Source organism: Adiantum capillus-veneris, chromosome 15, assembly GCF_014529385.1.
Source record: "Adiantum capillus-veneris isolate H3 chromosome 15, ASM1452938v2, whole genome shotgun sequence".
NCBI lineage: Eukaryota > Viridiplantae > Streptophyta > Polypodiopsida > Polypodiales > Pteridaceae > Adiantum > Adiantum capillus-veneris.
The window spans coordinates 98,810,283-98,934,948 of NC_140945.1; the positions used below are offsets into that span (position 1 = coordinate 98,810,283).

General features: G+C 43.9%; 1 protein-coding gene across 2 annotated transcripts; it reads left to right on the forward strand.

Moving 5' to 3' along the window:
- Window positions 1-55,401: 55,401 nt before the first annotated feature.
- Window positions 55,402-115,321, forward strand: LOC147441144 (uncharacterized). Of its 2 annotated transcripts, XM_086482850.1 has the most exons (4): window positions 55,447-55,557; window positions 71,856-72,176; window positions 73,162-73,441; window positions 114,880-115,321. In XM_086482850.1, the coding sequence occupies exons 3-4, from the start codon at window positions 73,286-73,288 to the stop codon at window positions 115,048-115,050; spliced, it is 327 nt and encodes a 108-aa protein (XP_086338976.1). In that variant the 5' UTR covers window positions 55,447-55,557; window positions 71,856-72,176; window positions 73,162-73,285; the 3' UTR covers window positions 115,051-115,321. The 2 variants fall into 2 exon arrangements, with proteins under 2 accessions (XP_086338975.1, XP_086338976.1); XM_086482849.1 differs by lacking the exon at window positions 71,856-72,176 and having other exon boundaries at window positions 55,402-55,557.
- The last annotated feature ends 9,345 nt before the right edge of the window (window positions 115,322-124,666 follow it).

Here is a 124,666-nt window from a genome sequence, read left to right on the forward strand (position 1 = left end):
CCACTTTTTAAAGGGTCCATTTGCAATCACGATTTGTCTTGGACCATGTACCAATTTTATATTTCCATGATAATTGTGACAACTTTTATACCAATGCTGGACATCCACATGCAGGCTTGGCCAGACATACCCCGCAAGCAAAATCTTCTTCACAGTTAACATTAGGGCAAAATGACCACCACATGCTTCTTAACACAAACCTTCTAGAATGGTTGGAATTTCCTTGATAGTTGGTACTCTTTTGCACACTTGATTCTTCCCTCTTTGATAGAGAGGAACTTGCCTTCTTCATGAGCTTCCTCTTCTGAGCTTTTGTGCCTTGTGGAAACTCGTCCTAAAAAATGTAGCCAATAATGGGAGCCAATGACTCTAGTCCCTGATATCTTGCTTGCTTAACATTGCTGCCACCATGATGACCTTGACTTCTTTCTCAACACATGTAATTGCTTGTTGTGCAAGTAGATCTACATCTTCATTTTGTTTCCTGTAAATATGATATAGTTGCACTTCTTCAAATTGATTAAACAACTTATGAATGGCATGAAACCTTGGCCAATGCACATCTTCAAACCATGAGCTAAAATGTTGTACACTGCTTCGTTGTTGCTTGTTGAACTTGGTAAAATCACCTTTTCTTTCATAACCACCTCTCCACTTGGGTTGAGAAACATAGCCCTCCCCCTTCTTTTCCTGTGGCTCGTCAAAAAGCTCCATCAAAGAACAAGGTAAAATCATTAGGATTACTTTTAGGTGGTGGAAATGGTAGGGTATTTACTTCAGGCACCTCAATCTCCTTCTCATGTACCCTACAAGTGAGAATCCCGACCAATTGTGCATGCACACTATCTTCTACATTGAAAGAGTATTGAAACTCTTGCAACTCCATAATGCACTTTGAGATCCTAGCACTAAGATTCATTTGACATGACACCCATGGGAACAAATTTTCTACAATGAGAATTACAAAAGGTTTTGCTAGCAAGTAGGATCTAAACTTCCTCACTGCAAACATGAGAGAAAGCATCATGAGTTCTGCCTCCATGTAGCCTCTCTTCAAAACATTCATGACCCTACTAGCAAAGTAGATGGGTCGCATCCTAGTACTGTGGGGATCTTCTTGTAATAAAACTGCCAATTGTTTCCTTCTGAACACTAGAGATAACAAACAATGTGTACTCCCAACAAGGAGGCATGAGTGTTGGTAGCTCTGACAAAATGACTTTAATGTTACAAAAGTACTCTTCAAGCTCATCAGACCATGCAAATTCTACTTGTTGTGTCAACTTTTGCAAAAGGTGAAGTAACTCTGAGGCTAAGTGAATGAAGCGTGACATTTACTTCACCTTTTGAATGAATGAGATGATCTCCTTAAGACTCTTGGGTGATGGTTGTGGAGCTTGCAGCAGGAAGCGAATTGCTTCTCGCACAGACATGGCAATGGAGACTCGAGAGTGTGCGCAGAGAAGAGAAGAGAGAGACAGAGGGGATAACACACGAGTGGAGAAAAATAAAAAAGAGAGATAGTTCATCACTTTCTAGAACCTTATAAAAGGCTTGCACAATGTGTTCATACATAGAGTTTGCCCAAGTTGAGCTAAACCCCAACAATTGCCCCCTTCAACCAAACTTGGCATAATATTTGTCGTGACGCCCCACAATGGTAACTCAATAAGAGCCTTTTTCTTTGAAGGATCCACCTCTATGCCTTTGTAAGAAACTTTGTGACCAATCAAGATCACTTCATCCTCACTAATGTGACATTTGTCGGGATTGAGCTGACCTCCTATGTCGTAAAGTTTTTTCAAACCTTCTTCTACTCTCTGTACATACAACAATTTTGAGTTATATATAAAAAAATCATTTAAAAAAAACCCTAATGAGCTTTCCAAAGAATGCATGAAACACCATGTTCATGAAGCGTTGAAAAGTTGCAAGAGAATTTGTCAAGACAAATGGCATGACTTTGAAAGCATAACAGCCCCAGCGAGTGATGAAGGTTGTTTTCAGTTGATCCTCCAATGCAATACCTTTTTGAAAGTAACTTGAGTAGCCATCACACACAGTGTGCTTCTCATGACTAGCTACCTCATTTAATATCTCATCCTGAAATGGGAGGGGAAAGTGTAATCCACACACACCCTCTACTTTCCGTTCTTCTTGGGAGTGACAATAAAGGGAGAGACCCACTCTGAACTCTCCACTAGTAAATGAAACTTGTTGCTAGAAGCTTTCTTACCTCCTTGAGTAAAGCCTGCTCCTTGATGACTCCTAGCCTTCGTAGATTTTGAGCCTTAGGTGTAGCCTTTAGCTTTAGCTTGATCTTCTGTTAAACATCATCTACTCAACACACATCGGTGTAGTATTTAGCAAAAATCTTGGGAAACTTCCTTAGTACACATTTGAAATCCCCTCTTTCTTCTTTTGTAAGTGTGGTTGATAGCTTACCTTCTAGCATCCCTTCATCTTCCACACCTTGGTTCTCTTGAAGACCTATGTCCTCCAAGCTTGGGCAAGAGGTCTCTTGGATGCTTGGCTTAAACCTTACCCCCATGACTTCAATGGAAGACTCCTCTTTAGTAATGCTACCGCTACTTTCTTCCTCTGGGGTGCTATTAGTTTAGTCTTCCTCCATATCACTTTGCAATGATTCTTCATAGATCTCCTCTTGACGTTGCTCCTTCATGTCAAAGACAACCTTCTTATGATTGTCATTCCTACAAATTAACTTCCCACTTTCCCAATCTTGCAAAGCTCGCATTTTCATTAGACATGGTCTACCTAGGATAAATGGATAGCCACTTCTCTTGGTCGACATAACATAAAAATCCACTGCCTTCTTAATGACAAAGGCGTCCACAAAAACATTTTTACAATTGCCTACTCACCTAGCCTTGCTTTTTTTTTTGCCCGTTTTTACTTTGATTTCAAGTGTCTCATGGATGTGCATGCCTAGTCTCTGCATGAGTCCCTCTGTCATGATGCAAATTTGTGCACCCCCATCCACTAGACCTTTTCGAACCAGCCTTCCTTTGGTGTAACAATTTAGCACAGGTGTAATATGCTCATTCGTTTCAGCTTGTGCAATTTTTACAACAGGAACACTCTCTTTTACCTTTCTCCTAGTGCTAACTGCCTTTGTTAAATCCCGCCTAACTTGTGGACATAGGGGATTTAACATTTGAGAGTTTTTCATTTCAAGTTTCTTGACAATTTCAACAATCTTTTGAGTTTTTTTAACCAAACATGTGTCATAGCATAAAGTATCTATTTAATGTAACTTTCAATCATCATAAGACTCCATATATGTGTGGTTGACGGGGAGAGAAAGTATAAATTCTAGAGAGATAGTATTTATGTGCGTTACCATTGGAAGAAGAGACCATAAATCCTTGAGAGAGAGAGAGAGAGTGACTTCTCTTCTAAAATCTTTAGAGAGACAAAGTAAAGTTCTAGAGTTGTATATCACTATGTAGAGAGAGAGAGAGAGAGAGAGAGAGAGAGGGCATAACGACGTGAAAATGTAAACAAAAAAAAACACCATTCCACAACTCATGCCACTAGAGTCAAATATGTTCGCAGCACATGTCATCAGAGTCAAATAAGTCCACAACGCTTATGCATATGATAAAGTCAAAAATCATGCCAAATAGAGACAATACTATTTCCCCCAAGCTTGAGCTTTTTGAAACAACATAAGTTTGAAGATGTAAGTACATTCACTTAACTACCACAGGACAGGACCAAAATTAGACTACAAAAAATTCATAAATTCCATAAAAGTAATGGTCACTCTAAAAGGCAAGTAATTTTCTCCCAAATAGCTTGCAAGTTGCTTCTGTCTTTTGCTTGAAATTTGAAATCCTATGTTGCATAAACAATATTTTTCTAAGATAAATAATCACAAGTGAAATAGACTAAAATAAATACAAAAAAAACTCTTTAATATCAGAGGACAATTATCTAGTTTAGTGAAAGATGCATACCAAACCAGCATTAATTAAATGGGGGGAGAAATCCTCCTTGGTTGTCCAAGAATAAGGTGATGTCCATTAGTGAGAGGGTTGGTTGATGAATAATCATGTGCTCTTTAGGTTCAAGTCCGAGCACTTTCGTGTACACATAGTACATATGTTTGCATGCCAAAAAGAATTTCTTTGTCTTCTCTCGCTTTTGAAAATCCGAACAGGTGCATGCTGGACTCCCTTTTATATGAATCTCATAACTAGTTTCGATGAGAACTCAAAATACTACATGATCTTGAGACCTTTTCACTTCATCCAAAAATATAACTGTCATACTATTACATGCTTCCAATTTGTTCATGGCCTCTTTAGAAATTCCATGCCTCCACTTTTTCTTTCGCGAGCTGCCACCACCTTATTTGCAGTCGCCAGCCGAAGGTTGCACATTTACCATTGCATTCTCTGTCCTAAATCCACTCTGATGAAATCCTACAAGTTCTTGTGTGGAGATATGTGTCCCTCTTGCTCTACTGGCCAAAGATTCGGAGCAAGAGGTAAATATTTGACTTTGTCTTTTGAATGATCGAGTATGCAAAATATCATGATTACAAAATCATTCTTTCGGACCATATACATGGAGCAACAAGATCAATAGAGCCACTATGCAAGACATTGTCACAATTTTTTCTCCTACTATTCCAAAACACTTTCTTTGACTTTGAATGGGTATTCTCCTCAAGGCCCACTGAGTGCATGGCACATCACTCTCAAACACAGTGTTTCTTTGAGATGAAAAAGGTATGGTTGTTTCTTTTTGAGATCCAATATCATCATCACTGTCACTAATTTGCAGTGGAATGTTAAAAATACATGGTCCTTGGGTATCAAACCTGATTTTTTTGGGCCAACCACGATGGTTTTGTTGCCTAGATTCCATGACATATTTTGGGTGATGGGAGCTACTTGTTACCGTTCTACCCCTCTTTTGGCGTTGGATTGTTTCTTTGTCTCCATGAAAAATATGCGCATACATTGAGGTCCTTGCAGTAGCCTCATGTAATAGATGGGCCATGCTGGTCGGAGTTGGAGTTTATTGAGATTCAACTCGAGAAATCAAGGTCTCCATTGTGGGACCCGTTCCTATATAACACCCAGTAGTATATCCCAAACGCTTTGCACATTGAGTTTATAACATCTGTTACATAGGCATTGATAGCCGATTTTCAGAAATCAAGAAAAAAAGAAAAAAGATTATCTTTCCTCTGCCCAAAGCCTCTGCGATACCGTCGGGGGCTCGACAATGCCCTGGTCGACCTCATGGCCCTAGATTTTACTGGCATGGCCTCGTCACATGGCCCCCTCACCTGGCCTGCCTTATCATCCTAATGGCTTGGCTCGTCAACCCCATTCTACAAAATCTTCACACACATACACCCGGCCAACTCACTCTCTCCCTATCTCCCATCACCCGCTCTCTCAGCATCCCGCTCCCACTCAGTCGCACTCCCTTCCTCTCTCGCTCTCTTTTTGGTCGAGCCCATAGGGCGCAATGGAGTATATATATTGATATCCGTTTTTCGGCTCTCCGTAATTGTCATAGTGAGTTACTCCACCCTACCAAAATCACCTAAACACTGTAGCTATTTTTACCTTTTCATTGTACATAGGCGTGCGTGAGTTAGGGGGCTTTTCCCATATCTTCTTAAAACCCTCAATTAGCTAGTCATTGGGCTAGTTGAGCCAAAAAAATAAAAAAATAAGATATATTATGGCCCATTTGTGTGTAAATATTTCATTGTATATAGGGCCTAAATATAAGGAATTTTCATAATTATTTTGGTATTTATTTAAATATTTCTACCTAGGTGTGTGTTATTTGCCTATGTATGCTATGTATACTAAATTCCTATTTCTTACAGGTATTATTTCTTACCTCTTGTAAATAAATATACATCAAAAAAACAAATGAGGGCCCTCCTCATTTGATTCTCTATATGGTCATATATTTATTTTTTATATATTTATAGCCCACACTATTCTAGATTCCATAAATTGTTTATATATACTAGCCTGTCTTTTTTCATCATATCCATGTATTATATTTGTGCATAATCCACAACCATGCACATTTTCAAACCCCTAGGAATCAATTATGTCTTGCTCTCATGCAAGGAGAGCCATATGCAAATTCAACAAAAGGGGGGCCACTGAAGACTTTTTGTGAAGAAAAAACAGGTCTTTTGGTGGGATTTTTAATATCCATCTCCACTCCGAATTTGAAGCGCTGGTCAAAAGAGAAAATGTGGACCAAGAGCTGAATAATCACCTCAAAACTTTTGGTGATTTTTGGAGCAACCACCGGTGAGCTATGATTTTTTGAGTGGACCCCAGTCTGCCCACTTTTCTCACAAGTAGCCCATAGTCTTCTCTCACCTCTTTCCACACTTCTACACACACACACACACACATTCCTCTCAATCCCTCACTCAAACCTACACCTTTAGTGGTTTCCCTCACCTTCTTCACCATTAACCTCTCCTCTTACTCCCATAGCTCTCATATGAGCTCCACATGTACATACACCATCTCTATGCCTCTCTCTATTATCTCCAAAGTACAATTCCATCTTACCCCTTCTCTATATACATGAAATTCAGCATGTAAACCATGATTAAACTCTGAAAATCAAGAGATCTCATCAATAAAATTATCATTTTCATCGCGATAATCAACCTTGGCGGCGGTGGCGTAAAGAAGAGAAGACAAAGAAGAAGATCGATAGTCATTTTGAGAGCCTACACAAGTAAGTCCTTCTTCAAGCTTCACTATCACAAGGATTTTCTCACTTCATTCAATCATATTACTTCAACCATCCACCCCATTCTACCCATTGTAAATATAACTTTCTAGTGATTACTAACACTAACCACTAACATACTAACACAAAATAGCCATTGACCTAACCATAAAAGACATCTCACCTCAAGACATGTGTATAGTATCTCTCTCTCTCTCTCTCTCTCTCTCTCTCTCTCTCTCTCTCTCTCTTTACTTACTTTCACCTTATCTACCATCAATAATGCTCTCTTTTGAGCCCACACCCATGACTCAAGCAGACAAAGAAGCCCCGCAATGTTTTGATATTCAAAAAAATCATAATCCTGATTTGTTAGCTTGTAAATTAGAAATTTCAATAATCTTTATGAGGGGTCTCCAACCTATAAATAGGCCCCTCTCCTTCTTGTAAAACAACCTCCAACATCTCACATAGCACCCCAACACTCTATGCGTGAGGCTCACTTAGGTGTAGCAACCACTTGTGAGCTTCACTCTTGGTGTGAGAGAAGCCTTCAAGCTACACATTGCAAGTGCGAGAGCGTGAGTTCCACAAATCTCAAAACCACTATTGTATATGCTCCTTCATCATCAATAAATTGAGGTTTGGTGCATCAAAGGCGTGATTCGACGTTCAAATCTTCGTCCTTCCATTTGTGCAATACGGTTTGGTGAATTCAAGGTGACTTGTGTATTTTGAATTTTTATCGGTTGATCGTGATTTTAGAAAGTGTTTTAGTGTGTTTTTCATTGCCAGTTTTGTGTCCATTGTAAGAGGGTATTGTGGTGAGAGGTCTCCCACACCCTAAGACTGTGTGTGTGTGTTGGCAATGTTTAGCAATCACTAAGCATTGAGTGAGTTTTTGTACAAGCTCTACGATAGCAACCTAACGAACCATCTCCATTTGCAAATCACAAATAAGGTATTATGCAAGATCCATTCCTCTCTCTCTTCCCTTTGCTCTAGCTCTCTCTGGTCCATTTTATGTGTGTCTTGGTGTGAGGTTGCTTGTGTGTGTTGTGTGGTGCATCTTCTTGGTTGTACCAAAATCTCTCTTGCGTCCTGGTTCGCATACCATAACTAGGTGGTGCCCCTATCTTGTTTGGGTTTGGCTGTGGGTTTGCTGTTTTGTTGTGCTTATAGTTGCCCCAGCCCCAATTGAGCAGCACGAGAGCCTTGAGGGGTGTTTAGAGGTCGCCTCTCTTGTTGCCCGCCCCGGACCGCCTCAATTTTGGTGCCCCCACGGAGGACGGCTTGTGTATGTTTTGTGTAGGCTCAACCTTTATCATAATCAAGTAGCTTGCATGAATCACGAGAATTTGTATGATCCTTTTATTCCCATTGCAAGGCAAAAGGTGCACATAATTTTTAGTACTAAGTTACAATTTCAACGAGTAATTCGTAGAATTTTGGGCCCTCGTAGGTTGGCTGAGATAAACGCTTCAGTAAATCCTTTTATTTTGCCTCTTATTAGGTATGACCTTAGTTTGGACGTCTATATTTTTGTTTTGTTTTAAGAATTAGGTCATGCATAGACCATGAATAATGGCCCAGGAATAGAGGTTTTCCCCTTCCATTTCACTCCACACATTAGAGTAAACATTGCAATTAGTAGAAAAATCCATTTTCAACAACGTATGGTGTTCATGTTTGGTGCCCAAAGAGTAGGAGAAATTCTCGCATCACCAAACCCTGTCATCCTACCTCTAATTGATTATCATAGGTCATTTGATGTGAATATTTTCATTTTGTTGTAGAATAGATTGCAATTTAGAGAATATTATTGAAAAAAACAAAAACGTGCGTCACTTTGGAATCAATTCAATGGAGAGCCAACGCCAAATGTCTGGATATCCTCTTTTCTTTGGAGAGCCTGGAGAGGATGCAGAATTATTTTTGGCGAATTTCAAGATGTCTTGCCGTATCAAGAGGATAGTAACTGATCAAGAACGTGTAGAGATGTTTGAGGTGGTCCTTAGGAAAGATGCTAGCACTTGGTTTGACTCTTTGCCTGAGGAAGTTAAAGGGAATTACACGGAAGTTGTGAATCATTTTAAGAGGTACTTCTTTGATCCCCAAAACACTCAAAAGCTATGGCAAGATATTGTCTCTCACAAACAAAAAGACTTAGATGACTACTATATGTATAAACAAGAGTTTCTACGTCTTTGGGTTGTATGGGTGAGAAATGTTGCTAACCCTGGTGATGGTGCAGAATTTCTAAAGAAGGAGAGGTTCATAGCTGGACTCTTTCCTGACCTTAAGGTAAAAGTTGAGGCGGGTGCACCTGCTACCTTTGATGCAGCTGAAACTAGGGCTGCTGAGAAATATAGGAAACTCAAGTGCTTAAGGGGGGAGGTTCCAATAGAAGGTCTTAGACCCAAAGGTAAGTCACAAGCATCAACATCTAGGGAGCTTCCTGAGGTAACGGTGGAAGTGATTGAGAAGTTAAATGAATCCTTAAGTAACTTGTCAATTCACCTTGCACAAGCTGTAGGTCCTAAGGGACAAGCAAAGAAGTTAGAAGAGCGAGAGCCACCACGACCTAGGAGAGTCTTGTAATGTTGGAATTGTGGAGAGTCTGGACATGGGATGCATAATTGTCCTTCGCCCCGTGGGGAGCCAGGGAGACCTAACTTGAATTACCCATTGATGAATGCAGGTGAAGGAACTGGTCAACAACCAAGGCTTCTACAAAGACCAAATGGACCAAGACCACCTCCACAAGGGGTAGAAGGAGTTCCACCTTTGCCAGATCCAAATGTGCATGTGGTAGAGGTGACGAATTCAAATGAGGTTGACATGGAAGCAAATGGCATTAAGCATGGCCGAGGGAAGGGTAAAGAGAAAGAAGGTGTCACATCACAGAGTGACCATGGACGAGGCAAGAAGTCAAAGGAGACCAAGGAAGCTAAGAGAACTCGACGTCCTATCAATCTCCAAGACTTCCCTCTTGGACATGGTATGGCTCCATACAACTTGTTGGAAGACATGAGAGGTAAGGGTCCTGATATCTCATGGCCTCAATTTTTTGCATTATGTCCACAAGTTAGGAGGGATTTAACAAAGGCAGTTAGCACTAGGAGAAAGGTAAAAGAGAGTGTGCCTGTTGTAAAAATTGCACATGCTGAAATGAATGACGATATTACACCTGTGCTAGATTGTTACATCAAAGGAAGATTGGTTAGGAAAGGTCTTGTGGATGGGGGTGCACAAATTTGCATCGTGACAGAGGGACTCATGCAAAAACTAGGCATGCACATCCATGAGACACCTGAAATTAAAGTCAAGATGGCAAACAATAGCAAGGCTAGGTGCGTAGGCATTTGTAAAAATGTTTTTGTGGAGGCCTTTGGCATTAAGAAGGAAGTGGATTTCTATGTCATGTCTACCAAAGGAAATGGTTACCCTTTTATCCTAGGGAGACCATGGCTAATGAAAATGCGAGCTTTGCAGGATTGGGAGAGTGGAAAGCTAATTTGTAGGAATGACAATCATAAGAAGGTTGTCTTTGACATGAAGGAGCAACGCCAAGAGGAGCTCCATGAAGAATCATCTCAAAGTGAGACGGAGAAAGGCTGGACCGATAGCACTTCGGAAGGAGAAACTAGCGGCAGCATTACTGAAGAGGAGTCTTCCATCGAAGTCATGGGGGTAAGGTTTAAGCCAAACAACCAGGAGACCTCTTGCCCAGGTTTGGAAGAGGTAGGTTCCCAAGAGAGCCAAAAAGTGGAAGATGAAAGAATGCTAGAAGGTATGTTATCTACAACACTTACAAAGGAGGAACGAGAGGAGCTCAAATGTGTGTTAAGAAAATTTCCTAGGCTTTTGGCTAAAGACTACACCGATGTGCGTGGAGTAGATGCTGTTCAACACAAAATTGAATTGAAGCCAGAGGCCACACCTAAGGCTCAGAAGCTACGAAGGCTAGGAGTCATCAAGGAGCAGGCTTTACTCAAGGAGGTAAGAAAGCTTCTAGCAGCAGGTTTCATTTATCCAATGGAGAATTCAGAGTGGGTCTCTCCCGTTGTTGTCACTCCTAAGAAAAACGGCAAGTGGAAGGTGTGTGTGGATTACCGTCCACTCAATGAGGCAACAAAAAGAGATCACTTTCCCCTCCCATTTCAAGATGAGATACTAAATGAGGTAGCTGGTCATGAGAAGTACACTGTGTGTGATGGCTACTCAGGTTACTTTCAAATAGGTATCGCATTGGAAGGTCAATTGAAAACAACCTTTATCACTCCTTGGGGTTGTTATGCTTTTAGAGTCATGCCATTTGGTATGACAAATGCTCCTGCAACATTCCAACGTTTCATGAACATGGTGTTTTAAGCATTCTTTGGAAAGTCAATTAGGGTGTTCATTGATGATTTCTGCATTTATAGCTCAAAATCATTGCATCTACAAAGGGTAGAAGAAGGTTTAAAGAGGCTCTACGACATGGGAGGTCAACTTAACCCCGACAAGTGCCACATAGTTGAGGATGAAGTGATCTTGCTTGGTCACAAGGTTTCCTATAAAGGTATTGAGGTGGATCTAGCAAAGGCAAAAGCTCTTATTGAGCTCCCATCACCCAAGAATCTCAAAGAGGTCATCTCATTCATTCAAAAGGTGAAGTATATGTCACGCTTTATTCACTTAGCTTCGGAGTTGCTTCATCCTTTGCAAAAGTTGACACAACAAGTAGAATTTGCATGGTCTGATGAGCTTGAAGAGTACTTTTGTAACATGAAAGTCATTTTGTCAGAGCTACCAATACTCATGCCTCCTTGTTGCGAGTACACATTCTTTGTTAGCTCTAGTGTTGGGAAGGAAACAATTGGTGCAGTTTTATTACAACAAGATCCCCACAGTACCAGGATGCGACCCATCTACTTTGCTAGTAGGGTCATGAATGCTTTGGAGAGAGGCTACACAGAAGCAAAACTTATGATGCTTTCTCTCATGTTTGTGGTGAGAAAGTTTAGATCCTACCTGCTACCAAAACCTTTTGTAATTCTCACTGCAGAAAATTTATTCTCTTGGGTGTCATCTCAAATGAATCTTAGTACTAGGATCTCAAAGTGGATTATGGAGTTGCAAGAGTTCCAATACTCTTTCAAGGTAGAAGATAGTGTGTGTGCACAATTGGCAGGGATCCTTACTTATAGGGTACATGAGAAGGAGATTAAGGTGCCTAAAGTAAAGACCCTACCATTGCCACCACCTAAAAGTATTCCTAATGCTTTTACCTTGTTCTTTGATGGAGCTTTTTGACGAGTCACAGGAAAAGCAGGGGGAGGGCTAGTATTGCTCAACCCAAGTGGAGAGGTGGTCATGAAAGAGAAGGTCAATCTACCAGGTTCAACTAGCAATAATGAAGCAGAATACGACACACTACTCCATGGTTTGAAGATGTGCATTGGCCAAGGGATACAACTTCTCATGGTAAAGGGAGATGCACTTCTCATTGTTAAACAGATTTTAGGCATTTGGGCATGCAAGAATAAAAGCTTAAGGACAAAAGTTCATGCCATTCGTAGGATGTTTAATCAATTTGAAAAAGTGCAACTGTATCATATTCTTAGGAAACAAAATGAAGATGCCGATTTACTTGCACAACAAGCAGTTACATGTGTCGAGAAAGAAGTGCAGGTCATCATGGTGGCAGCAGCTGTCAAGCAACCGAGATACCAGGGATTGGAGTCATTGGCTCCCATTATTGGCTACATTTTGGAGGGCCAGTTTCCACAAGACTTCACTAAAGCTCAGAAAAGGAGACTCATGAAGAAGGCAAGTTTCTATCTCTTCCTAGAAGGCTGCCTCTATCAAAGAGGGAAGGATCAAGTGTGCAGAAGAGTACCAACTATCGAGGAAATTCCAGTCATTCTAAAAGGTTTGCATGAAGAGGCATGTGGTGGTCATTTTGCCCAAGAATTAACTGTGAAGAAGATTTTGCTTGCAAGGTATGTTTGGCCAAGTTTGCATGTGGATGTTCAACATTGGTGTAAAAGCTGTCACAATTGTCAAATAAATGGAAATAGAAGGTTAGTGCATGGCTCGAGGCAAATAGTGCTTGCAAATGGAACCTTTGAAAAATGGGGCATTGATGCTATGGGTCCTCTGCCTAGAACAAAGAATGGTAAACTCTACATTCTAGTGGCTGTGGACTACATGACTAGGTGGGTAAAGGCTCAAAGTGTGGCAAGGGTAAATGGGAAAACAGTGAGCAGGTTTGTCTACACTAATATTTGTTGTAGATTTGGCACAACTCTAGAGATTGTTTCGGATAATGGTCCGGGGTTCAAGAAGGGTTTACTCACAGAAGTTTGTGAAGAGCTTCACATTCTACATCGTCATAGCACTCCATACTACCCACAGTCAAATGGTTTGGTGGAGAAGGCTAATGGTGTCATTGCAGGAATCATTAGAAAGATGGTGCAAAACAAGACAAAGTTGTGGGATGACTTCTTGGATGGTGCCTTGTGGGCATATCGAACCACATATAGGGAAGCCACGGAGTTCACACCATTTCACCTAGTCTATGGTCAAGAAGCTTTGCAACCCATCGCGCTCAACATTCCAACAATGCGACTTCATGGCAAAGCAGCACAAGATGATCAAGAAGCATGGATGGATCGACTTCTTACCTTAGCTGAGCTTGAGTGGAAAAGAGAAGCAGCATATGAGTGCTACAAGAGGAAAGCAACGCAAGCGAAAGAAAAGCTCGACAAGAAACTAAAGGACAAAGGCATCAAGGAAGGAGATCTGGTGCTAAGGTATGACAATCGACTTGATAATCGTTTTGATGCAAAATTTGAAACTAGATGGGAGGGGCCATACCTAGTTAAGAAGGCTTTCAATTCAAGTTACTATCAACTTATAGACTTGAATGGTAAAGAGCACTCCAGGAAGGTAAATGGGTATCGCTTGAAGCCCTATTTGAGTCGCCTTCTACCAAAGGATCTACTAAAGATCTGTCAAAGGGCAGCTATCTCATGTAAATATTGTTCCATGAAGCATGAGTGTAACTTGAGCCAAGATGCCAAGGGGCCAAACAATGAAGATGTCGTCAAGGACTCTGAAGCACTCTCTTTGGAAAAGATGCTCTATGATGGTACATGAATATACCATCATCCTGAGGGAGGGCTAATGATAGCCGTTTTTCGGCTCTCCGTAATTGCCATAGTGAGTTACTCCACCCTACCAAAATCACCTAAACACTGTAGCTATTTTTACCTTTTCATTGTACATAGGCGAGTGTGAGTTAGGGGGCTTTTCCCATATCTTCTTAAAACCCTCAATTAGCTAGTCATTGGGCTAGTTGAGCCAAAAAAAATAAAAAAATAAGATATATTATGGCCCATTTGTGTGTAAATATTTCATTGTATATAGGGCCTAAATATAAGGAATTTTCATAATTATTTTGGTATTTATTTAAATATTTCTACCTAGGTGTGTGTTATTTGCCTATGTATGCTATGTACATTGACTCACCATTACCACAATTTTCTTACCATTTTGCATGCTCTTTATTCCTTATAAAAATATCTTCACACAAGCTTCTCTTATTTTTTATGTGAATCCACTCCTAAGAAAAAACCTCAAAAATACTTTCCACCATCAGTCATTGCCTTTCACTAAATTCCTATTTCTTACAGGTATTATTTCTTACCTCTTGTAAATAAATATACATCAAAAAAACAAATGAGGGTCCTCCTCATTTGATTCTCTATATGTTCATATATTTATTTTTTATATATTTATAGCCCACACTATTCTAGATTCCATAAATTGTTTATATATACTAGCCTATCTTTTTTCATCATATCCATGTATTATATTTGTGCATAATCCACAACCATGCACATTTTCAAACCCCTAGGAATCAATTATGTCATGCTCTCATGCAAGGAGAGCCATATGCAAATTCAACAAAAGGGGGGCCACTGAAGACTTTTTGTGAAGAAAAAACAGGTCTTTTGGTGGGATTTTTAATATCCATCTCCACTCCGAATTTGAAGCGCTGGTCAAAAGAGAAAATGTGGACCAAGAGCTGAATAATCACCTCAAAACTTTTGGTGATTTTTGGAGCAACCACCGGTGAGCTATGATTTTTTGAGTGGACCCCAGTCTGCCCACTTTTCTCACAAGTAGCCCATAGTCTTCTCTCACCTCTTTCCACACTTCTACACACACACACACACATTCCTCTCAATCCCTCACTCAAACCTGCACCTTCAGTGGTTTCCCTCACCTTCTTCACCATTAACCTCTCCTCTTACTCCCATAGCTCTCATATGAGCTCCACATGTACATACACCATCTCTATGCCTCTCTCTATTATCTCCAAAGTACAATTCCATCTTACCCCTTCTCTATATACATGAAATTCAGCATGTAAACCATGATTAAACTCTGAAAATCAAGAGATCTCATCAATAAAATTATCATTTTCATCGCGATAATCAACCTTAGCGGCGGTGGCGTAAAGAAGAGAAGACAAAGAAGAAGATCGATAGTCATTTTGAGAGCCTACACAAGTAAGTCCTTCTTCAAGCTTCACTATCACAAGGATTTCCTCACTTCATTCAACCATATTACTTCAACCATCCACCCCATTCTACCCATTGTAAATATAACTTTCTAGTGATTACTAACACTAACCACTAACATACTAACACAAAATAGCCATTGACCTAACCATAAAAGACATCTCACCTCAAGACATGTGTATAGTATCTCTCTCTCTCTCTCTCTCTCTCTCTCTCTCTCTCTCTCCTTACTTACTTTCACCTTATCTACCATCAATAATGCTCTCTTTTGAGCCCACACCCATGACTCAAGCAGACAAAGAAGCCCCGCAATGTTTTGATATTCAAAAAAATCATAATCCTGATTTGTTAGCTTGTAAATTAGGATTTTCAATAATCTTTATGAGGGGTCTCCAACCTATAAATAGGTCCCTCTCCTTCTTGTAAAACAACCTCCAGCATCTCACATAGCACCCCAACACTCTATGCGTGAGGAGAGACTTAGGTGTAGCAACCACTTGTGAGCTTCACTCTTGGTGTGAGAGAAGCCTTCAAGCTACACATTGCAAGTGCGAGAGCGTGAGTTCCACAAATCTCAAAACCACTATTGTATATGCTCCTTCATCATCAATAAATTGAGGTTTGGTGCATCAAAGGCGTGATTCGACGTTCAAATCTTCGTCCTTCCATTTGTGCAATACGGTTTGGTGAATTCAAGGTGACTTGTGTATTTTGAGTTTTTATCGGTTGATCGTGATTTTAGAAAGTGTTTTAGTGTGTTTTTCATTGCCAGTTTTGTGTCCATTGTAAGAGGGTATTGTGGTGAGAGGTCTCCCACACCCTAAGACAGTGTGTGTGTGTTGGCAATGTTTAGCAATCACTAAGCATTGAGTGAGTTTTTGTACAAGCTCTACAATAGCAACTTAACGAACAATCTCCATTTGCAAGTCACAAATAAGGTATTACGCAAGATCCATTCCTCTCTCTCTTCCCTTTGCTCTAGCTCTCTCTGGTCCATTTTATGTGTGTCTTGGTGTGAGGTTGCTTGTGTGTGTTGTGTGGTGCATCTTCTTGGTTGTACCAAAATCTCTCTTGCGTCCTAGTTCGCATACCATAACTAGGTGGTGCCCTTATCTTGTTTGGGTTTGGCTGTGGGTTTGTTGTTTTGTTGTGCTTGTAGTTGCCCCAGTCCCAATTGAGCAGCACGGGAGCCTTGAGGGGTGTTTAGAGGTCGCCTCTCTTGTTGCCCGCCCCGGACCGCCTCAATATCTCTCTCTTATCACACACACACTGTCATCTCTCTCTCTCTCTCTCTCTCTCTCTCTCTCTCTCTCTCTCTCTCTCTCTCTCTAGCCCAAAACCTCTCTCTCTCCCTCGTTCAGCCCTAACCCCACCTTCTCCCTCTTTCATTCTCAACACACACTCTCTCTCTCCCTCATGCAATCCTTCTCTCTCTCATCTCTCATTGACAACTCGCTCTCTCTCTCTCTCTTTAGCTCTTTTCAGCGGCCCACATGGCGCAGGGCTCATCCGTTCTCTTTCTCTCTCTCCCTCGTTGCCTACATATACCCACCTACACTCACTCTATACACACACACACACGCACACGCACACTCAGCCTCACCTTCTCCCTCCCCTGGCCCGCTACTCCCTCTCCCTCTCCCCCACCCATTGACTCTCTCTCGTCCTCTCGTTTCTTGAGACGCCAAGCAAGCCCATAGGGCGTAGAGGATAATGTCTCTCGCACCCACACACCCCTCATCCCTTCCCTTAGCCTCACCTTCTCCCTCCCATGGCCCGCTACTCCCTCACCCTATTCCCCACCCTGTTGACTCTAATCTCCTTTTTCTTGTTCCCTATTGGATAGGCAGCCCGCTCGGGCGCAGTGCGTTACATCTCTCTCTCTCTCTCTCTCTCTCTCTCTCTCTCTCTCTCTCTCTCTCTCTCTCTCTCTCTCTCTCTCTCTCTCTCTCTCTCTCTCTCTCTCTCTCTCTCTCTCGTGCGCATGTCCGCGTGTGCGCTCTCTGTATGAGCAGGCTCGAAGGTGCAGTAGGGTAAAAACACACACACACACACACACACACACCTCAATCCCCTCAGCATCTCGCTATCCCCCCCGCGTACTCACGTTCTCTCACCCCCTCCCTCGTTCTATACAGTTGGCGAGCCAGCGAGCCAGCAAAACAACCCCATGGAGATATGAGCGTGGTCTTCAGCTGGTCTTTGAGCACAATCCCTATCTCAAAATATCCCAAAAAACCATCCATAGTCGAGTATCTCTCATGCCCAGCCACCTGGTTTAGGATCTCATCTTGAAACCATTGTGAATAGTGGTTTCTTCTAGTCGCCGCATTCAATGGCTTGTAGTCAGCACATACCCTCCATTTCCCATTCTTTTTAGGGGTCATAACCACTGGGGAGACCCACTCTGACTCCTTCATAGGGTATATGATGCCTACATCTAGCAACTTATTAACCTCCTGCCAAAGGGTCTCCTTTTGGATTTCCACTAGTCTCCTCAGCTTTTGTGCTTTAGGTCTATCTCCCTTCTTGAGAACAATCTTGTGCTCTACCCCTCTTGCACCACGCAAATGCTTGTATTCTATCGCAAACAGGTTTGGATAGGACTCACGCAGTTGGACATAACCCTCCTTCTCACCCTTGGTCAAATCTTCACTTAACATGCTTGAAACCTCCTCCATATTTAAACCGTGAGCTTGAGGCTGCATACCTTTTTCTTTAAGGGGGGAGTCATCTATGGTACTCTGAACAAATCCGCCTCTATCTTCAGCATGTCGTCCTTGCTCTCCTCTTCCTCTGTGCTACTGTATCCTTCATCATAGGCCGTCTCTGTCTCAAACTCGTAGCTTGTCGTGTCGTCTTCATCATTAGGTGCCATAGGACGAGAACTGCTCTCCTTGGTCTTCAAAACTAGCACAATCTGTCTCCCTTTCTCTTTGTCAGGCAAGGTGAACACTTTGCTCTCCCAATCCTGCTTGGCACCTATTGCCGAAAGCCACGGCCTACCCAAAATGATTGGATAAGCATTATCACCTGCCTTCATCACAAAAAAGTCTATCAGGCACCTTATGCCCATCACCTTGACCTTCACATCCTGTGCCTAGCCTTAGTATGGTTGGCCATCCTCATGCACACATTCAACTTGGCTATTGCCTTAACACCCATCTCTTTCATGGCCGCTTTCGTCATGACACAAAGTTGTGTTCCACCGTCTATATAGGCATGTACTTGCATCCCGGGCTACCTACCCTCAAAGCCATGTTTTGTACCACGTGCACATTCCCCTTAGCTCTCGATAGCCTGATGCTAAAACTCGTAGACCACTGCCTCCTCAATTTTGGATTTAAAGCCAAAAATTGACCAAAATTAATGTTTGCTTTCTGATTTTGAACATCACTTACCAGGTTGTACTTGGGATAGCCACGCCCCAATTGAAAATCCGCTTGCTTAATTTTGCAACGTCTCCTTCTTTTGCTAGTTTCAGGCTACTCTCTGCCCTCGTACACCTTCTCTTTGCCCTTGCTAGCTTTGGTTTCCCGTTCAACCTCTGTCTCCCTCTCGACATCCTGCTTATCCACGCCGATGATATTCACCCTGGGGACTTCACCTCCATTTGGCAAAGCTGGCTACACAGGGTTCTCCACTGCTTGCTCTCTTGGACCATTAAACTGCCCTTGACCTCAGCCTCTACCAAACAAATAGAGGGTAAATACCTCCTCTCTCTCTTGGCGATTGAGGACAGTCAGGCACATAATGCTCCTCTTCTCCATAATTGTAGCACCTACCTGGAAGCGGCCTTGCCCTACCCATTGCTCCTCTCTGCTGTCCTCTATCCATCTCGCTTAGCCGCAATTCTTGCATCTACTCGGACAAATACTGCACCATACGCACCCAATTTTGTGGCACAATGGCTACACCCCAATTTCCATGATTTTCTTCATGCATAGTCTCCCTCGGACTCTACGGTTGAAGGGGGACCACCGTCTCGTAGCCCGACACACCGTACTCTATCTTCTTCTTTATCTTTCTGCTCTTTGATCTTGTGATTTCTACATCACCATTGTAGTTTTTTGGGCTTTCAAAATCGACTTTTTCTCTCACCTTAGGGTGCAAACATGCCACGAATTTATCCAGCTTAAAGTAATCCCCATTAGCCAATTGCATGGCCACCGCTAATTTTGCCCAACACTCTTCAAAACAACCTAAAAACAAATTGAACTCTTCACTTACATCTTGTTTAAGCGCCTTCAGATTTGCATCCATCTCAAGTGGGGACGCCTCCTTGCAAAATCCATGAAGAAACCCTGCCCGTAGAGCCGGCCACGCTTGCCTCAGCTCACCTTCCAAAGCTTCATACCAAATTTTAGCTTTTCCATGCATCACAAAAGGAAATGTCTGCATTTTTCTATCCTCATTTGGCATACGCAACGATAGCATATAGAGCTCAAAATCCGACATCCACTCATCGGGGCCCTCCTCGCATGTGAAAATCGGTCCATAGCTTCTAGCCGCCATGACTTACAACACAAAAAATCAATTCGTTTTTATCAACTCGGAGCAATCACTGTGCTCCTCAGTGGGGGCACCAAAAGATGGAGAGGGGGAATGGGGGAACACACCCGGCACAATACCAAAGGCCTCTCTGTAGCTCAACTTTGGATACCCTGAGCTATAGTGGGGGGCTTGGGCCCTCTCTCTTGCTCATTTATCTGGCCTTGGGCCCTCTCTCTTTCATAGGGGACGTGCTCTGCCTGGCCTTGGAATGGTCTCGCCTACCCTTTGCACATGGCAACCCCCTTGGGCTTTCTTTGAGTTCTCTCTCTCTCTCTCTCTCTCTCTCTCTCTCTCTCTCTCTCTCTCTCTCTCTCTCTCTCTCTCTCTCTCTCTCTCTCTCTCTCTCTCTCTCTCTCTCTCTCTCTCTCTCTATGGAACTTCCCCTTACCCCCAACCACTAGCGATGTCTCTAGTTGGGGGGGGGGGGGGGGGGGGGGGGGGGGGGGGGGGGGGGGGTTTGCCTTCAAATGCTGCCCTTAAAAGGGTGCATGAACCATCGCTACCATTGGCCCGCCACCTCATCTACTGCCAACGGACCACACAAGCGCCGCCACTGGCCAATCCACCCCTTCTGCTTTGTCTGAAGTGTTTCTTGTGTGGTTCATGGTGCAAAATGGTGTTTCAGAGTTAGTCTTTTATGTGTTTGATGAACCCCAACAATGATGACTGATTGCAGGGAGCATGTGGAGCAGGAAGCCATCTATCAACTCATTTAGAAGGACAGCTAGAACCAATGCTCAAGGAACGAGTCAAACTTTGGTGATTCAGGCTCCACCGCAGACCATTCAAAAACCAACATAGAAGAAGGCTCCACATAAGAGGAAATGATGACACCCTAGAGATTGTGTATGAAACGCCCAAGGACCAGGGTCTTACACAACTGCAATTTCAGAGAAGCCTGAGAGCTGTTGTTGCAGAGGAGAAAACCAGAAGGAAAGTGGATGGAGTATACCTCGAAGCATATCGGATAGTCATTTTTAGAAGCATACTTGGAATTTTTTAGTATGCCAAAATTCAAAAAAAGCGGAGGAGGAATGTAGAAAAAGAGAACAAGCTTTCATTGGGTGCCAATGTATTCATAAAGAACTGGCAGTTATAAAATAGATTTATAGCAAAAATTGTACAATGTACATTTAGTTAGAACCCACTTTGGGTACCTATAAATAGGACCGATTAATTCATTTTTTGGGCTAGTATTTCTGAAGTCTAGAGTTACTCTTTTGTACCCATTGAGCATTTGCGAATTAGCTCCTTTGTAGCTCTATCTGGTGCCAGTTGTATATTATCTAGTATCTAAATACATATCATTTCTAGTCTCTTATCTTCATGTTTCCATTTCAATCTTTGTCTTGTTTGTCTTCTATCTAAAGTCCGAACCTAAAGTCTAAACACATGATCTAATCTTACTAACTCTAAGCTTCTAACATGGAATCGCTATCGGAAGTGACCACCTCATTCCGCCAAAGTATCACCAAGATTATTATTTTTTTTGCTCTTTTCTTTTGTTTTCCCCATGAGCACAATGATATGGGCATCCTGGTGGACATCATGGCAAAGGGTCATCTTCTCTATGTCAAATGTGACGGCCTTTTGATGGTATACCTGTTTTATAGCTGCAATTTAGGATTAGTGAAATGATTAGGGTGTAGACAAGATGGAAGTAGAAAGAATACTTCTTGGAACATGAGGTCTTTCCAAGTAGGCTTTTTGGTGGTGTGCTCCTTTAAGGGAGTCTTACCAAGTGGTGAGCGGATATTTTCGAGCAAGGAAAAAACCGAGTGACTTGCTCCCAAACCTAGAGCAAAAGAATTTAGGTTTTTGCACCCTCCAACACCACAAGTATCACAACGTGGGTACCCTATAGAGATGCAACAAAAAAATTTGTTTGTTTCAAAAATAATTGCATCTTTGATATTGAGTTATTTGTCTTATGTACTTTGATATACTCGACACTATGGATGTGCGCACATCCTACGCATAGGTGAACTAAAAGAAATTCCTCCTCCTTGGCAAGTAGGGGGGGGGGGGCAATCTGGTTTAATGTTTTATTAATGGGAATCAAGAAGATTTGCTTGCAAGCAGGTGGTGACCGTTGAGAGGCAATAGGGCACGAATAGGCGAGGAGGGGTGCAAGCTTCAGACGACACGTGAGGAGGGGCGCCATGTGGCCACGGGCAGGAAAGTTGGCCGCTACTGATGCAAGTTGAATTCTTTTCTAATGTGTGGCTCGAGGTTTGAAGCAGCAGTAACGGTCGGTTAGGTTGGTTACACTAGTCACCTCATGGGTGAGATTGGTGCTACTATACGTGTTCGAATCCGTTAGTCATTCTTTTGAAAGATGAGTTCCAACACTGGCAACGGGACAACAAGGGAACTATAGACATGGAAGGATGGTTGTCCGGAAGGACATTGCAAACAAGAAGAACTCTATGAAGTCTTCCAGACGAGCAGAGTAGCAGCGAGTCCGCAAGGTGTTTGGGAAGCTCAAAGAAGAGGTCTCTCTCTCTCTCTCTCTCTCTCTCTCTCTCTCTCTCTCTCTCTCTCTCTCTCTCTCTCTCTCTATCTCTATCTCTATCTCTCTCTCTCTCTCTCTCTCTCTCTCTCTCTCTCTCTCTCTCTCTCTCTCTCTCTCTATCTCTATCTCTCTCTCTCTCTCTCTCTCTCTCTCTCTCTCTCTCTCTCTCTCTCTCTCTCTCTCTCTCTTGACTTGACTCTTGAGGAGCTTTGGTGACTTGACTCTTGAGGATATGTATATGCATTGTAAGAACCTCTATGAGCAACCCAATGTTGATAAAATGGAGGGTTGTAGCTCCCTTCCATTTATGTCTCCCTTCTTTACCATTGAAGATGTATGCCGCGCGCTTGAGAAACTTGCTACTCGCAAGGCAGGTGACCTTCAAGGTGTCAAGGCTGAAATGATTAAATGGACAAGCAAGAAAACACGATATTGGATATGCGATATGTTTAACCTTGCACTTCAGTATGGCATGCCTCATGATTGGAGTGCAAATTGGATCAAACCTTTGCACAAAGGAGGAGATGTAAACAATGTGAACAACTATCGCACTATAATGGTTGGTTCTTTGATGGCAAAGTTATTTGGATGTATCATGGAGATGAAGATAAGTGAATGGGCTGAAAAGAATGGCAAACGTGCACTTGGCCAAGCAGGTTTTCGAAAGCATCATAGCACTATTGATCACCTTGTCACTCTTCGAGTTCTTATGGAAACGTCTCGATTGAAAGGAAAAAAGTTGTATTGTTGCTTTGTGGATTTCAAGAAAGCTTTTGACATGGTACCGCGAGGAAATCTTTGGAGACGTATGCAAAGCCTTCAAGTGCCGAGAGAATTTATGCATGCAGTCTTTCGCATCTACCAAAAAGTGATATGTCGATTACGTATGGGAGACGGAATTTCAGAATTTTTTGCAAGCACTATTGGTGTCAAACAAGGATGCCCACTTTCCCCAACCCTCTTTGGGCTACTCATTGATGAATTGGAATACATGGTTCTTGATTTTATGCAGCAAGAAGGCATAGAAGAGGTTAAGATTGGAAATGCGGTGATCATGCTTTTGCTTTATGCTGATGATGTAGTGCTCTTGGCACATACCTTAGAAGATGCACAAAAGCTTATGAGTGTCTTGGAACGCTTTTGCCTACATAGCGGGCTGATCGTGAATGGATCCAAAACCAAGGTTATGCTTGTAAAGACCCTCAATGACGAAAATCCATGCATTGTATACAACAATGAGAAACTTGAAGTGGTAGATCACTTCAAGTACCTTGGCCTTGAGGTTCCATCCAATCATAAATGGAAGGATTGTGCAATGCGTCGCTTGGAAGCCGGAAAGAGGGCTTATTATGCATTTGAGAACATGTGCAATGCAGGAGAGATCAAGTGTTGGGCTCTCAAAAAGTACCTCTTTGACACATTGGTGACACCGGTGCTTCTTTATGGAGTGGAGGTGTGGGGTGGAAGCATCGGGAAGTCTACTTGGAAAGAGTTTGAGAATGTCCAAAAGCGTTTTCTCACCAACTTTCTCCAAGTCAAGACACAAACACCCTACATGCTCTTACTTCTTGAGTCCGGATCGCTTCCCATTGAGGTCTTGGGCATGGAAAGGGTTGTGGAGTACATGCGTAAGACACAACGTAGCCCTTTGCATCGACTTCCTAGAATCGCATATGAAGCAAGTCAAAAGGTTCAAAAGACATGCAAGAGCAAAATACTAAGTTCGGGGTGGATGCTTGATATCAAGAAATGGTTTGGAAGATGGGATGCATGTCACTTGGTCAAGGATGCGTCGATCGGCTCCCAAGTTAATGAGGCCTTCTTACAACGCCAATGTATCATGGCTTGGGAGAAATCTGGAGGTTCTCGCTTCAGCCATTACACCACACACGTTGCCCCAAACTACAAATCTCTCTTCTTCTCGGAACGAGGTAACCGAACCCATTCCTACATCCTTGAGCCCATCCCGTTGAGTGCGATCCGCACCATTGCCTCCATTCGTCTTAGCTCCCATTCTCTACGCTGCGAGACAGGACGTTGGGGCACTGGCGAGGAGTGTCATCGACTTTGCACCTTATGCCCTCGTCAAGTGCGAGAGAGTGAGTACCACACACTACTTGAGTGCTCAGCTTTTGACCACATTAGGTCCTCTTTTCCCCATATATTCATCCATGAGCTCTCCCTACATACCTTCCTCTCCCAACCACGATGTGGACTCTCTATTGCGACGCTCATTTCAGCCATTTTTGAGCATCGAGAGTCACTTATGAACTCCACTCACACCACGTGACATGTTCATTTGGTCCCATAGGTCATATTTGACCTCCCAGGACGATAATAGAACTATCTATCTATCTATCTCTCTCTCTCTCCAGGCGTTGATGGCTAGAGAGAGGCAAAGAAGCTTGAGGGATTTGAATGAAATTTTCTTTTGTCTCTAGCTGTTCACGCCGGCGCGGATGGCTGGATAGAGGTTTTTTTTTCAAGGTATTCAGAAAAAATATGTCCAGATTTCTTTTCAAGGTGTTCAAAAAAAATGTCTCTAGCTATATGCGTCGACGTGGATGGCTAGAGACAGTTTTTTTTCCACTCCTGTCAGCACATCCGCGCGTGGCAGTTGGACGCCCGCCCACTCAACTCCAGGCGAACTCAGCACCTAACACTGCCTAAGGCAGCAAAGCATTCGCACACTGTTTTCCGCCTTGTTATGTGGACAGGGTTGACCGCCTGTACCCGGGAATTTCAACATGCTGAAATCAATGCGCCGTCGGGGTTAACCATGGCATGGAGTGCCAACTCTGCCGTTTTCGACAGAGTAAAGCAATGCCCAGCTGCATTCAACTCAGCCTTTTAACTACGCCACGTGCGGATCCGCCACACCCCCACTAGGCTGGGGTCAACCCCCGCCCATGCGAAACTACTCTTTTAAGCTTTTCAAATTTTCTAGAGACTCTTGACAGACCTTGTATGCAGAAAAATCTTGGCAGGAGTAGCAGAAACATCAGAGGATGTTACAGGAGCCTCCTTAAAGCTTCTGCCAGATGGAGGCGGGCTAAGAACGAACAGCAACCAGTTCTTGCCTCAAGAGCGGAGGCAAGGTTACAAACGAACAGCAACCAGTTCTTACCTCAATCTCTAGCTACCTGGGACCAAGCCCCAAGCTCAAAAGCTGTGCCAGAGCGTGAAGGCGATACGGAACATGAAATAAAAGCCTCCTGGTGAAAATTAAAGAGGCCCTCCACCACTGCCAATTCAGTGGATGTGCAATGCTTTAAGTGGGGAAAAACATGCTGGATTTCAAAGGCCTCCTCAGTTGCTGTTGTAACAGAAGAACGAGGTCAACAAAATGCCGGTCCTTCTGCATTGCCTGCTACTCACGCAATGCATATTTGTGCAGACTGCTAAAAGAGATTCATGCTACCTTGGTTTGGGGCCCCACCCTTTCCAAGAGACCATTTTAATTGGCATGTTTTTTTATAACAAACTTGTTTGACAATCCAGACTTATGTAAAAATCTAAAGTATTTTCACCTTCCAATGAGGTTCGGAGTCGGTTCAGACGAACCCGACAACAAAACTCAATGGTTCTTGACTGCATCCGTAGGCCCTCTACTCACACAAGCCGGAGGCACAAAATAAAAATGTAATAGCGAGAACAATACTCACCAAGTAGCCACACACCAGTGGCAAGATGTTGAGCACGCACAGATCATGCTTCAAGTTGTGGCACCCGCGTTTTGCACTAAAAAGTGCCTTGTAATCGGGTTCTTCCGAGGAGGGGGGGGGATTGCCCAAGCAACAGTGGGTCCGGAGAAAACCTGTGCTTCTTTTGCTCAATCTGTGCATACAATGCAAGATGGACACACTTGTGCCTCTCTCTGCTGCTGCTACCGGCTCGTTTAAACCCAACCTGAGATTATAGTTTGAAAGTTTTTAGATTCATCAAAGAAATTTGACATTGCAATAAACTAGGATATGTGAGAAATGGCATACTCTCTCTCTCTCTCTCTCTCTCTCTCTCTCTCTCTCTCTCTCTCTCTCTCTCTCTCTCTCTCTCTCTCTCTCTCTCGCACCAGTTTGCATTAGATGCATATTGAAACAATGATGACCAAGTTCAAATTCTAGACGTCGCAACCTTTTTATCTTATACGTTTAAATTTTGAACACTTAAATGTTGGCAATGTTACCCCTTGTCTTTGACAACAATGCTTAATGAAATTGGCATGATAATGTATTTATGTGGACCAAAATTTTATAAAACCAAATCAAATAAAACATTTCGTTTATATAGCTTGATGAAAAAAACTATAAAAACGCTCTTAAATACATATTTAAGTAAAACCTAATTTCAAGTCATGATATCTATCTCAGTGGTAGAGACCTTAACTGTTCAATACAAAGATACCACTTCACCCCCCATGGGTAATGCTCTTTAAATGTGGATGGGGAATTTGTAGTCGTGTTCATAACATGCCTTTGAGTGCCATATTTTTCACTTTGTAGTTAAAATAACCACCCTCATTTGGTCATAGGGAACGGAGGTAGTAATAGAAGAATGGTATCCATTGAATCATGGGGCCACTGTGTCCAAAAATTGTTAATGTTGATGTAGCAATAACCGAGGTCTATAGCATGCATGAATAGCAATAGCCAATGTCAATAAAAATAAATTATCTTTCATTTTTTGTACCATTATCTATCTGATGTGCCCATAAATGGTTCCAAACGTACTATTACACCCATGGGAGATGTTCCCTCAAGGACATAATCAAGGAGAGATGAGAAAAATTCTTGTTTTACACTTGTGGTGGTGTTTCAAATCAATAGGTAAGCCTTGATGGGTTTGCCTTTTCTGATGAAGTACCTTGTTTTCTCTTGCTCGGTTTAAGGCTTGCTCGAAAAATCTCACTCGCAATTTGGAATTCTTCCTTTAAGGTATATGTTGCTAATGAGGGCTATGAGTTAGATGATTAGGGTTTGGTTGCTTGGTTTTACCTTTAGAGAACCTTTAATCAGAGAAGGTTCTCTTCTTCAAGGTTGTATGCTCTTGTTGAACTTTGAAATGACACAACCATAAATCAATAAACAGGTTCTAAACATAGGACACAACTTATATTTCTAAATTGCATTTGGTCTAACTCAAAATTGACCACATTCTTATAGAAATGATAACATAAGAGAGACATTGGGTCATGTTAGCAACAAGCTAACCCATGTAACATTTTTTGGGAACTTTATTGTACAACTTGTATTCTTTTGATAACTTGGGAATATTGTAACTCCTATCTACCAAGTGGATATTATAATCTATGAGCCGGAGCTATAAGCTTCCAGATTGTATCAATATATCCTTAGCCAGAGCTCCCAAAAGATTAGATTTTGACCAAAGAAACCTTGGCTAATGTATAAAAGCCAATTTTGTAAAGTTAATTTTAACTTTTGGATAAAGAAATACACAGCGTGACCTAATAGCGCTCACTTCTCTCCTTCTCATGCTTCCTTCTCCCTTGTCGGTTGTCACATTACAGTGTCGTCTGTTGTGTTGCAACCACAGGTAAGATCTCTACTCATTGACATAAACATAGCATGGTAAATTGTATCTTTTGGCGTCGTCAACCCACGGCCTAATTTCATCATAAGTAGGAATTTAATCTAGGAAATCACAAAATAAGCATAGGTGGGGTATTGGGGCATCATTGCTAAGCATTTAGATGCATTCCAGGTTAGAAACGACTAGGTCAAAATCTCACTGCTCTTAATAATCACATTTTTTGCACTTAATCAAAAGTGAGATTTGAGACCATAAGCATGTGTGCTTAGGTCTTATATACTTCTCCTAGAAGTTTCGTAACATTCGGATGTCCTTTGATGCTGAAATAGTCATGTTTTGTTTGCCGATTAGTGACTAGCTTTTGATGACTTAGGTCATTTGAGTGTAACTTGTGTTGAATGCGAGTTTTTTGTTGTTTTCCAAGAGATTGACACCCTATTGTAGCCTCTATGCACTAGTCGAGTCACCTTCGTCCCACAGATTGACAATTATTTTCGTGGTTCTCGCTATGTTTGCAATAAGATAAGAGTGAGGTTAGGAAACCCATCCACACATCAAGAAAATAATAGTATCACAAAAAGCAATTTTAGACATGATCTTTACTTCAACTAATTTGCCTTTACTTCAATTCAATATAAAAACAAATAACATATATATGCAAGTTTTGGTGTTTTTTTGCTTTAATGAGTGCAAGATATGCCTTGGGCTGTATGGATGTTCTCTTGCTAAGAGCAAGATTAACAAGATTCCACTTCTTCTTTGTGAATCCAAAGAGAGCAAGGTCTCCAAATGGAAACACATGCACTAGAAATTTGAAGCAAGATGTAAATATGCAAGATGTTATACTATTTCAGTAATAACTAAATTCAAATACAACTAACGAAACACTTTACAAAGCATTTCTTACATTATAAAATTCATATTATAAGATTATGATGTGTTGTACTATTTCCTTCCTCTCTTACTTCTACCTTGAATGCTCTAAGCATGCAATGAAACCCAAGCATGATCTACCACCACTTGCCTCTTCATTTGCACCAGCAACACTATAGTGAATGCGGCCTTAACCTAACAACGGATTCCTTGTTGGCCCCTTCTTTTGCACCAACAGTGCCCATCTACTGGATTGTAGTTTTCATGTCATGGACAACTTATTTCCATCATGAAGGCACCATGGAAAGCAAATACGCACTTGCAATGCACCTACCCTTTGGTATGCAATTAGATGGAGGATGGGTGAAGGCATGGTGTCTAATAATGATGGATGTGACAAGAAGCTGTGATCCTTATGTAACACATCATTAAAAGAAAAATTCTTTTTTCAAAGGAGTCTCAATCCATATTAGAACTTGGGTTTTCACTTAGCAAAGATATTTTGCATGGCAACATCGAAAAGTGACCTTATACTATCAGATTTAGATGGGTAAAAGTGGCATCTATAATTATTGAAACATCCCTTGCAAATTGTGATAGCCATGAAAGGGAGCTTGATCATTGTGGACGTGAAGGAGGATCTAAAAGGACATAACAAAAAGTGAGGTGGAACCTTGTGGTGGAGAAGTTGGAGGGTGGCAATATTATGTCAAAAAATGGACAGGATTCATAAACTATGTATGTATATGAGGTTTATTTTTTATGACAACATTACTACATTCAATCAAGGCTAACCTTTAAGTTCAAAATTTCGAATCATGTTGACTCTCCTTAGACTATCATCACTGGCCACTCCAAACTTCCTATCAAGGGGAAGTTCAGTTAATCCACATAACACGATGATTGAAACTTCAACTGTACTCGGGAGCTTGAGTTGTTTGATGATCATGGATCATGGTTGTTTTGTACAGCTTGGGATCTTTGTGATTCAAAGCTAGGACTGTGCATGATCAGCATGAATGATGCACATCGCAATTGATATGAGAGAAAGTATGAAAAATGGAGAGACCGTGACACGGAGGATGGTGATTGAAGAACTCATAGAGAGTATGATGATAAACACAGAGATTAGAGGAGAAGGAATAAAGATGATAGAAACCCTATCTCTTCAAAAAATCACATGAACTTTAGTTGCTCAATGATCATGAATAATGGCTGCTAATTTGTGCAGCTTGCAAGCTGTGTGATTAAAAGCTAGGACAACATATGATAGACATAATGATGGATATTGCATTCAATATGAGAGAGGTATGAAAGGTTGAGAGACCATGATATATGAATAATCGTAGCTAGAGGGATGGTGATTGAAGAATTCACAAAGAGCATAATGATGATGATGAACGCAAAGATCGGAGCAAGAGGGATCGAGATGATGGAAGCCCTAGCTCTTCAAAAGGGCATCAACCACACACGAACTTGAGTTTCTTAATTTAACACTAAATTGGTAACAAGACACTTTTATGTCCTTTTAACCAAGCAATTCCCTATAAATATTACAAGAGATGCCAATGAGATCTTAGAGTGTTTGATATCCACAAAGATAGCTTATGAGATACAAAAAAAAAAAAGGGCTATGGATTCTAGGTTTAGAATTGTCTTTCATAAGCACTTCCCAACCTAAATTGTGCCAAAAAAATGTGTGTTGTTTTGCACATTCTTCATAAAATTGGCCATAGAACATCCTAAAATGCCTCTTAGTGAGATCTAGAGTGTTACATAAGTAGCTTTTGTCATTATATATATTTTCAAATTCTTCTATGGTATAGAATGGGGTTAATTGTGAAAATATGCTCTTTTTAGTCAAATGCAGCACTACGTTAGTTTTGGAAGCTTGTCACAACTTAGCAATCAAGAAATATGCATGATACTTATTTTTCCCATGTAGAATGGGTTCTTAGCATCAAGATCATGTAAGGACACTTGAAAAATCACACATATACAAGGAGTATTGAATGTTTCTCCAAAACCCTGAAAGGACACTTTTATGTGTTGTTATGTTACCAAACTAGTGTTAATCAAACTAGAGCGCTATAGCAAATGTCATGTATCAAGTCTAAAAAAATTTGAGGTAATGGATTATTTTGCATGTATTGAGAATGCCAAAATTGGAATGTGACCTTCCAACGCGGGAGGAGAACCATTATGTGACCCTCCAACACTAGAGGTGATTACAAATATACGAGGGAAAGGCATGTCTCCTAGGCTTATAAAAATTGGGCGAGGACAATACCGCCTCCCCACCGTACGCTTGTATAGTTATTTACTTTGTTTATGGACACAACAAATGAGCACATAATGCATTGATAATGATCTATTGAAAACTATGTTTGTGGATTTTTATTACTGTTGAAATTTGATAACTCTCATTTTCTCTAATATTGTGAGGTTTGGACATTGAATGACCTGTAACCAAATAGATGGGATACACGTACAATGCAAAATTCAAGTAGAACATATCATATTCAATGATAGTATTCATTGTGGAACGTGATTGTGGGATACACTTTAAAAACGCGAGGTCATGTGGCCCTATATTGTTTTGAGCAAACGCTTTGTGAAATATATATTTCTACAAGATGTATTGCAATGAATGTTTTTGCCAAAGGGTAAGAAAATTCCTGGTGAGATGCAGATACAAGGTCTCTTAGAGCTTGGTGTATGGCTTAGTACTTGCACTCCATGAATCTTCATTAGTTATATTGAGCAATTTCCTATTAATAAGTAATCATGGCACACTAGCTCATAGTAGTAGTCCAACATAGAGTGCAAGGAGATTGCTGGCAGCATATTCATCCATGCCTTCTCTATATCAACCATGTCTTATTTGTATCATCTCTTGGTGTAGGGGTGACTATTGTACTATATTGAGAGACTTGAAACTCCATGCCAGGTAAATTACCTAAACTATCTACATTTTGCATGAGTACATGATTTTACGACACATTTGCCAAGTGACTTGCAAGCCCGAGGGATTCACTCTATATACAAAACAGGACGCCACCTGCGAGCGGACAACTTTGATAAAACCCCTATATAAGACTCGTAATAGGGAATATGACTCCCCTTTTTACGCTTATACGACAATCCATGAAGAAAACTATCATACCCCTATCTTACATATAAAATCTAGGTCGCACATGATCAAATGAGTAAAACTAGTTAAAGAGTGTATTGGATAGTGGTTGACAACGTATTAAGGAACCACTTATGTTGATAAATAGATGTACCCTCAATGTATCTTAGTTTGACTTTCAAACAATGTGCCCGATCAGCCTGCACTTTGGCTACTCGTCCAATTTGACCCATCTAAAGTTGGTGTAAATCAACCCTTGACCTGCTCCAAATCAACCCTTATCTATGACCGGCTTGATGCAAAATTTGATGTGTGACCTGATAAAAAACTTCCACAAAATTCATCCAAGTTTTAGTGCACACCGATGACCAATCGTTACAAGTAATCAGCCCGGGTCAGATTTTATGCAACTTCTTCCCTTTTCTCACTTCTCTCTCTCTCTCTCTCTCTCTCTCTCTCTCTCTCTCTCTCCCAAAAAAAATGATACCCCCTCCCTTATTTTTAATCTTGGGAGATAAATTATTGGGGGCCTGCCCCTAACTTATACGCTTATGTAACTTGTAAAAAAAAACCCCTCCCTTGCACTTACGTGGTGCGATAAGTTTTCCAGGGTGAATCCCCTGGGCTTGCAAGGCAATGACGAATGAAGTTGTTGGACAGTATAGAAAATGACAATGTTGAAATTGCAAGGTGATGAGAATATTCCATATGTGCTTTGAAGTCTAGTTGCACGAAGACTCTCTTTCAATGGAGATGTGACAATTTTGTGTCTCGCTTGTCAAGCAAGCTAAAATTTTCTATATGGTGCTGCCCAAGTAGAAGTATTCCATTGCTTAAACCTTTCACTGCAAAAGAGAGAAGCACCTAATTATTTTAACTAATTAGGAAGTTTCTTCTGAGTGCTGAAGGCTATATAAAGATGTGAATAAACAACTAAAAATAATAATTTCTTTTTTAGCCAAACCTTAAACTTTTTCTCAAAATTTCATTTATGACTTAGGGATGAGTTTCCACTTTTTTCCAAAATCAATGCTTCTCGTGAGTTTCGTACTTGAAAAATGTAAAATTTTGTAAAGCCCTTCACTGATGACAATTCAGAGGGTGAGATAGGTTAGAAATCTACCTTGATATCTACTTACCCTACTCCTAGTAAAATAAACAAAAGGTAGTGGAAAGTGTCTACCAACACTCATTTTTTTTTCTTTTTGAAATGAGTGTCATTTCTCAAAATTTGACATAGCTTAAGCTGTCAACCACTCAATAATGACATAATCAAAGCCTAAAGGTCCTCAACAAAAGTATGATTACTCCCAAGATACCTCTACACAGTTGAAGTAGACATACCTCGACCGTGCAATTTTCAAAAGTGGTTTTTGACTCTAGGTGAACCTAGAGGAAGTTATGGACAGTATTACTTAGTACTCAGGTTTTCCCTAATTTAGGTCACCTCGTCCCTAGCAACGACGTCAAAATATAACCTCGCTGGTTGCCAAGCCTCTCTATCTTATTGTAGAGATCGTGAAAACCACGTACATAATTTTCATATCATGGGATGGAGTCAACTCGACTAGTGTATGGAGGCTACAAAAGGTTTTCAATAGCCTCTTGGAAAACACACTCAATCCTTATCTACCCAAAACTACACTCAATTGCATGTCAGGCAGTAAAAATTGATCGAGACTTTCGCAAGTAAATCTCATTAATTCACCAAGCAAACGAAGTCCAAACACAACCAAACTTGTAGGACGGATAGACAATGACTAAAGACGCATGTCTATGGCTTTAAATCCCCCTTTTGACCACTTGCCAAAATCACGTTTATTATCTGCATGGCAGGTTTGACCTAACTATTTTCAATTCCAAATGCACCCTAAAGCTTGGCAATGCTATTCTAATACCCCTCCTATGCATAAAATGTGATTCGAATATGTAAAACTTGAGTTATTAATAGATTTAGAAGAGAACTAGCTACAAGAAAATCATAAATTTATCACGAGAAACTTACAATCTCGTGTACCAATTTCACCTACAAACGCAATGGAGTAGACGATGCTCCAAACAAACCATTCGTATGAGAGTTACAAGCTTGAGAAAGAAGAAAGAAAGTATACAGTGCTCTATAATTCTGTCATACGTTTATTATGCAAAAACAACTTACAAAATTTTTTACAAAAATTGGCTTTTATAACTTGACCGTAAGGTTTTGGAATGCGAAACTGGCTTAATTTTGGGTAAGTTGGAACTAGACATGACCTGGGAATAAATATAATATTGAAGATCTTGGCCCCGACTAGTGACTTTACATTCTCGAAATCATAATCAAATTTATCTATTTGGACATGACTGAATTTTTATATAAAATTGATGGAAATTACAAAAGTGGGAAAAATTAAAAATATTGTGTTGCTGGGCAATAATGCCACCTCCCCCTGCACACTTGTCTACAATCTTTTATGTGTTGTGTTAAATCACTTGCAGTCTAGAATGTGCACAAATGTGCCTTGCATTAATGTCTTTTTAAGAAATGTTTTCTTGATGTAGCCTCTAACACTTTCCTCCTACTTGTGTGAGAGGTAAAAGGATCTCTATAGCTAGCACTATTTTGACCTCGTTCTGATCAATATTTCATTTGTAGGTACATCATCTCCTTCCTTGTACTCATCTTTGAATCTTCCATTACTAAAGTGTTCTATGTTACTACGTTTATATGAAACTCCTACTTTGAAACGACAACTTGATACAATTAGGAATAACTATACTATATTGCTTTCAATAAGTTCTCTCTCTCTCTCTCTCTCTCTCTCTCTCTCTCTCTCTCTCTCTCTCTCTCTCTCTCTCTCTCTATGCCCATTTTGGTGTGCTACTAGTTACTACTTGCATCAAAATCAAACTTCTCTACCACCTACTTGGCTCGTTCCATATTTTATTCTATCATTACCGAGATTCTTCCTCATCCTAGATTTAGCTTTTCGAGATTTCTCTCTTATTACCCTTTCAAAAATGGTTTCCAACACTCGAATCTAAACGCATTGGTCTCGCATCAACCCTCATAGTTCTCTTATAACCAACCAAACATCAATGTGAAGTTGCTCCTAAGGTGAATCTATGCAAATAGAAGAAATGCTAAATTGCCTCTACACACTCACAATGACCTGCTAGGCGCACAGCCGCTACCCTCTACACTCTCCCTCCTTGTCTTGCCCCCATCTCACTCGACAGTTGCTCACCTCTCCTTTGCCCATTGCCTCACCTTCTCGTTCTACTCTACCATGTAAACAAAAGGTGCTGGTATCTTGCTCGATTCCTTCTATTTTCTGAATTTTCATCAGCTCGTACCCTCTACTCTCGTTATGGAGCTTAAAATTTGCAAGGAAGGAGAGGTATCACACATTGGCTCTCTTAAAAAACGCACACACATAGTATTGGCTCTTCTCTAGAGGTATTCATTTATCTTTAAGATTCCCTACCCTTCCCCCTACTTTCAAAGATTTGTCTTTGCTTTATCTGCCACATATACAATTTCTTACAATGCTCGTAGAGGAGTCGATCACAAACCCTATACGATGTAGACAATGACTTTCTCCTAAACCACTCACGCTCTATTGCTTTAGTCGTCTGCTTGAGACAAATAGTCTTGTCTGTGCACGTGCACACACACACACACAAAGGGGAAGAGAGAGAGAGAGAGAGAGAGAGAGAGAGAGTGCAGTGGCTTTGTCGTCCAACGTCTTTTGAAGATTCACGTTCAACACGACCTTTTATGTGAAACACAATTTGTTTTGAATGGTGGGCACATACTTGCATCAATATCGTAGCTACCTAATATTGATAGTCTCTCCATTTTAGGATTACAAACTTCTCTCTAAGTTTCACTAGTGAATTTTTTATTTTCTTCTATTGTAGGCTGAGTCGTTAATTAAAGAAAGAAAAGGTTTTACGGATTTTCTTCTATTGTAGGCGAAGTCGCTAATTAAAGAAAGAAAACTAGCCGAAGCGAAGCTTTGAACGGCTATTATAAAAAGAAAAGGTTCATTCAAAAAGATCAACATCCTTCCAATTCCTAGGCTAGGTGCTTTACAGATTCAAGCATCTCCAGGTGCGTAGTCTCTCTCTCTCTCTCTCTCTCTCTCTCTCTCTCTCTCTCTCTCTCTCTCTCTCTCTCTCTCTCTCTCTCTCTCTCTCTCTCTCTCTCTCAGCCTCCGTTGTGTGTGTGTGTGTGTGTGTGTGTGAGAGAGAGAGAGAGACTCTCTCTCCACCTCTTTTGTGTGTGTGTGTGTGTGTGTGAGAGAGAGAGAGAGAGAGAGAGAGAAAGAGAGAGAGAGAGAGAGAGAGAGACAGAGAGAGAGAGATGCCATCTTTCGATCCCTAAGCATATAAATTTGGCCATGACTCTCACTTCAGTGTACTGCCTCTGTCCAGTTGTCTGTTGCAATTAGTATATGCTATATTGTAGTTCATGCACAAGAAGTATATCTATTCATCGACTGCAGTCCATTGAGGAGCTCAAGAACTCTCATGCAGTTGTAGGCCAATATGGTGGAGTGTGTGCAAGGAGTAGATGCCACTATAGAGAGATGATAGCTTGTATATGTCTGTGATGTCACTTCTAGTTTTTCCACTCCGTTCTGCTAAGAGGAAAAAAGAAATCAAAGTGGGTCCTTGTGATTTGCTCTTTATGATCTAGTGTACGATGTGGGAGGAGGAATAGTGTTTGTGGCAGTAGAAAGGAGTTGAGACGTCTCTATGAGGCCTTGCAAACTCTTTGTTGGATTTAGGGTTGCAGGAATGCACTTAAAGCTAGGAAAGGAAGGAGAAACTTAAGGGGCACACAACACAGGAAGTGGTTTCACTCGGTGTGCAAGACAAGCTGGAAAAAAAAACCTCTAGAGGCTCGACAATCCTAGCATATCATGGTAATCGATCTTCTGTAGAGTGATACGGTTAGAGCCTGACTTGACCCTCATGCATAAGAAAGTGCTAAATTTTATAAAATGTGATCAATCCATAGAGGACAGTAAGCCCAAAGCTTTGCAAAGAGTTTTGAAGTTCTCACAAGACTGACTCTTTGTGAGAAGACATGCAAGGTTTTCTTGCATATGCCATAGTAGCTAAAATACATTATCTTATTTAGAATACGGGATGTTCCATATTGAAGCGTACAATACGTCTCATAACATTTTCTATTCTAGCATTTTTTTGCTTGATACATATTCTATTTTAATGTATTTTGCTAGTTATCAAGTGTGTTTTAGAGCTTCATGGTGCTCGTTTATGTATGTTATAGTTAAACATTGAAGAGTTTATTGCCAATCTTCACTATAGTTGAATGATGTTACCCAAGTAAGTCCAAAAATTTATCCAAATCCATACTATCATCCATCAAAAATCAATCTTGGACATTAAGCTATGATGAGCTCATATTATGACCTAGATGTATGCAGCTATAAACAAGAGTCCACCTTCTATGATACATTTTAGGTCCTAAATCCACAGAAGCTCAGATCATAGGAGATCCACAAGATAGACACTATCACGGGGAAGATAATGAGATTTACAGCTTAACCTAGGGAAAGATATGCGATGTTTCATGGAGATACATAGGAACCTATGCAAAAGGTTTGCAAATGTCAATCATGAGCAAAGCAACACACATCATACCTTCACAGCCGCAAAAAATGAGTTCAAGCAAATGTGATAATAGTTGACATAACTGAGCAACAAGAACCAAAGGAGGTTAATTAAGTAAATCAGGAGCAGCTTGTCAAGGAGCACTGTGATGAGTGGGCATGTGATTGTAACCAATGTTTTGAAAGTTGGGATGTTGATGTAATGGTTGTTGCCAGGTCTAAAGCTAAAGGACCGATTAATTGGAAAGAGCAGAAAGGAATCAGAGACCAATTTCAAAAACAAGTTCAGAAGGAGCTTAAGAATCAGATTCGGGATGAGATAACTTCAGACATTCAAGTTAACCACCAGAAACAGCAGTATGAAAGACCTCAAGTAAGAAGAGATGATAAGGACTAGTTTGAGGTATTGATCAACTCTCCATCACAATTATCATTAGATTAGTTGTTATGTATGGTTCCAGCTTTCAAAGAGAGGTTGTTGAATATATTGTTAGGAAAAGAATATCCAGTTCAGGCAAACCACACAGTTGAACCAGCAGTGCACAACATTGATCTAATAAATGTGGATTTTGTAGTCCATGTTATAAAGGTGGTTTTTCAAGGTAGTTTGTTTGAGGAAGTATTGTTGGATGGAGGATCTAGAGTCAACATATTAGCTGAGTTAGTATATCACAAAATGAAATTGGGCTAGTTAGACACAGCAGGCTTTCAAGTGAAGATGGCAAATCAGAGAAGGGTTCAACCTTCATGGATTCTGAGGCAGTAGTCCATTCAGATTGTAGGTATGAACCTTTTTGTGAACTTTGTTGTTTTGAAAAGATATGGTGTTGATGTAGATCACAATCAATTCCTTTAACCTCAAAATAGTCCCATTCAAAAACATCTTCTTACTCCAGCAATAGCTGTAGCAAAACATGTAAAAATTGTCCATCCACATCATGAATACTAACTTTGACCATCTTTGGATCCTCCTCAATCCCCAAATTCATCTTGCTTAACCCTATTTGATCCTCCAAACCTCTTGTTATAGATCTTCTTAGCCAAATCTCTTGCTTCCCTTTCTTCCTGTTGTTGCAAAGGTTCCTTTGAGCAAGAGGCTACACTCTGATCCACCATTTGTAGTAACTCTGATCCCTTTATTTCCTACCGAGGAACTAGCTCTGAATCAAGTTCTTCTAATTCATCTTCCTTCTACAATATTCCTTCTATATTGACTTTAAATAAAGTACAATGGTTGGATTAGCCTTAAAAAATGCTTCTTCTTTATCATCCTCAACTTCCTCTGCCAAATATATGGTTTGATCATACAATGGTCTCTCCTTAAAAGGAATGTTCCACCCAATATAAGAATTGTAATTTCATGTTTACCCTTCTTCAAGACAACCTTATTCTCACCCCAATCCTGCTTGACTTTAGCTAGTCTAAACCAAGGTCTTTCGAATAACATCTCATATGAAGCATTCTTTGCTCCATTTTAACAAAAACAAAGTTCACCATAAAGTTCATATCTACAATCTAAATGGACTACTGTCTCAAAATCCTTGAAGGTTGAAACCTTCTCTGATCTGTCATCTTCACCTGAAAGTGTGTTGGGTCTAACTTGCCCTATTTCATTTTGTGGTATACTAACTCAACTAATATGTTGAAGAGGATATACTACTGTGAGGAGGCAAGAAAAAGCATTCCATTGAGCTCAATGAGAAATATTCAAATGACAACATTACATTGGTTATTGTGGCCACTTCTAGTTGTGAGGTTGAGTCTTGGCAGTCTGAGAGCTATGGCTGAGTGTGTATGGCTCACACGCCTTATGGCTGATTTGGGTGTTGGATAGGACACTGTCAACACTATCTACACTTACAGTTAGAGTGCATTGGTAGTTGCAAAGAACCCAATTTTTCATGCTCGCACAAAGCACATTGAGGTGCGTTACCACTATGTCAAGGAGAGGCGCTCAGCAGGAGAGATCAACTTGGCTTATGTGCCAACACAGGACAACCTTGCAGATCTTTTCACAAAGGCATTATCTCGTGAGACATATTCAAATGACAACATTACATTGGTTACTGTGGCCACTTCTAGTTGTGAGGCTGAGTACATGACAATCTTCACAGCTACAGTTGAGCGTGTATGGTTCACACACCTTATGGCTGATTTGGGTGTTGGTGGACAGGACAATGCCAACACTATCTACACTGACAGTTAGAGAATATTGGCAGTTGTGAGGAACCAAGTTTTTCATGCTCGCACAAAGCACATTGAGGTGCATTACCACTATGTCAGGAGAGGCTCTCAGTAAGAGAGATCAGCTTGGTTTATGTGACAATGCAGGACAACCTTGCAGATCTTTTCACAAAGGCATTGTCTTGTGAGAAGTTCAAAGCTTTCCGCAAAGCTTTGGGCTTACTCCCCTTTATGGATTGATCATGCCCTCAGGGCATGGCACTTCCCTTTACTCATGTGCCAGCTCTCGTTCACCGCATCACTCCAGGGGGGGATTTGTTACCATATACATGTGGTAGTGATGTGTGTGAGCATGATGTATGTGAACATACTTAGGACCGCCGGGGCATTTTTTCCCTCTTTAGGAGGTTGTTTTTCCCCATTGTCATGCCAAGGGCAATGCCCGGTGGTCAAGGACTAGGCCCAAGGGGCCGATTGTGAGTGTGGATAGGGAATGAGAGGCCCAGGGGGGCTATTTAAAGGGAGGTGGGAGGTTCATTCCAGGCAGTCCCACTAGGGGCCTTTCACTGGTATTAGAGCATGGTTCTATTTTTGGGGGGTAGAGGGCAACCACTGGCTTTGCATGTTGCATGAGGCGTGAAGACGCTCTACACAGGGGAAGCCGTTGCGGCTGCTGCATGGGCAACACTGCTTGCGAGGAGGGAGGTCCGAGCCTCGACTTGCTCGAAATCGGTCGAGGTCGGGCTTGACGGTTGCAGCTTAGCATTCCAAGGCTATCTCGACATAGGAAGGCCATCATCTGACCACGATAGTGAGCGGGACCTCGTCTTCTCTCGACCTGTGTGACTTTTGCGTGCTGTGTCGCCATATCCTCTTGGAGGATTTCATACTAAATGGCCGCCCAAGGGATTATTTTGGGTCTTGAAGGCAAGCAAGGGTGTGTGCCCACCCTGGCACACATCTCTTTTCCATAGCCTTGTTGAGGAACTCGGCTTGTGGCCTGCGTACGAGCATATATACTTGAGCATCTCCGAACCCGATCGCATGAGAGAACATGCCCTCACAGATTCTGCAAATTTTTTTGGCATCGCCACATTGACCTTAAAGCGACTATCACCATCTCTTAACAAGGCTCGGTTTTTGGCAGTTTTTGATGATGTAATCATATATCAACAAAGATTGCATGAGTGAAATACAACGAATGAGATCCGACCTCGACACGAGAATTTGATAAGGTTCGAGGTTTCTTGTTTTTGAATTTTCCATCGCTTTTTGTATACATTAATATTTGCAAGAGCTTTGCATTATGATAATCTTGGCTACGATGCCTTGAGAGAATATATACAAGTTTGCATATGACCATGGTCGTTCCGTTCATGTCCAACTAAAGCTGTGGTTATCACACTTTAGAATAAGGAGCAAGGCTTCATATGGAATTACTCACAAGCTTGTCTTGGTTATACGGACATGAACCACTGACAACATGTGCCGAGGCAAGGCCAAACAACATTGTTTTTCTCTCTCACGAGGATCGGCACGACCTCTTGTTAGCATTGCTACAGGAGACACATGTGTTCGACATGACCACTCTTTTGTTCCCAATCTAAGCAGCCGTATTGGGAATCTCATAGGCATTATGGGGCAAGGCTCCATATACAGACACTCAAGACATTGGCTACTATATTTTTGATATCTCCTCCTTCTGCTACCTAGAGGACGGAGAAAGCAACGCTTTCAGGAGCACAACTCCCTACATTGGATGCTATGACTTTCGATGCCAAGGGTAGTCGTAGTGTTGGGCAATACATGACACTTGATAGCTACATTGCTCTAAAGATTGGAAAATCTCATTATTCTCAATAAACAGTACTATTTGGCAAGGCCAATTCTTTATGAAATTTTGGCAAGGTCGAATCTTTTTTGCTTTGACATATGTATGTTAACAGCAACACCTTTTAGCTAGGAGCACTCAAGTTGCGTTCTACCTCATCTTTTGATGATTTTATGTGAAGCAAGGCTTCACTTCAAGACCTCTTGTATAGAGTTTCCACAGTTTGAAATATGCTAATAGCATACGCGCTTGGGGAAACTTGCCATGACGTTTGTAGGTTTTTAAAAATTACATGAGGGTGTGTATCTAATACATATGCTACCTCACTCAAGGCATACATATGGCTATAAGCCAACTTCGAGCGAACTACCAAAAACCTCGCCATAAGTGGGAGACAAGGTTAGTACATTTCAAGTTATGTTTGTTCTTGTCTATGTTTTACTTTGGAAAAGATCTCTCTGTTGTGCAAAGAAAAGTGCTTGGGCAGACTCCATACGAAGCAATTGTACAAGCAAAGTGATTTACCTGTCTTCATGTGAAGGACGACTTCTCTTATGTGCCATAGTCTTATCAATTGACTTTGAAAGAATGATAATGGCACACATCTTTGGCACTATGTGGATATAAGCTCATAGTTCATGCAACGGTGCACTGTGTGTCTCCATGCTGGTGTAATCGTGCAAGGCACGTATACCAAAACGCTTACATGGTTGAGACTGTCATTGCAACCAAGGGCTTATTCTTCTTCTTTTTTTTGCTTGGTATGTATGGCATACTAATACAATAATTGCACAACACCCATCATTGCATACGCTTCCACTATAGCACTAGCTACTACGTCACAGACAAGCTCAATTGTTGATGTTTTCAAACAATTTGTTTTTATGTTTCTTCCCAGGAAATGTGCCATACATCTGCACCTTGATACAGTCAGGATCACTTACACAGTAAGTCCGTCAAGATGTGATTTATGGTACCTCTCTCTACGAGGGCGTGGTACAAGTACCCTTTTGTACGCTTATAGGATACGCTCAGACACAACCATGGTATGCACTGACTCATATGCAGGGGACATACAACCCATTTGAAGAAGGCTTTTTTCTCAGCCCAGCATTCTCTCTTTCTCTCTCTTTCCAACTTCTTTGCGGGAAAGGTGAGACTCGACGGGCCCATTGACATTTTGCTATGTCAATATGGTAACATGAAGGGCTAAAAGACAACAAAAGGGGCTACGAGCCCTCTCTTGCCACTTACTTTGGAATGGCTAAGAGCCATCTTTTTGTAATCCATCTGTGATTGCTTTCAAGATCGACCGACTCTATTCCGTTGAGTACCGATTGATTTTCATGGACAAGCAAGAGTCTTGCCATTATCGATTTTTTGGGTATTATTTTCTCACTCTATACCTTCAGAGTGCAGATCACATTGAGTTTTTGAAAGACTTAAACTCCTAAAGGTTTCTCTTTACTAAGGTGTATAGATAGGGCAAGCATTTCAGACAACACGGCTGTTCAGCACGGCTATACACAAAAACCCACGATTATGGATTTCTGGGTCTAGAGCATATCCAGTGGTGAATACAATTCGAACTTGAGTGGATATTTTCTTTTATCTATAGCACTAAAAGTGTCTATATGCATACAATTTTAGGGTAAGACCAATCTCGTGATTACTCAATCACCTCTTAAAGTGTTGCTGGTCAATTCTTGGACACATCACACTTGCACTTTCAAGGAAAGAAGTCCATAGACTATCAAGCGGTAGTGGCCAAATTTCAACTTCCACAGGAATGTAATGCCACGGGAAAACCCAAGGGGGTCACAGACATAGGCCAAGGGCCGACTCCTAGTGGAGCAGTTTTACTGCAAATATTAACTAAGGGGTTTGCCAATGTTGATTTTCACCAAGGGGTCTGGATTGCACAAGCAACACCCACGGTTCCATGTGCAATACTACTTGAATTTCACTCATTTTCAATTAGTGTTCTTAGGCCTTTGCAAGCGGGAAATTTGGGTAGGTGCTCTTCACTCTAGATAAGTAACCACTATGTTTAACCTACAGGTACGCATCTGTTTTGGTTTTGTTTCTTTTGGTTTGTTTTTCTACGTAGAATGCATAAACTATGTTTGCTCTTTCGAGAAATGACAAGGTCATGTAAGAGCCAAGCATTTTGGGCTATGGTGTTCAAAATCAGTTTCTACATTATGCAATTATAGACCCACTTGTAGAGTTTTATTTGGCACATGTTGTCACATGGGATGCAACATGGTATAGGAACTCAAGGAGTTTGGTTTAACCAATGTGGAGCAAAGCTATTGAGGGTCCCTCTCACTCCCATCGTAGAGTGTTTGCAGTTACCTCCATGCACAAGTACATCTTGTACTTCAAGGATTATCTTTTTTTAGACATCCTTACATGAAACATATTCCACATGTGGAGAATATGAGTCTCTATGACTGACATTGGCGCTCACGATTTTCAAGTATGTGTCACGACAAAGTTCCTAGGTGCTGGTCAAATCTGTTTTCTAGACCATTTTCAGCACGACGTATCAGGAGCAATTTTGGTGGCCAAAAATTGTCGGATACTTAGGATGACTTGTTACGGTACAAGTGCAGCTAAACAACATTACAGATGGTTGTTTATGCATATAGCAAGGCTATGAAAAGGTTTCAATGGTTGTACCTCGAAGTGATTGTTGTTTCAACACTTCTATTATGGTTCCAATGTTTCAGCAAGGCTTGCAACTGATTGCAACTGAAAGTATTTAGTTTCTTTTTAGAACTACTTACATTCCTCTTTCATGTGTGCTAGGAGCATCACATTTGCCATAATTATTGGCCAGGATGATCATGGATATACAGGTTCAGACCTGTTTTTTGGTAAATGCATGCACACTAGGTGTTATGGGACCTAGTGTTTAGCAAAGGCTGATTTGGATCGGCATGCTTATTCATCACATTAGTTGCTTATGAAGCATTTTTGCACTCTATGTGTAGTATGAGATTACTTTTGGGTCTATCAATCACCAATAGAGGTCATGGCTCGGTTTGGGTGCTTGTGGATTTTTCACGTTAACCAAGATGGTTATTCAGGACATTGTTGTTTGCTCGACAGTGTTGTATGTTATTGTGATCCCCGTTTACCAGTCATCTGGGATGACTGTCTGTAAAACATGGGGAAAAACACATCTCAATACTGTCAAAATCCAAAGAGGATAGGCAGATTACAAGTTACAAGTGTACTCTTGTGCTGAAGGATATGCAAAGAGTGTACGTTAGCACTAAGCAATCCAATTAGCAACAATGTATCGCTCTAGTTGGTGTTGCTTAACAATAAGGTAAATCATGTTTGTGACTCAGTTTAGTCTCTTCATGTTTAAGTCCGGTTCTCAACCTTGAACACTAGGTATGGTGGGGTTGTTTACTGATGAAATATGCGAACAAGTCAAGGACTTAAACTTGGTTGATGAGTTATGTCAACAAGTTGCTTTCATGAAAAGTGAAAAGCGGTACTTTGTCGGGTACATCCTTGTTGTGATAACTCGTTTAGCATGCTCATGTGCGTTCTAAATGGAGTCTACACACTATGATTGGATAGGAACTGGTACCACAAGATGGTTACAAATGGACAACAATGTGGAAAAATCAAGATGTTACTCTTGGTTTCATTGAACCTCCTACTAAACCGTGTTCCAATCAAGCAAACAGATGGATCCATGAAGGATCCCACTGTGGAAAACATTAGTGTATCATCACTCTTGTTTTCGAGGACGAAAACGCTTCTCCAAGGGGGGAGTAATATCATGCCAAGGGCAATGCCCGGTGGTCAAGGACTAGGCCCAAGGGGCCGGCTGCGAGTGTGGATAGGGAATGAGGCCCAGGAGGCTATTTAAAGGGAGGTTGGGAGGTTCATTCTAGCCAGTCCCACTAGGGGCCTTTCACCCGTGCAATATATATACACCCATTCATTCTAGGGCTATCTATCTTTCCATTGCACACCAAGTAATACACTCTCTCTTGTATGCCTTGTGTTGGAATTAGGGTTGCAAGGAAACGCACACAGCTTGGAGTAGACGAAGGAAGCTCAAGGCACACAACAGAGAGTGTATTACTTAGTGTGCAATGGAAAGATAGATAGCCCTAGAATCAATGGGCGTATATACCATGCACGGGGGAAAAAACCTCCTAAAGAGGGAAAAAATACCCCAGCGGTCCTAAGTGTGTTCACACACATCACTACCACATGTATATGGTAACAAATCCCCCTTGGAGTGATGCGGTGAACGAGAGCTGGCACATGAGTAAAGGGAAGTGCCATGCCCTTAGGACATGATCAATCCACAAAGGGGAGCAAGCCCAAAGCTTTGCAAAAAGCTTCAAACTTCTCACGAGACAATGCCTCTGTGAAAAGATCTACAAGGTTGTCTTGTGTTGGTACATAAGCCAAGCTGATCTCTCCTGCTGAGAGCCTCTCCCTGACATAGTGGTAATGCACCTCACTGTGCTTTGTGCAAGCATGAAAAATTGGGTTCCTCGCAACTGCCAATGCGCTCTGACTATAACTGTAGGTAGTGTTGGCAGTGTCCTGTCCAACACCCAAATCAGCCATAAGGCGTATGAGCCATACACACTCCACCGTAGCTGTGAAGACTGCCTTTTACTCAGCCTCACAATTAGAAGTGGCCACATAGGTTTCTTCTTGCACAACCATGATATACATGAACTGCCAAGCATGAAACAAAACCACTTGTGGACACTCGCGTGTCAAAACAACCAGCCCAATCTGAGTCCGAAAAGGCATGTAAGTCTGGCAGCAAGGATCCCCCCTTGGGATAAAACAAGCCAAGATGTAAAGTGCCACTCAAGTAGCACAAAATCCTCTTAACAGCCTGCCAATGCTTAGACCCTAAGCTATGCATAAATCTGTTGACCTGTGAGACTACAAACTGAATATTCGGCCTTGTGTTGCATACATAAATGAGGCATCCAACAACAGTTTGGTAAAGAGTGACATCTGCAAGATCACCAACATCATGAAGAATCAATTTCAAACCTGTTTCCATGGGAGTGGCAATAGGTTTGCAATCCTCAATTCCAAACTTACATAGCAATGATTCTATGTAACTTTTCTGATACCATGCAATACCACCATCACAGTACTTAAATTGTATACCCAAGTAACGATGCAACATCCCCAAATCTTTCATCTTGAAAGTAGCATTCAAATTAGCCTTAAATTCAGCAATATGTCTCTCATTCGGTCCAGTGATCAACAAATCATTTACATGAAGAACCACAATGAGGAGTACATCACCCTCACGCTTTACATACAATGTGCTTTCTGTTGGACTATTATGAAAGCCTCGTTTGAACAAATGAGTGTTAGCCTTTCATACCAAGCACGAGGAGATTGCTTCAACCCATACAATGCTTTGTTACATTTGCACACCTTATCCTCTTGTCCTTTCTTGACAAAACCGCGAGGCTGCGTTACATAAAATTCCTCAAATATGTCACCATTCAAGAAAGCAGTAACAATGTTTGATTGATGTACATCCCAACCAAAATGAGTTGCCAATGCACATAGAAAATGCACAGTAGTCATGCGACAAGCGGGAGCCAAAGTCTCTTCATAATCTATGCCTTTTTGCTATGCATAACCCTTTGCAACAAGTCGAGCCTTATAGAGATCAATCTCACCATCCGGCTTGTGTTTCAACTTGTAAACCCACTTCGTACTAATGGCCTTTTTGCTAGGAGGCAAATCTCATAAATACCATGTGTCATTTTCTATAAGTGCATCATATTTTGATTGCATGGAAACCATCTAATTTTTTGAATTATGTGCTTCATCAAAAGACAGAGGTTCCTCAACATCATGTAAGCTGGACATAGCCAAAGCATAACAATATGATGCATAAGAGCATGTCAAGAGCCTGAACGAGTATGACTAGACAAAGGTGCATCCAATTTACTGTCACGCAATGTATGCACCAGCCATTTTGGCATACCTCTAGCCTGCTCATTTTCACACCTTTCCTCATCAAGTACATCTACATCAGTAAAATAGGCTAATCTGTAACATTTTCAAAAACCCCCATAGGCTGTACATTTGCCTCATTGGAATTTACTTTTGAACTTCCACCATTGAAAAGAGGTAACAAAGTGTCATAAATGTCCTCTGAGCTGACATTACTGTGTAACATTTAATGGCCCAGTAACTTGTGTGTAGTGGAAAATAGCATGAACATAGTGAGCATTTCATTAGAATAGATTCCTAATGAGATAAACAAGAGTGCTTGGGTGGAGAGAGCAACAAAAAGCATAACACCTAGTTAGATAGCATGAACAATACTTCAAAAGAGAGAGAAATTAAGCAATTGACAACAGTTGAGGACCGGTTTTTCATGGAGCCGGTCCCCCATCCAAAAGGCTTTGTATTATGGTTTCTCCCATCAAGAGAGACATTTCACAATACAATTTCTTGTGTTCCTTGAATACTAGCTAGTGCAATGAAGATGGAAACTTCATGCACTACGCAAAACACTTATCAAACACAACATCAATTCCCTCACGGTCTCAGAAAGACCTCACACACCTTCGAAGATGGTGAGAGCTAGCGGGGTATGAGAGTAGATTGAGAGGAAGAAGGAGTATTCTGACGAGAAAGATGTACATCTCCTCACATAATCGCTCATATTAGCATAGCTTAGCTTAGTAATTAGCATGGTAGAGGAGATGAGCATGCATTGAAGCTTGTCTCTTGGTTGGATTTGCATCACAAAGCCAAGAGTTGTTGGTGTAGGCCTTCCTTCTCACAAGCTTGGAGTAGGTGATAAGCTTTCCCTTAAAGCTTGAGAAGGAGAGAGAGTCTTCTTTACTTCACACATGAGATTGTGTGAGAGTGTGTGTGATAATGCCTTGCAAAAATCAGCCCCCTCTCTCTCTTGGTCGACCCCTCTTGCTATTTGCTCTTGCTAGCATCCTATTGGACCTCCCCAGGCTTAGCCAATGGTAATTAAGCAGCATAAGTGATAGCCTTCTGACATGTGTCCCCCTTTCCCCTTTTGTGGGAGCTTTAGGTAATTATTTAATTAAACTAAACTCTCATTGGACCCCTTTGCCTCCTGGCCAATAGGAATTAGGTAAGCCATTTGGGCTGCTGAATGCTCATTGGTCCCCTTGGGAGACTGCCCAATAGTCTTCTAGAGAGATTAATTCTTATTGGTTCTTTTATTAAGTGTTTTTAAATTAATTAAACTAGATTTACTCTAGCCTAATTCTCATTGGTCCACCTCCAAGGCCATCCAATAGGAATTGGGTACACCTTGTGGGCATCTGGGCTAGGGAGCTGACATGTGTCCCTCATTCCCTTTGTGTAAAGGGAGCTTGTCTGTGTGTGTGTGTGTGTGTGTGTGTGTGTGTGTGTGTGAGTTTCTCTCTCATCCCCTACTTGCAAGGCTCGCCCCCTCCTATGTAGGGATTGACAAAGACTTTTTGTGACACACACTAAGCATCCAATTTCCCTAGTGTTTGGCCTTTGGACACCACCTTTGAATTTTGAAACCTTAGCATTTTGGGAGTCTTAATGGGCCGTGCCTTAGGGTCTTTTAAGCCCATTGTTGCACATTGCTCTTTTGCAGATGCCCCCCCCCCTTTGGATCCCTATTTTCCCTCCTTTGGATCGCTACTGTGGCCTAGTCTGCTAGCTTAACCAATATTCTAGCTTTTTCTCCCCTAGCACTTCCCCATATTAAATGATCAGTTTAACATGAGAAAATCATTTAGGAGAATTAGATATTGATTATTATGACAACTGTCTCTAGTATATGACAGCAAGGGCTGAACAGAATCTTCCACAAAAACAACATCCCGTGAGACCAAGATACGCCCTTTGTTTGCGGATGATACAACCTGTAACCTTTACTTTCACCACTATAACCAACAAAAATACATTTTACAGTCTTATCATCCAATTTTTTGCGTTGTGTTTGTGGCACCAAAGCATATGCCAAAAGCCAAAAACACGCATGTGCTCAATAGAAGGCTTTCTATCACACCATGCTTCATATGGAGTAATAGACTATAAAGCTTTCGTAGGAAACCTGTTTAGTACATAAGTGGCACACATGATGGCCTCAAGCCAAAAAGAATGCGGCAAAGCTTGACTTTTGACCATACATCATGCCATTTCCGTAAGTGACCTGTTTTTCCTCTCATCAACATCATTTTGCTGAGGCGTATAAGACACTATACATTGGTGTTTTATCCCATGACTAGCCAGAAATGCATTAAATTCATGAGACATATACTCCCCCCCTCGATCGGAACGGAGGTGCCCATATTACATTTCGAGATATTTTCAGCCATAGCCAAAAATTGTTTGAAGCACATAAATACTTTGGACTGCGCTTTAAGCGAAGATACCCATGCATGCCTGGAGTAATCATCAATGAAAGTCAGAAAGTGAAGGTAATCTCCCAAGGATGGAGTTTGCATGGGCCCACAAACATCACTATGCACAAGCTATAACCTGCATGTGGCCCTAATTGAACCATCCTTTGGAAACTTAGAACACTGCATCTTACCCAAAATATAGCCTTCACAAACGTGTTTGATAGGTGCTTCAAGAGGCGGCAAAGAAGCAACCATATTAGATTTTTGCAAACACAGCAAACTGGCAAAATTCAGATGACCAAAACGTGCATGCCAAAGTTTTGCATCTGAAATAGCCTTTGAATCCAAAACTGCATTTGCAAATTTTTGCCCACACTTGTCATACAAAGTGAGCTTATACAACCCACGACATAATATGCCAGATGCAACAATTTCATCACTAAAACTGAGAACATGTATTGTACATCTGTCATCCACAATCTTGACTACAAGTCCAAGTCTAGCAACTGCAGATACAGACAAAAGATTTTTCTTGATCCCAGGTACATAAAGTGCATCAGCAAGTGTGAAAGAACTGCCATTTGCAGTAGTAAGCACAATCTTTCCAACTCGCTGAACCGGATAAGAGGCATTGTTGGCACAAGTAACTAAATTCCCATGAGAGACAGACTCAAGAGAGGTGAACAAATCACGATGTGAGGTAATGTGCTTTGTAGCACCACTGTCAAAATACCACACATGTGCAACTGACATGCATGCATCATGGACAACAGGATTATAGGTACACTCTATAATAAAAGCCCATTCTGCATCAGCATCAGCATCATAGTCTCCTTTCATAGAAGACTCAACAATATTTGCATTTGTAGTGGGACCAACATTTGCAGTGGAACCACCATCTTTCTTCTTAGTCTCTTTGGCCTTCAATTTAGGACACTTCTTGATCAAGTGATCATGCTTGCAGTAGCAATGTACACAATGCATCAAACTTGACAACTTCAAGATTTCTTTGGGTCAATACTAGCAAAAGTCTAGTAAGAGTCTGGCAAGGCATCAAGAACAGTCTGCACAAGGGAACTGTCTGAAATGACTTCAGCTGCAGAAATAAGTTGGTCATTGATATCCTTGACACCAGCAAGGAAAGTGTCCATATCATCTTCCTCATGCATAATCTTTGACTCCAGCTCTTTACACAACAATGCAATATTTTCCTCATTGGGGCTTGCGTAAAGACCAGCCAGAATACCCCAAGCCTGTTTTGCAGATTCATTGAACGAACGTGAGGAGTAATGATGCGCTTCATAGACAATGCAATCAACACATGAGCATGCACATCCTTTACATCCCAAGGAGCTTGTTTTGACGTAGACAAAACAACTCTAACAACATCAATCCTTGTAGCAAGACCTACAACATCCTCAACATCGCCTACATCCTCAGAACCGAGACGTACATCAATGCCCTGCACCATATTCCAGACGCCCTTTGACACGAGAAGATGTTACATCATGTAAGCCCACATAGGGTAATTGTTCCCATCCAATCTGTCCTCAGCAGCAACAAACATCTTGAACACATTTGTGTTGTTGTCAGCCATGGTAAATGCTACACCTGATGTGAAAGCTGCCTGAAAAGAGGACAAACGAAGCGAAAACAACATGCACTATATAGCACAAACCGTAGAAGACTGCAAGGGGCCTTTTATGCAAAAAAAGGCATTGATAGAAATTCTACACAAAATGACGAAATAGCCTATGCAGTACTGCCTGTAGTGGAAACGGAGGCCGAATAAAAATTTTGAGCAGACTATGCTTTACGAGCTCTCCCGAAAATTTTGTCGACTTCCTAACGCTCGCCAAAGCTCACTAAAATTGGAGAAAGTGAGCAGGCGTGTGCTAGAGCTGCTGGCGACTAAGCCTGGGAGGATGCAACCTGCTATGATACCAATTGCTGGAATTAGGCTTGCAGGGAAACACACACATCTTGGAGAAGACGAAGGAAGCTCAAGGCACACAACAAAGAGTGTATTACTTAGTACAAAATGGAAAGATAGATAACCCTAGAATGAATGGGCGTATATACCATGCACGGAGGGGAAAACCTCCTAAAGAGGAGAAAAAAAGCCCCGGTGGTCCTAAGTGTGTTCACACATATCACTACCACATGTATATGGTAACACCTTGAGCTTCCTTCGTCTTCTCCAAGTTGTGTGTGTTTTTTTGCAACCCTAATTCCACCAGTGATGTGTGTGAACACATTTAGGACTGCTAGGGCATTTTTCCCCTCTTTAGGAGGTTTTTTCCGCCGTGCATTGTATATACGCCCATTCATTCTAGGGTTATCTATCTTTCTATTGCACACCAAGTAATACACTCTCTCGTGTGTGCCTTGAGCTTCCTTCGTCTTCTCCAAGCTGTGTGTGTTTTCTTGCAACCCTAATTCTAGCATTTAGGGACACAACACATGAGCACATAATGCATTGATAATGATCTATTGAAAACTATGTTTGTGGATTTCATTACTGTTTAAATCTGTTAGCTCTCCTTTTCCTTGATATTTTGAAGTTTAGACACTGAATGAACTGTAACCAAATAGATGGGATACACGTACAATGCAAAATTCAAGTACAGTTACTTTCAATTAGAACATATCATATTCAATGATAGTATTCATTGTGGAACGTGATCGTGGGATATACTTTAAAGGAGCGAGGTCATGTGGCCCTATATTGTTTTGAACAAACGATTTGTGAAATATTTCTACAAGATGTATTGCAGTGAATGTTTTTTCCAAAGGGTAAGAAAATTCTTGGTGAGATGCGGATACTAGGTCTCTTAGAGCTTGATGTATTGCTTAGTACTTGCACTCCATGAATCTTCATGAGTTATATTGAGCAATTTTCCTATTGATAAGTAATCATGGCACACTAGCTCATAGTAGTAATCCAATATAGTGTGTGCTGGTAGCATATTCATCCATGCCTTCTCTATATCAACCATGTCTTCTTTGTATCATCTCTTCCCTTTCTTCTTATTCTCTATGTAGTCCTTTAGAATCTTTCTCCTCATAAAGGATGGTAGGATGTGTATTCTTCACCTCCAAGACAAATATTTGTTGCTACCTATGAACTTACTTAAATGCTCTTGGTGCAGGGGTGACTATCGTACTAGATTGAGAGACTTGAAACTCCATGTCTAGAAATTACCTAAACTAACTACATTTTGCTTGAATACAAGATTTTACGACACATTTGCCAAGTGACTTGCAAAGGAATGACGAATGAAGTTGTTGGAAAGTATAGACAATGACAATGTGGAAAGTGCAAGGTGATGAGAATATTCCATATGTGCTTTGGGGTTTGGTTGCACGAAGAATCTCTTTCAATGGAGATGTGACAGTTTTGTGTCTTGCTTGTCAGGGAAGCTAAAATTTTCTATATGGTGCTACCCAAGTAGCAATATCCCATTGCTTAAACATTTAATTGCAAAAGAGAGAACCACCCAATTATTTTAATGTGAATAAATAACTAATAATAATAATATCTTTTTTAGCCAAACCTTGAAATTTTTCTCAAAAGATGATTTTTGACTTAGTAATGAGTTTCCACAGCTTTTCCAAAATCAATGTTGACCACAAATGTTGTTTTTGATCTCTTGAGCTCACCTCACGAGTTTCGTACTTGAAAAATCTTAAATTTTATAAAGCACTTCACTAATGCACAATTTAGAGGGTGAGATAGGTTAGAAATCCACCTCGATATCTACTTACCCTACTCCTAGTAAAATCAACAAAAGGTAGTGGAAAGTGTCTACCAACACTCATTTTTTTTCGTTTTTCTTTTTGAAATGAGTGTTATTTCTCAGACTTTGACATAGCTTAAGCCATCAACCACTCAATAACGACATAATCAAAGCCTAAAGGTCCTCGGCAAGTATGATTACTCCCAAGATACCTCTACACAGTTGAAGTAGACATACCTCGACCGTGCAATTTCCAAAAGTTGGTTTTTGACTCGAGGTGAACCTAGAGGAAGTTATGGACAGTATTACTGAGTACTCAGATTTTCCCTAATTTAGGTCGCCTCGTCCCTAGCAATGACGGCAAAATATAACATCGCTGGTTGCCAAGCCTCTCTATCTAATTGGAGACCGTGAGAACCACGTCCATAATTGTCATACCGTGGGATGGAGTCAACTCGACTAGTGTATGAAGGCTACAAGAGGTTTTCAATAGGCTCTTGGAAAACACACTTGATCCTTATCTATTGCATGTCAGGCAACAAAAACTAATAGAGACTTCCGCAAGTAAATCCCATTAATTCACCAAGAAAACGAAGTCCAAACACAACCAAACTTCTAGGATGGATAGACAATGACGAAAGACACACGTCTATGGCTTTAAATCCCCCTTTTGACCACTTGTCAAAATCACGTTTATTATCTACAAGCCGGATTTGACCTAACTATTTTCGGTTCCAAATGCACCCTAAAGCTTGACAATGCTATTCTAATACCCCTCCTATGCATAAAATGTGATTCAGATATGTAAAACTTGACTTATTAATAGAGAACTAGCTACAAGAAAACCATAAATTTATTGAGAGAAACTTACAATGTCGTGTAGGGATTTCACTTGCAAACGCAATGGAGCAGATGACGCTCCAAACGGACCATTCGTATGAGAGTTAAAAGCTTGAGAAAGAAGAAGAGAGTACACAGTGCTCTGTAATAGTGTCATACGTTTGTTTATGCAAAAAGAACTTACAAATGTTTTACAAAAATTGGATTTTATACCTTCACCATAAGGTTTTGGAATGCAAAACTTGCTCAATTTTGGGTAAGTAGGAACTAGACATGACCTGGGAATGAATAGAATGTGGAACTAACGACTTTACATTCTTGAAATCATGATCAAATTTATATATTTGGACATGACGGGATTTTTATATAAAATTGATGGAAATTACAAATGTGGGCAAAAAAATGTTTAAAATTGTCTTGCTGGGTTAGCCTGTTGCTAATAGGGAATAACGCCACCTCCCGCTGCACACTTGTCTACAATCATTTGTGTGGTGTGTTTAATCAATGGCAGTCTAGAATGTGCACAAATGTGCCTTGCATTAATGTCTTTTGATAGAAATGTTTACTTAAAGTGGTTTCCAACACTTTCCTCCTACTTGTGTGAGAGGTAAAAGGAGCTCTGTAGCTAGCACTATTTTGACCTCGTTCTAATCGATAGTTCATTTGTAGGTACACACACACACACACATACACACACACACAGAGCAACGGCTCCTATGGCTGCGTCGTCCAAAATCAACACAACTATTTATGTTCAATTTGTTTTGAATCGTGGGCACATACTTGCATCAAAATCATAGCTACCTAATATTGATAATCTCTCCATTTTAGGGTTACAAACTTCTCACTAAGTTTGACCAGTGCATTTACGGTTTTCTTCTACTGTAGGCTAAGTCGTTAATTGTAGGTTAATCTAAAATGATCGCCATCCTTCCAATTCCTAGGCTAGGTGCATTACGGATTCAAGCAGCTCCAGGTGGGTACTCTCTCTCTCTCTCTCTCACACACACACACACACACACACACACACACACACACACACACACACACACACACATACACACAGCGGGTGAGAGAGAGAGAGAGAGAGAGAGAGAGAGAGAGAGAGAGGCCATCTTTCGATCCCTAAGCGTATAAATTTGGCCTTGACTCTCGCTTCGGTGTACTGCCTCTGGCCAGTTGTCTGTGGCAATTAGTATATGCTGTATTGTAGTCCAGGCACAAGAAGTATCTGTTCTACTGCAGTCCATTGAAGAGCTCAAGAACTCTAGGCCAATATGGTGGAGAGTGTACAAGAAGTAGGTGCCACTATAGAGAGATGATAGCTTGTATATGTCTGTGATGTCACTTCCTGTTTTGCCACCCGGTCTTCTAAGAGGAATTCTTTTTTAAGAGCGGGTCCTTGTGATTTTCTCTTTATGATCTGGTGTACGGTGTGGGAGGAGGACTAGTGTTTGTGGCGGCGGAAGAGAGGAGGTTGAGGCATCTCTACGATTTGAGGCCTTGCCAACTCTTTGTTGGATTCAGGGTTGTAGGAATGCACTTAAAGCTAGGAAAGGAAGGAGAAACTTAAGCATATCTTGGTAACTGATCTCGTGTGGAGTGATGCGCTTAGAGCTAGACTTGACACTCACGCATAGGAAAGTGCTTGGTTTTATAAAATGTGATCAATCCATAGAGGACAATAAGCCCAAAGCTTTGCAAAGAGTTTCGAAGTTCTCACAAGACTGACTCTTTGTGAAAAGACATGTAGGGTTGTCTTGCATATGCCATAGTAGCTAAAATACACGTATTTTATTTAGAATACGGGACGTTCTATATTGAAACGTACAATACGTCTTAAACGTTTTCTATTCTAGCGTTTTTTTGCTCGATACATATTCTATTCTAATGTCTTTTGCTAGTTATCAAGTGTGTTTTAGAGCTTCATGGTGCTCGTTTATGTATGTTATGGTTAAACATTGAAGAGTCATTAAGGAGGTGCATGATCCGCTTCATTTGTCCTTATTAAAGTGTTGATGTATTTTATTTTTGATTCTCAAAAATATGTCTAGCAGGCATATTGTACACCTCGAATTGAACGTCCCGTCCTTTATAGTGGTTGCTTTGGCATATGCACGCAAGCAAGCTTGATCTCTACTATAGAGAGTCTCTCCTTGTTGGTAATCCAATCAAATGTGCTTGGTGCGAGTATGAAACACTTGATCTCTAATGTAGAGAGTCTCTCCTTGTTGGTGATCCAATCAAATGTGCTTGGTGCGAGTATGAAACACTGGGTTCTTTGCAATTGCCAATTCACTCTAATCTTGAGTGAAGAATCATGATAGTTGTGATAGATGTGGTTGAGGATCTAAATAAATCATAAGATGTTTGTGTTACTATATTATGGTAGTGATTCTTGTTAATTCACTTGATCACTTGGGCACTTTCTCCTCTTGGCTTTATATATATGTCCCAAGCCTTATCTTTGTATTAGCACATTCAATAAGATTACTTCCTATGTTGTGTGCTCTTGAGCTTCTTGTTCATCTTCTCTATCTTGGCGCACATTTTTGTAGATGTATTTCCAACAATTGGTATTAGAGCAGTCTTGGGGATTCTGGGCAATGTTAAAGTTATGGCATCTCAAGTGACCTGCCCAATGTGATCCCAATCTCCCCAATTGCTCTATCGCCATCTTTGACATGGTATCAGAGCAAGGTGGAGAGAATCAACACCGTTGAGGAGAAGAAGAATTGGAGCGCTAAGCTTGCGGTGGAGGAACGATGAAGTGGTTGGCGGCTTCAGAAAACGCAGTGTTTTAGAACGCTGGTGGGAAACATGTCCATTGCCAACAATTCACGAAGGTGGATGCAAGTGGCATGGAGCAACCCTATTAGACAACGTTGTGAAATGCAGTGTGGCTATCTCCTCCATGTCGCCAGCTTCTTGAGATGCTGTCTGGTGGGCACAGTTAGCCGGTGCGAAGCTCTACTCCAAGCGTTTTGAAACGCCGTCTGTGGTTGAGAGTTAGTGGTGCCGAAACTTCAACCCTACGTATTTTGAGACGCCGAGTGTGCTGCCCTCCATACTAGCGACAACTTCCTTTCATTGCCGACAAACCCCCCCTTATGTACCCGTTCACTCAACTTGAAAGAGGCATCCTTGATTCCTTAGTTGCTTCAAAGGTGAAGTTTAGAGAGGGCATTGGAGCCCCCTTGGTTTCATTATCGACTTTGGGAGAAGTGAAAGAGGCTCGCGAGGTCAATTGTTTTGGGACCTCCCTTGGGAAGATGACTTGCAAGAGTCTTGATGGCGTGTTGTATCGGCTTGGAAAGAGAGGTGTGAAGGAGAATTGGCTTAGGGCGAAGCGGCTTGGTGGAATTTTGTGCGGCCATCTTTTGGAGTACAAGAAGGAAGCATTTCCAGATCTTGTACGCACAACATGTCCCCCCCCTTGCTCGAGCGCCAACGACGCTAACGACCAACACCAACAAATGGCTATGGATAGGACATCGACCGTCACCCAATTAGCGGCCTATGCTCAACCACAGTCCTCAAGGAAATTGATAAATTGTTTGGCTCGAGATTGTGAAGCCAAAAGCAAATGGACGAGTTTGCTAGAGGATAGAGGCAAAGGCAAGCTTGACTAGGACGACAGTACCAATACTTAGTTGCTTCGATACCCACGAGGTTCGAAAACTACTGTTATACATGTGACTCGATGCTGTGTTCGGCTCGAGAGTTTGAAATCAAAGACAAATGCAAGATGTCACGTGACACATCCAACCCTATGTGTCCGTGGACAAGCTACAGCACGACAGGTTCAGGCAGTCTAGCCAGTCTAGATTAGAAATGATCTGGCACTTTTGTGAGTCTATTCGTAGACCGTGCATGCCCAATCACTTAATGTAGATGCATATCCTCTGGTTGCACACAGCATGATCATAAGCATTTCCATCAGAATCCATCAAAATCCTTCAGGGGAATTTTCTAGTGCATTTAGCCTATTTTACCTATTTTTGACATTTTTCACTTATTATTTTTAAGTGACTTTTGTTGGAAAGTAGGTAGGGCAAATTGAGTAAGTTTGTATATAAGCAAACCTAGACTAGCACTATTTGACAGAAGAGGCAGCAGGAGCTCCACCGCTCAACAGGCAACTTCTCATGCAAGAACCTTGGTGGCGGTTTTCTCCTCCAAGCAAAGACCCTCTTTCCCCTAGCGTTTTCCAAAAAGTATCATCGCCAGCAGATTTGCAGCCCTAGCGCTTTGGAGCCAGATCGCCATTCCAATCGTCTGGCGTTTTCAACCCTATCATCATCGCCTGGAAGTCCACAACATCCAGCGTTTTTCAGCTTGCTTGACCGCCCCCAAAACAGCAAATTTCAGCATGCTTGATCGCCCCCAAAACAGCAGATAAGCACCCAATGAATTTAGCCCTAAAACCAACAGACCATTTCAGCCTCTAGGTTTTTGGGACAGCAGCAAGGTGACCTCAGATTTCAGCCCTCTGCGTTTTTGGATAGGAGTACCAAAGTAGCCGAATTCAGCCTTTAGATCGGTTTCGCCATCACCATCGTCGTCATCGATCTAGCATAGACTTGCATTAGTCACATGCATTCAATTTGTACCAGTTTGTGCAATCAATAGTAGACCACTCTCACCGACTAGAGTGGGGCCTTTGGAGGAGGGTTTTACGTCTCTGGTGTCGTATTTCTCTTCTCTCTCTATCTCTCAGTCTCATACACTTGCACGCACAGTGTTCATTCACTTGTTTGTGATCACTGCACTCTCTCATTAAGAACGGAAGGCTCTCCCTTCCATAAGAACAAAAGAAACCTTGGGTATAGTTCGGAGCACTCATCTTGAGCAAAGTTCAAACATTCATTCCGCTGCACCTAACATTGGTATCAAAGCTTTGACAGTGTTTTGTATCACTCAAGGAAAGAACCACAAGAACCACAATTTTTTTTGCTTGTTGAGGTCGCACGAACCCAAGTTCACTTGGGCGTGTCGATTCCTAATCGTGTTTTTGAAGAGTGACAGGAATCCCAGGAATGAAGGGCTTGTCCAGCCTCCCCTTGTGCCTCTTTTCACTCATTGAGAGCGGACCGTGCACTTGGCGGCCGGCCAATCGACGTGAGGTGGGAAAAAGCAACCTTGGTGTAAGGGCAAGGTGTTGCTAATTGGACTATTTTCTTATTTTTAATGATCAATTTCTTTTTTAGGATATTTTATTATGTGCACTAAGAATTGTTAAAAGATTGTAGCTACAGGAACTGCCATCAGGAACGGACAACTCTGATGTGTCATTTGATGGGTGACGGTAAACATCGCGAAGGAGTTTCCGTACGTTCGGTGGAAAGGGCCGGGCTACGAGTGTCCGTGATGCGTCACATGATGGGTGACGGGTGCATCAGTAAGGGGGCATCCCGTAGGCTAAGGAGGAAATCCGAACTGAGTAAGAAAATACGCGTAAGAACGCAAGCACAAGAATAAAGATGGGTTCAATGAAGCTTTTTACGAAAAGTAGGAACAATCGCGGGAAGGCAGACGCTTTCCTGCGAGGAATCTATGTTTGCATTGCATTCGTGCATGTGGTTGCATCCAGGGACGCCTGGGAAGTGTTGTTAAATGCATTGGTTTTAACTTATAAGGTTTTATTGAGTTTTTGGGCAGGTTCAGACCAATTTTAAAATATGCCGGCCGCCCACTTAATAAGTGGGCAGCCACTTAGAAGATAAAGCAACAAAACCAGCCAGCGAATTCTCTCTCCCTATTTCGGGTAGAACAACGCCAAAAAAAAAAAAAAAAAAAACCCCCGGCTGCGATCTCTACGTGAGTAGTTATTCGTGCAGTGGCCAGGGAGCTATAAAAGCACCACATGCCCTCACTCACGGGAGGAACCAACATCAGCAAGAGAAGACTCTGCCGCAAGAGATCGCGAGACTACGAAGCACGGAGGTCGCTTTTCCGAGCAGGGAGCGACAGGTACAAGGTGTTGATACGCATTGAGAATTGTTGCTTTGTGTGGTTTGTTTTGCAAGAATCTCCCGTCTTACAGGAAGGCCCTTAACGGGAAGTACGGCTTCGCGCCTAAGTCCCCTACGGGAAAGTACGACTTCACGCCTAAGTCCCTTACGAGAAAGTACGGCTTCATGCCTAAGCCCCATACAAGAAAGTACGGCTTCGCGTCTAAGTCCCTTATGGGAAGGAACGGCCTTGTGCCCAAGCCCTTTATGGGAAAGCACGACCTTCGGGTCTAAGATTACAGAACGGAGGGGTTTCCTCGGGTTCTCGTGCTTGTATAAGAATTCTCCCTGAATAAAGAATACTCTTAACGGGGGGGGGACCAGCCCATCTTCTGGTCCCCAATACTGTGTCGATCTTCTCCCTTCTCTCACATTTGCAAAGTATTTTAATTTTCAGATTTTCAAGTGCTCGTGTACGCTCCCGTTTTGTGACAGTGGTATCAGAGCTTGGACTCCTCTCTTTCTCTGCAAAGAAGGACGATTCCGGGAAGAACGGGAAGAACCATGTCGAGCCAAGGGAGAAGCGTTGAAGAGGAGCTTCAACAAGTGCAAGCTCAGGTTGCGGAGTTGCAACAAATCTTACTGTTGCCAGACGTCCAAAAACTTTTGGGCGGAATGAAGAAAACGAATGGAACTGATGCAGCCAAGCATCCAGACAACACTGTTGGCATGAGACCACAGGAGGCAAGAGAAGAAGAACGTGCCGAGGCGCACAAAGGATCTTCGGATCGGAATGAACGGCCTACTTCAAGTAAAGGCAAGGAAAAAGCGCTCTCTTTGCTAGACGAGAGCAAGGACATCTCTATCTCATCTCCATCTTACTCTCCTGATTATACTTCTACTTCTCGATCATCTCGTCAGAAGAAGGAAGCCACTACTACTGCCACTATCCTACATCAACCTAAAGATAAATCTCGATTCAAGAAGCATGGTCGCAAGTCTCAACATCGCATGAGAGTCTTCAAATCGGGCGACAAGGACATCAAGTTCGAAACCTACAATGGACGGAGAGACATCTCCAAAGCACTGTCCTTCATCAGACAGTTTGAAGTCGCCTTTACCAATGGGCACTTCACAGAAAGATCCAAATTACGCCATGTGGGGATGCACCTCAAGGAAACGGCAAGTAATTGGTGGCTACCCAAGATTCTGGAAGGTTCTCAGGCCAGAACTTGGGAGAGCTTCAAATCTGAATTTTATGAACAATTTCTTCCACCTGACTTCGAGCAGGACATACGGAAGGAATGGGATTGGCTTGCCCAGAAGGAACATGAAAGAGTAACGACTTATGTGGAGAAGTATTGGTCGGTTCTTCCGAAGGTCACTCCCTTCATGAAGATTGCCGACGAGGAAAAGAAAAGAAAATTCGAAGCGGGTCTCCAACCGCAGCTTCGAAAGAGTATGAAGGTGTATCCGCTTGATACTCTTCAAAGGATGATGGAGTCAACAATCATTACTGAGGATTTGCACTCAACTGGGACGCCCAGAAAGATGGAGCATAGCACTTACCGTGCAAGACAAAGAGGGGTCTACGATGACCAAGGGGGCCAAGGAAGAAAAACGTCCTCCATCTAGAGACGATGATCATTCTAAGAAGCCAGAGGGCACTGGCAAGCGAACTAAGTATCTTTCTCCTACTTAACTCCAAACTTTCAGAGAGGAAGGAAGATGCTTCTACTGTGGCGAGAAAGGACATATGAAACCGGACTGCCCGCTAAAGCAGCAACGGCAAGAACAAGCCTCTACGAGGCAAGAGAAAGCAAGGAAGGAACCCGCACCACCAAGCTCGAACTCAATTCCAGATGTTCAAGGAAACACTCCTGATGAACTCCCTCCGGTACGCCCGGAAGATCACCGCATAGATCTCATACCGGGTAGCTCGCCCCCCAATCAAACCCCTTATCGGGTGAGTCTTGCTCAGCAAGAGGAAATTTTGAAGCAAGTCAACGAGCTTCTAGAGAAAGGGTTAGTACGGCCAAGTGCTTCACCCTACTGCTCTCCAGTTCTACTGGTGCAGAAGAAAGATGGCACGTTTCGAATGTGCATAGACTATAGGTCTTTAAACAAGATCACAATCAAGAATCGCTTTCGGATCCCTCGGATTGATGATATACTTGATAAGTTGCAGGGTGCAAGTGTCTTTAGTCGCATAGACTTAAAGAGTGGGTATCATCAGATACGGGTAGCCCCTGAGGATGTCCATAAGACTGCTTTCCGCACAACCTTTGGACTATATGAATTTTTGGTAATGCCTTTCGGCTTGACCAATGCTCCAGCGACATTCAATCGCATGATGGACCGCATTTTCAGCCCGTATCGAGCTTTTACGGGAGTATTCTTTGACGACATACTCATCTTCTCTAAGCCAGAAGAGGAACATCGGAAGCACTTAGACTTAGTGTTTCAAGAATTGCGAAAGCATGAGTTGCATGTGAATGCAAAGAAGAGCGAGTTCTTTCTCTCAGAGATACACTATCTCGGCCATATAGTCTCCCACAATCAAGTGAGTATGGATCCTGCCAAGATCCGAGTGGTAGAAGATTGGCATTTTCCCACTACGGTACATGATGTACGTAGCTTTCTGGGATTATGTTCATATTATCGAAGGTTTGTCCGAGGATTTGCTCATGTAGCAGGACCACTTCATGATTTTCCAAAGAAGAAGATTCCTTTCAGATGGGGATCGAGACAACAAGGAGCTTTTGATCGGCTCAAGTACTTGCTAAGCCATGGACCTATTTTGATAGTGCTTGACTTAAGGAAACCATTTGAGATTCACTGCGATGCTTCGGGCGATTGCATCGGAGCAGTGTTAAACCAAGAAGGCCATGCAGTGGCATACGAAAGCAGACGGCTTAAGGATGCAGAGTTGCATGCATCAATCTACGAAAAGGAACTCTCGGCTGCGATTCACGCCTTATCCAACTGGAAGCACTATCTTCTAGGAGCGGATTTTGTGATCAAGACTGATCACCAGAGTTTGCGGTATTTTCTTACGCAAAGGAAACTATTTGAGAAGCAGATGAGGTGGGCAAACTTTTTGTCTATGTTTCACTTCCAGATCCTTCACACGGCTGGGAGTAAGAATGTGGTCGCAGACGCATTGTCTAGACGGCCAAGGGTGAACGCTATCACTTCGGTGTATCACCAAGAATTAGAAGCACTACCGGATTTATATCCGAATGATCTAGACTTCTCCACCATCTGGGGAAAGCTACATCGTGGAGAGAATGAGTTTCCCTATTCCATTCGGGACGGTTATCTCTACCACCATCAGGCCATATGTGTGGCGGAACCATTAAGAAAGAAGATCATGGATGAAGCACACGCTTCGCCTTATGCGGGTCATCGGGGTATTCTCTCTACGACCTTAGCAATGGAAAGATATTTCTTTTGGCCTAGCCTTAAAGCAGACATTGATAAGTATGTCAGGGAATGCTTGGTTTGCCAAAAAGTGAAGTATGATTGGCATAAGACGCCTGGGTTGCTACAACCTTTGCCTGTGGCAAAGTGAGATAGCCAATTCCACAGTATTGGATATGTTAAAAGCTTATGTGTCAGACCGGCAATCTGACTGGGAGAAATATTTGCCTCTTGTCGAGTATGCGTATAACAATACCATACACTCATCGACGGGGAAAGCACCTTTTGAGATTCTTTATGGTAAGCCTTTGCTTCCACCCATCCTTTTAACTAAGGATAAGATCTTTGCAGCAGATGAATTTGTTCGGGATTTGGACACCGCCTACGGGCTAGTTAGGAGAGCTATTCTACTCTCTCAGGAAAAGCATAAGAAAGCTGCAGACAAGCACAGAAGGAATCTAGACTTAACAGTCGGACAGTTAGTCTTACTCAAGTTTGAGAAGGCAAGACTTAAGAAACAAGCGTCTCATAAGGGGAAGGTGGTAAAACTTTCTACCCGTTACTATGGGCCGTTTAAGATCACTGAGCGAGTGAATGATGTCACCTTCCAAATAGAGCTACCGCTTAATTGGAAGATCCATAATGCTTTCCATGTCAGTTTACTCGGGCCGTATGTGGGACCGCCTCCAAGCCAGCCTAGTGCTGAGGAACCTCCTGAGGTTGAGGAAACAGAAGAAATACTCCAACCGGAGCAGATAGTAAGTCATCAGGAGCGGCCTCTCAAATCCGGAAAGATAACACGGAAGTATTTGGTCAAGTTTAAGAACTACTCGAATCTAGATGCTCAGTGGATGACGCAGGAGGAATTAGCAGCTTATCCCGAGGTACTGGGGGTATATGTCCAAGCACTACAGTTGAGGTCAACTGTTTAGAAGCTAGAGGGATGTTGCTAATTGGACTATTTTCTTATTTTTAATGATTAATTTCTTTTTTAGGATATTTTATTATGTGCACTAAGAACTGTTAAAAGATTGTAGCTATAGGAACTGCCATCAGGAACGGACAACTCTGATGTGTCATTTGATGGGTGACGGTAAACATCGCGAAGGAGTTTCCGTACGTTCGGTGGAAAGGGCCGGGTTACGAGTGTCCGTGATGCGTCACATGATGGGTGACGGGTGCATCAGTAAGGGGGCATCCCGTAGGCTAAGGAGGAAATCCGAACTGAGTAAGAAAATACGCGTAAGAACGCAAGCACAAGAATAAAGATGGGTTCAATGAAGCTTTTTACGAAAAGCAGGAACAATCGCGGGAAGGCAGACGCTTTTCCGCGAGGAATCTATGTTTGCATTGCATTCGTGCATGTGGTTGCATCCAAGGACGCCTGGGAAGTGTTGTTAAATGCATTGGTTTTAACTTATAAGGTTTTATTGAGTCTTTGGGCAGGTTCATACCAATTTTAAAATATGCCGGCCGCCCACTTAATAAGTGGGCAGCCACTTACAAGATAAAGCAACAAAACCAGCCATCGAATTCTCTCTCCCTATTTCGGGTAGAACAACGCAAAAAAAAAAAAAAAAAAAAAAAAAAAAAACCCGGCCGCGATCTCTACGCGAGCAGTTATTCGTGCAGTGGTCAGGGAGCTATAAAAGCACCACATGCCCTCACTCACGGGAGGAACCAACATCAGCAAGAGAAGACTCTGCCGCAAGAGATCACGAGACTACGAAGCACGGAGGTCGCTTTTCCGAGCAAGGAGCGACAGGTATAAGGTGTTGATACGCACTGAGAATTTTTGCTTTGTGTGGTTTGTTTTGCAGGAATGTCCCGTCTTACGGGAAGGCCCTTAACGGGAAGTACGGCTTCGCGCCTAAGTCCCCTACGGGAAAGTACGGCTTCACGCCTAAGCCCCTTACGAGAAAGTACGGCTTCGCGCCTAAGTCCCTTACAGGAAGGAACGGCCTTGTGCCCAAGCCCTTTACGGGAAAGCACGACCTTCGGGTCTAAGATTACAGAACGGAGGGGTTTCCTTGGGTTCTCGTGCTTGTATAAGAATTCTCCCTGAATAAAGAATACTCTTAACGGGGGGGGGGGGACCAGCCCATCTTCTGGTCCCAATACTGTGTCGATCTTCTCCCTTCTCTCACATTTGCAAAGTATTTTAATTTTCAGATTTTCAAGTGCTCGTGTACGCTCCCGTTTTGTGACAGCAAGGCTGCAAAGGGGTGCGCCCGCGGAAAAGAGAAGCACTCGGGTGAAGAGAAGATCCTTCTCTAACATAGATTGCAAGTGAAAGAAAACCTCAAGAACCTCAAGACCCTCAAGAATCTCAAGAACTCAAGACCCTCAAGAACCCAAGAACCCAAGACCCGTAAGAACCCAAGTTCCTCGTGAACTTAAGAACCAAAGATCATAGTGCATGGTCATCACCCAAAGCGGAATGGATACTTCGCATACAGGTGATGAGCATGAGAGAGGCGACGAAGAGTTCTCCCCACCAAGAGATTTTTCCGACCCTCCCTCTTCGCCATCTACGCCACAAAGTGTACCTAATACTATGGAGGCAATGGTCAAGACGATGATGGACATGATGGCCAAACAAGAAGCGACTCGCATTGCCTTGGAACGCGAGCGCGACGAACGAAAAGAAAGAAAAGCATAAAGAAAGGAGGAAGCTGAAGCAAGACGAGCGGTCTGGGAGGCCGAGCGTGAGGCTCAAAGAGAACTACGCACTCAAGAATTGGTTCGACAAGTACTTGCCCCGAAGTTCGAACCAACCAAAGATCGTGGGAGTTCCTCAAGTGGCGCAAGCCACGATACGGATTCCAACAACCTAATCACAGAAAAGTTGATTTTCAGTAAGTATGATGGTAAGATGGATGCTACAATTATTCATTCTTGGTTGCATCAATTTAATGCTTATTTTGCGACAACTAAGAAGACAGGGAATAGCAAGGTTTTTACGGCAGCCGTGTACCTTGTCAATGATGCCATTAATTGGTACCACGCATGGCAAGAGGCACAGTTAGCCGCGCACTTAGAGGAAGCCGACGAATTCACGCCCCTTTCCTTCAATTGGGTTGATCTCCAAGACAAGCTCAAGGTGCGGTTTATGCCACCTCAGTACCTCGCACGATTGAAGGACGATTGGCGCGCTCTCAAGCAAAATGGTATGCCGGTTATGTCTTTTTCTAATCGTGTTTTGCAGCTAGGTACTCAATTGCGCAAGTTGGATGATGAGCGCAAAGAGGCATTCCTTTATGGATTGGACGAGTATATTAAGTACGATATCGAGGTGCTCGATCCAATCGATCTCAACAAGGCGGTAGCGATCGCTCTCGCACAGGAGATGAAGTATAACAAGGGAAAGCCTAAGGAGAACAAGACTCCACAAGTACCTCGCAGACTTCTCAGAATCCTAAGAACGGTAAGACTGGTAAGGACGGTAACTCTTCTAACCAATCTTCCAACAGTGTCTCAGAAAAGAATTCTTCCAATGAACCTAAGGGTAAGGCTAACACAATTGCTAAACCTAAGCTTACTCCAGATGAAAAGGTAGCACAAGGAATTTTAGGAGGATACATCACGTTGGAAGAGCAAAGCACTTATTCTAAGAAAGGTCGTTGTTTTTATTGTCACATTAAGGGTCACATAAAAAGAACATGTCTTAAGCTTGAATCAAATGAATCTAAAGAATCCACAGAACCCACTTCCTCTGTCAATGCAATCACTGATAACACGAGTGTGTCCCAAGTTTCTCATGACCCTCCCATTGATGATTCTCTCATTAAATGTTATGTAATATGATCATATGACGGGGCAGCGTTTTGTCATATTGTTTAACCCAGGTAGTATGCATGATGTGATCAGTCCCTCTCTTGTTGAGAGATCCCGCCTAGAGGCTAGTTAGAAATCTCCTCTCGAGGTCTTGGCTTTGTTCTCGGTATGGACTCTCTCATCACGCAAGAGTGTCTTGGTGTGTTGTTTACAATTCAACAAGCTGCTTTCCGTAGAAAATTTTTAGTCTCTCCTCTCTCAGGATGTGATATGATTTTGGGCATTCGATGGTTTCGTGAGCATAACCCTCTCATTGATTGGGGGGACTAACACTTTCACTCTCAATGCCAAAAGTGACTCTCCCATGGTCATTCATGGAAAGGAAGTTGTTCATTCTCCCTCTCTCATTGCTAATGTGCAGGACAAGATCGAACGGATTTAGGAGAAGGAAACTCTCTCAGTCTCTTCTTTTCCAAAGCATGACACACAGGATTTGCATGATTATGAGAAGCATGATGAATTGAATGATAATGATAAGCATGATTATTTGGATGATAATGATGAGCTTGATGATTTGGATGACACTGACAAGCATGATGATTTGCATGATCAAGATGTGATTTCTCACAAGCATGATGAGTTGCATGAAGAAGATGTGATTGTTCACAAGAAGGATGATGTGCTAGTTGATACTTTCTCTAGTGAAGCTAACTTCATTGCAGAGACGATCAATCACGAAGACCCGATCTTGGCTCTCGAGCCTAGGTCCAAAGAACCCCCTCAGGAAAGATCGATCTTGGCTCTCGAGCCTTGGTTCAAAGAATCCTCACAGGAAGTATTATGTGTTCGCATGATTAGTACGCATGCATTGTTTGAGTGTTTCATTCGTGATCGTTTCTTGTATTTTCGTCAGCGTCTTTATGTGATCCCTTTTCCTAGGCATGACATATTGTACGTTGAGCACGTTTCACTCATGAATGGGCACGGATATGTATGTGGATTATTCATGAAAAGCTGAAAAGTATGTATGTAAGGAAGTCACATTCCATGTCTCTTCCTTGGCATGATACATTTGTAGAAAGAGCACATGAAAGTATGAGCATCAAGCATGGACATTTCCGTTGTGATTTGCCACAGTTGATTGATTTAGATCAAAAACACAAGATTCGATCTCATTGTTTGCGTGTATGTGGTGAACGGTTTGGCACTCCGTCTCTTTGTTCATCTACATTGCATGCACAGTCTTTGAGGAAGACAAGATTTTTTCTAGTCACTTTACATGGAATAGGTATGTTCATGGTTTTGTGTTGGAAATGGTTTCAGGAATTTTCAGCCATGGAGATTCTTGAAGAAGAAAGAAGTATGACTTTCGACGAAGTTGAAGCATTGAAGGAGCCACACAAGATTTTGTGTCGCTTTCGGTGCGGCCCAAAGAAGCAAGCGTTGCAGACCTTTTTGAAGTTCAAGTACCGCACGACCCACACATCCGAGTGGGCCGGCGAAGAGTCCTTCCAGGATTCCGGATGCTATTGGCGATCTCCCTCGATGCCATACAGTTCGGTACCAGTACCTCACTTTGAAAAGGAGGGGATGCCACGTGACACATCCAACCCTATGTGTCCGTCGACAAGCTACAACACGACAAGGGTTCAGTCAGTTCAGCTAGTCTAGATTAGAAGTGATATGACACTTTTGTGAGTCTATTCGTAGACCGTGCATGCCCAGTCACTTAGTGTAGATGCATATCCTCTGGTTGCACACAGCATGATCATAAGCATTCCCATCAGAATCCATCAAAATCCTTCAGGGGAATTTTCCAGTGCATTTAGCCTATTTTACCTGTTTTTGACATTTTTCACTCATTATTTTTAAGTGACTTTTGTTGGAAAGTAGGTAGGGCAAATTGAGTAAGTTTGTATATAAGCAAACCTAAACTAGCACTATTTGGCAGAAGAGGCAGCAGGAGCTCCACCGCTCAACACGCAACTTCTCATGCAAGAACCTTGGTGGCGGTTTTCTCCTTCAAGCAAAGACCCTCTCTCCCCTAGCGTTTTCCATAAAGTATCATCGCCAGCAGATTTGCAGCCCTAGCGTTTTGGAGCCCAGATCGCCATCCCAATCGTCTCGCGTTTTCAACCCTATCATCATCGCCTAAGAGTCCACAACATCTAGCGTTTTTCAGCTTGCTTGACCGCCCCCAAAACAACAAATTTCAGCATGCTTGATCGCCCCGAAAACAACAGATAAGCACCCAATGAATTCAGCCCTAAAACCAACAGACCATTTCAGCCTCTAGCGTTTTTGGGACAGCAGCAAGGTGAACTCAGATTTCAGCCCTCAACGTTTTTGGACAGCAGTACCAAAGTAGCCGAATTCAGCCTTTAGATCAGTCTCGCCATCACTGTCGTCGTCATCGATCTAGCATAGACTTGCATCAGTCACATGCATTCAGTTTGTACCAGTTTATGCAATCAATAGTAGATCGCTCTCGCCGACGAGAGTGGGGCCTTTGGAGGAGGGTTTTACGTCTCTGGTGTCGTATTTCTCTTCTCTCTTTATCTCTCAGTCTCATACACTTGCACGCACAATGTCCATTCACTTGTTTGTGATCACTGCACTCTCTCATTAAGAACGGAAGGCTCTATCTTCCATAAGAACAAAAGGAACCTTGAGCACAGTTCGGAGCACTCATCTTGAGCAAAGTTCAAACATTCATTCCGTTGCACCTAACACAAGAACTCACAAAGAAACAAAGGGAAAGGCAAGCTGGATAGAGATAACGGTGATAAAGATTTGACAGAGATCGGCATGGCACATGTGGTGGCGACCGCAGTGGCCAGGACACCAGATTTCTAGTCAAGAGGCAGTTGCTGCCACTAGCTTCAACCAGAGAGAGGCTTGTGAGTGGTAGAGGGGCAAGCAATGCTCCCTATAATTAATTTGGACCTTTAGTTATCGTTGTTTGAACCCGTGGGTCGGAGTTCAAGGCACATGCATCTGGCAAGGAACCAATCTATTGTTGTTGGTCGGATTATGGACAGGATGCGTTGCAAAGTTCATTATCTAAAAGTATTTTGGACATTATGTGTTCAAAGTTCACGAATGGGGATTCTTGGACCTAGTATGGTCTACAATTTAATTTTCTAAAAGGCAACCGATGCTCAAAATGGCATTCTTCTAAGGTACAAAGTGTAGTGAAACCAAGGTGTACCCAGTTGGTGGCCACTTTTGGGGTGTCCATGGTAGCTTCTTCATCGACTTGGTCTCACTATTTATGTCCACTATGAGTTGTAGAGAGGGTGTTAAAGTTATGGCATCTCAAGTGAACCACCAATGTGATCTTAATATTTATTTTGGCTTTTATGTATTTATTTCACTTATTTGTCAAAGTCTAGGGAGGGCAATTTACTGAGGTGGCTATATAATCACACCTAGCCCCATTGTATTATCATCAATTCATTGCCAAGGTTGGTTGGTTCGACAGTCTCTCTCTCTCTCTCTCTCTCTCTCTCTCTCTCTCTCTCGTATTCTTCCCAATTGCTCTACGCTTCCGCATCGCCATCTTTGACAAATGTGTTAATACACTCCTTGCTCACTTTCTCAAGTAGAGGTGGTTGGAGCGTTAGCAAGGCGACAACCTTTGGGTGATGGGACATGGTAGGCTGTACTGAATTTCTGCGACTTGCGCAGCAGGTGCCACGTGGCAGGCTGTATGGATTTTCATAAATTATGTTGGCTGCTTTTGGGAATCTCCAACGGTAGCTTTTGAGAGCAGATGCTTTTGGGGGGAAGTGCTTTTGAATCGATTGCTTTTGGGCATCTGTTTATAAGAGCCCTTGGGGCCTCACTCTGTAGAGCATCTGGACGTAGAGTCTGAGAGCAGAGGACCCTTGGAGTTGTACCTGGTTGTGATCAATAAATAAAGAAATACCGAAAGGGGCGCGAGTCTTTGGCGCCAATGCTTTTGGGCGTGGAACTCCTTCATGCCATGTCGACTCTCTCTCTCTCTCTCTCTCTCTCTCTCTCTCTCTGTATTAAAGTTCAGTGATTTTGAAGTTTTTGTCGTGCCCAAGCTTGAAACAATGGTATCAGAGCTCAAAAAGATTGTTCTTCTACGCAGGATCCGATCCTTTTTGCGGCGCGCACAAGTTTTTGTGAAAGAATCTGTGTCCCGACCTCGGACTTATTAGCCACTCCCACCCTTCGTACGTCGCGCATCGGGCGCGCTCTCGTCTTCATCGCTCTGTCTTACAAGGCATAATCCACAAAGAACCCCAGATTACACACGGGTTATCGTGGAGAATTTGACAAAGATAACATCTCTTGGGATGAAGGCAAAGAAAAGTTGAAATTCGGTGCGGGAACTGAAGAAAAGAATGAAGATTTGGGCAAATTTCCGGCGGGAAAGTTTGCCAGAGCGGAGGACAAGCGTCAACTGCAGGTTGACACGTGTGAAAAGACTGATCAAGTACTCCCATGCTTTCTTGTAGTTCATGCTGATGATTCATTGAATGGGAGACAAAATGGTGTAAAAAAGGGTGCGGTTTACGAAGTGCCAAGTATGATTTTTCTCCAGGAATTTTGGTGGATGGATATCTTCATTAGGTGTTCTTAAGTAAAATAGGGACTCATTTGGTAAGCTGCTTGTGCATTCTTTTTGAGCAAAAACGGACTTCAACTTTTTATGCTTTTTCATTTATGTTTTGCCATGGATGCCACAACATTTCTCTGAGTGCCATCCCTGTCCTTGTGTTCTTTTGTCTTGTTTGAAGGTGGAATTTTAAGGTGTCTGGCAACAAGTTCTTGTGGGCATTGCCTGGATGGGACGATAACCGTTGTGGCAAAATTTTGATTATGGTTTGGTATTTATTTGTAGGATCTGTGCTGGCTTATCAGTCTCTTAATGTTCCTCTTCCCTTTTTGCCGCTGGCACGTGTTATTTTGAGTGAGGCATTCGCTTTTGAGTCTCTTGGTCATGCATTGTGTCACTTCCTTCCATCTCTGCTTATTCAATAGATAATCATATGTATGCATCTGAGCGGCTTCCACAGCATGTGGAAAGCTTATGGAACTTAACATTATAGGCCATCTTGGTTCCTTGTGCTCTTTCAATCATCGCTCTAGTGGTCTTGTCTATGCACGGTGATTCAAGTAACGACTTTGGCAGGCAAGCAGATTATGCTACTATTTGATAAGCAGGTTATGTCATGTGTGTATATGTAGGCCATGGGCTGTAGTACTTTCAACAGAATTTTCGTCTGTTTACGAGTGTCCAATTTCACCTATAATTTCTTTGTATGGATGTCCGCTGTGAAGTAGAAAGCATCTCTTTCAACCGCAAGGATTGCCATCAGATTCCATGTTAGCAGCATTTTTTCTGCTTCTGTTGTGTTCAATGTTAGTGATATTCAAAATTTTTCACGCAGTGCTGGACACGACACGACTCAGATTAGACAAAACAAGCATTTTTTCTTGCTGTGGTGAAATATTGAACAGAACAAGTGCTTGCCTGAAATTCGAGCTATAAAGCTTTGATATACAAGTCAAGTTATGTCAAGGCCTCTGGCTTTGTGTTTGGTGCTTTTGGTTCTGATACTTACTTCTCAGTCTGATTGGAAGCAACCCCCAAAAAGTGATGCAGATGCGACTGGTGCTACTTCCAAAGAACATGAAGTATCTTCTAAAAGAGAAGTTGTGAAGGAACAAGTAGGTATCAATTGAGTAGAATTGTTTGGCTCAAAAATATTTTCGTGTAATGATTCTTTCTATTTCCGTTTGCGTAGTGTTGGGCTTCATTTTGGTGAGTCTGTTCTGCATCTATGGAGCCATGTTAGAAACTCCTTTTGGCAGACCGTTGTATGAATGTGTGGGTGCATGATCCTGTGTGTGTGTGTGTGTGTGTGTGTGTGAGAGAGAGAGAGAGAGAGAGAGAGAGAGAGAGAGAGAGAGAGAGAGAGAGAGAGAGAGAGAGAGAGAGAGAGAAATGAAATGAAATGAAATGTTATATTAACGTCTTCAAAAGGCCAAAGTGACCTATGAGACCAGAAAGTTACAATATGGTGGATCTGATACAAAGTCAGAGTCAGAGTAACAAGATGACAACAATGACAAAAATGAAATGACAAATGTCACAATAAAATATTATGGAATCCTAAACTACTAGGTGTGAACAACAGCTAGCTGGGATAGCTAGATCACAAGAGATCCAGCATCGGTCGCTCGCTCGCTGGCGGATCTCATCAATCTCCTCCATGTTCAGTAGTCTGACCGGGCGTCGTGCATGTCGAGCCAAAGTGATCGGAATCCTCTGATGCAGCCTTCGCCGATGCTGTGTAGTCCTCCGCAGTCGTGGGCGTCTGGATCTTCCCAGCTCAATCGCTCGGTCAATCAGTGTGCCTCTGGTGTGAGACGACGAGCTCTGCTGTGGTAGTAACTCCTCCGGGTGTCCTGTGGCAGCTCTAAAGAAATCTGTGATCTGTCTCTGGGACTGGCTAGCCTCTCCTCTCATCAGGCTCTTTCTATGTCTGCGTAGCTCGAGCAAAAACAAACCCAAGCATCTCTGATCCTCGTACTGCATGACTCTGGAGAATGGTCCAAAGCCCTCTCTGAACAAGCAATGGAAGCGGCCCCGTATCTCGTAGTAGGCGGGGCAGTGGCATGTGTAGTGCAACTCTGTCTCAGGCTCGATGTCACACAGGGGGCAATGTCCTGGCCTCTGCTGGTACTCCGCTGTATCTCCCAGTCTCGATCCGTAGCTGGTGTGAAGATGTACGTATCTGGCCGATAGCACATCGTATCCCATGAGACAAGTGGGTGTCCATGTATCTGGGCCTCGTTACAAAGCCATCAACCGTAAGCTGGAGGAGCTGCTCTCTGTAGAAAGCCATCTTCGTGCCTAGCTCCTGTGCTGGCTGTATCCATGTCCTCCTGGTGTCTAGCTGAGTCAAGTCCTGGCGGATGAGCCTGGTGATCTCGGACTATGTAAGAGTCAGAGAGGGTGCATCTAGTGAGTACTGGAAGGGAGGCAATCTTTCTATGCTGAACCCATGCGCCTGAAACCATGATGTCATCTCCCCATACCAGCATGCTGTATCTCCCTGCATGGCTAATTGTCGAGAGGACTCAAGTGCAAGGCGGGCATATCTGTCTCTGGGAAGTTCCCACATGCGGTGTATGAAGGAGACCGATTTGGTGAGCGCCTCAACCACTAGTGGAGGGGCAGCTAGCTCTGCTCGAACAATAGCACGTGGTACTGAGGCCTTGGCTCTAATGAGCCGCGAGATCATAGAGACCAGAGGCTTCTCCATGTCCCCCCATCCATCACTGCGGCCTGTCCTCCCGTGATGATCTAATGAAGGTCCCCAGATCTCAGCTCTATAAAGCAATGCAAAAGCCACCAAAGTGTCAAAGAGCTAGAGCTTCATCCTAGGCTCCTGAAACTGAACCTGTGAACACATCCTTTTCAATCTACCCAATGCTGCATGGGCTCTGGTTAGTCTAGTCTTTGCCGCCCTCCTCAATGAAAATGCTGGCCCACTAAAAACCACTCCGAGGTAAGTGTACGCATTTGTATACTCCACAGTCTCCTGGCCGTATGTGAATGCTGGTGCTGACCTCCTGATCCACTGTGGGGTGGTATTAAATACCATGACCTTGGTTTTACCAAGGTTGACGGACAAACCACTTTCCTGAGCAAACCTATTCAAAACATCCAAGTGACGTTGCATCCCCTCCGGAGAGTCGGAGATCAACACAATATCATCAACATACAACAATAATGGAATCCATGTCCCTGCCAGCTGTGCACCTCTATCACCATCTCTCTCAATGTAGTCAGAAACCTCATCCACATACATACCAAATAGAGTAGGAGAGAGCGGGCAGCCTTGCTTCACCCCAATAGTGGAGTGAATCGGTGTGGATAGACCCTCTGAGGTGCGTACCTGCCCCACTACTGACCTGTATAATGCCATGACCCCCCCAAATGAGCTCGGTGGGTACTTCCATCTGTTGTAATCTGTGCATCAATCTAGCTCTAGGCACTGTGTCAAATGCTTTGTGGAAATCCACAAAGCTACAATAGATCCGTCTCCCACGCGATCTACCCTCAATGATGGCTCTGAGTGTCAAGATATGGTCAAGAGTAGAAAAACCCCTCCTGAACCTTGCTTGCCCGGCTACGCGTATCCCCTCCCTCTCTGCCCATCTACTCAGCTGCTGCTCAAGAATAGATGCGTACAACCGTGCCAATGTGTGTCCAATCATGATAGTGCGATAATTCCCAGGCTCCATAGGGTCTCCCGACTTGAAGATAGGTACAATAGTAGATAGGCTCCAAGTATCAGGCAAGCCCTCACACATGGCACGGTTAAACATCACTGCTAGAAGCTTTGCTAGTAGATCTCTGGCATGTGTGAAATGCTTAGCCACTAAACCATCATGATCGTATGCTCTCCCAGTCCTCATCCTGTCAATGGCCTTCCTCACCATCTCTGCGGTGAAAAAAGCACATGTGTGTGGGCATGGATCGAGAGGGTCGGGAAGGGGGGGTTGCTCAGGAACTGTGTACAGAGATGATGCGTACTGGCCCCAATCCTCTGTAGAAGTGATGGCGGGGGGGGGGGGGGGGGGGGGGGGGGGGGAGAGTGCTCCTGAAAGAGCCGCCATGCCTCATGTGAGTCCTGACTCAAGAACAGCTGATATAGATCCTGCTCTAGCCGAGCCAAAAATGCCCTCTTCTTCCGCCGCACTAGGCATCGGAAGTCAATCTGTGACTGTCTGTGAGTGATGTCCCCCAAAAGCACCTCCCTCTGAAGTCTAGCTCTAGTGTCCCGGCATTCCTCATCATACCAACTGTTTTGGGGCATGCTCCCCGAATGTCGTCTCTGTTCAGGCTGGGTATCTGGGTATGCCTCTGCTGCTGCATCATGTAGTGTCTATGTCAATATAGTAGTAAGCTGCTCCAGAGGTCGCCCTAGCTCCTCTGTGCATAGGCGTCTGTAGATCCCATCTATGTATACAGAATCTGTCTCCTGCGTGAAGGTGTAGCGAGTAGGGGCTGCTGTCCGTAGCTTGTGTGCTACACTAAACTGAAAAGAGATGGTCATTGACACAAGAGCATGATCCACTGCCACACCAACAGGTCTGGGTCCAACCGTGAGATCCTGGATACTAGAGATGAGGCTCGGCTATGCCATGACATAGTCCACTGTGCTGGCTCCATGTCTGTGTGGAAAGCATGTAAAAACCCCCTGAGGCGGGAAATCTATGTAGGCCATTCAAGATGGCCAATCCATGTGCAGTCCCCATGTCTATCAAGTGTCGTCCATACTCAGTGTGTTCTCCATCTTGTGATAGTCTGGATAGGCCTGTCTCTGCAGCATCCAGCTCTCTCAGCATCTCCTCTGAAGTATCATAAAATACTGTCTGATGATAGGCAGTCCTAGCATTGAAATCCCCTAGAATGATGATGTCACCATCTCTAGAGAACTCCCATATGTCATCGTCCAAAATAGAGAAAGGGGACTGTCCTCTGGGTGGTGCATATACTGACGTGCTCGGGGGAAAGTAGCAAATAGCAATGTAAAGATATCTGTCTGTCTCTGCTCTCAGTCTCACCCACATGTACCTAGCTTGCTCATCTCTGCGGGCTATATGTATCAATGGCTACAACTCCTCCCTGAATAACACTGCCACTCCTCCTGATCCCCGCCCTCTGCGCTCTGATCGTGTCTCCTGTCTATAGGCAGTCTCCCATCTATATCCACTGATGTGAGGCATAGATTGCCCATGGGCCTGATGTGTCTCAGAGTAGAAGACGATGTCTCTTCCCCTGAAACTATCCTCAAAGGCGCCCACATCAAGTCTCATAGATCCATTACAATTCCACGTGGCAACTTTGAGGGTGGTCCCATGGGTCTCGCACCGTCATGTGGAGCGCCGCTCTACAATCACAACCCGGCCATCTCTGTAGAAGGCCGTCTTTCCCTTCTCCCTTGTTGCTTGAATCTTTGGCATTACCTCTCTCATATGCGTAAGCTGTGTGAGAGTGAGGTCATCTCCAAGGAATATACCCGTTTTCTTTAGTGTAGGACGCTTCTTCAAGAAGTCCTTCTTTGCCTCCATGGATGGGAAACGGATGATTAGAGCTTTCCCTTTTGAAGTCTCCCCATTGCCTTGTGTCTTCTTCCCCACCCTCCATGCCTTTGTATGAGTAGCCTCACTACCCATCATGCGGAGAAGTTCTTCAACTTCCCCTTCCACATCATCTCGGTCTTTTAGACCGGTTACTCTTATATGCAAAGCTCTAGTTTTCCTTCGTTGTTCTTCTTCTAGAGTCATGTTGATGATTGTAGGAGTGGGGACAGATGTGGTTTCTTTCCCTTTGCCTTTCTTAGCGACTTCTATCCACTTCTCGGACTCATCCACCTTCTTTTTCGTCTTCGTGATCACATCCATCCACGAAGACGTCTTTACCATCTTTTGTTTCTCCTCCTCTTTGATCATCCGTACCTGTTCTTTGATGACTTGATTTCCTCTACTATGAAAGGCTGGAATTCCCCCTCCTCTAGTCCACTGCTCGCTCTATCGGCAAGTTCTCGCTTGAGAGCTGAGACCTCTTCTTTAAGTGCTTTGGAGTCCGCCTTAAGTGCTTGTAGCTCTGCGTGTAGGTCCTCTTTCTCTTTCTTCCACTGCGCGCCTTCGTTGAGAAACATTTGAAGAAGGTTGGCCTTCTCTTTCCACCATCCCTCCATATCTTCTTTCCAGTCTTTCATCTCCCTCTCCATTTGTGTAATCCGCTTGTTTGTAAGCACAAAAGTTGCCTTCGGATGGGGCTTACATATTGGCGAAGTAGTCATGACGTCCATCAAAAATACAATCTGCACTTCTGCCAAGTCAACCCACTATGTCCACATCACACATACATCCCTGTCCCGCATGATGCATACATGTGTGTTCCCCATATCAATCATACATTTTTGATTTTCTGCAATTTTTGCAATTTTCTGTCAATGCTGAAAATTATGTAATTCTGAAATTCTGAACTTTCCCTGCAGGTCTGCAACTCGTGAGAAATCTGAAAATGTGAAAAATGTAAATCCTGTATTTCTGCAGGTCTGAAAAAATTTGCAGGTCCGAAAAATTTGCAGTTGTGACTGCCCGCTATCTGCATTGTAATGCACCTGCGGGCTTGGGGGGGGTGGGGCGGTTGGGGCGCAGTCCAGCCACGAGTAAGCCCGTGGGGGGGGGGGGGGGGGGGGGGGGGGGGGGGGCTGTCACAACAGGGGGGGGGAGGGCGCAGTCCAGCTGAGAGAGACCTTGCGCTGCTGTGGCGCAGGCAGCAGGGTGCAGCCCAGGTGGCGCGCAGCAGGCAGGTGGCGCGCAAATTCTGAGCAGCAGCAGGTGGCGCGCGGGCGCGAGAGAGAGAGAGAGAGAGAGAGAGAGAGAGAGAGAGAGAGAGAGAGAGAGAGAGAGAGAGAGAGAAAGAAAGAAAGAAAGAAAGATTTTTAACGTCTATGTCAGGCCGAAATCGGCCTATGAGACAAATCAAATGTACATGGTGTGTATGTCATCCGTCTATCGGAAAGACAAATGAAACAAAACTGAACTGAACTGATACAAAACTGAACTAAATGTAGGTAGTGGGGTATCTGAGGAGGGATGGAGCTCTATCTCTAGGGGTATATGCATGTCTATATGCTCAAGGTAGTACAATCATGAGAATGCATCAAGCTATCTAGCTCCATCCTGTACTAATGGGGGGATGTAAGATGTGGTACATGGGCGGGTCTGGTGCCAAGGCTACCTGGATGAAAGCTGTCGGGTCGGCCCTCATCTGGGCCACTCGCTCCTCAGTGGCACGGCGCTCCCGGGCTCGGATCTCCTCGATCTGTCGGTGGTGGGAGCTCGCGCCCCTGTAGCCTGTGACTCGTGGTCGTCGTCTAGCTCGGCTCACCTCCGCCTGTGGGAGTGTCACTCCCCTCTGAGTGTTTGGTGAGGGAGGGGCGGCAATCCTCTGAAAGAAGTCTGTGAGCTGCGACTGTCTCCCCTCTGTCTGTGTAGCTGTGTGTGGCTGTAGTAGTGTGTCCCGATGGCTCTGTATCTCTAGTAAGAACCGTCCGAGCTGTCTCTGATCTTGAGAGTCCATGATCTCTCGGAGAGTGGGCTGTCCTCTGAATAAGGCCTCATACCTGCCTCTGATCTCAGTGTATGCTCTGCATCTACATACAAAGTGCTCCTCACTCTCCACCTCCTCTGTGCAGGCTCTGCAGACTCGCTCCTCCCTGGGAACACCAGTATGTCTCCCGATCTCAATCTCTAACCTGTGTGAAGCCACTCTCAGCTGACCAATCGCCACCCGTGAGCTATGTGGCATATATGTGTCCATGTAGCGTGGTCTCTGTATGAACCCCCCAGACAATATGGTGAGAAACTGGTCTCTGTAATCTGACATCCTCGTCCCCAAGCCAGGTGACTCCCAGACTCTCCTAGTGTATAGCTGCCACAGATCCTGTCTCAATACCAAGTTCCTCTCACTGCGAGAGAGGTGAACATATGGTGAGTGGGGGTCGTACTGGAATGGTGGTAGGCTCTCCATGTCAAGACCGTGTCCCTCAAACCATGCTCTGACCTGTGAGTACCATGCTCTCTCATGCCCACTCTCTGATAGCTGTATAGCTGCCTCAAATGCTCTACGAGTAAGTCTGTCAGGAGGTAGCTCTCTCATCCTCTGGATGAAGCAGACTGTCTGGAATAGTGCCTCTACCACCATAGGTGGTGTGGCGAGCTCGGCTCTAATAATGTCATGTGGCACTATCTTCTTGCTGCGGAGCAAGCGTGAGATCATACATACCTGTGGCCTCTCAAGCTGTGTCCACTGGTCAGCTGTCAATCCCGGTGCCCATACTGCCGCCGAGTACATCAAGGCCGGGGTGACTAAGGTGTCGAAAAGCCACCCCTTCGTGCGGGGTTCCTGAAAGTGTGCCCGGTGGCATCTCCGCTCTAGCATGGCCAGAGCTGCATATCCTCGGGTGAGCCTGTCAGCAGCAGCCTGCCTCATAGTGAAGGGTCCTGGTAGGCTGGTGAATGTGATGCCAAGGTAGACATAGGAGGTGACTACATCAACCTGTCCTCCTGCTGCTGTGAAGGTGGCAGCGCTCCTCACTGCACTGGATGTGTGAAAGATCATAACCTTGGTTTTGCCAATGTTCACAGTCAACCCCCTGTGTGTGCTGAATTCGTCCAAGGCCTCAAGATGGCGTTGCAAGCCCTCGGGTGACTCTGAAATCAACACAATATCATCAGCATATAACATGATGTGGACCGGGGTACCTGTCAAGTCGCTCCCCTTTCCTCCTGCTCGCAGTATGTAGTCGGAGATCTCGTCGATGTAGAGCCCAAAGAGTGTCGGGGAGAGTGGGCATCCTTGCTTAACACCAATGGTGCTAGCAATGGTCTCTGAAAAACCGCCTGGGCAACGAACTCGACCCGTCACCTTCTCGTAGAGAGCATATATGGCCCAAATCATCTCTGTTGGTACCCCAATGCTGTGAAGGCGCTGGAAGAGTCTCTCGCGTGGGACTGTGTCAAAGGCCTTGCGGAAATCCACAAAGCAGCAGTAAAGCCTCTTCTTCCGCGCCTTTGCCCCATCAATGAGGCAGCGCAGAACGAAGATGTGATCAGTGGTGGAGAAAGCTCGTCTGACACCTGCCTGGCCTGGAGCTCGTAAACCCTCGATCTCTGCGTAGCAGCTGAGCTGTGCCTCAAGTACTGCTCCGTATAGCTTGGCCATCGTGTGGCCAATCATGATAGTCCTGTAGTTCCCTGGGTCCAGGGTGTCGCCAGATTTGTGGATAGGCACTATGGTGTGCTGTGTCCACTCCTTTGGGAAGCCCTCCCCTATAGCCCGGTTGAAGACATGTGCAATCAACGGGGCTATAGTGGAGGCCGCATAAATGATGTGCTCACTCTGTAATCCAGTATGGTCAGCTGATCGTCTGTGTTGCATGCGGCGTATGGCCCTCTCTACCATCTGTGCTGTAAAGGAGGAGGAGCACGTGGGGCGTGGCTCGTGTGGCTGTGGGATAGGAGGCTGCCCCGGCACCTCGTAAAGTCGCTCTGCATAATCATGCCATATCTGTGGATCCTCAATAGCTGTAGTCGGACGTGGCTCGCGTAGGGTGCGCCATGCCGTCGCGCTATCCATGCTCATGAATAGGCGGTATAGCTCAAGCTCCTGTGCCTCTTTGAATGCTCGCCGCTTTTGGCGTGTCAGCGTCTTCATATGCCGTCTGGCCTCTCTCTCTGTGATCTCTCCTAAGGCTCGCCGTGCACGGAGGCGTCGGTATAGCTCTCTGCACTCATCATCATACCAGCGGTTCTGAGGCACAGTCCCGGGGGGGGGGAGTGCGTCCTGTGTGAGTGGTGTGTGGAAAAGAGCTAATAGCTGAAGTGTGGAGAACGGAAGAGATATGTGATGTGAGAACTGAGAGTGGTGTGGATGGGTGGAGGAGGCATAGGCCATGCTCGACCTCGGTCGAGTAAAGAGAGGCTAGCTCATGTGTGAAATGGATGGTGGTGTGTGGAGTGTGTGCTGTGGAGCTGTGTGGGATGGTATCTCCGGTGATGGAGAAAGAGAGGTATGTGTGGTCGGCTCCGATGGGTATGGGTGGAATGGTGAAGGATGTGATAAGGTGTGTAGCCTCCCTGGGTCCCAGAATATAGTCGACTGTACTCCCCCCTCCCTCTGCAACTCCATGTGGCATACAAGTCAAGCCCCCTGAGGTGGGCCACTGGACCATCCCGTTATAAATAACGAGACGGTGCTGGGAGCCAAGTCGAAGTAGATGTCGTCCGTAGGCTGTGACTGGAGCTCTGTCTGCTGTATCTCTCATAGTAGCCTCCTCATCTAGAGTGTGTAGTGCCTCTGGGTCCTCGTGGTCATATGCCTCACACTGCTCACTGCGCGTACGAGCATTGAAGTCTCCCATAAGGAAGACTTCACCCAGTGTGGAGTACTCCATAATCTCCTCCGTGAGGCATGCGTACGGTGACTCCTGCTCAATAGGGGCGAATCTGGAGCCTGTGGGAGCAAAGTAGCAAAGGGCAATGTAGACTATCCTGTCTCGTGAGAGCTCGAGGCGAATCCACATGTAGCGGGCCTGTGGGTCCCGGGCAACAATCTGTAGTCTGATGTGAAGCCCCTGTCTAAAGAGTATGGCCACTCCTCCTGAGCCGCGAGTGGTGTGCTGGCGCATACATCCCCGATGTAGAGACTCCCACTGGAATCCATGTATCCGTGGTAACCCTCTCTCTGGGCTCTAGTGTGTCTCTGTAAGTAGAATGATGTCTCGACCTCTCATCACCTCCTCAAGTCTCTCTGGGTGTGTCCATAGGTCTCCATTGCAATTCCAAACCGTGACATGAATCTCCTCGTGTGTCCCACAGGCCGCGAGTCCCTATGCGATGGTCTTGCCATCAATGATAACCCTACCATCTCGATATACTGCCTTCTTCCCTTCTTTGCGGGCTTGGTGGACTCTAGGCATGCACGCGCGACGGTGATCTTGTTGCATCTTTGTGAGGTCATCATCAAGATAAATCGGGGGGCCTTCTAGCCCTCTCAAGATGACCCTCTTTCGGAGGAAAGAAGTTCGAGACTCCTCGGAGGCGAATTGGAGGATGAGAGCTCTCTTCTTTGGATCTTTGCCGGCTCTCCAAACTTTGGAGAAAGGGATCTCTTCTTCCTTGTATCCCACTTTCTTGCATAAAGCTTTCCCATCGCTCTCGGGTGTAGACCCTTCTTCTTCTTTGATGCCGGTCACTCGCACATTGAGACGGCGAGCTTGTCGCATCTTCTCCTCCTCGATGGTTGTGTGTACGATGAGTACCTCATCTTTTTGGGCTTCCTCTCTTGCTACCTTCTTGATGTTCTTTTTGACCACTTCGACCCATCCTTCTTTGGTGGCCTCTAATTTGTCCTCAATGCTTGCGGTGAGGGCTTTGGTGATCTCCTCCTTGAGGGCTTCCTTAGCCTCCTCTTTAATCTCTGCTTCCTTGGGGGTGAGGGATGTGATGGAAGCATGAAGGAGATCGATTTGTGCCTTCATCTCTTCTTGCTCTTTCCTCCATCTCTCCCTCTCCTTCTCGTTCTCCCGTTCCCTTCTCTCCTTCTCCTCTTTGAGATTTTGGATTTCCGCTCTCATGTCCTCCTCTTCGTTCCATAGCTTGATGAAGGTGGCTTTCTCCTCCTCCCATATCTCTCTCTCCATCCGCCATTCTTTCATGTCCTTCTCCAATTGTGCAAGCCTCTTGTTCGTGAGCATGAAGGTTGTCTTCATTGTCGATGCTGGCGTCTTGATGATGGGGGAAGACATGGTTGTCTTCGTAACTACCCTCTCTTCATATTGTGAGAAGAGGGGAGAAGGGGAAGAGAGGGAGTACTTGTGTGTATGCGTGTATTTGTGTAGTGTGTGTGTGGGTATGTATCCGTGTGTGAGAGATTGGGGGCAGCGGGCCTGGTGCACTTGGTAATGCTGCAACAGTGAGGCAGCGGCAAGTGCTACAGCCTTGGCAGCGTGCAGTCGCAACAGGTCAGCCACAACGGGTTCAGCAGCAGCAGCAGTGGCGTGCGCAGGGGGTGAAACAGCAGCAGCAGTGGTGCGCGCAGGGGGCAGCAGAGAGAGAGAGAGAGAGAGAGAGAGAGAGAGAGAGAGAGAGAGAGAGAGAGAGAGAGAGAGAGAGAGAGAGAGAGAGAGAGAGAGATGGATGATGAAATAAAATGAAATGTTCTATTAACGTCTTCAAAAGGCCAAAACCTATGAGACCAAAAAGTTACAACCTGGTGAATTTACTACAATGTCTGGGTATCAACTTGTCAATGCGTTTCACGGGCTGCCACGTCATCAACATGTCACCGCCATTTGCGGACATCCATATTGTCTGCCACGCCAACTGCCACGTCATCTGACCGTACTGCCTGTCCACGTCAACAGCCATGTTGTCTGTCTGTACTGTCTGTCCATGTCAGCCGATTGTAATGCCACATCACCATTTTGTGACATATCCCCCTCTTGAAAGAATTGTAATTGCCCTCGATTACGCCTGCAAAACAGACAGAGGTCATTAACCATTTCAGCAGACACTGGACGACACAAATCCAACACTTGTACAAGGACGACAGTCACATCATATCACATTCAGACCACATCACATAGATTCATTCCAAATCTCAGACCATGACTGCCAACAACGTATTTAGTAATCGCATCTAGATCCATCCCGGACCTCACTGATGTCGGATTAACTAATCCCATATTGCGATCATGTCTATAGACATTTTCGACTCAAGCACTGTCATGTGCAAGCAATCATTCGCCTCAAGCACTGTCATGTGTGAGAAATCATTTCCGGGGATCCGATTTCAAAGTACTTCTCTCATAAAGTCATTCAACAGAATACTGTCAGCCCATCAATATCCCTGAAACCCAAAGGGAGCTCGATGACTTTATTCCATCGAGGTAATCTGTGACAAAGGAGTGGAGTAACTCCCCTCTTGTGCAGTCCCGCCCGCACGAGATTCAACCTACTGATTTGTGGGAACTTTTGGAATAGCCATTGCTAGACCAAAAGCGTCGAGGTAAAGTTTCAATCTAAGGAGTATCTGCAAGGTCCTCCTCCGTCCAATTCGCAATCCCGAATGGTTCTTAACTAAGAACCACTGTTCACTTTACCTTTCTCTTTCCTGTCTTGGAAAGTCAATATCTTCTTCTGAACGAGTATCTTCTAAGTTCTCGCTCTTTTTCATTTCAGGTTCATTCAGGAGCTATCACCGCTCCAAAGCCATCATCATCGTCTCATTCATAATTGTGTTATATGCTCACAAATAGCAGGTTCTTCCATATAACATTGGTTTCATCCAAAAATTCAAAATCTTCTTCCGAAAAGTCTTATTTCATAAATTTACATAACAAATTAATGCTAATTCATCCATAATGTTTTATCAAAAATCTGTTCTAGAACGAGTATCTCCTTGTCGATGATCCTCATTTTTGTGCCTTGTTGGGGCACCGTGCAATGATATGTCCTTGTTCTCCACATTCAAAACACCTTCATCTCTTTGGTCTTCTATCAGTCGAGATCGTGTATCTTTTTGTTCTTTCATCAGTCGAGTTTGTGTATCAAGGTAGGATCCGTACGTACGTACGGATCCGTACAGTACCGTACGTCCGTACAGTACGGTACGGATCCGTACTGCACCCCAAAAAAAAATAAAATAAAAAAAAATCCCTTCGCGTTTTCGGATTTAATTTCGCCTCTATTTTGGGGGTTTGGCCGCCTGGTTATTGAGACAGAGTGAGTTTGGGCGCCTGTTTATTGCAAACTATTGACTACAGAGTACTATAGAGAGAGTTTGGGCGCCTGTTTATTGCAGACAAAGCTCTGCAAACTCACCTGCAGAGCAACCTTGTGCGCGGTAAAGGTAAGTGCTCGTGCTCGTCCTCGTGAGTCTCTCCTGTCTCCCTCGCGCATACTTTGTGTGTTTCTCGCGATAGCATCAATGTTTTTGTTCACCAATCTGTAGGTACACCATGCCTCGCAAACCCAACCCAGTCTGGAGTGCACACACCACTGTCATTGCGGTGGTAAATACAGGAGGGCAAGCAGGATCAGGAACACATACTTGGGCCTGCAAATATTGTGGAAAACAGAAGACAAGTACGGTGATGCGTGTGTTGAGGCACCTTATTGGCAGCGGCACTACTGGCCAGTGCGGATGACTCGCCTTGGATTGTCTATTTATGACAGCCTTGGATAGTAGAACAGTGAGCTAATATCCTAGAAGTGATACTTATGAATTTATTATCAAGTACGGACCGTATTGTAGGTTTTTGACGTTTTCGAAAAAAACCTTACGAATTTTACGTACCTTACCACTCAATCCATTCGGTACTACGTACAGTACGTACCGAACACGTACCGTACCTTACGTACCTTTCCACCTTGTTGTGTATCTGTTTGTCGTCTGTTTCTGTTCTGACTTGTTAAAGGTTCATGTGGTGGGTAAGTCAAGTTACCTGAATGCATAGCGAATCCCCGCTTAGCATATCCCATCAATTATTGAATGGACTGTGACTTCTTCTCAAGATAGTAGTCTCGAATTTAATTGGGAAGTCCACAACAAAACCTCTCAATTGGCTCCTTAAAACTGATCTTCTTGAAAGAAAAGGTCCGAAGGAAAGTATCCCAAAATCTTTCACAGTAATCATTCAAAGTGTCACCTCTGATCATCCGAAGGTGATTCCAATCGGTTCTCACATCTCGTTCATACTCTTGAGTGAGCCATGAAGAAATAAAGAGTTTCTTAAATTTGAGCCACTCTGTCGGTGCTTCTTTTTGTAACAAAAGAGTGGACCACCATGTCCGTGCATTGCCTTTCAGAAAGGCTGCTGCCCGTCTAATCTTGGAGTGCTCTGTATAGCGGTCTCCAGAAAATGCTATATCAAACTGTTGGATAAAGGCTAAAGCCTTTGGAGAATCTCGAAACCTTGAAAAGGATTCAAACTTTATTGCTTGTCCACCCTCTTTGAATTCCTTGGCCTTCTTGCCCTTGTTGTCGAGAAAATCATACTGATTGGCTCTGTAAAAGTGCTTCCTTTTTGAATAAAACACTCGAGTCAGAAAAGGATGAGCTATTCAAGCTGTCAGAAGAAGATGAGGACGAACTTGACAATGCTTTGAAGCGTACATGCTTCTTTTGCTTTCGTGCTTCCTCAAAAGAGGATTTTCGGCCCAAGTAACGAGGGAAGTCAATTTCCTTGTTACGTTTCTTCAATTGCTTCTCCTTTGATCCAAATAGTTGGTTGACTCGTTTTCGACAATATCCTCGAGTTCATCTTCAGTAAACATCCTTGGGATAGGAGGTTTCTTGATTGCCGGTTTTATTGGCGACTCAATGGCTTTCTGCCAATGAGTATGCACTTGTCAGGTGTCACAAACTGTTGACGTGTCAAAGCCCTGAAGAATGGAGCCAACTTACAGATGCCGGCCGAGGAGCCTAAACCCTAAGAAGAACAAGTAGCAGAAGAAGAAGTCCTACCAACTTATGGGGACCCCGTTCGATGGGGCCCCAATGACATAAAGGGATTAAAATAAAGCAGGACTCACACACACGCGCGCAAAACTGATGACGTGGCAACTGTACGGACGCTCCGCGTTTTGCGTTGGCTAATGACGTGGCAGTTGCGCGGAATTCCGCAAATCGCATTGGCAGCTTTTTGGCATTGCTTTTGTGACCAAAAGCTTTTGATTTTTGAAGGCTTTTCATGTAAACTGCGTTTGGGGCCTAGGGCCTTTAAATATGTGCTAAGGGCTCATTCTCTGGCATGCTTCTTGGAGAAGGTGCAGAGTCTGGAGTACCGGCTTGTACAATGTTGATGTAATATAAAGAAATACTGAAAGGGGCGCCAAGGTTTGGGGCCAATACTTTTTTGGGTGGAATTCCGCCACTTCATGTCGCGTGTCGTCTCTCTCTCAGTTCAATTGTTATTGAAGTGCTGAAAGCCTGTTCAGTCTGTTCTTTTCTATGACACGTGGTGCCCGTCTTGTGACAGTGCTATCAGAGCATCATGCGTGTGCTTTTTTGAAAGCATATTGGTCCTACAAAAGAGCAGACAGAGCTTTTGGAATTTTACTTGAAGTATCTTCGGGCCCCGGCCCCGAACTAATTAGCCACTCCCACCCTAACTTCATTGCGCATCGGGCGCGCTCCCGTCTTTATCGCTCTGTCTTACAGGGCATAAGCCATAAAGAACCCAAGACATGGATTTAGTAGAATATTTGCAGTTTCTGCTCAACGAACTCCACGACATTCTTTCGCGGCATCCTCACCAGAATCTTCCGATGCTGTAAAGTTTTCAACAATTTTTGAACTACATGTTACCCCCTCTGATGCCCCAAGTGGTACCTTCTCCTCCGACACCAGAAAGTACGAGAGCTTCCAACTGTCAACCTTCTCAGCTGTCTTTTCCGATTGGGGGAGTTTTTAGGAATATGGTGCAGCCATCTGACCTTGATCCAGTGCAACCGCCTTTGCCACCGCCATTGCCCCCACCTCCACCACCACTACCGCCACCAGGCTACAATGGTTGGAGCCCATATGGATACCCTTATTATCCATACCCGGGATAACGCCTAGCCAACCCAAAGATATCAAAGATGGCGGCACGACAATCAAATTTTTCACTTTTTTTGGGGTGAAGGATCGCAAGAAAGCACTGCAGCTCCTACAACAATTCAACAACATCTATGCTTTGGGGAGCTATACAGAAGAATCCAAGATTTCTGGAGCAGCGGGATTTCTTAAAGATAATGCTATGCAATGGTGGAGTTTAGTCGCGACACAACCGCATGCTCCAAGGACCTGGCAAGCTTTCAAGATAGTTTTTGCACGTAGTTACATGACTTCTATGTATGAAGTCCGGATTTTGGCAGAGTGGGGCAACGAAACCATGGGCGAATATAACCAAAGGTTTCTCGACGTGTTCCTTCCGGTGTCCTTCTTTAGATCTGTTCCCTTGGATGTCCAATGCGAGCGATACACCGTTGGACTACCATCACCATTGTAGGAATATTGTCTATCCAAGCAGGTCTCCACCATGCAAGAACTTATGGACCATGCCGCGGTCGGCTACAAACTGATGAAGGGAAAGCTAGAGTTTACCATAGAAGAATATCCGGCCACTAACCACAACTCTCGGCAACAACGAACAAATTCTCGAGTCATGAAAATCAACCGCAAAGGCCTCGTTTGACGCCTCAACAACGAGACACCTTACTACAAGAAGGCCGATGCTTTGGATGCTTTCAAACAGGGCATAATCATTCTAATTGTCCCAAACACACTGATAGACCAGAGGAGCCGACGCCCACACCAATGGTCGACAGAACCCTAGCGCCACCTCTTGCTAAGAGAGCTAGACCCGCTATTGGACTAGTTCTTGATATTTATGGCATACACCTTGAGAGTACAAATGTATTGTGTCGAGCATATGGCAAAGTCAATGGCTTCAAAGCCCTTATTTTCTTTGACCCCGGAGCTATAGAGAACTTTATCCTTCCAGAATTCTTAAAGCATATGTACTTTGGTTATGATGCAGAGGGTGGAGAAATTGAAGCTGAGCTAGCCACGGGGCAAACTCAGAAAGTAGTACCGCTCATTGGTGCTCTTCCAGTGACTATTCAAGATTATCATGGAAAAGCTGATTTCCACATCATGAAGTTGGGCAATTGCGATGCTCTCTTGGGCATGCCTTGGCATGACAAGAATGATGCGACTCTCCAGGTTCGGAACCGAACCATCACCGAGATGCAGAAGGACAAGCCAGTCGTCCTCAAAGTTCGGTTGTCCAAACAAAACCTCGAATGAACTCTCTCTACTTGTTTTTCTTTATAGCTAGAAAGTATTGTTTGAAAATTTGTTTGAAATGGATGGTATTTGTTTTGAACTTGTTTTGGTGCCGATTTGAAATGTTTGACTCTGGTTTTAATACCGGTTTCAATGATTGGTGACTTTACTCCCGGGTGTAGTAGTGAGAAATGATGATTGAAAAGTGTTGTTTTTGACTCCCGGCCCGGACCTGGATGGTTATGCAGGAGGAGTATTAAGAAGTGTGAGTAGTGGTTACTCTCAGCACCTCCAAACGACGCAGGCCACAGTCTGGGGGGGTGTTTGGTTGTAAAAGGCCTCTATATCTCCCGGCTCGGACCTTTTTAGGTTATGAGGGAGTCGTTGAATATCTCCCGGCCCGGACCTTGTTAGGTTATAAGGGAGGAGTGTTCATCAGCGGCTTTATGTTTCTATGTCTTGTAACATGCATATGTGAGCATTTGTGTTGCATTGTGATGTGCAAACCACTGAATATTCCTAATTGGATGAGATTGCTTGGGTATGTAATTTTAGTGCATCAAGACACCGGTGAAAGATCAATGCAGTCTGGGTGTGATGGCCAATTTTACTACGCCGGAATATCAAGAGCTCCGATCTGGACGAAAGGAGAAGCCAACTCCTTGATCAAAAGAGCCGATAGGAGAAGCAAACTCCTTGATCAAAAGAGCCGAAAGGAGAAGCTAATTCCTTAACAAAAAGAGCAAAGTGATTGTCCTCGGAATGTCCTTCAGAATGACCCTTGGAAATTTTTGAGCTAACTTGAGTTGTTTTGCAGATATGCTATAATCGTGGACGATTACTTTCTTTCAAGAAGGGGGGATGTCACAAACTGTTGACGTGTCAAAGCCCTAAAGAATGGAGCCAACTTACAGATGACGGCCGAGGGGCCTAAACCCTAAGAAGAACAAGTAGCAAAAGAAGAAGTCCTACCAACTTATGGGGAGCCCGTTTGATGGGGGCCTACTGACATAAAGGGATTAAAATAAAGCAAGACTCACACACACACACACACACACACACACACACACACACACACACACACACACACACACAAACTGATGACGTGGCAGCTGTACCGACGCTCCGCGTTTTGCTCTGATTGATGACGTGGCAGTTGTACGGAATTCCGCAAATCGCGCTGGCAGCTTTTTGGCATTGCTTTTGTGACCATAAGCTTTTGATTTTTGAAGGCTTTTCATGTAAACTACTTTTGGGACCTAGGGCCTTTAAATATGTGCTAAGGGCTCATTTTCTGGCATGCTTCCTGGAGAAGGTGCAGAGTCTGGAGTACCTTCTTGTATAGTGTTGATGCAATATAAAGAAATACCGAAAGGGGCGCCAAGGTTTGGGGCCAATACTCTCTGGGGTGGAATTCCGCCACTCCGTGTCGCGTGTCACGTGTTGCGGCAGAGGATCCACAGGATTCTAGCACGACACCCAGAGTGTCGATCAGGATAGGCTTCATGCTACTGCTATATTGTATCATGGTGACACTTATCCCCACTTTGTACCTTTATGGCATGATACCATTGCTCAGCCTACCAGCCACCCATAGGAGTTGGTAGCACTCCTATCAGTTTTTTTTTTTGTAGTTTTCTTTGTTTTGTACCCAGACTTGGTACTAGACTCATCATTGTAATCAGTTGGTCTCATAGGTCATTTTGGCCTTTTGTAGACGTTAATATATCATTTCATTTCATTTCTCTCTCTCTCTCTCTCAGTTCAGTTGTTATTGAAGTGCTAAAAGTTTGTTCAATTTGTTCTTTTCTATTGGCACGTGGTGCCCGTCTCGTGGCATCAGGTGCGGCGGAATTGAAATGGTGAAGATCTATTTTTACATTGCCACAAAATCCTTTCCTTTTTTCCTTGCGTTAGTGAATGTTTTGTGATTCAATGAATGTTCCTTTTATGTTCCTTTGAAGAGAGGGGTTGAGAGAATGCAATAGAGATGTGTAGAGGGAGAGAGGAAGAGAGAAGAAGAGAGCGACACCCGATGGGTTCCCAACCAACTCTCTCAAGGGCCCCCCACACCGTTACCGATGTGGTATTTGCTTTAGATTGCGTAAATGGAATGTATACACAATGCAATACCTCAATGCAGACTCTACTGACTTGACGATGACAAATCACCACGTAACTCCTCGGGAAGAGGCACCTCTGGGGCTGATTTTATGCACCTTGGATCCTTCTTGATGTGGAAACTGCGGATGACCACCACGGGCTGATTTGCACTCTCGATGTGAGAAGTATGATGGGCTGAAAACGCAGATCTCGACGAGGTCGATGTTGGACAGCAATGGAGCACTCGATGCCGATGAGGGAAGGCTTGAGGGGCTGCCGAAGTACCGGACCGCAACGGGAAACTCGCGTAGGCAGAGTCGAGCCACTTTCCGGCGAGGGGGAGGGCTGAAAACTGAAAACGATGGGGGTTGGTCTGCTGTTTTACTGAAAACTGGAAACGCCAAGCTGGGAAAACTGCTAATGCTAGGGGTGGCTGAATTCCCAAAAATGCTGGTTGCTTCTGCTGTTGAAAACGCTGGCTTCTTCTTGCTTTAGGCGAGAGGTAGAAGAGAAATCAGCCATGCTTTGATACCACTATAACAGGCTTGGACACCCCAAGTCTGTAATAGATTCACTGAAAAATACTTCACAACTTTAAATCACAGTTCAATTCGAGACGACACGGCCCGCGGCGTAGTTCCTGTTAGACTTACACATCTTTGTTGCTTCACACAGGTCTAGGGCATATTTGTACGGTTAGTATGTCTCCGGGCTGGCCACCCATAGTGTAGGTTGTACCTGGTCGGACCGCCTGAGTTTGGGGCTGGCTGTCCACCTTTGTCCGGGCGCCCACATATATATTTCCATATATCATTTATGTTGGGTCGTGGGGGATTTTTCCAGGCTTTGCCCTACCTCCCCTTGGGCACCTATTTATAGGGCCAGGGGGGTACCCACTTCCACATCTCTCATCTCACAGAGGTATGATACTGATTGTATTGAGGGTCTTCTGCTCATGGTAGTCATGGGGGGACTGATTGCCCCCTCTTCACCATATCTTGCGTTTGTGGTCTACTCTCTCTCTCTCTCTCTCTCCTCTGTCACGCTTCCGCACACGCGCACTCTCACATGGCATCAATAGCTTCAGGCTCTCGTTGATCCAAGGCGCATCTCTGCATCAGGTACTCTCCCACGATCAGATTAACCAGCTTTTTCTGAAGATCAGCCAACGTTTTTTGCATCAGCCAGGAAAGCGAAGAAACATGAGCTTTTTTTATTGCGGAGGACCTCACCTCAACTTGCGTTTTTGCATTCATACCTGGCCTTTTGCATTCTGGCTGCCAGCACTACCTATTTGGGCCTTTTCGTCGTGGCAAACCCCTCTCCTGTATTGCGTTTTTCAATCAAGCTGCAGCGTTTTTGCAGCAGAGGAGGAGAGAGCGCTATGCCCATTCCAATCTTGCCTTTCCACATTGGCTTGGCATTCGGTGCCTTGCCGGCGCGATTCCTCTTTTTCTGCTACAAATTTCAGCCATTATACCCTGCTGTTTTCTCTGTTTTCAACCCTCCGACGGCTGTGCACATGAAGATAAACCCTCCCTACACCCTCTGGACCGCTCCAAACCATGCCGGGAGCGTACGAGCACGCTGAAAATCGCTGGACAGCAGCGTTTTCATCACCTCGCAGTTGTATTTTTTAGTGGACAGCAGCCTCTCGGCTTGTGTTTTTCACAAAGGATGAAGTTACCTTCTACCAGCACACCATACGGTGGTGGTCAGTGCGGTATCTCAATGACTGCTGTAGTACACGGTATCTTCGACGTCGGCTTGATCATCTACGAGCGTATGATCCCTAGGAGATCCATTCATTCTAGCCATCATTTGGCGGTTGCGCACTCCAGAGGGGGTGGTGACTTGTGGTTTGCTATGGACACACCTATGCACTCATCAGAGGAGTTCACACGAGATATGGCCATGCTCATGGCTTATGAGATTCCGACATTCCCAAAGAAGACACCACCATCTTGGGTGGACAGACACTTACCACTTGACCTCGACACGTCAAATCACTTGCTTACACAGGAGCATCTACATGGATTTAGGGAGAGGATCTTGGATCTCTTCTTGGACAGGTTCATTGCTTGAATCTACAAACGATTGCACCAAATCCTATGGAGGCTTTGCTCAAGTCGATCATGGAGATGATCCTACAACAGGATGGGCAACGTGCCGCCTTAGACGAAAGAAGGGCAGCCATGGAGCGTGAGCAAGCGCGCTTGGCGGCCGAAGACCGAAGGGCAACTATGGAGCTTGAGCGCGAGCAAGCGCGCAAAGCTCAACGGATAGCGGCCGAAGAAAAGCCGAAGAAAAGCGAGCGGCTATGGAATTAGAGCGTGAGGCGCAGAGAGACCAACACATGCAAGAGTTGGTCCTACATGTACTTACATTGAAATCCGAGCCACTCAAGGACGTTGGCACTTCATCAGGTAGCATAGGTAGAGATGCAGATTCCAACAACCCAGTCACTGAGTAGTTGACGTTCAGTAAGTATGACAGTAAGATGGAAGCTAATGTTATTTATTCTTGGTTGCATCAATTTAATGCTTACTTTGCGACAACTAAGAGAACAGGTAATAACAAAGTTTTGACGGCAACCATGTATCTTGCCGGTGATGCCATTAATTGGTATCACGCATGGCAAGAGGCACAGTTGGCCGTGCACCTAGAGAAAGCCAAGAAAGGCGTGCCCCTTTCTTTCAATTGGACCGACTTCCAAGACAAGCTCAAGGGGCGGTTCATGCTGCCTCAGTACCTAGCCCGATTAAAAGAAGATTGACGTAACCTTAAGCACCCTTTCTTTCAATTGGGCCGACTACCAAGACAAGCTCAAGGGGCGGTTCATGCCGCCTTTGTACCTAGCCTGATTAAAAGAAGATTGGTGCAACCTTAAGGAAAATGGTACTTCAGTAATGTCTTTTTTTAACCGTGTTTTGCAGCTCGGCACTCAATTAGGCAAATCTGATGCGGAACGCAAAGAGGCCTTCCTTTTCGGGTTGGACGAGTATATCAAGTTCGATGTCGAAGTCCTCGACCCAATAGATCTCAACAAGGCGGTAGCGATTGCTCTTACGCATGAGATGAAGCATAACAAAGGAAAGCTAAGCAGAACAAGTCTTCTCACAGTACCTCTTAGAATCCTCAGAACCCACAAAATGGTAAGAACGGTAAGAATGGCAATTCTTCTAACCATCTTCCTCTACTCCTACGGAAAAGAACTCTCAAAATGAATCTAAGGGTAAAGCAAAAACACCTGCTAAACCTAAGTTAACCCCAGATGAAAAAGTTGCACAAGGAATTGTAGGAGGATACATCTCACTCGAAGAACAAATCACATATGGAAAGAAATGTCGATGTATTTAGTCACGTTAAGGGTCATATGAAAAAGGCATGTCCTAATACAACACCACTTGGAGAACCCAAAGCACCAACAGCTACCACAAGCACTTTAGTGAACCACAATGATTCTCCACATGTCTTTGACACACACATTGATGATCCTCTCTCTAAATGTTATGGTCAGCGTCTTGTCATCTTGTTTGATTCAGGCAGTATGCATGATGTGGTTAGCGACTCTCTTGTAGGAAGAGCCCACTTGGAGGTTAGCCCGACAACTCTTGTTGTAAGGTGCAACGGCTATGAATGTTGAACTTTGCTCAAGATGAGTGCTCCGAAATGTGCTCAAGGTTCCTTTTACTTACGGAAGGGAGAGCCTTCCGTTTCTTTAGTGAGAGAGTGCAAATGATCACAAACAAAGTGGTAAACACTGTGAATGAAGGTACTGAGACTGAGAGAGAGAGAGAGACACCAGAATGTTGTCAAACCCTCCTCTGAAGGCCTTACTCTCTATGGCGAGAGCGGTCTACTATTGATTGCAGAAATCTCTACAATGCAATGGACTTGCCGACGATGTCGATGACGACGAGACAGGCTGAAAACTGAAAACGCTATGGGCTGAAATCTGCAAATCTGCTATCTGCTGAATTCTGACTCTATGTCGGTGACGACGGTCATGACGACGATGCGACGAGGACGTGCTGAAAATGCAGTTGTTGAATTCTGCGTTTTCCGGGCTGAATCTGCAAACTTCGGTGAATCTGATTGTATGGCGAGGATCTGTTGTTGCGGGAAGGTGAGATCTGCAAGGTTTGGGGTTTCTACTGCAGAGTCTGACTGCTGAAAGCTGAATACGCTGATGCCTATCTGGGGTCTGTCACGGCGAATCTGCAAACACTATGTTGTTCTGCTAATCCAAAAACGCTAGGCCTGAATCTGTGTTTGATGCAAAAACGCTATGCTTTTGTTGGGGAAATCTGCTAATGCCAGGCTTGATCTGCTGTCCTTGATGAAAAACGCTAGGCTTGATCTTGGACTTTTGGCTGAAAACGCTAGGTTTGCTACTGGGGAGGTCTTGCTGAGAAGGTGCCTGTTGAACACGGGGAGGTCTTGTTGAGAAGGTCCCTGTTGAACACTGGGTTCTTGCTGTCTCTTCTGCCAGAAAGTGCTAGCGCTAGGTTTTCTTATATACTTGCCGAGTCAAATTGCCCTACCCAATTTCCCATCAAAGTCACTTAAAAATAATAAGTGAAAAATGACTAAAATAGGGAAAATAGGTTTGTGCACTGTAAAAATGCTCCTGATGGATTCTGATGGTAATCTGATGATCATGCTGTGTGCAACCAGAGGATATTCTAAGGGCTTGGACATGCACGGTCTGTGAATAGACTCACAAAAGTGCCAGAACACATCCTAAGCTAACTGAACTGAACCCATGTCATGAAGTAGCTTGTCCACGTACACATAGGGTTGGATATGCACGTGACACCCTGTCGAGGTGTCTGGCTTTGCTCTCGGTTTGAACTCTCTCATTACACAAGGGTGCCTTGATGTGTTAGTCACTGTTCAATAAGCTTCCTTCTGTAGAAGATTTGTTGTGTCTCCTCTCTCAGTATGTGATATGATTTTGGGCATTCGATGGTTTCGCGAACATAACCCTCCCATTGATTGGGCAGACAATACGTTCACTCTAAATACCAAAAATGACTCTCTCATGATCATTCGTGGTGAAGAGCGTCTTCATTATTTACCTCTCATTTCTCATGTGCAAGCGAAGCATGAATTATGAAGAGGAGCACAAGCGACATTCATTTATGCCTCTCCAGTCACTCAGAACCTCAATGCTCCAGAAAGGTATTCAGATTTGTTTACCAAGTAGGAGCACCTCTTTTTGCAAGATGAGCTTCCATCCAGTCTCCCTCCCGAGCGACTGGAGGACCATCGCATAGAACTCACGGAGGGGGCACAGCGAGTCAGTAAGGCTCCCTATCGTTTGAACAAGACTCAAGAAGAAGAGTTAGAGCGGCAAATCAGGAGTTGGTGGCCGGAGGATTCATACGCCCTAGTGTAAGTTTTTTTGCTGCTCCTATTTTATTTGTCCGCAGGAAAGATGGTTCGTCTCGTTTGTGTGTTGATTATAGAGCTTTGAACTTGATGACCGTCAAGAACAAGTTTCCGATGCCTCACATTGAGTATATCCTCGATAGGCTCAATGGGGCAAAGGTTTTCAACAAAGTCGATCTCAAAAGTGGATACCATTAGGTAAGGGTATTTCAAGGCGATATCTACAAGACCGCCTTTTGCACAGCAAGGGCAATGGGAGTATCCTTTTGGATTGACAGGTGCCGTGGGTACATTCAACCGTCCCATGGTAGGTCGTTTTGGTGATATGATCGGCGTGTGTGTTTATCTTTCTTGACGACATTCTCATATTCTCTGCATCCTGGGAACAAACATGAAAGGATGTAGAAAAGGTTTTAGCCCGTTTGGATAAGTGTCAGCTGTACATTGTATAGCTATAAGAAGTTTGGATTTTTTGTAACTGAAGTTACTTATCTGGGTTATATCATTCTGCAAAAGGTGTCAAGCTTTGATCTCGCAAAGGTAGAACAGGTTCGTAATTGGGATTTGCCCAAAACTGCATATGATGTGCGTTCTTTTCTTGGTTTATGTCAAGCATATAGTTCGCACATAGAGAATTTTGCACGCATTGCCGTACCCATGACTGATGTTTTGAAAGGGGTGAAAATTCGTCGACAGTGCGTTGTTTTGCTCGAGGCAGTCGTTGAGGCTTTCACAGCTCTCAAGGTTGCGGTGACAGAAGCGCCGTGTCTCATCCATGCCTCTTGGGACGACCCCTTTGAGGTAGGGACGGATGCGAGCAATGTTGCCATAGGTGCTATGCTTCAGCAGCATGGCCGTCAAGTTGCATTTCTCAGTCGAAAGTTAAATAGTGCCGAAAAGAACTATTCAATGTATGACAAAGAACTTCTGTTTGTTATTCACTCTCTCAAGCATTGGAAGCATTTTTTGTATGGTAGAGAGTTCACAGTCCGCACAGATCATCAAGCCCTTAAGTGGCTCCAGTCTATGCCTAGTGCACATTGGAGTGATCGCCAAGCACGGTGGTAACAATTTTTTGAGCAATCTGGTGGTTTGATTGAGTATGTGCTTGGAAAAGCTAACCCTGTTGCAAATGCATTAAGTCCTAAAGGACAAATTTTGGCTCTTGAGTCAAGATTCACAGTTTCTATTCAGGGTGTCTCTTTCGACAACATGAAAATTAGTATGCAGATTTCGAGTTTGGTAAGCAATGGTTGTAGGCTCTTGCTGCCCAAGGGTCCAACAACTATCTCATTCGTGAAGGTTTGTTGTATTTTCGTCACCGTCTATGTGTGTTGCCCTCTCAAAGGACAACCATATTGCACCATGCTCATGACTCTCTTACGGGTGGGCACAGGGGAATGAACACTACTTTGGAAAAAAATGGAAAGATTCTGTTATTGGCCTAAAATGCGAAAAAATGTGTTTCGTTATGTTATACAGTGCACCATTTGTCAGAAGGTAAAGGCCCCTAGGAGTAGGCAGCGGGGTCTCTTGATGCCATTGCCTGTTCTCGAAGGACCTTTTCAAGATATCTCTATTGATTTTGTGAGTAATTTTCCACCTAGTTTGCATGCAAGGAACACAGAGTGCTTGACAATCGTTGATCGTTTCAACAAATTTTGCATGTTAATTCCTTGTAAGGCCATAGTCACTACACAAGATGTAGCACAGCTGTTCATTAAGCATTGGTACCCTTGTGTGGTTTGCCAAAGTCAATCGTTTCGGATAGGGATGTTAAGTTCACGTCAAATTTTTGGTGAGCTCTCTTTGAAAATTTTGGCGTAAAGTTAAAATTTTCATCTGCTTTTCATCCACAATCAAATGGTCCAATAGAAATTTACAATCAGTTGGCTTTTGATGTTTTAAAGTCTTATGTGCATGATCAACAGTTTCATTGGGAGCTCTATCTCCCATTAGTCCAAGCAATTTTGAATGACTCTTATTCCTCTGCCATTGGTAGAACTCCGTATGAGGCAACATTTGGCCGTTCGTTCCAGTCTCTTTTGACTCGTTCGGTCAGTCAATTGCCAGATGCCAATGATGAAAGTCAGTCATTGGATGAGATTACTGAGAGTATGAATTTTCGGCTAAACAAGGCTCAAGAGTCTTATTCATGGAAGGCTACTTTCAAGGAAGGGGATTGGGTCTATTTAAGAATCATGAAGCAACGTCTTAAGCAAGTCGGGAAGAAGTGTCCTAAGTTGTCTTTTAGAATGTATGGTCCATTTCCTGTCATTAAAAAGATCAATGCGGTTTCTATGAAATTGTAGTGCCTAACTCATGGTCAATGCAACGTTTTCCATGTTTCTTGGTTGAAAGTGTTTCAGGGTACGCCTCCAAAGGACATTTCTAAAGAAGAAGAACCAGAAATCATAGATGAAGCCGAAGTTATGGAGCCGGAGCAAGTCTTGTTTCATCGGTTTTGCCATGGCTCAAAGAAACAAGTGCGACAATATTTTTTGAAGTTCAAAGATCGAGGAACCCATGAAGCCGTCTGGGTTGATGAAGACTTTTTCAAAGATTACTGAGAGTTGGTGGTAGACTACAAGGAAGCCATGCAGCTCGATACCCGTACCTCACTTTAAAAAGGAGGGGATGTCACGTGCACATCTAACCCTATGTGCATGTGGGCAAGCTACACCAGTTCTAGGGTTCATGTTAGCCTAGGAAGTGTTCTGGCACCCTTGTGAGCTTGTGTGCAGGCCGTGCATGTCTAGGTACTTAAAGAGTAGTTGCATACCCTCTGATTGCACAACCTAGTAGGACCTAGCATGAGCATTTTCCACATCATAAACCCAATTGAGCAGTGCAAACTTGCCTGGCATTTTTATTAATTTATCAAATCTTTTATCAGAATCGTGGGGCTATTGGGAGCCTTGCTCGACCCAATGGTTGGGACCTAATATAAGCAAAAGGGGGGCGCCACCTACAAGCAGGAGAAGCAGCAACAGAAGTGCACCTAGCAAGTTGTGCCAAGAAGCAGCCCATCCTCAGCAGAACCGGCAGCAAACACCAGCGTATTCAGCCACCAGGACTTGGCGTTTTTGGTTGTCCCAGATCAGCCTAGCGTTTTTGATCCTCAGCAGCCCGAACCAGAAAAGCAGGCCGGCGTTTTGGGTTTTCAGCCTAACCTGCAGCCAGATCAGCCTAGCGTTTTTGCTAGTTGTCGACGCCATCTTCATCCCCATCAACGCCGCCAACATAAGTCTCAGATTTCAGCAGTAGATTAGTTTGCAGATTTCAGCCAGCAGCATTGTTTGCAGTTTTCAGCCATAGCATTGTTGTCATCCGTCGTCGCCATCATCGTCGACACAGTCTCATAGCATCATAGCATCCAGAAGCATTGTGCAATCTAAAGCATATACCTCTCTCGCCATAGAGAGGGGGGCTTTGGGAACCCATCTGGTGTCGTATTCCTCTCTCTCTCTCTCTCTCTCTCTCTCTCTCTCATTCTCAACACTTTCCTCACAGTAGCATTCACTTTGTTTGTGGTCATTGCACTAGCAGTCTCTCGGGCTCTCCCTTTCGTAAGTAAAAGGAACCCTTGAGCAAAGTTTGGAGCACTCATCTTGAGCACTATCAACATTCACTTCCGAGGGGCAGGCTTGCCCCACTGCTCCCCCTGGCGGCTGACCTCCTGCAGCTCAGCAGCACGGGTTCTGACAGGGAACCGTTTTGACCCCCTTTAGCAGGGCCCGCTTGAGGAGGCCCCATCCACTTCAGTTCCTCCGCCTCCTCCTTCTCCTCCCTTAGACGCTACCGCTCCGCCTCCCCCGCCGCCTCCACCACCTCCACCCCCGTCTCTTGTCCCTCCTCTCTCCCCGGTGGGGCCCATAGCCTCATCTCCCGACTCCTCCTTCACTCCTCCTCAGACGCAGGGGACTGGACACGCGTCTGCTGTTAGGCGATCTCTTTGTAGTGCTTTCGTTACGAGCCGTGTGGCTCGGGAGGGACAGCCCCATCTTAGGCCGCCTTTTCTGTTGCAGACTTCTCCTTTTGCAAGAGTCCCTAGAGGTTTGACTAGCTTTGACATTTGTAGACGTTGGGACTTCTTTGACTACAGCTTCAAACGGTTCCTGCGTGACACTTCTCCTGACCTGGAGGAGGCTTGCTTTCGAGTCCACGTCCTCTTTCTTGAAGCTCGAGGCACTGAGGCTTTGGACACAGTGGTGGGTTTCTCCTTCCCGCTGTGCGGTAGGGATCCTTCAGAGTGGACCCTGCACACAGTTCTTGACTGGCTCCAGATTCAGGTTACTTGAGTTCCCACACCACACAGAGGACTTAGGGGTAAGATATCTGGTACAGACACTTTGGCCTCTTGCCAAGTTCAGCGTGACGCCACCGGATGCAGTGGGTTGCAGGCATATTGTGGTGCATCTGTTTGCTGACACAGAGCCCTCCTTGCTATGTATTTGTACATGAGGATTCTTGGATAGAGGATGTAGCCCTATGGGCTGCACGCTCGGCTTGGGCCTGGGTGGGACAGTCACTCCATACGTGCTTGTCTAGAGGTCGCTTGGATGCGGATTACTCCCCATCCAAACCGGCCTCAAAGATAGCGAGGTCGGCTGCTGTTGCAGCATCTGTTTTCTGTCATTGACTCCATGAGGATCATCTCATGGAATGTGTAGGGATTAGGAGGGCCCCGGTTTCAGCGTCAGAGGGGTCGGCTGCATCACGAGCTTCAGCGATGCCTTGTGGGTGGTGAGATTGATATTCTTATGCTACAGGAGCATCATCTATGTGAGAGCCGCATTAGACGGTGTCGTCAGATTTTGCGTGGTCGCTATGAGACTTTTTGGTCAGCTGCATTTGGACCTGGAGGCATCCAGGGAGGGGTATGTATGACTATTATTGATTCTTTGCAGCAGGCCATTGTGAGCAGAGGTAATATTGTACCAGGCAGAGCTCAATGGATTACCATGCGGGTTCAGGGTTGCCTCATGGGTTTCGTGAACATTTATGTGCCCAATGTGGCAAAGTGCACGGACAGAGTTCTGATCTCAAGTTGTGGAGTCTTTGTCGCATGTAGAGCAATGGTGTGTTGGGGGGGACTTCAACATGTTGGAGGATCCCTCTGATCGGATTGGAGGTGGCCATGTCACGGTGCACGGGGCTGAGTTGGCAGCTTGGGAGCGGTTTTGTATGACTATGAGGGTTTTTGATGTTTGGCAGCACTCAGGTTCTGTGAGACCCCCTGACAGCTTGGTTTTCTCTCTGATCGCAGAGTTAGAGGAGTGAATCTATCTAGGATAGATCGCTTCTACGCTAGTGATCGCATTTGTGACTTGGGTGGGTCAGTTTGCATCTTGGCTGGGACATCCTTTTCGGACCATGCACCAGTGATCCTCACAGTCATAGATAGATAGAGGGGCGGCACGATGCTACACATCCCTGAGAGGATCTTGCTGAACTCTGAGCTCAGAGAGCGAGTGGTGGCTCTTTGGACAGAGGGCTTGGACACGTTGGAGTCTCCTGCTGGCAGAGTGGCCTCTGGACTTGCTCAGCTTAGTTGGTTCTTTCTTCAGGAGTCTACGGCCCGCCTGGCTGTTGCGAGAGAGAAGGAGCAGCATTCTCGACGGGGCGTTGCTTCCCTATAGTAAGCACCCAGACAGTCCCTGGTTGGAGGAGTAGTTGCAGCAGGCTTGCCAGTAGCTTGCCAAACAAAGGAGAGGCGTCATGAGTTTGCTTTCCATTGACAGGCATCTCAATTGACCTAGGTGGGTGATAGAGTGACGTGGGCGTTCTTTGAGACAATGGGACCCCAACATGCGCACGCCAATGTCAACCACTTGAGGAGGCCTAACGGGTCAGTTGCCTTAGAGCCAAAGGACATGCGTACAGTCGCTACTGACTTTTACCGTGACTTGTTGTCAGTAGAGCCTCAGTTAGAGCTTAATGGTGCATGCAAAGAGCAGGTTTGGGCACAGATGCCTTGTCTTGTGACTGAGGAGATGCACCAGAGGCTTGAGCTGCCTCTTTAGCTAGAGAAGCTCCACGTGGTCGTCAGAGCACTTCCCCGTGGTAGCTGTCCAGGTGAGGATGATTTGACTCCCAGTTTTTTCTTAGAGTACTGAGACTTGCTTGGCTCATACCTCTGCAACGCTTTTCAGTACATCTTACACACATGAGAGATTCTTGACAGCATGAGTGAGGGCTTGATTTACCTCTTTCCCAAGGAGGGTGGCTCCTTGGATGAGATTCGACAGTGGCGGCCGATCACCATCCTTAACTCAGCCTACAAAATTCTTGCCAAGGCTCTGATTCAACCACTTCTAGAGAGCATTATACATGGGACCCAGACAGGTTTTGTCAAGGAGTGCAGTATCCTTGACAATATCTTTACTTTTTGGGAGGCATCTGCTCTCAGGCGCCTCTGTGGTGAGGATCTGGTGATACTTCTTCTCGATTTTGAGAAGGCCTACGATAGAGCTAACTGGGACTTTTTGGAGGGCACTCTTTGCAGGATGGGCTTCTTAGATGCTTGGATTAGAGGCGTGTCAGCTCTTTACAGACGTGCACATAGTCAGGTGCTTCTGGCAGGGTAGAGGAGATCGTTTCATGCTCACAGGTTCGGTCAGACAGGGCTGCCCTCTTGCCCCCTTCCTCTTTCTGTTCTATGTTGATGCGATGAGCAGATTTTTGGTTTCACAGCAGGTTGGTTTACGTGGCTTAGCGCTCCCTATTCGCGGCGATGAGCTACTGGATGTTGAGTTTGCGGACAACTCAGCTTTGTACTTGGAGGGCCAGGAGGCCGACCTACACAGGTGTGAGCAAGCTCTTCAGACCTTTTGTTGTGCATCAGGCGCACTGATCAACTGGAGGAAGACAGTGGCTTTCTCGGTTAGCAGTGCTCCTACACCTGATTGGCTGTCGGGTGAGGGTTTCAGATGGATCCCCCCAAGGACTGTAGTTCGATACTTGGGCTGTCAGGTTGGCTCGGACTTGTCTCTTGAGCAACAAATTGCTCCTCTCCTCGTGTCCATCAAAAGAAAGCTGTTACATTGAAGCTCGGCATGACTTTCTTTGGCAGGGAGAGTTGTAGTGGCCAACCAGGTGTTGTTGGTTACTATGTGGTACATTACATCTTCTTGGATCTTTTCAAGCTCCTGCATCAACCAGGTAGAGAGGTTGATCAGGAATTTCCTTTGGTCAGGGCGCGATACTCAGATAGCCGGGGCCAAAGTGGCTTGGCATGTCATCACTCTTCCTTGTTCTCAGGGGGGGTTGGGGATCATAGACCCAGCACAGTAGAGCAGAGCCCTTCTTGGGAAGTTTGTTGTCAGAGGACTGCTTCCAGGGGAGGAGCCCTGGAAGGAGTTTTTGCTTCAGCGGCTTAGAGCTAGAGTGCCTCAGGTTGGAGGCCCTTGGAGACCTTCCACCAGATGGATTTTCACAAAGATGCGCAGAGTTGGCCTGAGCAAGAGACTAGAGGACCGTTTTGTTGTGAGCCTGCTTCGCTCTTGGGAGCAGCTACGGAGAGGCTTGGAACAACACCAACCTACTTGCACGTAGGAGCTCCTGAGATAGCCCCTTGTTTGGAACCCCATGGTCAGCACTCAGAGAGGCCACTTGGTTGGTAGTAGGCCTCATGTTTCTTGGGGTCCCATGGCAGAGGGTTCAACACGAACTTTAGGTGACTGGCTACAGTTCTCAGGTTTGTCAGAGGAGCTTCAGAGCATCCAGCTACAGGGCATGAGAGGGGTGCATAGCATGTGTCAGGACATCACAGAGGCAGTACCAACTGAGTGGCTTACACCTTTCGAGTCAGCAACGCCCAGATGGATGGGGGCCTTCACGCGACTGGAGTTCCTCATCACAGTTCGGGCTTGCTCAGAGACTGTACCCTCGATGTTTTTCGAGCTACAGGGCGAGGGTCGATTACACAGAGTGTTAGTAGAGGCTCCACAAGTTGTTGAGTTGTTTTCAGAGGATCCGAGCTGTGGGCATCTGTGGGAGGACTTGTGTCATAGATCTTGATCGAGCAGCTCTTGAGACAGGCCACTGGAGGCTGTGGGCTTGGGAGAGCTGTCCACTGGCACGAGTGCATTGGGGTCCTGGAGAGTGTTTTTGGAGGGACCCTTTCTCCTCAGCCGACCATCCAGGTGTCCCTTTCTTTCAGTACACAGTTCGACTGGGACGTCACATACTGGCAACACGAAGAGAGGCTTGTCCTTTTGCTGCAGCACCTCATTGGCAGGAGGAAGGTCTCACAGCTGAGTTCTTGATAGCTTTTTGGGCGGGGAGCTAGCGTGTACATAGTGGCTTCTCGACAGCTTGTGCAGCTTGTGACCATCCTTTGGAGAGTCAGCGTCACTGTCTTTGGGACTGCCCTATGACACAACAGGTTTGGCTGCGGGTCCTTCGGCTGATGCCAACTCTTTCCACAACACGACAGTACACTTGGGGGGCAACTGCTTGGTCCACTCTCACAGGCCCTGCATTACAGTTTGAGCTATCCTCCACCAATAGGATGATAGTGATACAGGGGGGTCGACCTACACTCCATTCTGCTACAGAGCTTACTCCACAGAAGTGGTGCAGTGAGAGAGAGGAGTGTTGGGAGCTCGTCTATGGCCTGACACTCTGGTTCATCTGGCGGGCTCGTTGATTTCGCATCTTTGAGGCTCGCCTTGTGCCACCAGCGAGTGTTCGAGATTGTTGGCTAGAGCTGATCCATACTCTAAGGGGATAGTTCAAGATACTCCAGGGCAGCTCCGACCGCATGCAGGAGCGTAGAGAGGCGTTCCTTCGGCTCTGGCGCCCTGGGCCTTTCTTCACCATGGTCCAGGGTGTGCTCAGATGGCACTACCGTCCGCCTGTGCGGCTTTTCATCTCCTGTTTTAGCCTCATTGTACATATGCTGCTTTTTCACTGGGAGAGTCTCCCCTTATGATTGTTGTAGCCCTCTCCAGTAGAGGTGGTTGTAGCCCTATGGGCAGTTTCATTAACTAATAGAACGATCTCTTTCTTGGGGAAAAAAAAAATTGCAAAAGAATCCAGTAAAGCCTAAAAAGGACTTTACTTCGCGCACATTCTTCAGAATGGGTCAATTTCGCATTTGATTCAACTTTTGAGGGTCGACGCGAATTCCATCGTGAGTAGTAATATGACCCAAATACAGAAGTTCTTTCTTAAAGAATTCACACTTAGGACGCCTTAGCATAAAGCTTCTATATTCTCAGTACCTTGAGAACAACGCGTATATGTGCCAACAAATGCTCAGACTTCGGCTGTAAATCAAGATGTCATTGAGAAATACACAACGAAGTTTCCTAGAAACGGTCTGAGCAGATCATTCATCATCTGCTGAAACATAGTAGTTGGAGCGTTGGTTAAACCAAAAGGCAAGAACAAAAATTCATAGTGACCATAATGCGTATGGAAACCTGCCTTGGGAACATCTTCCAGTTTGATCCGTATCTGACAATAGCAGGATCGTAGGTCTATCTTTGTAAAATACAACGCCCCATGGAGCCGATCTATCAGATCGTCCATACCTGGGAATGGATACTTATTCTTGACAGTGAGCTTATTCAAGCCCTTGTAATCCATGCAAAAGCGTATAGTGTTATCCTTCTTTCGAGAAAGTAACACAGGCGTTGGAAAGGGAAACACACGTGGCTGATCGGAGGGTCTTGATGCATTACCAAAACTGTTGCTAGAAAGCTGGGAGGATGCATTGATCCTGCCACACCTCTGACTGACATGGACGATGAGGTGGATGCCGGATTTGCAAAAGAAGCCTCCTCCAAGGGGAGACTGTGTACTTAGAAAAGAATAGAAGTGCTCCATCATCGCTCAACGAAGGTCAACGCCACTCTCCAGGATCCCAATCCAACTGAACAAGGGGCTTGCCCTACCAAATCCATATTCTCTAAAGTGAAGCCTTCTCAGTAGTGAAAACAGCATCGATGGAAAGAGCCTACCACTCTTAACAGGCTGTCAGTGGGGAGTTGAAGTCAACTGTTGATTAGGTGAAACCTCACTGTAAAAATCGAGACTGATGTGATGTCCATGATGACTTAGCGATTCTAAAGACTAGAGACCCCTGTTGAGCAACAATCGGGGCTCCTGAGAGGGGATCGAGATACACCCACCATCCATCATATAAACCACCTTGACGTTTACATAGCCTACACGTTATGAGCCCACTTTTGTACTTCCTCTGGGTGATAGGCCACCGAGCATCTCCAGAGGTCTCTTATGTATACAACCCCTTTTGAGAGAGAGAGAGAGAGAGAGAGAGAGAGAGAGAGAGAGAGAGAGAGAGAGAGAGAGAGAGAGAGAGAGAGAGAGAGAGAGAGAGACTACATATGCATCCTGATGTTATTCTTGATATGTCTGCAGATTATTTTGAGGCATTGTTCACTACTGATGTATGCACTACTGAGGTTTTACTTGCTCGTGAGCAGATCTGGCATCACACCCGACAACGTTGTACAGACACTATGGTAGAGATCTTGTTGGCAGCCTTCACACTTGCAGAGCTTCATGCTGCTATCGAGAGTCTAGACCTATCATCCTGTCCAGGAGATGATGGCCTCACTAGAGCTTTCTTTTTGACTTATTGGGATGTATTGCATATACCACTGCTTCGCGGTTGCCAGGACATCTTTGCATCAGGATATATGCATCCGGATCTTTGTTCAGGTCTCATATCTCTTATTCCGAAAGGGGGTGACACCACTCAGCTCCGCCAGTGGAGACCTATTACCCTACTTCCTTCGGTCTATAAGATATTAGCGTTACTGATCAGCCACCGCTTGCGATCGTTCTTACCAGATATTATTCATAGTTCTCAGACAGGCTTTGTCATGGATCGATGCATACTGGATAATATCTTCACTTTTTATGAGGCAGTAGAGTGGGCCAGATCATCTTCTGAACCTCTCGCTTTTTTCATCCTTGACTTCGAGAAAGCATACGATCGTGTTGAGTGGGACTTTCTCGAAGGATCATTAGCCAGGATGGGTTTCCCTTCGAGATGGATCTGAGGCATTTCCGCTCTCTTCAGGACTGCCAGCAATGCTATTACTATTGGTGGTCGTGTCAGTCGCAGTTTTGAGCTTTCTTGATCTGTCCGTCAGGGATGTCCTCTAGCAGCATCTCTGTATCTGTTTGTAGGAGAGACTATGTCCGACTTTCTCCGTGCTCAGAGTCATGCATTTCGTGGCTTGACCATGCCAGTACCTTCAGCTCCGGACCTTATCGATCAGGAGTTTGCTGATGACACTATGCTGATGTTGCGCTATTTACTCCCAGCTCTTGATGCCATGCGGGAGGCCCTGGAGGTTTTTTGCATTGCCAGTGGTGCACGCATTAACTGGCATAAATCCTATGGGTTATTGGTTGGCAGTGATGACATACCTACTTGGGGGGTAGCTGATGGTTTCACATGGCTGCAACCGGGTCAGACATGCAGATATCTCGGCTTTCAGGTTGGATTTGACGTTTCCTCACAGCAGCAGTTTGCACCCGTACTACAGTCTATTCGCAGGAAGCTATGTCATTGGTCTTCACGTCATCTGTCGTTGGCTGGCCGTGCATTGGTCGCCAACCAGGTCATTCTGGCTACAGTATGGTATACGGCCTCTTGTTGGATGCTACATTCTGGTGTGATAGCTCAGCTTCGCCGACTAGTGCGGAACTTTTTATGGAGTGGCACAGATGGGTCTACTGATACTCGTGCTCGAGTTCGCTGGTCCACGATTATTCGGCCTAGGTCAGAGGGAGGCCTTGGCATTATTGATCCAGAATCGCAGAGCCGCGCCCTTCTTACCAAGCTTATTGTTCGGGGTCTTTTTCCCGGCCAAGAACCTTGGAAGATGCTTCTTCAGGCCGCTCTTTGCACAGCGACTCCACGCCTTTGCACTAGAGATGGTCATACTTGGCATACAGGGTATCGTTTTCTCTTTACGGATGTCCCCTTGTTCACCAACACTCTCTCACCCTTCATCCGATCGCTCCTTCAGATTTGGGTTTCCATGCGACGGGCTATCATACGGTCACCTCCCTCATGTCGTGAGGAGATTGAGCGCCAGTCTCTCATTTGGAATGATGCAGTTCTTGATTCTTCGGTTAATCCATCGCGTCAGCTTGGAGAGAGGACTCATATTGATTGGGCTGCTTGGGACACTGGCCCTGCTGCCTCTATGCGGTTGTTTCATGAGACACGTATGCTGGATGGAGATTTTGTGGCCGAACATTATGACATTGGTCGAGGGGTGCCAGACAGACTGCTTGAGATTGACTCTGCCGTTCCTTCACAGTGGGATGCAGTCATGCGAGGCACGGTTCAGATGCCTCCACATAGTGGCTGGGAAGGTCTCTTTGCTCAGAGCACTCTCTTATTAGTTCGTTTAGACACTATGCTGTTCACAGTTGATACTGACTACTCTCAGGGGATTCATGCTAGATTGACATATGATACTACCTTTCCGCACCTAGTCTACCCCGGCGCTCGCTGGGAGGCCATCCGAGTAGTTGGCTCCCGCGGGAAGCGTCGTTGTGTTGACCCCTAATTCGCTTCCGCTGATGCCGCACTCTGGAGGCTTTGGGTGTGGGAGGGTCGTGCCCTATCTCAGCTTTATTGGGACCTAGGAGAGTGGCATTGGCCTCACTCTAACCCCACCAGTGCACCTGTATCATTCTTTGAGTACACTGTCAAGATTGGAAGATTAGCATTGATGAGACAGCACCCAGAGCAGCCCACTCGTATGCGTTTCTGGTTACATTCAGGTCTCTCCCATGCCTATCTACAGCAGTTTTGGTCAGCCATCTGGGATTTACATGCGGCTCGTCGTGTTTCTTTTTTCATGTGGATGATTGCACATGTAGGACTTCCAGTTGGGACTTGGCTAGCTACTATGGGTCATGATCCGTTATGTACTTGCTGTCCTTTGCGACTACTTGAGTCACCTGCACATTGTCTTTGGTCATGCTCATCTTCTCATGTAGTGTGGCTAGCAGTTTGCTTTTTACTTAGCAGAGTCGGTGTTGAGCATGGATTTCTCACCTGGGGATCTGTCTCATGGTTGATGCCGATGCCCGGACCGCATCTTTTCTACGAGGGCTCAGACACAGATCCAGCTCTTATGCTTACCTCGACTGGTTATCGGCGAGGGACTTTGGCTATGTTACCACAGATTGCTTGGCAAGGGGATCCTCAGACACGTGATGAAGTTTTCTCAGTCATCACTAGCATTACACTATGGAATGTTTGGAGAGCCCATTGTCTTCACATTCTCAGTGCGGCTCCACAGCTCCTTCAGGATACCCTCACTGCCATTTGGTTGGACATCATTCACACCCTGATTTGGCAGTGGGATTCTTCCTCAGGTACTTCTCGAGCAGCCGAGGCTCGACGATTTGGCTTCCTTCGGCGTTGGGCCCGATCTCCACTCTTCTTCACACTTACAGGTGGCCAGATTACGTGGCATTATGCCCCCCCTCGGTGGTTTCTCCTCCACTCATCACACAGACCACGATGAGATTGTTCTAGTCGAGTTGTCACTATAGTGGCTCCCACCCTTACATTCAGCTTGTACACCCCACGTGATAGGCTATTTTGGCATCCGCTAGGGATTTTATTGTACTCAGTAATATACAGCCCTGATTTTTCCAAAGAGAGAGAGAGAGAGAGAGAGAGAGAGAGAGAGAGAGAGAGAGAGAGAGAGAGAGAGAGAGAGAGAGAGAGAGAGAGATGTGATGTGAAATGATATATTAACGTCTTCAAAAGGCCAAAATGAACTATGAGACCAATTCGTTACAAACTTGTGAATCTGGACTATGTCTGAGTACAAAAAAAAGAGATACTAAAATGAATCTAGAAGTGCTACTAGCTGGAACTGTGTGGGGTATGTGTGATCATTGATACAATGGGTGCCCAATACAAGAGAGATACAATGAGTGATGAATCCATTCTCATATGTACTCTGGATCTCGAGATAGTATGGCTCAAATCCTCTGTTGTAGTCTCTGTCAATGCTTTGAAGCTCCTCTCCTTATATGTGGGCGTCTCGATCTCCCTAGCTCCAATGCTCACTGTGGGTGTGAGTGAGCTGAGCTTTGCAGTGGTGGCTGCTCCTCTATCTGTCCAATATCTGGTGTGAAGAAATCAGTAATCTATTTTTGGGATTGTCTCTCTCCAAATCTCCTTAGTAAACTCTCTGAGTCTGTGTAACTCAAGTAGATACATGCCAACACATCTTTGGTCCTGATAGCTCATGACTCTCGAGAAGGGTCCGAAGCCTTCTCTGAATAGACAGTGGAAGCACCCCGTATCTCGTAATACAGTGTGCAGTGACATATATAGTGTGTCTCCGTCTCTGGCTCTGTATGGCATAGGCGGCATATCCTTCTAGTTGCTGGTATCCCTCTGAAGCTACTAGCCTCAATCTCAAGCTGGTGTGAAGATATCCGTATCTAACCAGTGGGATAGATGTGTATCGATATAGCTGGGTCAAATCACAAACCCATCCCCTGTGAGTTGGAGAAGATGCTCTCTATAGAAAGCCATCTTCGTGCCCAACTCTTGTGTCTACTCTATCCATGTCCTCCTGGTGTCCAAATGGGTCAGGTCGTGGTGAATGAGTCTAGTAATCTCTATCCGTGTAAGAGACAACGATGGTGCATCAAGGGAGTATTGGAAGGGAGGCAAGCTGTGCATGCTAAAGCCATGTATCTGGAACCATGACGACATCTGTGCATACCAGCATGATGTGTCTTCCTGTAAACCAAACTTCTGGAGGACTCAGCTGTGCATAAAGGAGACTGGTCTAGTAAACGCCTCTATCTCCATAGGGGAGGTCGCTAGCAAAGTGATTTGGTGTGGCACGGAGGCCTTGGCTCTGATCAGCCGAGAGACCATAGATACCAAGGGCCTCTCCATACCTCTCCACCCATCCCGACCCACAGAGTGTCCCCAAACTTGAACCCCATAGAGCATAGCTGAAGCTACCAAGGTATCAATGAGCCAGAGCTTTGTTCGGGGTTCTTGGAACTGAACCTGTGAACACAGCCTCTCCAATCCTCCCAAGGTTGCATACGCTCTGGTCAGTCTAGTCTCTGTTTCTCTCTTCGAAGAAAACTTTGACCCAGTGAAGACTACCCCAAGATAAGTGTGCATCTGTGTACTCCACAATCTCCTGACCATAAATGAATGAATGTAGGTGTTGATCTCTTGATCCATTACGGTGTGGTGTTAAAGACCATAACCTTGGTTTTACCCAGGTTTACACACAATCCACTATCCTCCGCAAAGCTATGTAATGCATCCAAGTGTCACTGCATACCCTCGGGTGAGTTAGAGATCAACACAATATCATCAGCATATAAGAACAATGGAATCCATGTCCTTGCCAATTGGGCACCTCTGTCACCCTCTTTGTCAATGTAATCAGAAACCTCATCTATATACATACCAAATAGAGTAGGAGACAATGGACAACCTTGTTTCACTGCAGTAGTGGAGTGAACTAAATCAAATATCCCCTCTGAAGTGCATACATGTCCCACCACTGATCTGTATAGAGCCATGATCCCCCAAATCAACTCAATCGGCACTCTCATCTCCTGCAGCCTGTGCATTCAATCTGGCTCTGGGCACCATGTCAAAGTCTTCGCGGAAATCCACAAAGCTACAATAAATCCGTCTCCCATTTGCCCTACCCTTCTCAATGATGGCTTCGAGTGTCAGAATATGGTCAAGAGTGGAGAAGACTCTCCTAAAACCGGCTTGTCCTGCTGCTTGTATGCCCTCACTCTCTGCCCATCTGCTCAACTACTGCTCAAGGATAGATGCATACAACTGTGTCCAATCATAATAGTATGGTAGTTTCCAGGCTTCGTTGGATCACCTGCCTTGAAGATAGACACAATAGTAGACAGTCTCCAAGTCTCAGGTACACCCTTACACATGACACGATTGAATAGAACTGCAAGAACCTCTGCCAACATATCTCTAGCATGTATAAAGTGCTTTGCTACTAGACCATCATGATCATATGCCCTCATGGTCCTCATCCTGTCAATGGCCGTTTTTACCATCTCAGTGGTAAAGAAGGTACTCGTAAATAAGCATGGCTCAGGAGGTTCTGGAAGGGTTGTCTGTCCAGGGACCGTATATAAGGATGTTGCATACTGACTCCACACATCAGGAGAAGTAATCATTGGGGGAGGGAGTGCTCATGAAAGAAACGCCATGCCTCTCCTGAGTCTCTACTCAAGAACAACTGGTATAAGTCTCGTTCCATTTGAGCTTGGAATGCTCGCTTCTTTCGTCGCACAAGGCGATTGAAGGCTATCCAAGACTGTTTGTGATTGATGACCCCTAGGAGAAGATCCCTCTGAAGCTGTGCTCTCGTCTCTCTACACTCCTAGTCATACCAATTGTTCTGAGGCATGGTCCCAGAACGGTGTATTTGGAGCAGGTTGAGTGTGTGGGTATGCCTCTCTGCTGCTGCCTCATGCAATGTCTCAGTCAGTAAATTGGTGATCTCCTCCACTGAGAGCCCTGGCCTCTGGCTACTGTACATAGACGACTATAGATCTCCTATGTATAGCGGGTATGTGTCCTCCCTCTTGACACCTGGGCTGTATTTTACTGAACGGAGACAGAAAGTGTCAAGAGAGCATGATCCACTGCTACACCCACTTGTCTTGGTCCTACTTTAAAATCGTGAATGCAAGGGATGAAGCTCGGATGTGCCATGACGTAGTCCACTGTGCTGGCCCCATGCTTGTGTGGAGCTCTAGGAAAACGTTGTAGGCCATTAAGTACCGCTAGACCATGTGTAGTTGCCATCTCCGTGAGATGTCTCCCATACTGTCTGCTCTCTATACCGTGAATGTCTATCAAGCCCCAAATCTCACACACGCATGCACACACACGCGCGCGCGCGCACACACACACACACACACACACACACACACACACACACACACACACACACACACACACACACACACAGAGAGAGAGAGAGAGAGAGAGAGAGAGAGAGAGAGAGAGAGAGATAGAGAGAGAGAGAGATTCATCATGGTTTTCCTTGTTTGAGGTTTCCCATCAATAGTAAAATACATCTTTAGTGGAGAAAAAGTGTGCGTGTGTTCATGAGTCCATATCTCATTAGAGGGGATTTCCAGCGTTTTGTAGATCGTGCTAAAGTACATTAGTATTGCCACTTTGTACATGCAGATAATCTTGTCACAAGAGAAGAGGATTTATGTGTTGAGTGAGTTAGTGAAGACTCTACAGCAACAATTGGCTCAGTGCCAAGAGAGCAGTGCTGAAAACACGACGGATACAACACTGGAGTCAAGAACACGTGCAAAATTTGAAATCCCCAAGCCAGAGGAAGTTGTATAGAGGTGCCAGAAACGCGTTCGTGAGGTGCTAAGGTGCAACTCTCATCTTAAATCTGTGGCAAATAGAAGGACAAAAGAAAAGTCATATAGAGGTCCGAGTACAAAATAAAGCTTATGTGTGGTTTTATGATTGCAATGTTTGGGATATGTATTATATGAGTGGCACAAAGGGATGAAAATGCTTCTGTTATTGCTGTTATTAAACACACACAGTTTCATACATGATCTGGCCGGGCTTTTATTTGTTCGAATGTGGATGGATTGTTTGGGTACATGTGCTTTTGGGGATACGTAGGCATATTACATGCACGCCACAGGAGGTTTTATAATATTTTCTCTACGGTTACCAATTTAGACTACAAGAGGGGCCTTTGAATCCATTCACTTTTAATTTTAATTCTTAGCCAAACAGGCTCTTTTGTGCCCACTCAAAATCGATTTTTCATGAACTGTGCTGTGCATCTGAAGTTTTGGCTTGCTCTCTGGAAATTTGCTGCAATTTCCTTTTTGGTATTGCCACTTGGACAGTTGTGGAGTAGATAGTGGTGCTGGAACCTAGGCTGGATTTAAACGAGGTGGGAAAAAGAGAGCAAAATGGAACCTTTAAATAAACCTGTATCCTCAATTTTAACTAGCTTGGGCAGAAATGAGTATTCATGGAGGGTTTTCTGATAATAAAAAATGTTTACTTGCTTCCTATGTAGAGCAATACACTTTGCCCATGATGTCACAATATGTAGGAAGGGGATGTTCTTATGTATTTGCTTGAGGCTAAGATGGGCAGCCCAACTTAAAGTTCTCTACAAATAATGGTAGAATGGTGTCACTGCACAAATTGCCTTGCAAGAGTCAAACAAGCGGCTCTTCCTGTAGGTCGAGTTTGGCCTCCAGCGGACTTCAATATAATTTTTGTTCTTTCTTGCTTTCAATACTTAGCTTGTTAAAAGTAAGGATTTTCTTGCTTTCAATACTTTTGCTTGTTGAAAGTAAGGATGCAATAGATTGCTTACACAAGTAAATTGCTGTTAATTCTCGCATAATAAATGTTCAACCCACCTCATCTTGAAAGTACAACTCCCTCGTCATCTCCGCTTGCATAAAACAATCCGCAGTTGGAGTCCCACTTGAGATACTCCCCAAGTGGTAGATTAGGTTTCTTGGAAATGTTCCTTTTCTCCTCCTTCCCATGTCAATTGTTTTGGGATCTACTCTAGAAGACCCACCAAGAAGCTCAGTTCTAATAGCCAAATGAATGACCGGGCTAGCTTCCAATATGGAGATGACTACGAGTCTCATGGGCAGAACTTTTATGTTGGAGTAGAAATCAGTTTGCATCCTTTCTTGTATTGACAAGCATTCAACAACTTTGAGCTGTCAACACGAAAAGTTTTTCGTTAGGATTTGTTATGATCGTCATTCATCTGCAATCCTTCATGTAAAAGGCCTCCTCTGCTTTCCATTGCAATTAAAGGATCCCCCATGTTAGAGATGAATCATGGAGAGTAAGTAGCCAACAACTTTTTGGTTGAAGAGAGCAAGGTGCATTAGTCGCATGATGAGGGGCCTAGCAATTCGAAAAACAAAAGGGGTGTCACCATTATGGGCAAGATAATGACAAAGGGACTGGACATCCATGTTAGAGGTGAATCATGGAGAGTAAGTAGCCAACAACTCTTTGACTGAAGAGAGCAAGGTGCATTAGTCACATGTGACGCCATTGCCACATGTGGAGGTATTTTTGTATGATGGGTTGCATGACAAGGAGTGCAACCCTCCCATTAGGCAAAAATTTCATTTTCAGCTTGTGAGGTGATGGATGAAAAGGTAGCTCAAGAGAGAGCATGGTTAAGATGTGGAGATTCCCTCAAGGAAATCAATCAGTGCATCCAATGTTGAATTGAGCTTACAATTTGACAAGGTACATCGGTAGAAGCAAGCGGAGACATGCTTTAAGAACCAAGATAGAAAATTTATAGTCAATGTGAAGAAGATTGAGCACCTCCATTGTATGCGAGCAATAAAGAAGATGAATTTAAAGTTTTGAGCAATGGATTAGGAGTATTTTATTGAAAAGATTGTTCATAAGTGTATGAAAGCTTGCCAGGAAACCATTAGGTGAAGCGCCTTGTTCATATCCAAATGGTTTGATGAAGGCTATGACAAGCATGTATGACATACTCTACTTATTTTTCTGTTTTGCAGTTTTGTTGAGTATATGTTCATGTGTCTACATGTCGAAAGCAAATAGCCACATTATACGTTCATGATGAACAGGTCGATCTTCGTATGCTAGTTTTGCTTCAAAGTATCCATCTACATGTACCTAAATGAAGCTAGAAAAACCCTAATTTCACAATTGAAGGAAAGTGCACAACAAAGACGTCATAAATAACCATCAGCTCTATCACGTGGAATCTTGACTAAATAATGATTGATCCTCACAACATGATATGTGCCTGCTAGGAGATCTAGATACCATCATGATTGTGACGGGTTCAAGTGTGTTTTTCATTGTCATGGAGTATGTGAAGTGGTTCATATATGTATGTAGATGCCTTGTTCTACTTAGAGCTGCCTTATTTAGTTCTAAGAAGCCTTCTTTACTTTTGGTCATCTTTTTTTATTCAAAGTTGTGCTTCTTGCTCTTTTCCTTCTCTCGAAAGTGTTCTTGAATACTGATCAAAGATATATATGAGATACTTCAACTGTTTTGATGAATATATGCTCATGGGTGCATATGTTTAGTGCTTTGAAAGCAACAACATTGTTTACGAATGGTGGTGAAAATGTCCAGCTCTGATTGTTGGTTTTGCTTGGGAGTTTCCATCTACGCATAGCTAGATGAATCTAGGAGAACCCTAATTTCACAATTGAAAGAACGTGCACACTAAAGAAGCTATAGACTAGGAACACAACCATGAGCTCCTTCATTTAGAATGTTTGTGCATTTGCAAATTTGTGATTTGTCTTTGTGCTCACTTGAAAACAACAATAGGGTTCTTGGACTGTTTGCTTTTGAATTCCCTAACTTCTAAGAACATAGAGATTGGATTTCTAGCTCCCTAGGAGGGCACAACTCGTCAAAAGGACACGAGCCCAGTGTTTGATTTTAATAATCAGGATCTTTGAATGCTACCCAAATATGATTTGGGAGGTCTTTTGGTACAAGTGGAATTCCATCCATTCTATCCTCAATGCTTGCCACTACTAGGCTTGGCTCTTTCTTAGCTTCCTTTTTATGCCCTTTTTTGACCATCTTCTATTCTTTGTTCATGCCTTAAGGTTGATTGCTTGTTTTGGTTGCACTAGTTGGTCCTTGTCTCTACATCTCTAAAAGTTCCTCAGTGATCCCCACTAGGTTTTGGAATGCTTCCAACTTTTGTAGTTTTAAGCATAGGATTGAGGTAGTATTTCCATTTGTTTTCCATGTTCAGACATGCATGCAATCCTACTTAGTAAGCCCCTAGGGCTACATTTATGGGTCAAAGTTTATCCGCCATCACAGAGGGTTAGACTTTATCCACCAATACAGAACCCTTCAACTCCATCGATTCCTAAAGGTCAACTTCTTACTCTTTTAAGATAGTTTCTATGATTTTGTTTTGTCTTGTACACTCATCTTTGGTTTCTTTTCTTGAGGTCTTCATCTCTTTCCTCTTCACGGGGCCTTAGAGGACTTTTTATCGGCATCATTCTATTTTTGAAGCTTTGATTGTGCTTTCTTCATCAATTTGGTCAGCACAGATCAACAATGTTGGTTCACTCTTAGCCGAGCTTGTTATAAGCATGATTACCAAACTTAAAGCTTTTTTTTTTTGGGTTTCTTGGATAATCCTTTGGAAATGAGCTCCTTTCTAACCACAATTGTGATAAGGAGCCTAGTATTCCATACTCGCATATGAAGGACATTGAGGTGCATTATCTTTATATCAGGGAGAGAGTCTTTGTAGGAGAGGTTAGTTTGGTTCATGTACCTAAGTAGGACAACCGTGTTGATTTTTTCACAAAGGCTCAATCTCATGAGAAACTCAAAGCTTTTTGAAAATCTTTGGGCTTACTAACCTTTATTAAAATTATCACATAGGGTTTGGCACTTCCCCATACATGAGTTTCATACATGCTCACTGCAACACTAAGAAAAGGGGGCGGGGGGGGGGGGGGGGGGGGGGGGGGGGGGTAGGGTTTATCATGTTATGTTAGTGATATGTGCCAACAAACTTAAGACCATCGAGGCATTTTCTCCCTCACTAGGAGGTTTCTTTGGCTTGTATATACACCCCTCATTCTAAGGTAAACATTGTCTTTGTATTAGCATACTCAATAATGGTACTCCCTATGTTGTATTCCCTTGAACTTCCCCTTTCATCTTCTCCATCTTCACATGCATTCTTGTTGCTATATTTTCCAACAAAGGCTAGGTAAACAAGGCAACTCAAAGTAGACAAGGACCATTTCACATACTCTTGATAACTTTGAACAAACAGAGATGACCACAAGAAAATAACGCTAACTAGAATTCTAGTAAACCAGGCAACTCCAACTAGACATAGACCACTTCATGAAATCCACGACAATGAAAAACAACATCAACCATCCAACCCCTCATAATCATATCGACGTCTTGGTATCCAAAAGGTATAGATCACGTTGTGATCACGTCTTATTTGGTTAGCACTATGCATGATGGAGGTAATGGCTCCATTTAGTTGTCTATGTTTTGTTTTTTGGTTGGCACTTCTTCGCTTCAACAATCAAATTAGAATTTACCTGGATTTATGCATGTAGATTAGACTCTTCAAAAACAAAAATTGACAATTGAGATCTATAATTTTTTTTCATGATCTACAATGTCATTGTTTACTTCCAAAGCACTACATAGCACACTCATCAAAAAATAAAACATGGAACAAGTGAAGTATACCATCAATTATTTGGTCCCACTAGATGTGACCAACAATATGGCAAGGAAGTTGTAGTTTAAGACATAGCTCAACACTTTGAAGAAGATGGGCCCGTCAATGAATGATTATGCCTTAAAGGGCATATGCCCATCCCTTGTGTCAATTGGTCTTGTAGTTGATGATGATGAAAAGTTGGAAGCATGCTTGCCTGGTTTAGGGCCAATACACAAGCAGTTCAAGAACTCTATTCATACTCGGGAAAACATTTTGAGTTTTACGAATCTTGTGTCATTGTTGATTATGAAAGAGAAGAACATAAACGAAGGTGAATCTTCACAAAGTGCGGGTAATTGTGAACATGTCTTCTACTCAACCATACAACTAGCGGATGTGGTGCAGGCCAAGGTCGTGGTAAAAATCATGGCAATTAGTTTATGATTGACAATCAAAGGTAAAATATAGGTGTTAGAGGAAACTTCTGAGGAAGGGAGAGTCAAAGAGGTCATGGAAACTTTTGCAGAAATAATGAATAGAATAATGGTAGGGGATGTTGGACATGTGGTAGAGTCAAAACCACTTCGGGCGAGATTGTTCATAAAGAAGGGAACAAAACAGCTTTGCAAGTACTATTAGAGGTGTGGATGAGCCAGAGAGATTGTTTGTTATGGCCTCTATGGTGAGCACTTTGTAGACAAATATATCTAAAGTTTGTGATAATTTATGGTATGTGGATTTGAGTGTGTTGCGTCACATGACTATCCTTGGTGAATGGTTTTGAGACATACCATTGTTGTTGACAGATAGATAAGTAAATTATTTGCCTAATGTGCTGAATGTACCCAATATTACAAAGAACTTGGTGTTTGTTGGGAAAATGGTTGAGCAAGGTTTGCAAGTTGGATTCATTTCTAAGGGCTTCTATGTAGAGGAATTCAAGAAGAATGGAAGGCTCATTGCATAAGGAAAAAGGTGGGTAGAATGATCACTCTTGATGTAACTGTAGCAGAAATGAAAGCTACCATGCTTTCACAAGGGTCATGAGTTATTGCAGATATTGACATTTGGCATAACCATAGTGGACATGCAAATGTGCAAAGGTTGAAGATTATGCTCAATCAAGAGCTTGTGACAAGTTTGCTAGTGTTTAAGATGACTGAAACACATAATGTTTGTGAGGGTTTTTAGTTTGGAAAGTAAGCAAAAGCTTCATTTCGTCATGACAAGCATTTAAGAAAAAACATGTTGGATAGCACAATTTGAGATATGAGGTTGAGTTCACCTATGCGTGGATGGATGTTTTTTAAAAACCTTCATTGATGACCATACAAGGAAACTATGGGTGACTTCATGAAGGAGAAGAGTGAGCTATTTACTCATTTTTAGAATTTCAAGGTTATGGCTAAAAAATAGATAGGAAAACATGTTCAGTGCCTAAGATTAGATGGAGGGAGAGTACTTATCTAATGAGTTTAGCAATTTCTTGAGAAAGCATGAAATTCAAAGGCAATGTTTATACATGTATAAACAAAATGATGTTGCTGAGTGAAAGAATAGGTGCATTACAGAAGTTGCAAGGGCAATGATGAATGAGAAGAACATTCCGTGTCATTATTGGGATGAGGCAATTTCTATAGATGTCTACATCATGAACAAAACACCCATCATTGTTGTTGCACACAATAACTTGATCTGGGAAACCTTGAAGAGCTTGGATAATGTGCATGCATTGGATGAGATACAAAAAAAGTTTGACCCAAAAGCTAAAAAATGCATACTAATTGTCTATTCCCATGAACAAAAAGGGTAGAAGTGGTACAACCCTATCATGTGTCAAGTGAGGATGAACAAGAACGTGTTTTGTTTTAATGATTTAAAGAGCTTATATGCTGACGTAAAAGATGGTTTTGAGGCTGATCCAAAGGAGAAAAAGGCTAGAAAAATGCAGGTGCAAAATCACATGTTTTGAGTGGATTGTAAGGGTCACCTAGCTCAAGTGTTGGTGAGAATCCATGGAGTGGAAGGCTATGTAAAAGAGTAATTCATGCATACTCATCAATTTTATCAAAGAAAAGTAAAGAAGAGGATGATGATTCCCCAATGATGCTAGATATGAGGGACTGGGGACTAGCACATGCACATCTCCATACATCCATAACTAATATAGGCCCTTGTCCTGCTAAATATAGGCCCCATTGTACCGCATGTGTGTCCTGGCCCTTGGCCGGGCCCATCATACCCTAGGTCTGGCGCTATGTTTGAGCGCATGTCATGATAATGGTGATTTCAAGTGGGTCGAAGCAAAGACTTGATGTGTAGTTTGGTATACCCACTGTGAAGACTTTAGGTGTAAGAAGGATGCAGACTCAAAATAGGGTAGATGGTAGTGATTCTAAACCAGGTAGATTTGACATAGTAAGAAATGTTGTGCAAAGATATACTTATGAAAGTTATGTGGCTCACCATTGGCGTTTATGACAAAAATTATGTAGGATGTAGAGCCAACTCCTTTTGAGGCTGGTGTTAAGACATCCCAAATGGGATCAAACTATGGATGCTCGGGGGGTCCACTGTATGATCATTGGTAATATACCACAATAGAAGGTGTTTTCTATTTTTGACAGTTTAAGCAATTTAATAGCTATATATTAACAATAGGGGTTTTCCATTTTTGAAAAAGTCCGTTAATTCAATGGAAAAGAGGAAACAATCTATTTATATAAACATTTTATTTGGGGGGGGGGGGGGGGGGGGGGGGGGTTTAAAGTTCCTTACCAATGCACTTATATAGGGGATTCTTAATAGTGGACTTCCCTAGTATGGATGAGGAGATGGTCGATGCAAAGACATGGGGGTTAGTGCCAATTCCAAAAGAAAAGAATGTGATTGGATGTAATTGGATCTACAAGGTTAAACATAATGCAGATGGCACAATGAGCATGTACAAGGGTAGATTGATAGCAAAGGGCTATGCATAGACTATGTCATTGATTATGAGCATGCTTTTAGCCCTATGACTAAGATGGTTGTAGATAAAAATTAGCAATAATATCCACAATTTCTCATGAATGCTTGGAATTCATGAATTGTTGTTGACCTAGCCAATTCCATTATGGCCTTGATCTTTTCTAGATCCGTTGATGTTGGAGTGTGTGACACATCCGCACCACCAAATAGTGGAAACCCCCTCCTCTACTTTGGAAGCCTACAATTTGACATCATCAATTATATCATTAGATGCTATTGCACGTGAAGATTGGTTTGGCCAATTGATTAGTGTGTAACAGACTTGGACGCTCCAAGTCAAGAATCTACGCGACAGCACCAAATAACCACTTCAAAATAGTTCACAGTTCACAATTTATTCGATACTGGCCCGACGGAGTTTCGTGCCTAGAGATATTGGCCCCAAAGACTGACGCCCCTTTCGGTATTTCTTTTTGTATTAATCTGAGTTCAAGGTACAAGAGTGCGGGCAGGCGCTCGCACTCAGACTCTGCGTCCAGATGCTCTGAGTTGTAGAGGCCCTGCCTGCTTATTTAAAGAGTACAAGGGATGCCAAAAGCAGAGCCCCAAAAGCTGAAAATCAAAAGCTTAAAAATCCAAGAGCTTCCCATAAAAAGCTGCCTTAATAATGGGCTTGTAATTTTAAAGCATCCTTAAAATTTTAGAGCTCTTTCTCTTTCTCAAGATTGCGTAGAAAAAGCAAAACTTGTATTTCGTAGACTAAAGCAACCAGCGTGCCAAAAGCAGCCCCATGCATCAGTCTGCCTTTTCGTACATTTTTGCCACGTGTCAGCTTGAGATGCGCCGCAAATCGCAGAAGCTAACATGTCAGCATTTCTACGCAGTTTCCAAGAGTTTCAGCCACGCCGTTCATTTTTGGGGGTGTGTGTGGGTCTAGCGGGCAACAGCCACAACAAAGTATGTGTGTGTGGCATGCCACGTCACGAGTTTGTGACATACCCCCCTCTTGAAAGCATTGTAAATCACCCTCGATTACGCTTGCAAAACAGACAGAAGCAATAGCAGGCACGGACTGTTAGTACCTATGCACTAGGAACACACATCTAGCACATGTACCAATCGACAATCACATCACACGACACCACAGGACATCACTTGACATCACATGACATTCAACATTGATTCGGATCTTAGATCATGATTTATCGGCAATGTAGCTAGCAATCGCATCTAGACCCAGTCGGGACCTCATAGATGTCCGATTGACTAACCCCTATTGCAACCATGTCTATTCGAGATTATTTAGACCAAAATGCTGCAATCATTTCATCTATCAGTTCCTTCACTTAAAAACAAGTCAAGAACAAATCAGTTTCATATTCCGGAATTCCATTTCATAAAGTCATACAACAGAATACTGTCAACTCTCAGTATCCCGAAAGCTCAAAGAGACATCAATGACTCTAGTATTCTAGAATCAAGGCTTCTGTTGAAAAAGGAGCAGAGTAACTCCCCTCTTCTGCATCCCACTACACCAGATCTGCGGCCAAGCTGAATTCTAGGTTCCATTTGGAATAGACTATGCTAAACCAAAAGCTTCAAGGTAAAGGTTCACAATCTGAGGAGTATCTGCTAGGTCCTCCTCCTCCATCCACTTCGCATCCAATGCAGGATAGTACACATAGTGCGTGCACGCATGCACGCACACGTGCGCACACGCACACACACACACACACACACACACACACACAC

What these genes read in the sequence shown, in the direction of transcription:
- LOC147441144 (XM_086482849.1), top strand. Translation starts at nt 73,286, where the DNA reads ATGTCAAGGCCTCTGGCTTTGTGTTTGGTGCTTTTGGTTCTGATACTT. An exon ending in GAGAAGTTGTGAAGGAACAA is followed by an intron (nt 73,442 to 114,879) that starts GTAGGTATCAAT and finishes TTGTACATGCAG; the next exon opens with ATAATCTTGTCACAAGAGAA.